General features: G+C 46.3%; 2 long non-coding RNA genes across 2 annotated transcripts; both read left to right on the forward strand.

The window, feature by feature from the left end:
* Positions 1-33,556: 33,556 nt before the first annotated feature.
* On the forward strand, positions 33,557-71,879 carry LOC141165171 (uncharacterized). Its single transcript, XR_012251079.1, has 3 exons — positions 33,557-34,048; positions 66,048-66,100; positions 71,781-71,879. It is a non-coding gene; the product is annotated as an uncharacterized lncRNA (long non-coding RNA).
* Positions 71,880-75,972: 4,093 nt separating this feature from the next.
* On the forward strand, positions 75,973-84,990 carry LOC141165172 (uncharacterized). Its single transcript, XR_012251080.1, has 2 exons — positions 75,973-76,090; positions 84,712-84,990. It is a non-coding gene; the product is annotated as an uncharacterized lncRNA (long non-coding RNA).
* The last annotated feature ends 59,189 nt before the right edge of the window (positions 84,991-144,179 follow it).

Here is a 144,179-nt window from a genome sequence, read left to right on the forward strand (position 1 = left end):
GGCCTGCCATCATCTCACTCCCTCATCAAGTTTGGCCTACCATCATCTGGTGCACCAATCACGCTTGGCCTACCATCATCTCATGCCATCATTAGGTTTTGCCTATCATTATCTCGCGCCCTCATCAGGTGTGGCCTATTTTCACCTCGCACCCTCATCAGGATTTGCCTATGATCACCTCGTCCTCTTATCAGTATTGGCCTAACATCATCTCACGCCCTCATCAGGTTTGGCCTTCCATCATCTCGCGGACTCATCAGGTTTTGCCTTCCATCATCTCACGGCCTCATCAGGTTTGGCATATCATAATCTCGAACCTCCATCAGGTTTGGCCTAAAATCATCTCACGCCCTCATGAGGTTTGGCCAATCATCATCTCACACCCTCATCAGGTTTGGCCTATCATCATCTCGCGCCATCTTCAGGATTGGCCTACCATCCTTTCTCACCCTCCTCAAGTTTGGCCTACCATCATCTTGCACCCATATCAGATTTGGCCTGCCATCATATCGCGCCCTGATCAGTTTTGGCCTACCATCATCTCACACCCTCATCAGGTTTGGCCAATCATCTCGCACCCTTAATAGATTTGGCGTAGCTTTATCACGCGCCCTTATCAAGTTTGGCCTAACATCATCTCTCATACTCATCAGGTTGGGCATTCCATCATCTCGCGCCCTCATCAGGTTTGGCCTACCGTTATATCACGCCCTCATCAGGTTTGATCTATCATCATCTTGAGCCCTCATCGGGTATGGCCTATCATAATCTCGCACCCTTATCAGGTTTGGCCAATCATCATCTCACGCCATCATCAGGTTTTGCTAACCATCATCTCGTGCTCTCATCATGTTTGCCCTATCATCATCTTGTACGCTCATCAGGTTTGGTCTGCCATCATCTCGTACCCTCATCAGGTTTGGCCTGCCATCATCTGGCGCACAAATCAGGCTTGGCCTACCATCATCTCGGGCCATCATTAGCTTTGGCCTATCATCATCTCGCGCCCTCATCAGGTCTGGCCTAACATCATCTCAGGTTTGGCCTACCATCATTTCGCTCCCTCATCAGGTTTGGCCTAACATCATCTCGCGCCCTCTTCAGGTTTGGCCTATCATCATCTCGCGCCCTCATCAGGTGTGGCCTATTATTGCCTCGCGCCCTCACCAGGATTGGCCTAACATCATCTCACGCCCTCATCAGGTTGGGCATTCCATCATCTCGCACCCTCATCAGGTTTGGCCTGGCATTATATTGCGCCCTCTACAGGTTTGGCCTAACATCATTTCGTGCCCTCATCAGGTTTGGCATACCATCATCTCGCGTTATCTTCAGGTTTGGCCTAACATCATCTCGCACCCTCACCAGGTTTGGCCCACCATCATCTTGTGCCTTCATCAGGTTTGGACTATCATCATCTCGTGCCCTCATCAGGCTTGGCCTATCATCATCTTGATCCCTCATCAGATTTGGCCTACCATCATCTCACGCCCTCATCATGTTTGGCCAATCATCATCTCGCGCCGTCATCACGTTTAGCCTATCATCACGCGCCCTTATCACGTTTGGCCTACCATCATCTCGCGCCCTCATCAGATTTAGCGTAGCTTTATTTCGCACCCTCACCAGGTTTGGCCTATCATCTCACGTACTCATCAGATTTAGCATACCTTTATCTCGTGCCCTCATCAGGTTTGGCCTACCATCATCTAGAGCCCTCATCAGGTTTGGCCTACCATCATCTTGCGCCCTTATCAGGTTTGGCCAATCATTTAGCGCCCTTATCTGATTTGGCGAAGCTTTATCTTGCGCCCTTATCAGGTCTGTCTTATCATAATCTCGAGCCCTCATCAGGTTTGGCCTACCATCATCTCACGCCCTCATGAGGCTTAGCCAATCATCATCTCGCACCCTCATCAGGTTTGGCCTATCATCATCTCGCACACTCATCAGGATTGGCCTAACGTAATCTCACGCCCTTATCAGGTTTGGCCTTCAATCATCTCGCAGACTCATCAAGTTTGGCCTATCATCATCTCGTGGACTCATCAGGTTTGGCCCACCATCATCTCACGTTCTCATCAGGATTGGTCTACCATCCTTTCTCACCCTCCTCAAGTTTGGCCTACCATCATCGTACACTCACATCAGATTTGGCCTACCATCATATCGCGCCCTGATCAGTTTTGGCCTACCATCATCTCGCACCCTCATCAGGTTCGGCCTATCATCATCTCAGGTTTGGCGTATCATTCTTGTGCCCCAACAGCTTTGATTTATCAACATCTCGCACCTTCATCAGATTTGGCCAATCATCATCTCAAGCCATCATCAGGTTTGGCATACCTTCATCTCGTGCTCTCATAATGTTTGCCCTATCATCATCTTGTACCCTCATGAGGTTTTGTCTGCCATCATCTCGTGCCCTCATCAAGTTTGGCCTGCCATCATCTTGCACCCTCATCAAGTTTGGCCTACCATCATCTGGCGCACCACTCAGGCTTGGCCTATCATCATCTCTCGCAATCATTAGGTTTGGCCTATCATCATCTCACACCCTCATCAGGTCTGTCCTACCATCATCTCAGGTTTGGACTACCATCATTTCGCGCCCTCATCAGGTTTAGCCTTCCATCATCTCGCGCCCTCTTCAGGTTTGGCCTATTATCATCTTGCGCCCTCATCAGGTTTGGCCTATTATCACCTCGCGCCCTCATCAGGATTTGCCTATCATCATCTTGTGCCCTTATCAGGATTGGCCTAACATCATCTCACGCCCTCATCAGGTTTGGCCTTCCATCATTTCGCGGCCTCATCAGGTTTGGCCTTCCATCATCTTGCAGCCTCATCAGGTTTGGCCTGCCATCAGCTCACGCCCTCATCAAGTTTGGCCTACCATCATTTGGCGCACCAATCAGGCTTGGCCTACCATCATCTCGTGCCATCATTAGGTTTGGCCTATCATCATATCGCGCCCTCATCAGGTCTGGCCTATCATGTCGTGCCCTCATTAGGATTTGCATATCATCATCTCGTGCCCTTATCAGGATTGGTCTAACATCATCTCACGCCCTCATTAGGTTTGGCCTTCCATCATCTCGTGGCCTCATCAGGTTTGGCCTTCCATTATCTCGTGGCCTCATCAGGTTTGGCCTACCATAATCACGAACCCTCATCAGGTTTGGCCTACGATCATCTCACGCCCTCATCAGGTTTGGCCAATCATCATCTCGCACCCTCATCAGGTTTGGCCTATCATCATCTTGCGCCCTTATCAGGATTGGCCTAACATAATCTCACGCCGTCATCAGGTTTGGCCAACCATCATCTAATGCCCTCATCAAGATTGGCCTACCATCCTTTCTCACCCTCCTCAAGTTTGGCCTACCATCATCTTGCACCCACATCAGATTTGGCCTACCATCATATCGCGCCCTGATCAGTTTTGGCCTACCATCATCTCGCACCCTCATCAGCTTTGGCCTATCATTATCTCAGGTTTGGCATATCATTCTTGTGCTCCATCAGGTTTGATTTATCATCATCTTGCAAATTCATCAGATTTGTACTATCATCATCTCGCGACCTCATCAGGTTTGGCTTATTATCATTTCCCGTCCTCATCAGGTTTGGCCTATCAACATCTCGCGCCCTCATCAGGTTTGGCCTAACAACATCTCACGCCCTCATCATGATTGGACTACCATCATCTCGTGCCCTCTTCATGTTTGGCCTACCATCATCTCGCGACTTCTTCAGATTGGGCCTATTATCATCTCGCACCCTCACCAGATTTGGCAAATCATCATCTTGTGCCTTCATCAGGTTTGGACTAACAACATCTCACGCCCTCATCATGATTGGACTACCATCATCTCGCGCCCTCTTCATGTTTGTCTTACCATCATCTCGCTCGCTCATCAGATTTGGCATACCCTTATCTGGATTGGCCTATCATCATCTCATGACTTCATCAGGTTTGGCCTTTCATCATCTCGTGCCCTTATCAGATTTGGCCTACCATCATCTCGCGCCCTCTTCAGGTTGGGCCTCTCATCATCTTGTGCCCTTATCAGGATTGGCCTACTAACATCATCTCATGCCCTCATCAGGTTTGGCCTCCCATCATCTCGCGGCCTCATCATGTTTGGCCTGCCATCAGCTCACGCCCTCATCAAGTTTGGCCTACCATCATCTGCCGCACCAATCAGGCTTGGCCTACCATCATTTCGTGCCATCATTAGGTTTGACCTATCATCATATCGCGCCCTCATCAGGTCTAGCCTATCACCATCTCGCACCCTCATCAGGTCTGGCCTACCATCATCTTAGGTTTGGCCTATCATCATTTTGCGCCCTCATCAGGTGTGGCCTATCATCACCTCGCGTCCTCATCAGGATTTGCCTATCATCACCTCGTGCCCTTAACAGCATTGGCCTAACATCATCTCACGCCCCCATCAGGTTTGGCCTTCCATCATCTCGCGGCCTCATCAGGTTTGGCCTTCCATAATCTCGTGGCCTCATCAGGTTTGGCATATCATAGTCACGAACCCTCATCAGGTTTGTCCTACCATCATCTCACGCCCTCATGAGGTTTGGCCAATCATCATCTCGCACCCTCATCAGGTTTTGCCTATCATCATCTCGCGTCCTCATCAGGATTGGCCTAACATAATCTCACGCCGTCATCAGGTTTGGCCAACCATCATCTAATGCCGTCATCAGGATTGGCCTACCATCCTTTCTCACCCTTCTCAAGTTTGGCCTACCATCATCTTGCAGCCACATCAGATTTGGCTTACCATTATATCGCGCCCTGACCAGTTTTGGCCTACCATCATCCCGCACCCTCATCAAGTTTGGCCTATCATCATCTCAGGTTTGGCGTATCATTCTTGTGCCCCATCAGGTTTGATTTATCATCATCTTGCAAATTCATCAGATTTGTCCTATCATCATCTCGCGACCTCATCAGGTTTGGCTTATTATCATTTTCTGTCCTCATCAGGTTTGGCCTATCAACATCTCGCGCCCTCATCAGGTTTGGCCTAACAACATCTCACGCCCTCATCATGATTGGACTACCATCATCTCGTGCCCTCATCATGTTTGGCCTACCATCATCTCGAGCCTTCTTCAGGTTTTGTCTATTATCATCTCGCACCCTCACCAGGTTTGGCCCACCATCATCTTGTGCCTTCATGAGATTTGGACTATCATCATCTCGCACCCTCATCAGGTTTGTCCTATCGTCATCTCGATCCCTCATCAGATTTGGCCTACCATCATCTCGCGCCCTCATCAGGTTTGGCCAATCATCATCTCGCGCCCTCTTCAGGTTTGTCCTACCATCATCTCGCTCCCTCATCAGATTTGACGTACCCTTATCTGGTTTGGCCTATCATCATCTCACACCCTCATCAGATTTGGCGTACCCTTATCTCGCGCCCTCATTGGGTTTGGCCTATCATCATCTCGAGCCCTCATCAGGTTTGGCCTACCATCATCTCGCGCCCTTATCAAGTTTGGCCAATCATCATCTCGCGCCCTCATCAGGTTTGGCCTATCATCTCGCGCCCTTATCAGATTTGGCCTACCATCATCTCAGACCCTCATGAGGTTTGGCCTATCATAATCTCACACCCTCATCAGGTTTGGCCAATCGTCATCTCGTGCCCTCATCAAGTTTGGACTACCATCATCTGGCGCACCAATCAGGCTTGGCCTGCCATCATATCGCGCCATCATTAGGTTTGGCATATCATCATCTGACGCCCTCATCAGATCTGGCCTATCTTCATCTCAGGATTGGTCTACCATTATTTCGAGCCCTCATCAGGTTTGGCCTAACATCATCTCGTGCCCTTATCAGGTTTGGTCTTCCATCATCTCACGCCCTCATGAGGATTGGCCAATCATCATCTCGCACCCTCATCAGGTTTGGCCTATAATCATCTTGCGCACTCATCAGTATTGGCCTAACATAAGCTCACGCCCTCATCAGGTTTGGCCTTCCATCATCTCGCGCAGTCATCAAGTTTGGCCTACCATCATCTCGTGCCATCATTAGGTTTGGCCTATCATCATCTCAAGCCCTCATCATGTTTAGTCTATCATCATCTCACGCCCTCATGAGGTTTGGCCTATCATCATCTCACGCCCTCATCAGGTTTGACCTATCATTATCTTGCGCCCTCATCAGGATTGGCTTACCATCCTTTCTCATCCCCCTCAAGGTTGGCCTACCATCATCTTGCACCCACATCAGATTTGACCTACCATCATTTCGCGCCCTGATCAGTTTTGGTCTACTATCATCTCGTGCCCTCATCAGGATTGGCCTAATATCATCTCACGCCCTCATCAGGTTTTGCCTTCCATCATCTCGTGCCTTCATTAGGTTTGGACTATCATCATCTCTCGCCCTCATCAGGATTGGCCTAACATCATCTCACGCCCTCATCAGGTTTGGCCTAACATCATCTCATGCCCTCAACAGGTTTGGCCCTCCATCATCTCGTGCCTTCATTAGGTTTGGACTATTATCATCTCTCTCCCTCATTAGGGTTGGCCTACCATCATCTCACGCCCTCATCAGGTTAGGCCGTCCATCATCTCGTGCCTTCATTAGGTTTGGACTATCATCATCTCGCACCCTCACCAGGTTTGGCCTATCGTCATCTCACGCCCTCATCAGATTTGGCGTACCCTTATCTCGCGCCCTCATTGGGTTTGGCCTATCATCATCTCGAGCCCTCATCAGGTTTGGCCTACCATCATCTCGCGCCCTTATCAGGTTTGGCCAATCATCATCTCGCGCCCTCATCAGGTTTGGCCTATCATCTCGCGCCCTTATCAGATTTGGCCTACCATCATCTCGTGCCCTCTTCAGGTTGGGCCTATCATCATCTTGTGCCCTTATCAGGATTAGCCTAACATCATCTCAGGCCCTCATCAGGTTTGGCCTTCCATCATCTCGAGTCCTCATAAGATTTGGCCAACCATCATCTGCGCCCTCATCAGGTTTGGCATATCATCATCTCGCTCCCTCATCAGATTTGGCGTACCCTTATCTCGCGCCCTCATCAGGTTTGGCCTATCATCATCTCGCGCCCTCATCAGATTTGGCGTACCCTTATCTCGCGCCCTCATCAGGTTTGGCCTATCATCATCTCACGCCCTCATTAGGTTTGGCCTTCCATTATCTCGCGCCCTCATCAGGTTTGGCATACCATCATCTCGCATCCTCTTCAGGTTTGGCCTACCATCAACTCGCGCCGTCATCAGATATGACGTACCCTTATCTCGGGCCCTCATCACGTTTAGCCTACCATCATCTCGCGCCCTCATCAGATTTGGCCTATCATCATCTCGAGTCCTCATCAGGTTTGGTCTATCATTATCTCGCGCCCTCATCAGGACTGGCTTACCATCCTTTCTCACCCTCTTCAAGGTTGGCTTACAATCATCTTGCGCCCTCATCAGATTTGAACTACCATAATTTCATGCCCTGATCAGTTTTGGCCTACTATCATCTCGCGCCCTCATCAGGATTGGCCTAACATCATCTCACGCCCTCATCAGGTTTTGCCTTCCATCATCTCGTGCCTTCATTAGGTTTGGACTATCATCATCTGTCGCCCTCATCAGGATTGGCCTAACTTCATCTCACGCCCTCATCAGGTTTGGCCTACAATCATCTCGCTCTCTCATCAGGTTTGGCCTATCATCATCTTGAGCCCTCATCAGGATTGGCCTATCATCATATCATCATCTTGCATCCCTATCAAGTTTGGCCTATCATCATCTCGCGCCCTCATCAGGTTTGGATTATCATTATCTCGTGCCTTTATCAGGATTGGCCTACCATCATCTCATACCCTTCTCAAGTTTGGCCTACCATCACCTTGTGCCCTCATCAGGTGTGACTTATCATCTCAGGTTTTGCATATCATAATCTTGCACCCACATTAGGTTTGGCCTTTCATCATGTCGAGCCCTCATCAGGTTTGGACTACCATCATCTCGCGCCCTTATCAGGTTTGGCCACTCATGATCTCGCGCCCTCAACAGGTTTGGCCTATCATCTCGAGCCATAATTAGATTTGGCCTACCATCATCATCTCGCGCCCTCTTCCTGTTGGGCCTATCATCATCTCGCGCCCTCATCAGGTTTAGCCTATTATAATCTCAGGCATGGCCTATCTTCATCTCGTGCCTTCATTAGGTTTGGCCTATCATCATCTCTCACCTTCACCAGGCTTGGCATACCATGATCTCGCGCCCTCTTCAGGTTTGTCCTACCATCATCTCGCGCCCTCATCAGGTTTGGTCTTCCATCATCTCACGCCCTCATGAGGATTGGCCAATCATCATCTCGCACCCTCATCAGGTTTGGTCTATCATCATCTCACGCCCTCATGAGGTTTCGCCTATCATCATCTCACGCCCTCATCAGGTTTGACCTATCATTATCTTGTGTCCTCATCAGGATTGGCTTACCATCCTTTCTCACCCCCCTCAAGGTTGGCCTACCATCATCTTGCACCCACATCAGATTTGACCTACCATCATTTCGCGCCCTGATCAGTTTTGGCCTACTAACATCTCGCGCCCTCATCAGGATTGGCCTAATATCATCTCACACCCTAATCAGGTTTGGCCTTCCATCATCTCGTGCCTTCATTAGGTTTGGACTATTATCATCTCTCTCCCTCATTAGGTTTGCCCTACCATCATCTCACGCCCTCATCAGGTTAGGCCGTCCATCATCTCGTGTCTTCATTAGGTTTGAACTATCATCATCTCGCACCCTCACCAGGTTTGGCCTATAGTCATCTCACGCCCTCATCAGGTTTGGTCTATCATTATCTCGCGCCCTCATCAGGACTGGCTTACCATCCTTTCTCACCCTCTTCAAGGTTGGCTTACAATCATCTTGCGCCCTCATCAGATTTGAACTACCATAATTTCACGCCCTGATCAGTTTTGGCCTACCATCATCTCGCGCCCTCATCAGGATTGGCCTAACATCATCTCACGCCCTCATCAGGTTTTGCCTTCCATCATCTCGTGCCTTCATTAGGTTTGGACTATCATCATCTCTTGCCCTTATCAGGATTGGCCTAACTTCATCTCACGCCCTCATCAGATTTGGCCTACAATCATCTTGCTCTCTCATCAGGTTTGGCCTATCATCATCTCGAGCCCTCATCAGGATTGGCCTATCATCATATCATCATCTTGCGTCCCTATCAGGTTTGGCCTATCATCATCTCGCGCCCTCAACAGGTTTGGCCTATCATCTCGAGCCATAATTAGATTTGGCCTACCATCATCATCTCGCGCCCTCTTCCTGTTGGGCCTATCATCATCTCGCGCCCTCATCAGGTTTAGCCTATTATAATCTCAGGCATGGCCTATCTTCACCTCGCACTCTCATCAGGTTTTGCCTATCATCATCTCTCAACCTCACGGGGCTTGGACTACCATGATCTCGCGCCGTCTTCAGGTTTGTCCTACCATCATCTCGCGCCCTCATCAGATTTGGCGTAGCTTTATCTCGCGCCCTCATCAGGTTTGGCCTATCATCATCTCACGCCCTCATCAGGTTTGGCCTTCCATTATCTCGCGCCCTCATCAGGTTTGGCATACCATCATCTCGCATCCTCTTCAGATTTGGCCTACCATCAACTCGCGCCGTCATCAGATATGACGTACCCTTATCTCGGGCCCTCATCACGTTTAGCCTACCATCATCTCGCGCCCTCATCAGATTTGGCCTATCATCATCTCGAGTCCTCATCAGGTTTGTCATACCATCATCTTGCGCATTCATCAGATTTGCCTATCATCATCTCGTGCCCTTATCAGGATTGGCCTAACATCATCTCACGCCCTCATCAGGTTTGGCCTATCATCATCTCGTGACCTCATCAGATTTGGCGTACCCTTATCTCGAGTCCTTATCAGGTTTGGCCTTACAACATCTCGCGCGCTCATCAGGTTTGGCGTACCATCATCTCGTGCTCTCATCAAGTTTGGCCTATCATCATCTCGAGCCCTCATCAGGTTAGGCCGTCCATCATCTCGTGCCTTCATTAGGTTTGGACTATCATCATCTCGCACCCTCACCAGGTTTGGCCTATCGTCATCTCACGCCCTCATCAGATTTGGCGTACCCTTATCTCGCGCCCTCATTGGGTTTGGCCTATCATCATCTCGAGCCCTCATCAGGTTTGGCCTACCATCATCTCGCGCCCTTATCAGGTTTGGCCAATCATCATCTCGCGCCCTCATCAGGTTTGGCCTATCATCTCGCGCCCTTATCAGATTTGGCCTACCATCATCTCGTGCCCTCTTCAGGTTGGGCCTATCATCATCTTGTGCCCTTATCAGGATTAGCCTAACATCATCTCAGGCCCTCATCAGGTTTGGCCTTCCATCATCTCGAGTCCTCATAAGATTTGGCCAACCATCATCTGCGCCCTCATCAGGTTTGGCATTCCATCATCTCGCTCCCTCATCAGATTTGGCGTACCCTTATCTCGCGCCCTCATCAGGTTTGGCCTATCATCATCTCGCGCCCTCATCAGATTTGGCGTACCCTTATCTCGCGCCCTCATCAGGTTTGGCCTATCATCATCTCACGCCCTCATCAGGTTTGGCCTTCCATTATCTCGCGCCCTCATCAGGTTTGGCATACCATCATCTCGCATCCTCTTCAGGTTTGGCCTACCATCAACTCGCGCCGTCATCAGATATGACGTACCCTTATCTCGGGCCCTCATCACGTTTAGCCTACCATCATCTCGCGCCCTCATCAGATTTGGCCTATCATCATCTCTAGTCCTCATCAGGTTTGTCATACCATCATCTTGCGCATTCATCAGATTTGCCTATCATCTCGTGCCCTTATCAGGATTGGCCTAACATCATCTCACGCCCTCATCAGGTTTGGCCTATCATCATCTCGTGACCTCATCAGATTTGGCGTACCCTTATCTCGCGTCCTTATCAGGTTTGGCCTTACAACATCTCGCGCGCTCATCAGGTTTGGCGTACCATCATCTCGTGCTCTCATCAAGTTTGGCCTATCATCATCTCGAGCCCTCATCAGGTTTGGCCTACCATCATCTCTCATCTCTCGCCCTTATCAGGTTTGGCCTATCATCATCTCAGACCCTCATGAGGTTTGGCCTATCATAATCTCACACCCTCATCAGGTTTGGCCAATCGTCATCTCGTGCCCTCATCAAGTTTGGACTACCATCATCTGGCGCACCAATCAGGCTTGGCCTGCCATCATATCGCGCCATCATTAGGTTTGGCATATCATCATCTGACGCCCTCATCAGATCTGGCCTATCTTCATCTCAGGATTGGTCTACCATTATTTCGAGCCCTCATCAGGTTTGGCCTAACATCATCTCGTGCCCTTATCAGGTTTGGTCTTCCATCATCTCACGCCCTCATGAGGATTGGCCAATCATCATCTCGCACCCTCATCAGGTTTGGCCTATAATCATCTTGCGCACTCATCAGTATTGGCCGAACATAAGCTCACGCCCTCATCAGGTTTGGCCTTCCATCATCTCGCGCAGTCATCAAGTTTGGCCTACCATCATCTCGTGCCATCATTAGGTTTGGCCTATCATCATCTCAAGCCCTCATCACGTTTAGTCTACCATCATCTCACGCCCTCATGAGGTTTGGCCTATCATCATCTCACGCCCTCATCAGGTTTGACCTATCATTATCTTGCGCCCTCATCAGGATTGGCTTACCATCCTTTCTCATCCCCCTCAAGGTTGGCCTACCATCATCTTGCACCCACATCAGATTTGACCTACCATCATTTCGCGCCCTGATCAGTTTTGGTCTACTATCATCTCGTGCCCTCATCAGGATTGGCCTAATATCATCTCACGCCCTCATCAGGTTTTGCCTTCCATCATCTCGTGCCTTCATTAGGTTTGGACTATCATCATCTCTCGCCCTCATCAGGATTGGCCTAACATCATCTCACGCCCTCATCAGGTTTGGCCTAACATCATCTCATGCCCTCAACAGGTTTGGCCTTCCATCATCTCGTGCCTTCATTAGGTTTGGACTATTATCATCTCTCTCCCTCATTAGGTTTGGCCTACCATCATCTCACGCCTTCATCAGGTTAGGCCGTCCATCATCTCGTGCCTTCATTAGGTTTGGACTATCATCATCTCGCACCCTCACCAGGTTTGGCCTATCGTCATCTCACGCCCTCATCAGGTTTGGTCTATCATTATCTCGCGCCCTCATCAGGACTGGCTTACCATCCTTTCTCACCCTCTTCAAGGTTGGCTTACAATCATCTTGTGCCCTCATCAGATTTGAACTACCATAATTTCATGCCCTGATCAGTTTTGGCCTACTATCATCTCGCGCCCTCATCAGGATTGGCCTAACATCATCTCACGCCCTCATCAGGTTTTGCCTTCCATCATCTCGTGCCTTCATTAGGTTTGGACTATCATCATCTGTCGCCCTCATCAGGATTGGCCTAACTTCATCTCACGCCCTCATCAGGTTTGGCCTACAATCATCTCGCTCTCTCATCAGGTTTAGCCTATCATCATCTTGAGCCCTCATCAGGATTGGCCTATCATCATATCATCATCTTGCATCCCTATCAAGTTTGGCCTATCATCATCTCGCGCCCTCATCAGGTTTGGATTATCATTATCTCGTGCCTTTATCAGGATTGGCCTACCATCATCTCACACCCTTCTCAAGTTTGGCCTACCATCATCTTGTGCCCTCATCAGGTGTGACTTATCATCTCAGGTTTTGCATATCATAATCTTGCACCCACATTAGGTTTGGCCTTTCATCATGTCGAGCCCTCATCAGGTTTGGACTACCATCATCTCGCGCCCTTATCAGGTTTGGCCACTCATGATCTCGCGCCCTCAACAGGTTTGGCCTATCATCTCGAGCCATAATTAGATTTGGCCTACCATCATCATCTCGCGCCCTCTTCCTGGTTGGCCTATCATCATCTCGCGCCCTCATCAGGTTTAGCCTATTATAATCTCAGGCATGGCCTATCTTCATCTCGTGCCTTCATTAGGTTTGGCCTATCATCATCTCTCACCTTCACCAGGCTTGGCATACCATGATCTCGCGCCCTCTTCAGGTTTGTCCTACCATCATCTCGCACCCTCATCAGGTTTGGTCTATCATCATCTCACACCCTCATGAGGTTTTGCCTATCATCATCTCACGCCCTCATCAGGTTTGACCTATCATTATCTTGTGTCCTCATCAGGATTGGCTTACCATCCTTTCTCACCCCCCTCAAGGTTGGCCTACCATCATCTTGCACCCACATCAGATTTGACCTACCATCATTTCGCGCCCTGATCAGTTTTGGCCTACTAACATCTCGCGCCCTCATCAGGATTGGCCTAATATCATCTCACACCCTAATCAGGTTTTGCCTTCCATCATCTCGTGCCTTCATTAGGTTTGGACTATCATCATATCTCGCCCTCATCAGGATTGGCCCAACATCATCTCACGCCCTCATCAGGTTTGGCCTAACATCATCTCATGCCCTCAACAGGTTTGGCCTTCCATCATCTCGTGCCTTCATTAGGTTTGGACTATTATCATCTCTCTCCCTCATTAGGTTTGCCCTACCATCATCTCACGCCCTCATCAGGTTAGGCCGTCCATCATCTCGTGTCTTCATTAGGTTTGAACTATCATCATCTCGCACCCTCACCAGGTTTGGCCTATAGTCATCTCACGCCCTCATCAGGTTTGGTCTATCATTATCTCGCGCCCTCATCAGGACTGGCTTACCATCCTTTCTCACCCTCTTCAAGGTTGGCTTACAATCATCTTGCGCCCTCATCAGATTTGAACTACCATAATTTCACGCCCTGATCAGTTTTGGCCTACCATCATCTCGCGCCCTCATCAGGATTGGCCTAACATCATCTCACGCCCTCATCAGGTTTTGCCTTCCATCATCTCGTGCCTTCATTAGGTTTGGACTATCATCATCTCTTGCCCTTATCAGGATTGGCCTAACTTCATCTCACGCCCTCATCAGATTTGGCCTACAATCATCTTGCTCTCTCATCAGGTTTGGCCTATCATCATCTCGAGCCCTCATCAGGATTGGCCTATCATCATATCATCATCTTGCGTCCCTATCAGGTTTGGCCTATCATCATCTCGCGCCCTCAACAGGTTTGGCCTATCATCTCGAGCCATAATTAGATTTGGCCTACCATCATCATCTCGCGCCCTCTTCCTGTTGGGTCTATCATCATCTCGCGCCCTCATCAGGTTTAGCCTATTATAATCTCAGGCATGGCCTATCTTCACCTCGCACTCTCATCAGGTTTTGCCTATCATCATCTCTCAACCTCACGAGGCTTGGACTACCATGATCTCGCGCCGTCTTCAGGTTTGTCCTACCATCATCTCGCGCCCTCATCAGATTTGGCGTAGCTTTATCTCGCGCCCTCATCAGGTTTGGCCTATCATCATCTCACGTACTCATCAGGATGGGCATTCCATCATCTCACGCCCTTATCAGGTTTGGCCTATCATCATTTCGTGCCCTCATAAGGTTTAGCCTATTATCATCTCGCACCCTCATCAGGTGTGGCCAATGATCATCTCGAGCCCTCACCAGATTTGGCCTATAATCATTTCGCGCCCTCATCAGGTGTGGCCTATCATCACCTTGCACCCTCATCAGGATTTGCCTATCATCTCGTGCCCTTATCAGGATTAGCGTAACATCATCTCACGCCCTCATCAGATTTGGCCAACCATCATCACGCGCCCTCATCAGGTTTGGCCTTCCATCATCTCGTGCCTTCATTAGGTTTGGACTATCATCATCTCTCGCCCTCATCAGGATTGGCCTATCATCATATCATCATCTTGCATCCCTATTAGGTTTGGCCTATCATCATCTCGCGCCCTCATCACGTTTGGATTATCATTATCTCATGCCTTCATCAAGATTGGCCTACCATCATCTCACACCCTTCTCAAGTTTGGCCTATAATCATCATCTCGCGCCCTCTTCCTGTTGGGCCTATTATCATCTCATGCCATCATCAGGTTTAGCCTATTATAATCTCAGGCATGTCCTATCTTCATCTCGCGCTCTCATCAGGTTTGGCCTATCATCATCTCTCACCCTCACCAGGCTTGGCCTACCATGATCTCGCGCCCTCTTCAGATTTGTCCTACCATCATCTCGCGCCCTCATCAGATTTGGCGTAGGTTTATCTCGCGCCCTCATCAGGTTTGGCCTAACATCACCTCACGTACTCATCAGGTTGGGCATTCCATCATCTCACGCCCTTATCAGGTTTGGCCTATCATCATTTTGCGCCCTCATCAGGTTTAGCCTATTATCATCTCGCACCCTCATCAGGTGTGGCCAATGATCATCTCGAGCCCTCACCAGATTTGGCCTATAATCATTTCGCGCCCTCATCATGATTAGCGTAACATCATCTCACGCACTCATCAGATTTGGCGCACCGTTATCAAATGCTCTCATCAGGTTTGGCCTATCATCATCTCTCGCCCTCATCAGGTTTGGCCTTCCATCATCTCGCGCTCTCATCAGGTTTGGCATACCATTATCTCGAGTCCTCTTCAGGTTTGGCCTACCATCATCACGCGCCGTCATCAGATATGGCGCACCCTTATCTCGCGTCCTCATCAGGTGTAGCCTAACCTTAATCTCGCGCCCTCATCAGGTTTGGCCTATCATCATCTCAAGCCCTCATCAGGTTTGGCATACCAACATCTCGCGCATTTATCAGATTTGGCCTACCATCATCTCGTGCCTTCATCTGGTTTGGACTATCATCAACTTGCGCCCTCATCAGGTTTGGTCTATGATCATCTTGCGCCCTCATCAGGTTTGGCCTATCATCATCTCGATCCCTCATCAGATTTGGCCTACCATCATCTCGAGCCCTTATCAGGTTTGGCTTACCATCATCTCGCGCCCTCTTCAGTTTTGTCCTAACATTATCTCGCACCCTCATCAGATTGGGCGTAGCTTTATCTTGCGCCCTCATCAGGTTGGGCCTACCATTATATCGTGCCCTCATCAGATTTTGCATCCCCTAATCTGGTTTGGCCTATCATCATCTCACGCCCTCATTAGGTTTGACCTTTCATCATCTCGCGCCCTCATCAGGTTTGGCATACCATCATCTCGTGCCCTCTTCAGGTTTGGCCTACCATCATCTCGCGCCCTCATCAGATTTGGCGTGCCCTTATCTAGCACTGTCATCAGATTTGGCCTACCATCATCCCGCGCCCTCATCGGGTTTGGCCTATCATCATCTCGCGCTATCATCAGATTTGGCATACCCTTATCTCGCACCCTCACCAGGTTTGGCCTATCGTCATCTCACGCCCTCATCAGATTTGGCGTACCCTTATCTCGCGCCCTCATTGGGTTTGGCCTATCATCATCTCGAGCCCTCATCAGGTTTGGCCTACCATCATCTCGCGCCCTTATCAGGTTTGGCCAATCATCATCTCGCGCCCTCATCAGGTTTGGCCTATCATCTCGCGCCCTTATCAGATTTGGCCTACCATCATCTCGTGCCCTCTTCAGGTTGGGCCTATCATCATCTTGTGCCCTTATCAGGATTAGCCTAACATCATCTCAGGCCCTCATCAGGTTTGGCCTTCCATCATCTCGAGTCCTCATAAGATTTGGCCAACCATCATCTGCGCCCTCATCAGGTTTGGCATACCATCATCTCGCTCCCTCATCAGATTTGGCGTACCCTTATCTCGCGCCCTCATCAGGTTTGGCATATCATCATCTCGCGCCCTCATCAGATTTGGCGTACCCTTATCTCGCGCCCTCATCAGGTTTGGCCTATCATCATCTCACGCCCTCATCAGGTTTGGCCTTCCATTATCTCGCGCCCTCATCAGGTTTGGCATACCATCATCTCGCATCCTCTTCAGGTTTGGCCTACCATCAACTCGCGCCGTCATCAGATATGACGTACCCTTATCTCGGGCCCTCATCACGTTTAGCCTACCATCATCTCGCGCCCTCATCAGATTTGGCCTATCATCATCTCGAGTCCTCATCAGGTTTGTCATACCATCATCTTGCGCATTCATCAGATTTGCCTATCATCTCGTGCCCTTATCAGGATTGGCCTAACATCATCTCACGCCCTCATCAGGTTTGGCCTATCATCATCTCGTGACCTCATCAGATTTGGCGTACCCTTATCTCGCGTCCTTATCAGGTTTGGCCTTACAACATCTCGCGCGCTCATCAGGTTTGGCGTACCATCATCTCGTGCTCTCATCAAGTTTGGCCTATCATCATCTCGAGCCCTCATCAGGTTTGGCCTACCATCATCTCTCATCTCTCGCCCTTATCAGGTTTGGCCTATCATCATCTCAGACCCTCATGAGGTTTGGCCTATCATAATCTCACACCCTCATCAGGTTTGGCCAATCGTCATCTCGTGCCCTCATCAAGTTTGGACTACCATCATCTGGCGCACCAATCAGGCTTGGCCTGCCATCATATCGCGCCATCATTAGGTTTGGCATATCATCATCTGACGCCCTCATCAGATCTGGCCTATCTTCATCTCAGGATTGGTCTACCATTATTTCGAGCCCTCATCAGGTTTGGCCTAACATCATCTCGTGCCCTTATCAGGTTTGGTCTTCCATCATCTCACGCCCTCATGAGGATTGGCCAATCATCATCTCGCACCCTCATCAGGTTTGGCTTATAATCATCTTGCGCACTCATCAGTATTGGCCGAACTTAAGCTCACGCCCTCATCAGGTTTGGCCTTCCATCATCTCGCGCAGTCATCAAGTTTGGCCTACCATCATCTCGTGCCATCATTAGGTTTGGCCTATCATCATCTCAAGCCCTCATCACGTTTAGTCTACCATCATCTCACGCCCTCATGAGGTTTGGCCTATCATCATCTCACGCCCTCATCAGGTTTGACCTATCATTATCTTGCGCCCTCATCAGGATTGGCTTACCATCCTTTCTCATCCCCCTCAAGGTTGGCCTACCATCATCTTGCACCCACATCAGATTTGACCTACCATCATTTCGCGCCCTGATCAGTTTTGGTCTACTATCATCTCGTGCCCTCATCAGGATTGGCCTAATATCATCTCACGCCCTCATCAGGTTTTGCCTTCCATCATCTCGTGCCTTCATTAGGTTTGGACTATCATCATCTCTCGCCCTCATCAGGATTGGCCTAACATCATCTCACGCCCTCATCAGGTTTGGCCTAACATCATCTCATGCCCTCAACAGGTTTGGCCTTCCATCATCTCGTGCCTTCATTAGGTTTGGACTATTATCATCTCTCTCCCTCATTAGGTTTGGCCTACCATCATCTCACGCCCTCATCAGGTTAGGCCGTCCATCATCTCGTGCCTTCATTAGGTTTGGACTATCATCATCTCGCACCCTCACCAGGTTTGGCCTATCGTCATCTCACGCCCTCATCAGGTTTGGTCTATCATTATCTCGCGCCCTCATCAGGACTGGCTTACCATCCTTTCTCACCCTCTTCAAGGTTGGCTTACAATCATCTTGCGCCCTCATCAGATTTGAACTACCATAATTTCATGCCCTGATCAGTTTTGGCCTACTATCATCTCGCGCCCTCATCAGGATTGGCCTAACATCATCTCACGCCCTCATCAGGTTTTGCCTTCCATCATCTCGTGCCTTCATTAGGTTTGGACTATCATCATCTGTCGCCCTCATCAGGATTGGCCTAACTTCATCTCACGCCCTCATCAGGTTTGGCCTACAATCATCTCGCTCTCTCATCAGGTTTGGCCTATCATCATCTTGAGCCCTCATCAGGATTGGCCTATCATCATATCATCATCTTGCATCCCTATCAAGTTTGGCCTATCATCATCTCGCGCCCTCATCAGGTTTGGATTATCATTATCTCGTGCCTTTATCAGGATTGGCCTACCATCATCTCACACCCTTCTCAAGTTTGGCCTACCATCATCTTGTGCCCTCATCAGGTGTGACTTATCTCAGGTTTTGCATATCATAATCTTGCACCCACATTAGGTTTGGCCTTTCATCATGTCGAGCCCTCATCAGGTTTGGACTACCATCATCTCGCGCCCTTATCAGGTTTGGCCACTCATGATCTTGCGCCCTCAACAGGTTTGGCCTATCATCTCGAGCCATAATTAGATTTGGCCTACCATCATCATCTCGCGCCCTCTTCCTGTTGGGCCTATCATCATCTCGCGCCCTCATCAGGTTTAGCCTATTATAATCTCAGGCATGGCCTATCTTCATCTCGTGCCTTCATTAGGTTTGGCCTATCATCATCTCTCACCTTCACCAGGCTTGGCATACCATGATCTCGCGCCCTCTTCAGGTTTGTCCTACCATCATCTCGCGCCCTCATCAGGTTTGGTCTTCCATCATCTCACGCCCTCATGAGGATTGGCCAATCATCATCTCGCACCCTCATCAGGTTTGGTCTATCATCATCTCACGCCCTCATGAGGTTTCGCCTATCATCATCTCACACCCTCATCAGGTTTGACCTATCATTATCTTGTGTCCTCATCAGGATTGGCTTACCATCCTTTCTCACCCCCCTCAAGGTTGGCCTACCATCATCTTGCACCCACATCAGATTTGACCTACCATCATTTCGCGCCCTGATCAGTTTTGGCCTACTAACATCTCACGCCCTCATCAGGATTGGCCTAATATCATCTCACACCCTAATCAGGTTTTGCCTTCCATCATCTCGTGCCTTCATTAGGTTTGGACTATCATCATATCTCGCCCTCATCAGGATTGGCCCAACATCATCTCACGCCCTCATCAGGTTTGGCCTAACATCATCTCATGCCCTCAACAGGTTTGGCCTTCCATCATCTCGTGCCTTCATTAGGTTTGGACTATTATCATCTCTCTCCCTCATTAGGTTTGCCCTACCATCATCTCACGCCCTCATCAGGTTAGGCCGTCCATCATCTCGTGTCTTCATTAGGTTTGAACTATCATCATCTCGCACCCTCACCAGGTTTGGCCTATAGTCATCTCACGCCCTCATCAGGTTTGGTCTATCATTATCTCGCGCCCTCATCAGGACTGGCTTACCATCCTTTCTCACCCTCTTCAAGGTTGGCTTACAATCATCTTGCGCCCTCATCAGATTTGAACTACCATAATTTCACGCCCTGATCAGTTTTGGCCTACCATCATCTCGCGCCCTCATCAGGATTGGCCTAACATCATCTCACGCCCTCATCAGGTTTTGCCTTCCATCATCTCGTGCCTTCATTAGGTTTGGACTATCATCATCTCTTGCCCTTATCAGGATTGGCCTAACTTCATCTCACGCCCTCATCAGATTTGGCCTACAATCATCTTGCTCTCTCATCAGGTTTGGCCTATCATCATCTCGAGCCCTCATCAGGATTGGCCTATCATCATATCATCATCTTGCGTCCCTATCAGGTTTGGCCTATCATCATCTCGCGCCCTCAACAGGTTTGGCCTATCATCTCGAGCCATAATTAGATTTGGCCTACCATCATCATCTCGCGCCCTCTTCCTGTTGGGCCTATCATCATCTCGCGCCCTCATCAGGTTTAGCCTATTATAATCTCAGGCATGGCCTATCTTCACCTCGCACTCTCATCAGGTTTTGCCTATCATCATCTCTCAACCTCACGAGGCTTGGACTACCATGATCTCGCGCCGTCTTCAGGTTTGTCCTACCATCATCTCGCGCCCTCATCAGATTTGGCGTAGCTTTATCTCGCGCCCTCATCAGGTTTGGCCTATCATCATCTCACGTACTCATCAGGATGGGCATTCCATCATCTCACGCCCTTATCAGGTTTGGCCTATCATCATTTCGTGCCCTCATAAGGTTTAGCCTATTATCATCTCGCACCCTCATCAGGTGTGGCCAATGATCATCTCGAGCCCTCACCAGATTTGGCCTATAATCATTTCGCGCCCTCATCAGGTGTGGCCTATCATCACCTTGCACCCTCATCAGGATTTGCCTATCATCTCGTGCCCTTATCAGGATTAGCGTCACATCATCTCACGCCCTCATCAGATTTGGCCAACCATCATCTCGCGCCCTCATCAGGTTTGGCCTTCCATCATCTCGTGCCTTCATTAGGTTTGGACTATCATCATCTCTCGCCCTCATCAGGATTGGCCTATCATCATATCATCATCTTGCATCCCTATCAGGTTTGGCCTATCATCATCTCGCGCCCTCATCACGTTTGGATTATCATTATCTCATGCCTTCATCAAGATTGGCCTACCATCATCTCACACCCTTCTCAAGTTTGGCCTATAATCATCATCTCGCGCCCTCTTCCTGTTGGGCCTATTATCATCTCGTGCGATCATCAGGTTTAGCCTATTATAATCTCAGGCATGTCCTATCTTCATCTCGCGCTCTCATCAGGTTTGGCCTATCATCATCTCTCACCCTCACCAGGCTTGGCCTACCATGATCTCGCGCCCTCTTCAGATTTGTCCTACCATCATCTCGCGCCCTCATCAGATTTGGCGTAGGTTTATCTCGCGCCCTCATCAGGTTTGGCCTAACATCACCTCACGTACTCATCAGGTTGGGCATTCCATCATCTCACGCCCTTATCAGGTTTGGCCTATCATCATTTTGCGCCCTCATCAGGTTTAGCCTATTATCATCTCACACCCTCATCAGGTGTGGCCAATGATCATCTCGAGCCCTCACCAGATTTGGCCTATAATCATTTCGCGCCCTCATCATGATTAGCGTAACATCATCTCACGCACTCATCAGATTTGGCGCACCGTTATCAAATGCTCTCATCAGGTTTGGCCTATCATCATCTCTCGCCCTCATCAGGTTTGGCCTTCCATCATCTCGCGCTCTCATCAGGTTTGGCATACCATTATCTCGAGTCCTCTTCAGGTTTGGCCTACCATCATCACGCGCCGTCATCAGATATGGCGCACCCTTATCTCGCGTCCTCATCAGGTGTAGCCTAACCTTAATCTCGCGCCCTCATCAGGTTTGGCCTATCATCATCTCAAGCCCTCATCAGGTTTGGCATACCAACATCTCGCGCATTTATCAGATTTGGCCTACCATCATCTCGTGCCTTCATCTGGTTTGGACTATCATCAACTTGCGCCCTCATCAGGTTTGGCCTATGATCATCTTGCGCCCTCATCAGGTTTGGCCTATCATCATCTCGATCCCTCATCAGATTTGGCCTACCATCATCTCGAGCCCTTATCAGGTTTGGCTTACCATCATCTCGCGCCCTCTTCAGTTTTGTCCTAACATTATCTCGCACCCTCATCAGATTGGGCGTAGCTTTATCTTGCGCCCTCATCAGGTTGGGCCTACCATTATATCGTGCCCTCATCAGATTTTGCATCCCCTAATCTGGTTTGGCCTATCATCATCTCACGCCCTCATTAGGTTTGACCTTTCATCATCTCGCGCCCTCATCAGGTTTGGCATACCATCATCTCGTGCCCTCTTCAGGTTTGGCCTACCATCATCTCGCGCCCTCATCAGATTTGGCCTATCATCATCTCGCGCTATCATCAGATTTGGCATACCCTTATCTCGCGCCCTCATCAGGTTTGGCCTCTCATCATCTCGCGCCCTCATCAGGTTTGGCATACCATCATCTCGCGCCCTCATCAGGTTTGGCCTATCATCATCTCGAGTCCTCATCATGTTTGGCCTACCATCATCTCGCGCCATTATCAGGTTAAGCCACTCATCATCTCACACCCTCATCAGGTTTGGCCTACCATCTCGCGCCCTTATCAGATTTGGCCTACCATCATCTCTCACCCTCTTCATGTTGGGCCTATCATCATCTTGCACCCTCATCAGGTTTAGCCTATTATCATCTCAGGTATGGCTTATCTTCATCTCGCACTCTCATCAGGTTTGGCCTATCATCATCTCTCACCCTCACCAGGTTTGGCCTATCATCATCTTGCACCCTCATCAGGTTTAGCCTATTATCATCTCAGGTATGGCTTATCTTCATCTCGCACTCTCATCAGGTTTGGCCTATCATCATCTCTCACCCTCAACAGGTTTGGCCTATCATCATCTTGCACCCTCATCAGGTTTAGCCTATTATCATCTCAGGTATGGCTTATCTTCATCTCGCACTCTCATCAGGTTTGGCCTAACATCATCTCATGCCCTCAACAGGTTTGGCCTTCCATCATCTCGTGCCTTCATTAGGTTTGGACTATTATCATCTCTCTCCCTCATTAGGTTTGCCCTACCATCATCTCACGCCCTCATCAGGTTAGGCCGTCCATCATCTCGTGTCTTCATTAGGTTTGGCCTATCATCATCTCTCACCCTCACCAGGTTTGGCCTACCATCATCTCGTGCCTTCATCAGGTTTGGACTATCATCATCTCACGCCCTCATCAGGTTTGGCCTATCATCATCTTGCACCCTCATCAGGTTTGGCCTATTATCATCTCGATCCCTCATCAGATTTGGCCTACTATCATCTCGCGCCCTCATCAGGTTTGGCTAACCATCATCTCGCGTCCTCATCATGGTTGGCCTAGAATCTCGCGCCCTTATCAGTTTTGAACTACCACCATCTTGCGCCCTCTTCAGGTTTGTCCTACCATCATCTCTCGCCCTCATCAGATGTGACCTATCATCTCAGGTTTTGCATATCATAATCTTGCGCCCCCATCAGGTTTGGCATATCATTTCGCGCGCTCATCAGGTTTGATATTAGATTTGGCCAACCATCATCTCACGCCCTCATCAGTCTTGGCCTCCCATTATCCCGCGCCCTCATCAGGTTTGGCCTACCATCATTTTGCGCCCTCATCAGGTTTGGCTTATTATCATTTCACGTCCTCATCAGGTTTGGCCTATCACCATTTCGCGCCCTCATCGGGTTTGGTCTAACATCATCTCACGCCCTCATCATGATTGGCCTACCATCATCTTGCGCCCTCATCATGATTGGCCTACCATCATCTCATGCCCTCATCAGGTTTGGCCCTCCATCATCTCGTGCCTTCATTAGGTTGGGACTATCATCATCTCTGCCCTCATCACGTTTGGCCTTTCATCTCGCGCCCTTATCAGGTTTGGCCTAACATCATCTCGCGCCCTCTTCAGGTTTGTCCTACCATCATCTCGCGCCCTCATCAGATTTGGCAAAGCTTTATCTCGCGCCCTCATCAGGTTTGGCCTAACATCATCTCACATAGTCATCAGGTTGGGTATTCCATCATCTCACGCCCTTATCAGGTTTGGCCTATCATCATTTTGTGCCCTCATCAGGTTTAGCCTTTCATCATCTCGAGCCCTCTTCAGATTTGGCCTATCATCATTTAGCTCCCTCATCAGGTATGGCCTATCATCAACTCACGCCCTCATCAGGATTTGCCTATCATCATCTCGTGCCCTTATCAGGATTGGCCTAACATCATCTCACGCCCTCATCAGGTTTGGCCTTCCATCATCTCGAGCCCTTATCAGATTTGGCCTACCATCATCTCGCGCCCTCATCAAGTTTGGCCTACCATCATCTTGCGCTTACTTCATCAGATTTGGCGTACCCTTATCTCGTGCCCTCATCAGGTTTGGCCTGCCATCATCTCGTGCCCTCATCAAGTTTGGCCTACCATCATCTCGCGCTATCATTAGGTTTGGCCTATCATCATCTCGCGCCCTCATCAGATCTGGCCTACCATCATCTCAGGTTTGGCCTACCATCATTTCACGCCCTCATCAGGTTTGGCCTACCATCATCTCGCGCCCTCTTCTGGTTTGGCCTATCATCATCTCGCGCCCTCATCAAGTGTGGCCTATTATCACCTTGCGCCCTCATCAGGTTTAGCCTATCATCTAGTGCCCTCATCAGGTTTGGCCTATCATCATCTCGCGCCCTCATCAAGTTTGCCCAATCATCATCTCGCGCTCTCATAAGGTTTGGCCTATCATCATCTCAGGTTTGGCCTATCATTATCTCAGGTTTGGCCTATCATCATCTCGCGCCCTCATCAGGTTTGGCCTAACATTAAGGTTGAGCGAGTATGTTCTGTCCGAGTATGCTCGGGCCGAGCTCCGAGTATTTACAGCTGCTCGGTGATAAGGTTAAATCGCTCCCGTGTGCATGATTTGCAACTGTTTGACAGCTTTATTACATGTGAGGAATGTGTAAGAAATAGACATTCCTCCCATGTAATAAAGCTGTCAAACAGTTGCAAATCATGCACACGGGAGCGATTTAACCTTATCACCGAGCAGCTGTAAATACTCGGAGCTCGGCCCAAGCATACTCGGCGAAAGGGTTAATAGAACATACTCGCTCAACACTACCTATCATCAACTGGCGCCCTCATAAGGTTTGGGCTATCATCATCTCGTGCCCTCATCAGGTTTGGCCTATCATCATCTCGCGCCCTCATCAGTTTTGGCCTGTCACCATCTCGTGCCCTCATGAGGTTTCTTATATATGTCTTTCTGTAAAGGCATCACCTTCACAATCACAGCAATTAGAAGAGATGCTTATCTGGACCTGTCCCCTTCAACGGTCAGTGTCTGAAGACATAAAATGATATTCAGGTTTAGAATTTTGTACATTCTATTCCCGTTGTGAAGTCATTAGAACTGTCTTTTTTTCATGGGTCCAATTTTTAACATCAACAAAAAAATAAATTAATAAAAAGTCAAAAGCCCCTACCTCCTTTTATAATTATAAAACATACATTTAAAGGGATCCTTTTATTTTATCTATATTTTCTACTGCTCTATATTTTAAAAGAAAGACTCCTTTCATTCATTTTTGAAAGCATTAAACTACAACTCCAATGTTAGCGCAGTAGCTACCGAGGGGGGCAGAGGGGGTTGTGGCCCCGGGCTCAGCGCACTGTGGGGGCCCACCCGGATCTACGCTACTGTAACTGTATCGTCGTGTGCAGCACGCCTTTACAGTTACACTCCGGGCAGAGCAGGGAGACTGGATGTCCCTGCACTCCCCGGCGGCCGCTATGCGGCCCTTGAGCAGGAGGAGGGGGGGCCCGGTGCCAGCATCAGGCCCCCCCACCCGTCACCGCAAGCTCAATGATGAGAGAGGGAGTGCGACGCTCCCTCTCTCATCAGTCCCCCTCTGAGTCTGACGTCAGTGACATCATCACTTGGTGCCCGGCCCGCTGTGCTGAGATGTGTGCGTTCACTCGGAGCAGCGGGGGAATGTGGAGGAGAGGTGAGTATTGTGTTTATTTATTCCTCCTATGGGGGAGATTATACTACAGACTCTGTCTATGGGGGGAGATTATACTACAGACTCTGTCTATGGGGGGGGGTTATACTATATAGAGGAGCATCTGGTGCATTATACTATATGGAGGCTATTTATACAGTGTGGGGATTACAGTTAGGGTCATACAGTGTGTGAGATAATGTGGGGTCTTTGCACAGTATGGGGCCATCATACAGTGTGGGAGATAATGTGGGGTCTTTGTACAGTGTGGGAGCCATCCGTTTGGAGGCTACTAAGGGGTTGTATACTGTGGGGGGGTACTATACGGTGAGGGGGAATTATACTATGTATAGGAGAGGATCATATTCTGTAGAGGGGAGCTGTACATGGGGGGAGACTCAGGACATTATTAAATGTTAAATGGGCACTTATCGTTATAAGGGAACTCAGGTTATTATGACTGTCAAAGGGGCACACAGAGAGCACTATTACTTTCTAGGGGGCACAATATGGGCAATGTTTTTCTAGGGCACTTACACACGGCATTACTATATACTAGAGGTTGGTTTTACCATCTAGAGAGCACACAGTACCACACAGAAGGTGCAGTAATAGGGACGCATACAGCAACAGAGGCTCAGTATTGGGGTATTAGCAGGATGAGGCGTTTGTGCAGGTTGGGAATAGATGTGGATGGTGCCTGAAATGTAAGGAGTCAAATGTGTCTTTGTTGTGATCTCTGCAGACCTGAGACTCTGAGTCCTGGATGGAGAAGTCGTTGTGTCGGTCATGGCCAGATGGAAAAGACGGGAAAAGTGTACAATTTAATCAGAAAGAAAGTCAGCTGTAAGGTACTATATATAACTGTGCTTTGATCTCTTATATGTTCTGCAGGACTGATGTCACCATATGGTGGTAATATCAGTGCTGGTCTTTGTATAGAGATTATTTTTAGTAACCGTTCGGTCATCTGCTGAGGTTCTCCTACATCCACTATCTGGATGCGCGCGCCACCATAGTTATAGTCAGGGTTACCTGGTTAGGGGCCCACTCAGAAGTTTCGCCCCCCCCCCAAACCAAAACCCTAGTTACGCCTCTGTGTCAGCCCCTATACTTCCATTTCTGACCACATTAAACTACAACTCCAATGTCAGACCCTAATTCAATGGGAACAAAAGAGCTGACAATAGAGAATGATAATAATATAATTTGTCCACGTAAATGGCAAAACTACACAAAAATGGAGCCACATAAAAATGTCCCAACTTAACCTCCCAACAAACATGTTTTATTACACTGTCATCTTCCTATTATATTTGTCCTGTAGGAGTCATTACTTCCCCAGCAATATAGCAGCTAATTGCTAGGTTTTTTGCCGCTATACCCATTAAGATCTACCGATCATCAGCAACTCCTCATTTAAGGAAGGGGTTGTCCTGAAAATGTCTTATTACAGAGTGTTCCCGATAAATCCTTTGGATACGCTATAAGTATACCAAAGCTTAAAAATAAAGAGCTACCTACCTGGACTTGTCCCCTTTCAGCTGTCAAGTTCTAGTGACACGAGATGGCTCCGGTGCAGAACTTTATACATTCTGCTTCAATTGTGATGTCTATGATGTCATGTGCCCTGTGTCTAAAACACAAAATGATTCAGGTTTAGAAATTTGTACATTCTATTCTAATTGTGATGTCATGGAATGTCGATTATGTAACGTGAGCCGTGATGTCATCAGAACTGTCACTGCTTTTTTTATGTATCCAAATTTTAACATTAACAAGAAATTAATTTAATAAAAATACATACCCCCCTACGTTGTTTCATAATTATAAGATGCCCATTTAAAGGGATCCTTTTATTTTATCTATATTACCTACTGCTCTATGTATTAAAAGAAAACACAGGACTCCTTACTACCATTCCTGACCGCATTAAACTACAACTCAAATGTCATCCTTCTCTGTTGTCAGCTCTTTTATTACTATTGAATTAGAGGCTAATATAATTTGTCCGCGTAAATAGAAAAACTACCCAAAAAATAGAGCCACATAAAGATATCCCAACTTCACCACTCTCTGTCTACATAACTTACTAGAGCATAGGGATGGCATAGAGGGCGAGCTCCATTGAAGAATTCCATAGTTGGGAGCCAGTGCAAAGAGCTGGAAGACTCCCAACTAGTGTTGAGCATTCCGATACTGAAATATCGGGTATCAACCGATATGCGCTGTATCAGAGTTCCGATACTGAGTTCCGATACTTTTACAATATCGAACACCGGAAGTTCACATAATGCCTGCGCTCTGCAGTGTCTCTGAAGGATGACAAGCTGGATGGCAGTGCTCAGCTGCGATCCAGCCTGTCATCAGAATGCCATCCCAGCGTGGGAGAATTCTCCTGCTCAAGCGCTGACATTACATTATCTCCCTTACATTACAATTAAATGGAATAGCAGGAATTAATATTTTTTTAAGACATTAATGCCACAGCCATGATGGTTGTGGCATTACAGTGGTTGCCCAAATAGATGGGAACAGTGCTCACAGTGAAACATGAAAAGCCGGCAATTCATCAGCGGCATACACCGGTACCCGACAATTTAGAATAGAAAGAATAGAGCTTCACACATAGATTAGATAGATAGAAACATGTCAGTCACATATATAAGAAGTACAGTGACAGTGTTGGTTACTGTACTTGTCATTTAGTGTAAAGGATTTATTTAAAAAAATAATAGTGTTTTCACGCACCGTCTCTTTAAAAAAGCCGGCCGGCAATTCAGCATCGGTACCCGACAATTTAGAACAGAAAGATAGAGCATCACACATAGATTAGATAGATAGAAACATGTCAGTCACATATATAATAAGTACAGTGATAGTGTTGGTTACTGTACTTGTCAGTTAGTGTTAAAATAAAGGATTTATTACAAAAAAAATTGGCGTGGGGTTCCCAGTAATTTTAGTCTCTAGCGGAGGTTAAGCAGACGGCTGGGGCAGATGTTTGAAGCCAGGGAAGGGGGTAATACCCACGGAGCTTCCCAGGCTACTAATATCAGCCCCCAGCTGAATACCTAGCCTTTACTAGCTATTAATGCGCCATTTCTGGGACGGCTGACGGCTGGTGTTTCTAGCCTGGGAGGGGGCCAATATTCATGGCACCCTTCCTGGGCTATTAATATCAGCCCCCAGCTGTCTGCCTAGCCTTTGCTAGCTATTAAAATAGGTGGGAACCCACGTCATTTTTTGGGGGGGGTCCCCCATTTTAATAGCTAGTAAAGGCTAGGTATTCAGCTGGGGGCTGATATTAGTAGCCTGGGAAGCTCTGTGGGTATTACCCCCTTCCCAGGCTTCAAACATCTGCCCCAGCCATCTGCTTAACCTCCGCTAGAGACTAAAATTACGGGGAACCTCATGCCAACACTACTCCCAACAAACATGTATTATTTACATTGTCATCCTCCTACAATAAGTGTCCTGTAGGGGTCATTACTTCCCCAGCAATATAGCAGCTAATTGCTAGGGGTTTTAGCTGCCATACCCATTAATATCAACTGATATTCAGCAACTCCTCATTTAGGCAAGCGGGTGTCCTGAAAATGTCCTATTACAGAGTGTTCCCTGCAATCCATGATAAATCCGGTGCATACGCTTTAAGTATACCAAAGCTTAGAAGTAAAGAACTACCTACCTGGACTCGTCCCCTTCCAGCTGTCAGGTTCTAGTGACACAAGATGGCTCCGGTGCAGAATTTTATATATTCTGCTCCAATTGTGATGTCATCTGATGTCTATGATGTCATGTGCTCTGTGTCTAAAATACAAAATGCTTCTGGTTTATAAATTTGTACATTCTATTCTAATTGTGATGTCATGGAATGTCGTTGATGTCACGTGTCCTGTAATGTCATCAGAACTGTCACTGTTTTTCTTTTTATGTATCCAACTTTTAACATTAACAAGAAATTAATTTAATAAAAATACATAACCTCCTACGTTGTTTCATAATTATAAGACGTCCATTTAAAGGGATCCTTTTATCTTTATTACCTACTGCTCTATGTATTAAAAGAAAACACAGGACTCCTTACTACCATTCCTGATCGCATTAAACTACAACTCAAATGTCAGCCTCTACTTCAATAGGAATAAAAGAGCTGACAACAGAGAATGATACTATAATTTGTCCGCGTAAATAGCAAAACGACCCAAAAATTGAGCCACATAAAGATATCCCAACTTGACTACTTTCTATCTACATGCCTTACTAGAGCATAGGGATGACATAGAGGGCGAGCTCCACTGACGACTTCCATAGTGGGGAGCCAGTGCAAAGAGCTGGAAGACTCCCAACAAACATATATTACATTGTCATCCTCCTACTATAGGTGTCCTGTAGGGGTCATTACTTCCCCAGCAATATAGCAGCTAATTGCTAGGATTTTTGCTGCCATACCCTTTAAAATCAACTGATCATCAGCAACTCCTCATTTAGTGAAGGGTTGTCTTGATAATGTCTTATGATCGAGTGTTCCCGATAAATGTGTTGGATACACTATAAGTATACCAAAGCTTAAAATAAAGAGCTACCTACCTGGACTCTGTCCCCTTTCAGCTGTCAGGTTCTAGTGACACAAGATGGCTCCGGTGCAGAATTTTATACATTCTACTCCAATTGTGATGTCATGTGATGTCTATGATGTCATGTGCTTTGTGATGTCATCATAGCTGTCACTGTTATTTCAAATTTACAACCACAAAAAAGTTGATTTCATTGTTTAAAAAAAATCATGGTGGGTAATTGCAGCCTGTGATTATTTTACATACTGTTATTAATATTCATAAGCTCGGCTTGTAGAATATATAGGTAATAGACTGTGTTGAATGACTAGATGCCTATTAGAGCAATAAGATATACTTTAGTAACATTATCTCTATTTCTACAATCTTTTGGTCTAAGGGCTCATGCTAATCAGCGTTTAACTCGGATGAGTGCAATGCGATAAAAAATCTGCTTGCACTCTGACTATTGTCATTGAAAGATTGTGTTCATCTGTGATTTTTTTTTTCTCCGCTCGGATCGGACTGAGAAAAATAATCGCAACATGCTGCGAGTGACCGCGTATATCAGATGAGACTCGCCAACGTAGGCAGATTATAATGAGGGCAATTTGGGCTATCACCCAAGCCGCCCCGTCCGGGGAGCCCATAGCCAGATTACCCTCATTATATTGTTGTGTGCGCCGCCAATGCGACACACATATCCCGGCAGGCAGGGGCGGGCTGGGCGCGGTCGTGTCTGCTAAAGTCACGTCACGCAGGACACAGTGCGCCCTGCACTGCTGCTTCCCATAGGAGAGAAGCTGGACGGGAAGCGAGCCGGGGGAAGGTGAGTGACGTGTGTGTGACAGTGTGTGCATATATGATTGTGTTTATCTATGTATGTGTGATATGTCTGTTTATATGTATTTTTGTGTATGTCTTCAAATGTGTTTATGCCTGTATGTGTCTTTGTATATGTTTGTGTGTGTGCCAGGGGCGTCGCTAGGCACTTATATCCGGGGCCTGGGCCCCAGTGCATTGCTCCGAAACTCGCTGTAGCTGTTTTGTTTTTTTTCTTCAAATAATTAAACTTTATTAACTGTCTGTGCACTGAGTGCAGGCACCGCGCAACACACAGGGTTTGCCTGACGCACCCCTGCGGGCAGTGTGGCTGCTCTGTGTCATTATCTCGCAGCTCCTCCTCCCTGCTGATCCTTTTCTTCGGGGAAGTCAGGGCAGAGCGAGTGTACAGCGCCACCTAGGGGGAGGAAGGAGGTCAGTGGGGCCAAGTCTGTCAGGGAATACAGCCGGCCATGGGGAGATAAGAGGGAGATTACAACTCTCTCTGTGGCTGCACAGCACATCCCCCCTCCTTTAATGTTTCAGGCAGCTCAGCAGTCGGGATGGGGGAGGGTGTGCAGGGACAGTGCAGGCCTGACAGGGGGTCTCCTGTTTACAACCATCCCTCTTACTGCTGATTCACAAGGTCAGGACTCTTCCAATGCTGCCACTTGATAACTACTGATGAAGAGAGTATGTCTATGTCATGTCCCAGTATAATATGTATAATGTGTATACAGGTCTTGTCTCTGTATACATGTGTATATACATAATGAGCATATGTGTAGGTCATGCAGGGGCGTATCTAGGCGGGCGGGGGGCACGTGCCCCAGGTGCAGCGGGCAGGGTGGGGGGCGTCGAGCCGCTTAATGCATCGGTCCGAGGTGCCCTCCTCCCGGTGGCAGCATTCTGCCGCCTCCTGGACCGGGATTCGGCTGTTCTCTGAGAGGGCTTTCTAGCTGACAGCCCGCTCAGAGAAGCTGCGGCGTGCCGGGTCCCAGTGATTGTAGACGCGAGTACAATTGGAGCTCTGACCGTCGGCTTAGAGCGACGTCAGCAGTGTGATTAGGTCATGTGATCGTGCTACTGACGTCACTCGCCGGTACCCACAAGAGAGAGCAGAGCCTTAGTGATAAGTGCTCCTGTGGCTATGGAGCTGCAGACAACGAAGATTCAGCCCAGGGGGCTAATTATTAATTGTGCATGGGGGCTAATTATTAATTGTACAGGGGGGCAATCATTAATTGTCAGGGGGCAATTATTAATTGTGTAGGGGGCTAATTGTTAATTGTGCAGGGGGACTGTTTATTAATTGTCCTGGGGGGCTATGTATTGTACAGGGGTCTATTTATTCATTGTGCAGGGGGGGGGGGGCTATTTATTAATTTTGCAGGGGAGCTATATACTAATTGTGCAGGGGGCTCTTTATTCATTGTGCAGGGGGGCTATTTATTAATTTTGCAGGGGAGCTATATACTAATTGTGCAGGGGGCTCTTTATTCATTGTGCAGGGGGGCTATTTATTAATTTTGCAGGGGAGCTATATACTAATTGTGCAGGGGGCTCTTTATTCATTGTGCAGGGGGGCTATTTATTAATTTTGCAGGGGAGCTATATACTAATTGTGCAGGGGCTATTTACTAATTGTGCAGGGGGATATTTATGCAGTGTGGAGGGGGAGAGGTTTAATCTGGGGGTGGGTGCAGGCACATTATTGGTAGCGAGGGGGAAAATGTGTGCAAACACAGTATGGGAAGCGAGGGTGATGGGATGTGTGCTGACACAGTATGGGGAGTTAGGGGGATGTGTGAGGAGGAAATATGAGGAGGTAGGGGAATAATGTGAGAAGACACTATGGGGGAAGAAAAGTGTGAGTGGGCACAGAATAGAGAGAGTAGTGGGTGGGGGATAGCATGGGGGGACAGTGTAAGGTCACAGCCAGGAGGAAGAGTGTGATGAGGGGGCACAGTACAGAGACTGGGACCTATAGGGGGGACACAGTGTGAAGAGGGGGCCCAGTATGGAAAGGAAAGGGTAGTATGGAGGGCATATGTCATAAGAGGGACAGTGTGTGAGTCATATTTTGTGCAGGGAATATAGAGAGGGGCCATTATTTATTTAGGGGATCAATGTAGGGCAGATATTTGTATTCAGGAGCATTATAATGACGCTGCTAATCTTTAAGGACATCGTGTGGGGATGTGCTGCGGAAGACCGGAGAAGATGGAAGTCTGCAGAGACGAGCTGTGGATGGGAAAAGTCATCATGTGTCTGGACAAGAGGAAGAAAAGAAAGAGAACGACTCCAGAGACAGCGTCACCTATAAGGTACCTGGATGTAAATGTTTTTTATGATGCTGACATTTTTATATTTTTATTTATGTTAGGAGGATTAAAAATATTGTCCACGTTTGTGATTAGTCTGCAGTCATTCTGTGTGACTGCTGACTTCTGAATTCCTTTTTTTTTGTTTAGGGGAGGGGTAGGATGCAAAGCTTAAACCTCGGGGCTTGGGCCCCTGATCTTTTCAAACTCTAGCAATGCCCCTGGTGTGTGCACATTTCTGCGACCCGTATATGTGCAAGTCTGCATGTGTATACATGACTGCGTGTGCATATGTGTGCGACTGCATGTGCATGACTGTGTGTGCATGCCTGCTTGTGTCTGACTGCATGTGTGTGTGTGACTGCATGTGTGTACTGTATCTAGGGAGCTATGTGGTGCCTCCTACTGGATGTAGGGAGCTACGTTTCTTCCTCCTACTGGATGTAGGGAGCTGCGTGCGGCCTCCTACTGGAGGTAGGGAGCTGCGTGCGGCCTCCTACTGGAGGTAGGGAGCTGCGTGCGGCCTCCTACTGGAGGTAGGGAGCTGCGTGCGGCCTCCTGCTGGAGGTAGGGAGCTCCGTGCGGCCTCCTGCTGGAGGTAGGGAGCTCCGTGCGGCCTCCTGCTGGAGGTAGGGAGCTCCGTGCGGCCTCCTGCTGGAGGTAGGGAGCTCCGTGCGGCCTCCTGCTGGAGGTAGGGAGCTCCGTGCGGCCTCCTGCTGGAGGTAGGGAGCTCCGTGCGGCCTCCTGCTGGAGGTAGGGAGCTCCGTGCGGCCTCCTGCTGGAGGTAGGGAGCTCCGTGCGGCCTCCTGCTGGAGGTAGGGAGCTCCGTGCGGCCTCCTGCTGGAGGTAGGGAGCTATATGGGAACTTGTGACGACACAGCTTTTAATCCTAATTATCCAAAATAATAATTAATAATACTTATCTAAATTAAGTAGGCCAGGAGAAATACACTATTATTTTTATGTTGACTTTTGAATTCATGTGTTTCTTCAGGTAGGGCAAGAAACATGGACTTTTGTCATAAGTCTGAATGTTGACTTCTCTTGTAGGTTGAGTTAAGCCTTGTTAACTGAACCTACAAGAGTTAACTGAATAGCTGTTATTTACATCTTATATCAGCTCCTACAGTTTATTGTACTGTTATCTTTGCATGGGGTCTTTGAACAATGAATGTTTGTTAGATATGTTGATTAACCATTGTGTGGGCCCTGTGGCTTGTTGACTCGCAGAGCAGAGGAGTATAAGCTATTAAGATCAATTAAATGATCAAACAATGGAGAGTTAAACTCATCTCACCTCCCCCTGACCTGTAGAAAATGTCTTGAAGGGCAGTTGCGAACCATATAAGGGGGTTATGACTCTGTATCAGGAGTCTTTTTACAAAACCGCAGACAGGAACACTAAGGGACAGCTCTACAGGACAGCATGGCTCCATCCAGAGGTATACAGATCTGCTCTATTGACTATCACAGAACTCATGGATATATTCGGGAGAAATCCAGGTTGGGACCATCCGGTCACTTGGTTCCATGGATATGTCAGGAGAAGCCAGATTGGGACCCGAGGGTCTCCTGGCCACGTACCTCAATGGATTGTCAGCTTCCTAAGCTTGCCGCTATGTTCTCTCTGTTGGTGTCCACAAAAAGCGGGGTGCCACTTGTTGAGTTAGTTGGCCCTGGAAGTCCCAAAGTCGCAGCTGCTCTATTCCCAGCGGGCCAGCGGAAGGGTGAGACTGTGTTGTTTTGCACCATCTTGGGTGTTTGCTGGGACTGTTCTATATGTTTATTGTGTGTTTGGTGGTTCAATAAAGTATTGCCACACTGTTTTAACCTCACTCTGTGTTATCTGAGTAGTGTTATGCCCATAGAAGACCCTGTGTCTTCACAGTACTCATACTGTACATAGGGGGATTTTGTGGGGGCTCATACTGTATGTAGAGGGCTATGTGGGGCTCATACTGTATGTAGGGGGTTGGGGGACACTGGGTCGCCCGTGGGTGTAATACTAATCAGACAACACAGGGTGAGGGTAAAACAGTGTGGCAATACTTTATTGAACCACCAAACAGACATTAAACCTATAGAACAGTCCCAGCAAATACACAAGATGGTGCCAGTTACAGTTTCCCCCTTCCGCTGGCCCGCCGGGAATAGAGCAGTGAGGTATGTGGCCAAGTGACATGATTGTCCCAACCTGAATTTCCTCATAACGGCTCTGAGAGTTCAGTGATAGTCAATGGAGCAGATTTGTATTTCTCTTGATGGAGCCATGTGTCCTGGTTGCTATGCTGAATAGTCTCTCTTGGCTGTCTCTTTGTATAATCTCCTCGATACAGAGGCATATGCCCCTTTATATAGTTTCCTATAGTCTTTTCAAGCACACATCCACAGGTCAAGGATAAAGGATGATGATATTAATCCGCAGGGCTTGAGTATCCACAGCTCATCCCCCCAGGGTTTACTGGCAAACACCCTACAATGGTATTTAAAGGGGTTGTCCACTACTTTCACATTGATGCCCTATCCACAGGATAGGGCATCAATGTATAATCGGCCGGGGTCCCGCAAGCGGCACACCCGCCGATCAGCTGTTATCGGTAGCGGCGGCTGCCGGCCGGAAGTCCTTACCTGTGGTGCTTGGCTGTCGATCTGTAGTGGCCGCCAGGGGTTACTATACATCCGCCTCCCATTCAGTCATTCAGTTGAATAGGAGGCGGATGTGCAGTAACAAGTGCCAGCCCCTACAACTTAACGGCCAAGCACCACAGGAAAGGACTTCCGGCCGGCGGCCGCCGCTGCCAGCACCGATAACAGCTGATTGGCGGGGGTGCCACTACGGATAAGGCATCAATGTGAAAGGAGTGGACAACTCCTTTAACATATCTTGCAAACATCCATTGTTCAAAGATCCTGAGTCTCTGTCTTTCAAAACTGGCAGATAATACATTGTAGGAGCTGATATAATATGAATGCCTGTTATTTACATCCATTAACAAAATATAAACTCAAGTGATCAACATATCTTGAGTTTTAAACTAGAACAATGTGGGAAGGGAAGCAAAAGGCCAGAAAAAGCCATACAGCTGACAAATACTATTGAGATCTCTGCTATTGGAAGTGGAAAGGAAGAACAAAGACAAAAAAATCTAAGTAATAAAAATATGGGAGGAAGAGAAACCAATCACAAACTAAAATGTTTTTATACAAATGCACAAAGCATGGGCAACAAACAAGGAGAATTGGAACTACTAATGCAGGAAAAGAAATATGATGTCATTGGAATCACTGAAACTTGGTGGGACGATACACATGATTGGAATAAAAGGCTAAAAGGATACAACTTATTTGCAAGAAACAGACTTGATAAACGAGGAGGAGGTGTCGCATTGTATGTTAGAAAAGCGTATATCTGCACAGAGATTGAAGCTTCAGAGACTGGGAGTTCTGTGGAAACTGTTTGGGTAAGAATACAAGGAGAGAACAACGGAAAGGACACCATTGTAGGCATTTACTACAGGCCACCTGGGCAAGCTGAAGATATGGATGAACTCTTTATGTATCAAATGACCAAGTTCTCAAAAAAATATGACGTAGTGGTCATGGGAGATTTCAACTATCCAGACATTTGTTGGGAATCTCTCTCAAGTAAAACAGGTCAAGCAAATTCTTATCCTCTCTTGCTGACAACTTTATCTTCCAAAAGGTAGGGGAGAAAACAAGGGGATCTGCTACTTTGGATCTAATCCTTATAAACAGGGAGGAAATGGTTGAGGAGGTAAAGGTGGCTGGGACCCTAGGAGGCAGCGATCATGCTATTATAGAATTTTGGATAATTAGAGGAGGAAGACATGTGAAGACTCAAACTTCAAGGTTAGATTTTAGAAAGGCATATTTTAAGAGACTCAGAAAGAGAATAGGAGGGATCCAATGGCTGGATGTCCTTAAGGACAAAAATGTCCAGGAAGGATGGGAAATTTTTAAAAATGAGATTCTCAAAGCACAATCGTTAACAATCCCGAAAAGTAGGAAGAATGGGAAGCATTTAAGGAAACCAGGATGGATGAACACAGAACTTAAACACATGCTAAAAAGAAAGAAAGAAATGTTTATTAAATGGAAAGAGGGAGGCATATCTAAAGAAGATTATAATGCAGTCTGCAGATCCTGTAGGGCACGTATCAGGTTAGCTAAAGCTGACAATGAATTAAGGCTTGCAAGAGATGTCAAAAGCAACAAAAAAGGATTTTGGGGGTATGTCAAAAGTAAAAGAAAAGTCAAAGATGCTATAGAATTTTTACAGGATGAAAATGGAGAAATGGTAAGAGAGGATGTTGAGAAGGCCGAACTTTTTAATTCCTATTTTGCATCTGTTTTCTCTCAGAAAGAAAATGTATCATCAACTGATCTTCACTGTCCTTTTAAAGGAATAGAAGAATCCAAGTTATCTGTAAACAGAAAGATTGTGAGGGAATATTTAGCTAACATAAATGAGTTCAAGTCTCCAGGTCCAGATGAATTACACCCCAGAGTACTGAAGGAGATCGTAGAAGAAATTTTAGAACCACTCTCCATAATCTTTGAAAATTCTTGGAGAACAGGAGAAGTCCCAGAAGACTGGAGAAGAGCAAATGTTGTTCCTATCTTCAAAAAGGGGAAGAAGGTGGACCCAGGGAACTATAGGCCGGTGAGTCTGACTTCTATACCAGGAAAGATCTTTGAACAAATTATTAAACAACATGTATGTAAGTACATGGATAAGAATGAAGTGATTAACCAGAGTCAGCATGGGTTTGTAACTAACAAGTCATGTCAGACTAACTTAATTTCCTTCTATGACAGAATCACTGACTGGGTGGATCAGGGAAATGCTGTAGATATAGTATATCTTGACTTCAGCAAAGCATTTGACAAAGTATCTCACACCATCCTTATTGAAAAAATGACCAAGTATGCAATGGACCAGGCAACTGTTAGGTGGATTCATAACTGGCTTAGTGATCGGACTCAAAGGGTGGTTGTAAATGGCTTCACATCCAGCTGGATGAATGTCTCAAGTGGGGTACCACAGGGCTCCGTCCTGGGACCTGTATTGTTCAACATCTTTATCAATGATTTAGATGAAGGAATTGAGGGTAAACTGATTAAATTTGCTGATGACACAAAGCTAGGAGGGATAGCTAATACTAGAGAAGAGAGAGAGAGGATTCAAAAAGACCTAAATAAACTGGAGCAGTGGGCAGCAGCCAACAATGGTTTTTAACAGGGAAAAAAGCAAAGTACTACATCTGGGCAATAAAAATGAAAAAAGCATATACAGAATGGGAGGAATAGAGCTAAGCAACAGTACATGTGAAAAAGACTTAGGTATACTAATAGATCATAGACTGAACATGAGTCAACAGTGTGATGCAGCAGCAAAAAAGGCAAATACAATTCTGGGATGTATTAACAGAAGCATACAGTCTAGATCACGTGAAGTCATTATCGGACTTTACTCCTCTTTGGTCAGACCTCATCTGGAATACTGTGTACAGTTTTGGGCACCACATTTTAAAAAAGACATAGACAAACTGGAGCAAGTTCAGAGAAGAGCGACCAGAATGGTGACTGGTCTGCAAACCATGTCCTATGAGGAACGGTTGCAGGATTTGGGAATGTTTAGCTTGCAAAAAAGAAGACTGAGAGGAGACTTAATAGCTGTCTACAAATATGTCAAGGGCTGTCACATTGTAGAAGGATCATCTTTATTCTCATTTGCACAAGGAAAGCAATGGGATGAAACTAAATGGGAGGAGACACAGATTAGATATTAGAAAAAACTTTTTGACAGTGAGGGTGATCAATGAGTGGAACAGGCTGCCACGAGAGGTGGTGAGTTCCCCTTCAATGGACGTCTTCAAACAGAGGCTGGACAGCCATCTGTTTGAGATGATTTAGTGAATCCTGCTTTGAGCAGGGGGTTGGACCAGATGACCCAGGAGGTCCCTTCCAACTCTACATTCTATGATTCTATGATATATTTATTATACAAATAATAGTCTGTGTTGATCAACCAAAGAAGAACACATTCAAAAGTCAACATAAAGGTGTATGGCTCCTGGCCTACTGAATGTGTCTGGCATAATTAGGAAAAAAAGCTGTATTGTCACAAGGTCTCCTATTGTATGTAGGGGGCCATGTGGGGGCTCATACTGTATATATTGAGCACAATTAATTATGCTGACATCCCCCTATAAAGTCATACAATTAATGTAAAAAAAAAAATTATAATTAATATGTTAGCATTAATATTGAGCAGTATTAATTTCGGCCTCCACTACAGTCACGGTCTCATGTGGCCCCTCGGGAAAATTAATCTCCCACCCCTGCTCTTTTTCATATAGCGCTATGTTATGCATAGTGCTGTACACAAGGAAAAAATTTGTGCGGTGCGCTATGTGCGCCGCTGTCTGTCTTTTTCCATCTACAGATGTGCACCAGAGCACCTGTATGTTACTCACATGACTTATCACATGATCTATCAAAATAGGATCATGTGACATGTCACGTGATACATTGGGTACCTGGGGGAGGGGGCCCACACCTTCTAAACTGCCCAGGACCCTGGTTACTCTTAATTCACCCCTGCTCACCAATGCAAGTCAATGCGTGCGAAAAAAAAAATGCACGGCACACGGACCATGCTTATGCCATCAGCTTTTATGAGGAGGCAAGTTCCGGACAGGACCAAGGAAATGCTGTGGATGTTGTGTATATGGACTTTTCAAAAACCTTTTGATACGGTTCCACGCAAAAGGTTGATACATAAAATGAGAACCATGGAGATAGGGGAAAATATATGTATGTGGGTTAAGAACTGGTTCAGTGATAGGAAACAAAGGGTGGTTATTAATGGAACACACTCAGACTGGGTCTCAGTTAACAGTGGGGTACCACAGGGGTCAGTATTGGGCCCGCTTGTTTTTCACATATTTATTAATGACCTTGTAGGGGACATACAGAGTAGTATTTCAATATTTGCAGATGACACTAAACTTTGCAGGGTAATCAATACAGAGGAGGACAATTTTATATTACAGGAGGATCTATGTAAACTAGAAGCTTGGGCTGATAAATGGCAAATGAGCTTTAATGGGGATTAATGTAAGGTAATGCACTTGGGCAGAGGAAATAAAATGTATAACTATATGTGACGCGCCCCCTGGGCCATGGGGTACCCGGAGCCGGGCCTGTAGATGCTGGGGGTTGTAGTCACCATGGTGGTGACCCGGTCCGTGACCCACGTGGTCAATCTAAGGGTAGTTTATGTATATCTGTTATGTATAGTCCGACTACGCCACCTGTGGAATGCGGTTATTGGGAACCGCCGCTGCGGAGCAGTCCGCTGAAGCTGGTGGTATGTGCAGCAAGGTGATGTAACTCCCCACAGGAAGAGTGGAGCTTCAGGGCAGCGTGTATGGATGATGGTGGTGGTAGTGCAAGGTATCAGTAATGACAACATGGAGTCTTTGCAGTGCAGTCCCAGGGTCTTTACTGTCGGCAATTATATGGGCCCCAACGGGAGTACCGGCTAGTGATGAGGGCCTGATCAGTCTGGGAACAATCCTAGAGTCCTCCTGGCCAAGTGAAGTTGTAGGCCTGCCGTTCTGACTATACTCTTTGGCTATCCCGCTTATAGTCATGTTGTAGCCCACGTCCCTGAGTGTAACGTGCTGTGCTCACCCGTATGGCTGGCGACTCGGGCCTTGTGTATTCCTCGCTCCTCTGTGGCGGTACGGGTCCTTTCGTGTGGCTGAGCCTCCGGGCTTCTGTTGGGCCAGGAGACCTGCAATCTCCTGCCCTGCGGTATCTGCTGCTGGGTATGCAATCTCCACAGCCTCGGACTCCGGCTTCCGGTCCTCTGTGGATACTAGCCAGGACGAGCTAGCTCCAGCTCCAGTCACTGGCTCTGTACTCCTTCGTGTCCTGCTTGACTCCACACACTGAACTCTAGACTCAGACTCTCTAACCCCGCCTCCAGATCCAGTTATAAAGGGCAGGATCCTCCCCTTTCTGGTCTGGGGCAGAAGGTGTTGCATGTTATGTGTTCCTGACCAGGAAACTCCTGTTTTGCTCCCAGACATGGTATTACTACCACTGTGGCAACCAGACCCTCTGGGGTGCCACATATGCTTAATTGTAAAACACTGGGCAAAACTGTAACTGAAAAAGACTTGGGTGTATTGGTAGACAACAAGCTCACATTTGGGGGCCAGTGTCAGGCAGCTGCTACAAAGGCAAATAAAATAATGGGATGCATTAAAAGAGGCAAAGATGCTCATGAGGAGGACATAATTTTACCGCTATACAAGACAGTAGTGCGACCACACTTAGAATACTGTGTACAGTTCTGGTCTCCAGTGTATAAGAAAGACATAGCTGAACTAGAGCGGGTGCAGAGAAGAGCGACCAAGTTTATTAGAGGACTGGGGTTCTGCAATACCAAGACAGGTTATTACACCTGGGGTTATTTAGTTTGGAAAAATGAAGGCTTAGGGGTGATCTTACTGCTATGTACAAATATATGAGAGGACAGTACAAAGACCTTTCTACTGATCTTTTTACTGAGGCCTGAGACGAGGACAAGGGGGCATCTTCTACGTCTGGCGGAAAGAAGGTTTAATCATAATCACAGATGCGGATTCTTTACTGTAAGAGCAGTGAGACTATGAAACTCTCTGCCGCATGATGTAATGAGTGATTCACTATAAAAATTTAAGAAGGGCCTGGATGCCTTTCTTGAAAAGTATAATATTACAGGTTATATATACTAGATTCCTTGATAGGGTGTTGATCCTGGAACTAGTCTGATTGTCGTATGGAGTCAGGAAGGAATTGTTTTCCCCAATGTGGAGCTTAGTGTTTGCCACATGTTTTTTTTTTGCCTCCTCTGGATCAATATGTTAGGCTTCGGGTTGAACTAGATGGACTTAGTAACATAGTCTTCCTTCAACCTTAAAAACTATGTATAGCATCCATATAATACGCACCTATGTAACACCCTTCAGTGGCTGTGGTGGCATCTCGGCGCAGAAATTCTGAGTCTCCGATCTTCATCTGGCCTTGTTTTCTGTGTTTTGGCCATCATGTCAACAAGACAAGGGTGTTTGGGGCAAGAGACATGTTGGTGAGGGGGTTGTTGGCGGCCGTGATGCTGGCACTGGAGGTGGCTGCCAAGATGCTGGCACTTGAGATGGTGGTGGCTGTCAAGATGCTGGCACCGGAGGTGGTTGCCATGATGCTGTCACTGTAGGTGGTGATGGCTGCCAAGATGCTGTGACTGGAGGTGGTATTGGTGGCTGCCGTGATACTGGCACTTTAGGTGATGGTGGCTGCCGTGATGCTGACAATGGAGGTGGTGGCTGCCGTGATGGTGGGTCTGCTGAGTGACCTTCTTGGGGGTCTAATCACCGGTTTTTGTTGACCTCAGAAAGCTGCTCACTTTCGAGGAATTCAAAAATGGCCATTGGTAAATTTGGTGGCATGGTGACGGACAATACAATTTGGAGGGTGGCCCTGTTCTGCAGCCTCAAAGAAAAGGGAACATGCTTGAAATAATGGGCCAGGCTTAGACAAAAATCCTCCTGCCCATCCTCATTCACAGGTATTCCCATGTGGTGTACGCCAGTGGTGGTGATGGGGGGGCCCTCTTTCGGCAGTAGTGAAGCTGGCTTACTGGTGCATGAAGGGAGGTGTCGAGGGGCTGTGGTGTGCTGGTGCTCTCCACAGGCTCTTCTTCTTCCGAGCTGGCGGTATTTCCCTTTTTGGTCCGGTCAGATCTGTAAGGTCAGGGATGAAAGGGTAAAAAGCATTTATTATTATTATTATTATGCAAAATCCTAATCAAAACATTACACAAACAAACTGAAAAAGGTAGCCACTTACGGACGAAGATCTAGGACTGGGGCCAAAAACTGGAGCCGGTCATAATATAGGTATGGGCATTTTTTTAAGACCACACCCACTCTTCCTACACGGTTGTCGCTCACAGCAGAACTGGTCCCAGCAACTCCTACATAACCTTGTCACTACACCCACTGGAAAGAAAATAGGAATAGATTATATAATTTTTTTATAGGTAAAGGATGCTGTATGCAATAACATGTATAATGTGTATTCTAAGATCACTACTGCTAGTATAATGGTTATTTTTCTTTGTCTTTTTGTGTGTTTATGCTGGGTTGCCAAATTTTCGAGTTTGGCGATATTTTTTGGACCAAAAATTACACACCTAATGTTCTGGCTTCAATAGTTATTTGTTAGACCTCACCTACAAAATAACACATATTCAGACAATCCTAATATCCCGTTCATATTTGCCGTTCTTATATCCTCTTGAATCTGCTGTGAGCTGTCTTCCAAATTAGGATATAGTTGGCAGCAAATATAGTTCCACGGTGCCTGCAGGTGACTCTGGTCCCCATAGCCATCATCCCTTCTGTTCCACAATTCTGGTCTTTGCTGAACCAGAACCAGCATCATTTCGACATCAATGGTGCTAGCCATGTTGTTGGTTTCTGTAGAGGCGTGTTTTGTTTTTTTTTCACTTTATATCATCCTTTGTCCCAAAAGATGAGCTTCCACCCTTTAGTCCACTTCCCTCACTTACCCCCTATGTCTCCACTCCTGTTGCTGATCCCCCACCGTTTTCAACACCCACTCCTGGCCCTGATTACAGTTCTGACCTTATTATAATTTTGTAATGTTTATTTGTTTTATATTTATATTTGTTTTATTTAATGTTTTCATCATTTTTAATACATTTTGTTTTTTCTTATCTGCTTGTTTTTTTCTTTGCTACCTTATACAAAATGGTAGTTTAAATGTAATGTTAAAGCATATCTGAATTTCACAGAAATCTTGGGGAAATTTAAAAAGATTTTGAGAAAGGGGGGGGGCTTCAAATACATAAGTAGGGCTATAGCAGTGATGACTTGGCCCAGGAACTTGGGATCTTATATTGTCTATTCATATGTAGTCTAGTCTACAACATTTTGGCGTTGTTTTACTTCCTTACAAATTTGGGTATTTATTTTAAAAAAAAATCGGGTGGGGTCCCCCTCATTTTCTTAACCAGCTGAGGGAAAGCAGTGGGCTGGTGGTGTTGTTCTGGGAATGGGCAACTATTTATGGATATTCCCAGCTTATAAATAACAGCTCACAGCTGTTTGTGTAGCCTTTACTGGTTATTAAAAGGGGGTATCCCCCAAAAAATTACTTGGGGTACTCCCAAGTTTTAATAACCAGCAAAGGCTAAACACACAGCTGCAGGCTGATATGAATAGGTTGAGAAGGGGCCATGGATATTGGCCTCCTCTCAGACTAATAACATCGGCCCTCAGCCACCCCAGAAATGGCACATCCATTAGATGGGCCAATTCTGGTGCTTAGCCTCGGATCTTCTCACTTGCCTTGGTGCGTTGGCAAGTGGAGTAATGGTTTTGGGGTTGATGTCAGCTATTTCATGTTTGCTGACATCAAGCCCAGGGGTTAGTAATGGAGAGGCGTCAATAAGACATCCCCATTACTGACTCCTTTAGTTCAAGTTAAAAAACTCACACAGAACAAAGTCCGACATTTGAGCAAAACACTCGAGAACCCTCTTTTACCCATTTATTAAGATCCAAATAAAAATAAAAAAACAAACTAATCCTCACCTGTCTGCAGGTAATCCATACTCATGATGTAGCACAATGATCCCCAGCTCTGCTATATCCGGATGGTGTGTTGAGCGGTTGCATGAGAATGCGTCTGCTCAGCAAGCCAGCTGGAACTCACTGACAGTAGCGTGAGGACACGCCTGCAGTGACGAGCGGTGACGTCAATAAGCTTGCAACTTGAAAATGCTTTGCTATTTTCTTACAGCCTACTTCTGCTTTGTGGGCCTCCATCATTTTCATTTTCAGAGTGCTAGGCTGCTGCTGAGAAGAAACCATAGCTGCTGTTTTTAACACAAGGTTAGAGTAGGCTGGGTTTTTATAAAGTTGGGAAATGTGTATCACCTAACCTTTCCTAACGATGATGGTGAACAAGCCATAACCCTAAGGCTGCGTGCCCACGATCCGTAATAGCACCGGTTTGGATGCAGATCACCTGCGCTGTGTTCAAAATGCTGCGTTCTACATTAGAAGCACAGTGGATGGATTTATAGAAATCCCATGCCCGCTGTGCTTCTATTTGACACCGCAAAAACTCGCCCGTGGCGCGGCTTTACGAGCTATAGCGTGTCAATTTCTGTTGCGGAGATGCTGTCTCCACAACAGAAATCTCCCCAATACAATGTATTAGATGCCGTGAAGACCCAGGGTCTTCCGTGGGCGTAACACTACTCAGACAACACAGGGTGAGGGTAAAACAGTGTGGCAATACTTTATTGAACCACAAAGTGGACAATAAACACATAGAACAGTCCCAGCATATCCCCAAGATGGTATAATATTACTCAGTCCTCACCCTTCCGCTGGCCCGCATGGGATAGAACAGCTGCGACTTTAGGACTTCCAGGGCCAACTACCTCAACCAGTGGCCCCCCGCTTCTGGCGGGCCCTCACAGAGAAAAGGTAGACGCAAGCTTAGGAAGCTAGCAGTCCATCGAGGTACAAGGCCAGGAGACCTGAGGGTCCCACCCTGGCCTCTCCGAGAGTTTCCCCGGGGCCAAATGACCGATTGGTCCCAATCTGGCTTCGCCGAATGTCTCCATGGGTTCCAGGCGACCAGAGGGTCCCACCTGGCAACCCCAAACAACATATCCATGGGGCCAGGTGACTTCATCGTCCCAACTTGGTCGTCCCAAATGTATCCATGGGCTCTCCGATGGTCAATGGAGCAGATCCGTATTTTTCCAGTCAGGGCCTCGTACCCTTAGGCCGGACTCATGTAGAATCCAAATCTGTGTCTCTTTGGGTAAAGCCATGCTCCTAAGCTGATGGTGTGACAGAGTCTCTCTGATCTTTTGCTAGTCTTTGATTCTCTTTGTAAAGTCTCTTTTAAATCTGTTTTAAGTCTGACTGCTACAGAAGCATATCTCCTTTTAAGTACACATCCACAGGTCAAGGGTTTAGGGAGGGCATTACTCACAGGGCTCAGGTCTCATTGTTTGAACCGATCAAATTTACATAGTTGCTATAGTAGGGGCTCTATAAATCAACATTCAGCTGGCTTAGTACAATACACTGTGTGCAGAATTATTTGGCAAGTTGTATTTTAGAGGATTATTTTTATTATTGATCAACAACTATGTTCTCAATCAACCCAAAAGACTCATAAATATCCAAGCTTAATATTTTTGGAAGTTGGAGTGGGGTTTTTTTTAGATTTCGCTATCTTAGGAGGATATCCGTTTGTGCAGGTAACTGTTACTGTGCAGAATTATTAGACAACTTAATAAAAAACAAATATAATCCCATCTCACTTGTTTATTTTCACCAGGTAAACCAATATCAGTGCACAAAATTTAGAAATAAACATTTCTGACATGCAAAAACAAAAACCAAAAAAATTAGTGATCAATATAGCCACCTTTCTTTATGATGACACTCAACAGCCTTCCATCCATAGATTCTGTCAGTTGCTTGATCTGTTTTCGATCAACATTGCATGCAGCAGCCACCACAGCCTCCCAGACACTGTTCCGAGAGGTGTACTGTTTTCCCTCCCTGTAGATCTCACATTTTATGATGGATCACAGGTTCTCTATTGGGTTCAGATCAGGTGAACAAGGGGGCCATGTCATTATTTTTTCTTCTTTTAGACTGGCCAGCCACGCTGTGGAGTAGTTGGATGCATGTGATGGAGCATTGTCCTGCATGAAAATCATGTTTTTCTTGAATGATACCGACTTCTTCCTGTACCACTGCTTGAAGAAGTTGTCTTCCAGAAACTGGCAGTAGGTCTGCGAGTTGAGCTTCACTCCATCCTCAACCCAAAAAGGTCCCACAAGTTCATCTTTGATGATGCCAGCCCATACCAGTACCCCACCTCCACCTTGCTGGCGTCTGAGTCGGAGTGGAGCTCTCTGCCCTTTACTGATCCAGCTCTGGCCCATCTGGAGTCACTCTCATTTCATTAGTCCATAAAAGCTTTGAAAAATCAGCCTTAAGATATTTCTTGGCCCATTCTTGACATTTTATCTTAGGTTTCTTGTTCAAAGGAGGTCTTTTTTCAGCCTTCCTGCCTTGGTCATGTTCCTGAATATCGCACACCTTGTGCTTTTTGATACTCCAGTAACGTTGCAGCTCTGAAATATGGCAAAACTGGTGGCGAATGGCATCTTGGCAGCTTCACACTTGATTTTCCTCAATTCATGGGCCGTTATTTTGCGCCTTGTCAGGAAAATATTAATGTCAGGGACATATTAACAGAATATTAGCCCCTTCTCCCATGCCCTCTGCTGTAGTGTTTGTCCAGAGATGACAATTATACAGTGTCTACTGCAAATTATTACCACTTGTCAGCACTGAGCTGTCCCATTTTCCTCAGCACAAAAGCACCAATTAGCACACACCTGGGAAATAGCTTATGCAAACGATGCCAGGCAAGGAGTGTTATAACTTTGTTAGGAAGCAAGCATCTTGTCTCTGAAAGACACAGGAGGTAATTAAAACGCTGGCTTGCACTAATTTGCGTGTACCCGTGAGGCTGCTTCCCGAGCCTCAAAGGGGAATTTACAGACGAACTGACTCCGATATGAATTTTGAAATATTATGAGTTCCATACGTCCGACAGTAACGGGACCCATATGTTTAGTGACCAAATCAGCCCAGGAATGTATAGGTAGTTTTCCAGGGCTGTAACCAAAATCAGGGAGCTGTAGCGCAAAAACACCAGAATAGCAGACTGCAGCTATGCGATATGTGGTCTCTAAATAAAGATAAAATCATAAGGGAAAAAATGGCATAGTTTGCAAGCTTCTGCAATCAACGAGCGGTGTGTTATCGCAGAATTTAGCGTTTTTAATAAAAATGTACAGGCTGGAGACCGGCCCACATGGTGTCACCACAAGGGGCGTGTGGTATAAGAGAATCCATGGAGAAGACAGGAGCACTCATTGCCAGGGGGGAATAAGAATTATAAGCAACGGGTCCTGTTCAATAACAGCATAATTGAACTGGAGAGCCCCTCCTCCACCTACATTGAATCGTCTCAGCGATCGTATAGTGTAAGTAATGTTATCTTCTCTCCTCCTGTTTATTTTATGTAACTTAGTATGTATTTTAATGTCTCCTTTGTAACATCCTTATGTATATATTTTTCCTAAACACTGCCTCCCTTTTGGATTAAACATAAAATGTAATAGTTCTGTTTCTTTTGTTCTCTAATCATTCCCTTCCCCGAAGCCATATACGCTACCAAAATGCAGGCGTCCGGCCAGGCCTGTATTATATTTCAAACTCGGCCGGTGGTGGCAGAGAGTATTAATAATTGGGCTATCGTGACGCTGACAGTGACCGTACGGAGGGCGTTAAACACGGATTCCAGGCTGTGGAACCCAGGGTGTTGAGCCATATGCTCACTGGTCGCTTACCGATACCTACGTAGCGAGTAGTCTGGATCGCGTGTTCGCGACTCCGTACAAAATACGGACAGCGTGACGGCACGGTGAGATATTGCGTGATCTCCCCTGTGTCGTCCCTTTATGTGTTGGAATTCCTGACACGCCTTTTTTGGCCAACACGCTTCTTGCGACCCTGTTGGGTATTTGCCATGAAACGCTTGATTGTTCGGTGATCACGCTTCAAAAGTTTGGAAATTTCAAGACTGCTGCATCCCTCTGCAAAACATCTCACAATTTTGGACTTTTCAGAGCCTGTCAAATCTCTTCTGACCCATTTTGCCAAAGGAAAGGAAGTTGCCTAATAATTAAGCACACCTTATATAGGGTGCTGATGTCATTAGTCAACACCCCTCCTCATTACAGAGATGCACATCACCAGATTTACTTAATTGGTAGTTGGCTCTCAAGCCTATGCAGCTTGGAGTAGGACAACATGTATAAAAAGCATCATGTACTCAAAATGCTAATTTGCCTAATAATTCTGCACACAGTGTATGTCATTAGCATATTAACAAACATCATTGTTTCCAAACGAAGAGAAGTCAACATTTAGTTTTATACAAATACTGGTCTGTTCTTCTTGACCAGCCACAGAAATACACAAACACTATTGTGTTTCTGTTGACTTATGAATGTATTTCTCTTGGCTTAACAAATCTAATCGTCTGGCTGATTAAGATTATAAGATGTATCGACACAGATGCATTATCTCTGCATGTGTTCGATGAACACATCCGGATTTATCTGCATGCTCGAACGCAGCGCTTTGGACGCAGCAAAAATATGTGCCCAAACTAGCGTGTCCAAACTTTTACATGCCACTGTAAGAGGTGCACATCGCTATTCACGTTACATGTAAAACCGCATGGCAGTGTACACATAGGATGATTGTTGCCTTCAGGGGTAGGAATGCAGCAGAACAGTCCATCGCTCTTACATTCCTTCCCACTTTGGACATGGTTGTCCTCGCCCATTCTGGAACCTGGTAGACAACACACAGCATGTACAGTAGGGGCCCTGGGAGATGCACACTGCAGTCGCAGCACCCACTGCCTCAGTCAGGCCCAAGGCCGTGTTAGTGTATGTGGAGGAGTCATTGCTGGACATGGTCTCCCCATTGAGGGCTAAAATAGTGGATGTGACAGTTGGTCATCCGGTCAACGACCTCACCTCCTCCTGGGCGCTCGAGTTGACCCCTCACCCATTTCTCCCGCTCTTTCTTCCCCCTCAGTGACCTTCACCATCATCTGGCCATAGCGAGGTCCGGGGCTGGGGTCTTTTCCATGTACTGCTGTGGCCATGGGATGAGTGCTGATACCTCTCCAGGGGGCTGTGGTGTACTCACCACCAAGGCTGCCACCCTGCCTGGTCGCAGGACCTCTGTCATGCTTACACGGCTGCCTCCACCTTGGAATTGGGTTCCAGTTTTGGGACCTGCAGAAGAACCTTTTGTCTTGGGGTCCGGAATTGGATCCTGTGCCTTCCCTGGACTTTGGTGGGGGTCTTTACTGAGTCAGTCAACCCAGCCGCACTTCTTGCTCCTGCTGCGCCATCTTCCTTTTCCACTCGGCTTGTCCAGGCCCACCGTAGAGTGCGATGCCGTTGCATCGGCCATCGCTTTCAATAGGTTAGCTGTAGCACTCCATCTTCTCATGCCGTTTCGCCTCCTCCCCAACAATGATCCAGGCCCACTCTGCAGTGGGTGTGCTCTTCCATTGCTCCGCCTGTTCTTGGGTGAGGCTACTTTTGATTCAAATGCCCATTTCCTGGGAGTTTCCACCCATTCTCCCTTGGCTTGCTACAATGGGCGTGGTTTCTCTTTCTTCCACGGCGCCCATTGGGGGCGGGCACTACTAACTACAGGCCAGTCTCTCCAAACAAGCCACTTCCCAGGCTGGATGCATTTTAGATATCTTTCACTTCTCTTACGCCCATGATGGGATGGGTCCATCTCACCATTTCGCGCCACTCCCCCGCCATCTTGCAGTCTCTATCCATTAACTTTATCCTCTCCTAAAGACTAAACCCATTATCTTTATCATATGTCTTGTATCGTTGCTAAGCCACTTAACTATATGAACAGTACTTATACGCTGTACATTACTATAAGACAATATAAAAGACGCACATCATTATTCACATCACATGTAAAACTGCATGGCACTGTACACATAGCTCGATTTGTTGTCTTCAGGGGTAGGAATGCAGCAGAACAGTCCATCACTTTTATAAGTACAATGTGGCAGCGACTCAAGGAGAAGTCATTATTATGGGGGACTTTAGCTACCCTGAAATACATTGGGGAACATTAGTTCCAGCAAAGGTAATAGGTTTTTGACAACTATGAGAAGCGGGGCACTGCTAGACCTAATATTAACCAACAGGCTAGACCGCATATCAAATATACGAGTTGGGGATCACTTGGGTAATAATGATCACAAAATAATAAGTTTTCATGTATCCTTTAATAAGATGTGTAGTAGAGGGGTTACAAGGACACTAACCTTCAGGAAGGCAAATTTCCAACGGTTGAGAGATGATCTTAGTGCAATAAACTGGGACGATATCCTGAGACATAAAACTACACAAAGCAAATGGGAGACATTTATTAGCATCCTGAATAGGACCTGTGCATAATATATACCCTATGGGAATAAACATGCAAGAAATGGGAGGAAACCATTATGGCTAAATAGAGCTGTAAGGGGCTCAATAAGTGACAAAAAAAGCATTTAGCGAACTAAAGCAAGTAGGTAGTGATGAGGCATTAAATAAATACAGAAAATTACATAAATTCTGTAAAAACCAAATCAAGGCAGCAAAGATTGAGACAGAGAGACTCATTGCCAGAGAAAGTAAAAATAATCCCAAAATATTCTTTAACTACATAAATAGTAAAAAACTAAAAAATGATAGTGTTGGCCCCCTTAAAAAATAGTCTGGGTGAAATGGTGGATGAGGATGAGAATAATGCCAATATACTAAATTTATTTTTTTCAACAGTTTTTACACAAGAAAATCGCATGACAGAAAACATGATCAGTGATAACAAAAATTCTCCATTAAATGTCACTTGATTAACCCAGCAGGAAGTACAGCGGCATCTAAAAATCAATAAAGTTGACAAATCCCCGGGCCTGGATGGGATACACCCGCGAGTATTGCAGGAATTAATAGTCATAGACCATTATTTTTAATCTTTAAAGATTCCATAATAACAGGGTCTGTACCACAGGACTGTCGTATAGCAAATGTGGTGCCAATATTCAAAAGGGGGACAAAAACCAAACTTGGAAATTATAGGATAGTAAGCTTAACCTCAACAGTGGCTAAAATCCTGGAGGGTTTTCTAAGAGATGCTATAATAGAGTATCTGAAGAAGAATAACCTCATGACCCAATATCAACATGGGTTTACGAGGGACCCTTCCTGTCAAACTAATCTGATCAACTTTTTTGAAGAGGTAAGTTCCGGACTGGACCAAGGAAATGCTGTGGATGTTGTGTATATGGACTTTTGAAAAGCTTTTGATATGGTTCCACACAAAATGTTGATACATAAAATTAGAACAATGGGGATAGGGGAAAATGTATCTATGTGGGTTAAGAACTGGCTCAGTGATAGGAAACAAAGGGTGGTTATTAATGGAACACACTCAGACTGGGTCACAGTTATCAGTGGGGTACCACAGGGGTCTGTATTGAGCCCGCTTGTTTTTCACATATTTATTAATGACCTTGTAGGGGGCATACAGAGTAGTATTTGCAGATGACACTAAACTCTGCAGGGTAATCAATACAGAGGAGGACAATTTTATATTACAGGAGGATCTATGTAAACTAGAAGCTTGGGCTGATAAATGGCAAATGAGCTTTAATAGGGATAAATGTAAGGTAATGCACTTGGGCAGAGGAAATAAAATGTATAATTATATGCTTAATTGTAAAACACTGGGCAAAACTGTCACTGAAAAAGACCTGGGTGTATTGGTGGACGACAAGCTCACTGTTGGTGGCCAGTGTCAGGCAGCTGCTGCAAAGGGAAATAAAATAATGGAGTGCGTTAAAAGAGGCATAGATGCTAATGAGGAGAACATAATTTTACCGCTATACAAGACACTAGTGCGACCACATTTAGAATACTGTGTACAGTTCTGGTCTCCGGTGAATAAGAAAGACATAGCTGAACTAGAGTGGGTGCAGAGAAGAGCAACCAAGGTTATTAGAGGACTGGGGTTCTGCAATACTAAGACAGGTTATTACACTTGGGGTTATTTAGCTATTTTAATATTACAGGTTATATATACTATATTCCTTGATAGGGCGTTGATCCAGGGAACCAGTCTGATTGCCGTATGGAGTCAGGAAGGAATTTTTTTTCCCCAAAGTGGAGCTTAGTGTTTGCCACATGGGTTTTTTTGGCCTTCCTCTGGATCAACATGTTAGGCTATGGGTTGAACTAAATGGACTTAGTAACATAGTTTTTAAGGTTGAATTAAGACTATGTTACTATGTTTTCCAAACTCAGATTCATATAACAGACTACCAGATAGAGAAGTGTGATTCATCACTCCGTAGAACAAGTTTCTACTGCTGCAGAGTCCTGTGGCTGATATCATTACACCACTTCATCTGACTCTTGGCATTGTGCTTGGTGATGTACGGCTTGCATGCAGCTGCTACAACCCCTGGCAAAAATTATGGAATCACCAGGCTCAGAGGATGCTCATTCAGCTGTTTAATGTTGTTGAAAAAAAGCAGATCACAGACATGGCACAAAACTAAAGTAATTTCAAATGGCAACTTTAGGGCTTTAAGAAACACAAAGAAATCAAGATTAAAAATGTGGTACTCAATAAGGGTAAATTTTTTTCAGACCGAACAGAGGGAAAAAATGATGGAATCACCCTGAAATTTTAATTTCCAAAACTTACACCTGAATCAAATTAGATCTGCTCATTAGTCTGCATCTAAAAAGGAGTGATCACACCTTAGAGAGCTGTTGCACCAAGTGGACTGACATGAATCATGGCTCCAACACGAGAGATGTCAATTGAAACAAAGGAGAGGATTATCAAACTCTTAAAAGAAGGTAAATCATCACGCAATGTTGCAAAAGATGTTGGTTGTTCACAGTCAGCTGTGTCTAAAATCTGGACCAAATACAAACAACATGGGAAGGTTGTTAAAGGTAAACATACTGGTAGACCAAGGAAGACATCAAAGCGTCAAGACCAGAAACTTAAAGCAATATGTCTCCAAAACAGGAAATGCACAACAAAACAAATGAACGAATGGGAGGAAACTGGAGTCAATGTCTGTGACCGAACTGTAAGAAACCGCCTAGAGGAAATGGGACTTACATACAGAAAAGCTAAACAAAAGCCATCATTAACACCTAAACAGAAAAAAACAAGGTTACAATGGGCTAAGGAAAAGCAATCATGGACTGTGGATGACTGGATAAAAGTCATTCAGTGATGAATCGCGAATCTGCATTGGGCAAGGTGATGATGCTGGAACTTTTGTTTGGTGCCGTTCCAATGAGATTTATAAAGATGACTGCATGAAGAGAACATGCAAATTTCCATAGTCATTGATGATATGGGGCTGCATGTCAGGTACAGGCACTGGGGAGATGTCTCATTACATCTTCAATAAATGCCCAAGTTTACATTGATATTTTGGACAGTTTTTTTATCCCATCAATTGAAAGGATGTTTGGGGATGATGACATCATTTTTCAAGGTGATAATGCATCCTGCCATAGAGCAAAAACTGTGAAAACATTCCTTGAAATAAGACACATAAGGTCAATGTCATGGCCTGCAAATAGTCTGGATCTCAATCCAATTGAAAATCTTTGGTGGAAGTTGAAGAAAATGGTCCATGACAAGGCTCCAACCTGCAAATCTGATCTGGCAACAGCAATCAGAGAACGTTGGAGCCAGATTGATGAGTACTGTTTGTCATTCATTAAGTCCATGCCTCCGAGACTGAGTTATTAAAGCCAGAGGTGGTGCAAAAAAATACTAGTGATGTATTGGAGTGTTCTTTTGTGTGTTTGTTTTTCATGATTCCATAATTTTTTCCTCAGAATTGAGTGATTCCATAATTTTTGCCAGGGGATGTAGTACCTGGAAACCCATGCCATGAAGCTACTGGGGCAAAGATTTTGTGCTGATGTTAATGACAAAGGAGTTTTAGACTCTGGAGTTATGGACTCAGCAGAGCGTTGGTGATTTTTATCGATCCACCATGTGCCAGCACATGGTGACACCGCTCTGTAACTCTACGTGGTCTCCTCTTCGTGGCTGAGTGGCTGTAGTTCCTAACTGCTTCCACTTTTTAATAATATCATACACAGATGATTGCTTGTGGAATATTTAGGAACAAAGAACTTTTACAAACTGAGTTGTTACAATGTTGACCTCCTATTACAGGACCAGATTTGAATTCAGTGAACTCTTTAGAATAATGCATTCACATATGTTTATATGTAAACTCTGACTACATAACTACTGGCTGGATTTCATACGCCTGCAGCCATGGAACTGAATGAAAACTCTGAATTCAATGATTTAAAGGTGTATCACAATAGTTTTGTCCAAAGAGATATATAGAAGTACTCATATATACAATCAGTTTATCATACTGTAAAGCGTTAGAAGTTTTGCACTCCTAATTAGAAGATGTAGTGCACAGAAGGAATAGCAATAAGATTCAGATAGAAAACCTTTGGCACTGTAGATATGACACTTGAGATGCAGAGTGAATTTACTAGTACTTTTATTCACAACAGATATACTGTGGGTACGGAAAGTATTCAGACCTCTTTAAAATTTTCACTCTTTGTTTCATTGCAGCCATTTGGTAAATTCTAAAAAGTTCATTTTTTCTGATTAAAGTACACTCTGCAGCCCATCTTGACTAACAAAAACAGAAATTTTTGCAAATTTATTAAAAAAGAAAAACTGAAATATCACATGGTCATAAGTATTCAGACCCTTTGCTCAGACACTCATATTTAAGTCACATGCTGTCCATTTCCTTGTGATCCTCCTTGAGATGTTTCTACTCCTTCATTGGAGTCCAGCTGTGTTTAATTAAACTGATAGGACTTGATTTGGAAAGGCACACACCTGTCTATATAAGACCTCACAGCTCACAGTGCATGTCAGACCAAATGAGAATCTTGAGCTCAAAGGAACTGCCCAAGGAGCTCAGAGACAGAATTGTGGCAAGGCACAGATCTGGCCAAGGTTACAAAAGAATTTCTACATTACTCAAGGTTCCTAAGAGCACAGTGGCCTGCATGATCCTTAAATGGAAGAAGTTTGGGACCACCAGAAGTCTTCCTAGACCTGCCGTCCAGCCAAACTGAGCAATTGTGGGAGAAGAGCCTTGGTGAGAGAGGTAAAGAAGAACCCCAAGATCACTGTGGCTGAGCTCCAGAGATGCAGTAGGGAGATAGGAGAAAGTTCCGCAAAGTCAAGCTGCCATCCACCAGTCAGGCTTTTATGGCAGAGTGGCCCGACGGAAGCCTTTCCTCAGTGCAAGACATATGAAAGCCCGCATAGAGTTTGCTCAAAAACACATGAAGGACTCTCCGACTATGAGAAATAAGATTCTCTGGTCTGATGAGACAAAGATAGAACTTTTTGGTGATAATTCTAAGCGGTATGTGTGGAAAAAAACAGGCACTGCTCATCACCTGCCTAATACAATCCCAACAGTGAAACATGTTGGTGGCAGAATCATGCTATGGGGGTGTTTTTCAGCTGCAGGGACAAGACGACAGGTTGCAATTGAAGGAAACATGAATGCGGCCAAGTACAGAGATATCCTGGATGAAAACTTCTTCCAGAGTGCTCTGGACCTCAGATTTGGCCGAAGGTTCACCTTCCAGCAAGACAATGACCTTAAGAACACCGCTAAAACAACAAAGGAGTGGCTTCAGAACAACTCTGTGACCATTCTTGACTGGCCCAGCCAGAGCCCTGACCTAAACCCAATTGGTCATCTCTGGAGAGACCTGAAAATGGCTGTTCATCAACGTTCACCATCCAACTTGATGGAACTGGAGAGGATCTGCAAGGAAGAATGGCAGAGGATCCCCAAATCCAGGTGTGAAAAACTTGTTGCATCATTCCCAAGAAGACTCATGACAGTGCTAGCTCAAAAGGGTGCTTCTACTCAATACTGAGAAAGGATCTGAATACTTATGACCATGCGATATTTCAGTTTTTCTTTTTTACTAAATTTGCAAAAATTTCTACATTTGTTTTTTTTTTCAGTCAAGATGGGGTGCAGAGTGTACTTTAATGAGAAAAAAATGAACTTTTTAGAACTTACCAAATGGCTGCAATGAAACAAAGAGTTAAAAATTTAAAGGGGTCTGAATACTTTCCGTACCCACTGTATAGTTTATCATACATGTCTCTTCTTTTAAAGCTTTAACCTTATTCATTATATTTTCAATTAAACACTTTATTATTAATATCTAATGTTGGAAGAAATACATTGATCAAGTGATATGTAAAATTAGACTAAGAACGGAGTGGTAATGGTGGACATTAGAACCCAGCGCTCTCATGAGCAACATAGCTGAGCTCAACATGCCTTCCAGACACTGGTGGACTAAACCTACACATATATGGTATTACAGAGATCTCCCCTCCTTTATCACTGGCGCCAGGGATTTTATGTGACTGTAACTGGAGGTTGCTATGACCATTACACATGCAGCCTTACAAGGTTGGTTTTATTTTGTCACATTTTGCATTCAGTGACTCACTCCTTCCTACTTTATTGCTGATGTTTAGGAATACAGGGACGACTTGCATAGTGACATGCATCTTGTGACAAAGTCACTGGCAAAGTACTAGAGAGGAGATATGTAGCACTGAGATTGATAGCTGCAGTAATTGTACATAGGAAAAAGGTTCCAGCACACAAGTGAGCTAAACAGCCATCTTTGGTGCTGGGATGATTGAACACCTATAGAGAGGGAGGAACTCTGAGGATATAATTCACAGCCTTTCAGAGCATTTGGTGTGGGGAGGGCCTGGAGGTGAAAGCTCTGAGCTGTTTGTTTTCACACGTGCTGGATGTATGGAGATTGCAGGTCTCCTGGTTTGAATCCCTTTGTTAAAGGACATGAAAGCTGGACTCTAAGCCAGGTGGGCTGGCTAACCAGCACTATTGTATGGACTTGTTATTTTATGTTTACCCTTCTGCCGGACAAAAGCTGTATTTATGTTTTCTGGTGACGTGGTTTATGAAGATTGCAATAAATCAGCCGCACTTTAAATAGAAACGGTTCCTGTGTCTGCCTCTTTAAGAAGCCGAGAGAGTCGATTTACCACAATCTGTACATGACACGGATAAGATGGTGTTTTTTTCCTACAGATGGCTGTGATCTCACCTGTACTATAGTGACGGAATACATCAGCCGCCCATGAGACGACAGCTGCAGTCATGCAGAATGAGGGGATAGCACTTATGTTATCAGGCATCAGCCACAACATCCGAGAACCACTCATATTTTTAAAGGGAACACACAAGTCCACCATGTACGAGGGTGTGTCTTCAATAAGCTATCACAGATCCTCTCGCTCCAATTAGAAGGGGTTTACATCGCAAACAGTAGTAAAGGGCGCAATGTGCCGCATAGCAGCATTGGTGATGCCAGACTGCTGTCATTCAGGTGACGCACAATGGAGCTCTGATTCCTGATCTACAAGCTGCAGGGATATAGACTCATAGAAGAAAAAAGCGATCAAGATCACCCAAAAGAATGTTTCTCAATATAAAAGACAAATTTTATTGTATGAATATAAAATGCAAAATGTAATACACATGCTTGACAAAAATGATGCAAATACATACACTATAAAAAATCCATCGTAATGTAGGACCGATGGGGTCCATTCTGTGAGATTCACAACAGCTCAGTGCCCATGTGCACTGTCATTAAATGACCCACCTAGCCATACTAGAGTCCAAGTAAATGTACAAGTATTTAAAGATGTCCAGGAAAATAATACTGGTCTATAGTAAACAGTTCATTGAATGGTCACCAAATAGTTAAGCATCAAACTATCCACAAGAGATAGATGTATAAACAATTAATTCATACCTGGACACAGGACCATATGGTGTGGGAGCTCACAGGGGGGCCACGCGTCCACCCCAACGCGCGTTTTGGCACTGCCTTCAGGAGGCGTAAACCATCTCAGGAGGTGTGTCTCTTTAAATGATAGCCCAGCCAATGGGTGAAGATGGGAGGACCATGAGTGACGCACGTAGCGTCGCGGTTGCCGTGGCCACCCGGTACGTCGGCGTCATGCGGCGGATCACGCGAAAGTCACGTGGGCCCATGTGACTCTGCAGGTCCTTGCAGGTAGACGCCGAAGACCACGGGGCGCTGTGCCAGCCCGTGAAGCGCATGCGTACAGATCCTATCGGCCACAAACACTGTCCCAGAGCTCAAAGAATGCAGTACATAAACAGCATACCCCCCAATGTTACATGTCACCTTTACCACAACTCATACAATGCGATCTGAAGGTCAGTTTAGCAATACATTTAAATCTGTATAATAATACATCATATAAAACACAATATATCAGATATGTTATAATTAATAGAAAAGTTTCATACATTAACCATCCCAAAGACAACATGTACATACTTTATAATGTCTTCATTCATATAAATATAGATAGTTACCATATCAGTGTACAGACAATAGCTTACATATAATAAAAGTGACAAACATCACAACCACTACAGTCCTCACTCCTAAATTATCCATACATGTGATGTAGTCATTATGGGGTCCGAAATATATATATAATCATGCACTACATCCCACAAGAATGTAAGTGTCCCTATAGGGGAACATGTGCGCACCCACAAATATAGACAGAATATCATAGACAGGAGGTGTCCACGCCTGGCATGACAAAACCCCAAAGGAGTCCGTACATGACTCGACGTGGACACCCCCTGCACTGCATGAGACACCTGGCCAAACTGCAATGGATAAGCTCTCATACAATGGGTACAAAAAAAATTATTACAATATCAACGGGTTAGAAAGCCAATCGATGCACAGTAAGGCACTTGTCATTCCCGGATCAAGTGAATTTTCCTCTCCACCCATGGTCGAAGATAAAAGGCATCAGAAGAGATGTAACTAGGCCACATCCATCCCAAGAAGATTTAGCAACAAATATAGATGGATACACACTGTGAAAAATAAAATCAAAATTAAAAACAATTTAAAAAACAATATAGATGTATGTTGCAGGCAGAGAGGGATCAGATAAAAGGGACAAAACTGAGGTTCTCGTTCAATCCATTTGTATGTACCGTACCTAAATTCCAAATCCATCGTGACTGTAGTTGAGCTAAACACTGACTAAGTTTTCCTCCACGAATTCCGTACTTAAGTAAATCAATCCCTCTGATCTTTAATAGGGAACTATCACAGCCATGACATAGCTTGAAGTGTCGTTGTATTGTCCTGAGTGTGGAAGTGTCCATGCTGTCGGTGGCTGCCAAAACACCCAACACATGTTCCCTTACTCTCCCTTTCAATTGGCGCGTAGTTAGGCCAATGTAGATTAGTCCACAAGGACAAGTGGCATAGTAGATGACATAGCGTGAGGTACAGGTGATGCGGCTCCTGATTTCATATATCTTAGTGTCAGCTGCATTAGTGAAGGTATTCACTCTTTGCACATTAGGGCAGGCAACACATCGACCGCAAGGAAAGCTTCCACACAGGACTTGAGGCACCCAAAATTGTAGTCACGGATTCAGTCTGGTAATGACTGTGTATCAGTTGGTCCCGTAGATTTTTGGAGCGACGTACAGTGATAGATGGACGATCAGGAAGAATTTTTGACAGCGTGGGATCTGTCAATAAAATTGGCCACACCTTGCTCAAGCATTCCCTCATACGTCCAAACTGCCCATGGTAATTTGTTATGAATCTCACTTTGTCCTCCATCTATCTTGGGGCTCTTTTTTTTTATATAATAATTCATGTCGACTAGAGTATTTGGCACGATGATATGCTCTTTTTACCATGCGTCTGCTATAGCCCCTTTCGTAGAATCTATTTTTCAGGTCTTCTGACTAACAAATTCCATGTCGTCAGAGCAAATCCTACGCAAACGTAGGAATTGGCCTGTTGGTATAGCCTGAATCATGTGAGGGGGATGAGAGGATGTCGCATGGAGTAGCATATTTGTAGAAGTGTCTTTCCTATAGATACTAGTCTGTAAGAAATTATTTTGATCCCTAGTAAGGGTCACATCTAAGAAATTAATTACATTTCTATCCCACGTAAATGTGATAAAAATGTTCATATCATTCTTATTGAGGGATTCCATGAACTCAAATAAAGCTTCAACAGTACCCTGCCAGATATGTGAGCTATTGTCTGTACACTGATGTGGTAACTATCTATATTTATATGAATGAAGACATTATGAAGTATGTACATGTTGTTTTTGGGTTGGTTAATGTATGAAACTTTTCTATTAATTATAACATATCTGATATATTGTGTTTTATATGATAATGTATTATTATCCAGATTTAAATGTATTGCTAAACTGACCTTCAGATCGCATTGTATGAGTTGTGGTAAAGGTGACATGTAACTTGGGCGGGTATGCCGTTTATGTACTGCATTCTTTGAGCACTGGGATAGTGTTTGGGGCCAATAGGACCTGAACGCATGCGCTTCGCGGGTTGGCACAGCGCCCCGTGGTCTTCGGCGTCTACCTGCAAGGACCTGCGGAGTCACATGGGCCCAAGTGACTTCCGCGTGATGCGCCGAATGACGCCGTCATGGGTCGCCCTGGCAACCGCAACGCTACATGCATCACTCATGGTCCTCCCATCTTCACCCATTGGCTGGGCTATCATTTAAAGAGACACACCTCCTGAGTTGGTTTACGCCCCCTGAAGAAGGCAGCGCCGAAACGCGCGTTGGGGTGGACGCGTGGCCCCCCTGTGAGCTCCCACACCATATGGTCCTGTGTCCAGGTATGAATTAATTGTTCATACATCTATCTCTTGTGGATAGTTTGATGCTTAACTATTTGGTGACCATTCAATGAACTGTTTACTATAGACCAGTATTATTTTCCTGGACTCTAGTATGGCTTGGTGGGTCACTTAATGACAGTGCACATGGCCACTGAGCTGTTGTGATGCTCACAGAACGGACCCCGTCGGTCCTACATTACGATGGATTTTTTATAGTGTATGTATTTGTACCATTTTTGTCAAGCATGTGTATTACATTTTGTATTTTATATTCATACAATAAAATTTGTCTTTTATATTGAGAAACATTCTTTTGGGTGATCTTGATCGCTTTTTTCTTCTAGGAGTCTATATGGGTGGCGATTTACCCTTATTAGCATCCTCAGGTGTGAGTTATTTTGTCTCATTTAATATGCACCAGTTGAGAATTATAAGTAAGCTGCAGGGATATAGCAGAGCACATCCCATTTATAGACTGATGCGATCTGCTGATGAACAATAGAAGACAGCTACAGCACATCTAGCATCTCTGCTCAGCATTTGGGGCAATCTCCTGTGTCCTTTCCCTTGTTTAGTACTGGTTCAGCACCACAGTGATGGGCTGCTCTCCTCTGGGCACTACAGTCCTATATTCGGCACCAAACCGGTGGGCAGCTCTCCTCTGGGCACTACATTCCTAGATTCAGCACCACACCGATGGGCAGCTCTCCTCTGGGCAGTACAGTCCTAGATTCAGCACCATAGTGGTGGCCAGCTCTCCTCTGGGCAGTACAGTCCTGGACTCAGCACCACACCAATGGGCAGCTCTCCTCTGGGCAGTACAGTCCTGGATTCAGCACCACACCGATGGGCAGCTCTGATCTGGGCAGCACAGTCTAGATTCAGCACCACGTAAGTGAGCAGCTGGTCAGCTGGACATTATAGTCAAATTTTGGTGCAACACCACGGAGGGCAGTGCCATCCAGATTCAGCATGACACTAGTGGACTTCTTTGGTGCCTCTGGCTGCAACAGTTTCAGCACTTCTGCCTAGGACAGCTCCAGCTTCACTTCTACCTTGAAGAAAATGTCCTTCTCCTCTTGCCCCTCTCTGATATCCTCAATTATAAACCAATGCACTGGTTATTGGCACAAGAATAAGTCAGCGACTGAATCCAAGTATACAGCAGGATTGGACAAGGCTATTTGTATTGGTGTGAAATGGCTCTTAAGCATGTAATTTCCTTCTGTGCCCTTATTAGAGTGATATGTTTTGTTCATGGACTTCCTAAACCAGAAAGTAGCCAAGGTAAACTTACTCTTAAATATGCAATTAATGCTATAATTTAGCATCGCTTAGATAGTGTTTATGGGCCAGATTATAAGCAGTTATTATAAGCAATTATTATAGCAATTATAAACCAGATCCTGTGTGCTAGAAATGTGTATTGCCCTCTAGAAAGAAGACAGAATGTACAGTACAGACTAAAAGTTTGGACACACCTTCTCATTTAAAGTTTTTTCCGTATTTTCATGACTGTGAAAATTGTACATTCATACTGAAGGCATCAAAACTATGAATTAACACATGTGGAATTGTGTACTTAACAAAAAAGTGTGAAACAACTGAAAATATGTCTTCTATTCTAGATTCTTCAAAGTAGCCACCTTTTGCTTGGATGACTGCTTTGTACACTCTTGGCATTCTCTTGATGAGGTTCAAGAGGTAGTCACCGGAAATGGTTTTCACTTCACATGTGTGTCCTGTCAGGTTTAATAAGTGGGATTTCTTGCCTTATAAATGGGGTTGGGACCATCAGTTGTGTTGTGCAGAAGTCAGGTGGATACACAGCTGATAGTCCTACTGAATAGACTGTTAGAATTTGTATTATGGCAAGAAAAAAGCAGCTAAGTAAAGAAAATCAAGTGGCCATCATTACTTTAAGAAATGAAGGTCAGTCAGTCTGAAAAATTGGGCAAACTTTGAAAGTGTTCCCAAGTGCAGTTGCAAAAACCATCAAGCGTTACAACGAAACTGGCTCACATGAGGACCGCCCCAGGAAAGGAAGACCAAGAGTCACCTCTGCTTTTGAGGATAAGTTTATCCAAGTCACCAGCCTCAGAAATTGCAGGTTAACAGCAGCTCAGATTAGAGACCAGGTCAATGCCACACAGAGTTCTAGCAGCAGGCACATCTCTACAATAACTGTTAAGAGGAGACTTTGTGCAGCTGGCCTTCATGGTAAAATAGCTGCTAGGAAACCACTGCTAAGGACAGGCAACAAGCAGAAGAGACTTGTTTGGGCTAAAGAACACAAGGAATGGACATTAGACCAGTGGAAATCTGTGCTTTGTTCTGATGAGTTCAAATTTGAGATCTTTGGTTCCAACCACCATGTCTTTGTGCGACGCAGAAAAGGTGAACCGATGGACTCTACATGCCTGGTGAAGCATGGAGGAGGAGGAGTGATGGTGTGGTGGTGCTTTGCTGGTGACACTGTTGGGGATTTATTCAAAATTGAAGGCATACTGAACCAGCATGGCTACCACAGCATCTTGCAGCGGCATGCTATTCCATCCGGTTTGCGTTTAGTTGGACCATCATTTATTTTTCAACAGGACAATGACCCCAAACACACCTCCAGGCTGTGTAAGGGCTACTTGACCAAAAAGGAGAGTGATGGGGTGCTACGCCAGATGACCTGGCCTCCACAGTCACCAGACCTGGACCCAATCGAGATGGTTTGGGGTGAGCTGGACCGCAGAGTAAAGGCAAAAGGGCCAACAAGTGCTAAGCATTTCTGGGAACTCCTTCAAGATTGTTGGAAGACCAATTCCGTTGACTACCACTTGAAGCTCATCAAGAGAATGCCAAGAGTGTGCAAAGCAGTAATCAAAGCAAAAGGTGGCTACTTTGAAGAACCTAGAATATAAGACATATTTTCAGTTGTTTCACACTTTTTTGTTAAGTATATAATTCCACATGTGTTAATTCATAGTTTTGATGCCTTCAGTGTGAATGTACAATTTTCATAGTCATGAAAATACAGAAAAATCTTTAAATGAGAAGGTGTGTCCAAACTTTTGGTCTGTACTGTATATGAGGAGAATGCAGCTGACATGTTCACTGTAACCCAACGATTAAAGTAATTTAACTAAATCCATCTTCACAAATCAACTCTTAAAGGAATAAAGCACCTTTTTTGTAGAAAGCAGTCTTAGTAACGTGTAGTTGTGTATTTAGGATTATTCTTCTATAGTTTATGTTTAGTAACTATTCCTGAATTTATTCATATTTAATTTACATATATAAACTCGGCGATGAGTTAATTGTAATATTTCTGCCTCTTTATCCCTTCTAGACAAGGCGCTGCATAATAGAGCATTAAGTGTAGAGAGACCACTGGAAAAACAGGCAAGTTTCCAGACTTTTACATGGTTTACTGCATTTTGTGCAGAGAATTTATAGAAAACATTTCCAAACAGATGTGTTGTGCTTAGTGGGCTGCCGATAATTATTTAATAATATCATATAATGTGTACTGTAACTGTTAATAAATTACCATAATTATTGTACAACCTTGATCGATTCTAAAACAGATGGACTAATATGTCATGCAACAGATGCACAGACTAGACTACTATCGGACACAGTAATATTCTTGCAAACAAACACTTGTATTTAGGAGCAGAGATACTTTGGGTAGTGGGATCTATTAGCTTGCCGAAGCAGATACAGTAAACAGAGGAACACGTAAAGGTAAAATGTATTAACCTCAGGCATTCATTGCTAATGAGACTTCTTTTATTATAAATCATACTGTAAATGTATTTCTTTTTATAACTACCTCTAATAACCAATTTAATAGCATAGATTTTTCCAAATTTAGTAGTGATGAGCGAGCGTGCTCACTTCTGCTCTGTACTCGCCCGAGCATCTCACTGCTCAGCGCTCGGCGACTACTTCCGAAATGCTCGGCCGGGAGCTCGAGTCCCTGCCCCGCATGTTTGGCGCTGTTTTAACAGTGAATAAACATGCAGAGATTGCCTGCCACTCACTGTAATGCCGTAGCCATGTTGGTTGTGGCATTACAGTGATTGGCTGGCTGCATAGCGTTATCGGGTCTATATTAGACTCTGTGACCCTATGCACGTCACAGTCTACCCTTCAGACAGTCAGAGTAGGGAGAGGTGCTGCTTAGCTAGGGAGAGAATTGGCAGTTTATTAGTTAGGTATAAATATTCCACATCTACTGCAATAAATATATATATATATATATATATATACACACACACACAATTGAACTAACAGTCCTTCTAAGGATTAATCCAGCTGCATATATTATTCCTGGTGATAGTAGGAGTTAGGGAGGCAGAGTTTGAGGACAGTGTATACAACAGAAAAGGAGCAAGTTCTGTCTTCTGCTGTTACAGATATCCATAGCCCTAGAAATCAGGGCTACTTTTTTATTTCTTTTGCTCTTAATCCTGATTATTTATATCTATATCGCCACTGCCTAAAACTGTGGTCATCAGACGTGATCCGATATTACTGCCGTAATAATCGTCACTTTTTTTGGAGCGTGCCAAATATCACACTTCATTGAAAATGGGCAAGGGACGGGGAAGTGGATGTGATGCTAATGGTGCACGCAGAGGCCGAGCCCTTTGGCAAGATTAAACTGTGCCTGCTGAGGGAGCACAACAAACACCCACATCATGTCGAACTACATTCCGGTCCAAATTCTAGGGGGCCGCGGAACACCACTCTTGAAGCCAGAGCAGTGTGAAAAGGTTGTTGGTTGGATAGCAGATAATGCTTCCAGTCAGTTTGCCACCACCACCACCACCCTGTCTTCCACACGGTCCAGTCTCAGTAGCTGTGAGTCTGGACTACATATTCCTCACCCTGTTCCTCCTTTCTCCCAGCATGCCGAGTGCCCAGAGACAAGTGATCCCAAACTTGGACACTCTGAAGAGCTGTTCACTTTTCCATTTATAGATTCGGGCCTCTTGCCCAGCCCACTTCATGTAGTGATGCCCAAATATTTGAGCAGCCACAGTCACATGAAGGTGACTGTGGGAAAGTGCAATTAGTGTTGCAAGAGGTGAATGATGATGATGAGACACAATTGCCAGCAAGTCAGGAGGAGGCCCAGGATGCGTACGTGGAAGACGAGGTGGTGGACAATGAAGCCACTGACCCAACCTGGCAAGGTGACATGCATAGCGAGGACAGCAACACAGGGGGCGAGGGAGGCGTAGCACCACAACAGGCAGGACACACGGTGGGCAACTGTTCCCCGGAACACCAACACAAAGGAAGTTGCCAGTCCAACTGTTAGGTCTTCCAGAGTCTTGCTCTTTTTTAAAGACTGTTCAGATAACGCCAAAAAGGCCATTTGCAACATCTGCCACGCCAGCATCAGCAGGGACAGCAAAACTAACAGCCTTACCACCACCAGCATGCTCAGGCACATGACAGCAAAGCACCCGATTAGTTGGGTCGAACACCAGGGTCCAGGATCAGTGTCTTCGGGTAACACCATTGCCTGTTGTGCGTGCACGCCAATCCTCTATCCATGGTGCAGGCGAAGATTCCTCCCGCCCTGCACCTGTCGTTGCTCACTAGCAACCACCACTCGCAACCACGTCCTTGTCCCAGCGCAGCGTTCAGTTGTCCCTACCTCTGTCCTTTGTGAACTGTGGGGCATTGGCTGCATATTTGCGCTTGCTTTCAGAGCTAAACTACCATATTTCTAGACTGCTTGCACTTGAAATGTTGCCTCTTAGGCTCGTGGAGAAGGAATCTTTCCGCAACCTCATGGCAGCGGCCATCGCTTGGTACTCTGTCCCCAGACACCACTATTTCTCCTGGTTTGTCATCCCCGCCTTACACAAGCAAGTGTCCCAGAACATTACCCGTGCCCTCAACAACGCAGTTACGGGGAAGGTCTACCTAACCACAGACACATGGACAAGTGCTTGTGGGCTGGGACGGTACATCTCGCTGACGGCACACTGGGTTAATATAGTGGAAGCCGGCACCCAGTCGGACCCTGGGATGGATCACGTCCTCCCAACGCCGAGGATTGCTGGACCTGGGTCAATCAGGGTCACCCCCACATTCCACAGCTCCTGCTCCTCCTCCTCTTCAGCCTCCATCTTTGAAATGACCACATCAGTTGGAAGCTGGAAGCACTGCAGCACTGCATCGGCCAAGTGACAACAGGCTGTGCTGAAGTTAATGTGCTTAGGGGCCAAACCTCACACCGCTGCAGAGTTGTTGATTTGACAGCTGTAACAGAGCAGGCAGATCTGTGGCTGTCACCACTGAACCTACAGCCAGGCATGGTCATGTGTGACAATGGCTGGAACCTGATGGCGGCTCTGAAGCTAGGCAAGCTTGCACATGTACCATGACTGGTCCATGTGCTCAACCTAGTGGTTCAGTGGTTTCTCAAAGCCTACCCAGATCTGCATGATTTGCTTGTGAAAGTACGCTGCGTGTGTGCCCATTTCCGAAAGTCTCCTACAGCTTCCGCCGCCCTCGATGTGCTTCACCAGCGTTTGCAGCTTCCAGCTCACCGACTGGTGTGTGATGTCACCATGCATTGGAACTCAATGATGCATATGTTGGGAAGCATTTGTGAGCAGCAGAGGGCAGTACCAGATTCAACATGCCCGTCAGTATTCAGGTCAGCCTCCGCATATAAGAGCTGATGAGTGGGCATGGAAGTCTGACATCTGTGCCGTCCTCCAAAACTTTGAGGACTCCACCAAGATGGTGAGCGGCGATGACACCATAATTGGCGTCACCATATCGCTTTTCTGTCTACTGAAACACTCGCTGCTCACAATTAAAGAGGAGGCGTTGCCGGCAGAGCACGATGAGATGGAGCAAGGAACCATACAGAGTGATGCCACACAGCCCAGCCTCATCTCATCTCAACTCGGATTGGGTGATTATGAGAAGGAGGAGGAGGAATAGGAACTGTTTTTCTGTGCTACAGACAGTCCTATCCACACAACAGTCATACCGTCTGTTCAGCGTGGATGGCCTGAGGAGAGGGAGAATGAGGAGGAGGATGAAGAGGAGGAGAGCATGGACAGTCGTCTTCTTGGTCAGGACAGGGATGACTTGGCTGTTGGCAGTCTGGCACACATGGCTGAGTTTGTTACACTGCCTTTCCCATGACCCTCGCGTTGTACGCATTTTGACCGACCGTAATTACTGGTTGGTCACACTTCTAGACCCACGCCACAAGGAGAACTTTCTATTTCTCCTTCCCGTGGTGGAGAGGTTTAATAAAATGTTGCAGTACCAGAAGGCCCTTGTTGAGGAATTAAAAAAAATTCCCATCTGAAAACGCTGGTGACAGAGGTCACAGTTCCTTGGACAACCAAAGAGTACAGGCGAGGGAGACACAAATATGATGCAGAAGTGGCAGGGGAACACTGTCAAAGGTGTGGGACAGTTTTCTCAGACCCTCCCAGCGCCCAGGCCCTGATGCGTGGGGTATTCTGATAAGGAGGGAAAAGTTTTGGAAGATGCTGAAGGAGTACCTTGCCGACCGTACCAATGTCCTTCGTGATTCCTCTGTGCCTTATAACTATTGGGTAACCAAGCTGGACATGGGGCATGAACTGGCTCTCTATGCCTTGGAGGTCCTGGCCAGCCTGCCGCTCGCGTTTTATCAGAGCGGGTTTTTAGTGCCACCGGGGGCATTATAACTGATAGGCGCATCCACCTATCAACTGAAAATGCCAACAGGCTGACTCATCAAAACGAACAAGGGCTGGATTGGGCCAGACTTCTCAACACCATCGGATGATAGCAGCAGAATATAAATTCAAATCCAGTGGCATTTTTGGGGGGTCTATTCCCATGCACCTCTTCAAACCCAGACATGGGTATACGCTTCTTGATTTTGTCTATTTTCTGCTGTCCTCCTCCTTCTGCTCCTCATCCTCCACCACCATATCACCAGGGTGACTGTGATGCAACACCCACATAATTTTTTTTAAGGGTGTTTATGATGCCTGTAGGAAATTTTTTTAGAGGTCTACCTCTAACATTCTGTATGTTATATAGAATGTTCATGTATGTTTTTCAGCCCATGAACTTAGTGCATGGGCATTACCAGTTTGGAGACCCACTCCTTAACAATGGTAACAATTTTTTTAATGAGGCCCTCCTTGACATCTCTTCAAAGGGGGTATTGGAGTGCGTCCTAATTTTTGGCAGCCCTCGAACTTGCTGCATATGCAATAACAGTAGATGGAGACCCACTCCTTAATAATTGGAACAACAAAGCATAGCCGGCTGATGGCCCTCTAACAATAGTAAGAGCTACCTGATGGCCTTGTAAAAATAGGCTTTGTGACTTTCACAGTCACTCCTTCATAAATGATGTGTCTGATCATGTCTCACACCACATGGCCAGATAAGGTGTTAAAATGACATTTACGGGTGAATGTATTTTTCACCGTTGAAAGCAATGCAAAAGTGCAAAAACGCATAAAAAACACTACATGTGAACATAGCCCAAGGTATGGAGGAGCATTTTTGGTTTTGGTTATTTATTTTGCCTTATATAGAAGTAATTACCCTGGAAAGAATGTTCCTTAACATTTTTTCCATTTTAGCTTAAAAGTGACGTAATACTCTGACAACATGTTCACAGCAGTGACCTGGGAGTCAGAGATGCTTCCAGGGGTCTTCCCCATGCTGTTCCTATATCATTTTGACACTTTTCCCATCGATTTGGCCAATTTTTCCAGGGGGCCGTCGGAAAAATGTTCAAGTTTGCCATTGACTTACATTGGGCTTGTTGCTCGGGTCGAGCACCCGAGCATTATGATTTGCTCGACTCGAGCAATGAGTACCCGAGCATTCTAGTGCTCGCTCATCACTACTATTTAGGTTACTATTTTATGAATGGAATTGAATGCCTAATTGAGTTTAAGTTTAAGCACTCAGCATTAATGAAGGAGACATTAAGTGCAGCTCTCCAGAAATTACATAATTAGATGGCTGAAAGTAGGTCAGAAATTTATTCTTTTAGATGATCCCTATGGGCTTCACCAATTAGATGGAACTCCACTCACTGCAGAAGTTCTTGTTCAGAAGATTGCTAAGAGAATATATGAAGAGAATGACAGAGGAGTTTTTCACAAGATTGTTTCCAAGCTCCTAAACGTTGGTAGGTGAAGATTTTTCATACCTACAAATTATCAATTAACCAGTTATTCCCTGCAGAAAATATTGGAACATTTCCTTGTAATTTATTCAGGGGGGTCACCCAGAAGGTAAATTAATTTTAGCTCGCTCAGAGATGTTTGTCACGGAGGCAGTAACCCATTTTGGCCTTGTCCTTGATGATGTAAAGTTTGCATGCAGAAAAACTCATACTGTAGGTCTCTGTAGAAATTGAAGCCACAATGATGACTGGCTGCAAACTTTCTCTAATTTTCATTTTATTTTAGATTGATTGAAGTAACAAAAAATCTGTTGCATAATGCAGTTTCTAAAAAACTTTTCTAATTGCATATACTTACACAGTAATGTGTGATAAGTGAGAATTATGCAATGCATGCAGTAGACCTTTGTTTTCTAGATGTCTGTACATATCTATATATAGGTATACATTTAAATGTACAGTAAATTGTTTGTGCAGTTAACCCCTTCACGACCTTGGCTGCATTCATACGTCCAGTTCGCCTGGTACTTACCAACCTTGGACGTATGTATACATGCAGGCGATTTTGCGCGCACAGAGGTTGTGTGCGTGCGATCGCCGCCGGATGTCAGTTGATTCTGACAGCAGACACCCGGCACCAGGAGCGGTACCCACACCGCTCCCGGTGCTTTAATCCCCTAAAAGCTGCAGTCAATATCGATTGCAGCATTTAGAGAATAGGCAGAAGGAGGAAGCCCCCTCTGCCCTCCGATTGGCGCCCCACGACGTCATCGCATGGGCCCGATCGTTGTAATGATGACTCGACATTGTCATGACGACATCCAGGTCTCTAGAGCTAGCAAACTTGCTACATCATTATTTTTTTCTAGATCAGATCAGCACCATGGTCACCTCTGCCTGGATATTATGACATCATGAAGCAGCCGCTCACCCAGAATTTCTTAGCTACTTAAGGTGGGTACTTATGAATACGTCCTGGTATTCATTGATCTCTTCCCTTGGTTGCCTGAAGCTTGGGCAGTGACCAAAATTAACGCAAAAGGAAAAATAAAAAAATTGAAAAGTGAGGTGGTTTGCAGATATGGAGTGTCCAAACCATAGAGAGTGACAGAGGCAGACACTTCACTTGAAAACTGATGAAACAGATCACGGCAACTCTGGGGATCGAACAGGCTTTCCATGTTCCCTATCAATCCCAAAGTAGTGGGAAGCTGGAACACCTTAAAATAGTTGTCCACTACTATTTAAAATAGCCCAATTTGTTTTTATGATGAAAAGCAGCTTCTTTCTAATTACCACCCACTGCTGTTTCTGCCTGTGAGCTGCGCTATCACTGGCTGCTCACAGGCAGCATGTGACCCCCCCCCTCCCCCGCTAACCTATCATCATCTCAGGTTTGGCCTATCATCACCTTGCACCCTCATCAGGTTTGGCATATCATCACCTCGCGCCCTCATCAGGTTTGGCCTATAATCATCTCTCGCCCTCATCACGTTTGGCCTATTATCATCTCGCGCCCTCATCACGTTTGGCCTATCAGCATCTTGCGCCCTCATCAGGCTTGACCTATCATCATCTCAGGTTTGGCCTATTATCCTCTCGCGCCCGCATCAGATTAAGCCTATCATTATTTCGCACCCTCATCAGGATTGGCCCATCATCATCACTTGCCCTCATCAGGTTTGGCATATCATCGTCTTGCGACCCTCAACAGGTTTGGCCTATCATCATCTTGCACTCTCATCAAGTTTGGCCTATCATCATCTAGCGCCCTCATCACGTTTGGCCTATTATCATCTCGTGCCCTCATCAGTATTGGCCTACCATCATCTCACGCCCTCATCAGTCTTGGCCTATCATCATCACTCGCCCTCATCAGAATTGACCTACCATCATCTCGCGCCTTCATCAGGTTTGGCCTATCATCATCTCTCGCCCTCATCAGGTTTGGTATGTCATGACTTCTCGCCCTCATCACGTTTAGCCTACCATCATATCGTGCCTTCATCATGTTTGGACTATCATCATCTCGCGCCCTTATTAGATTGGGCCTACTATCATATCACGCCCTGGTCAGGATTGTACAAACAACGACCAACATATCTTAAGGAAACAATGGCTGAAACCTCGGTAAATCCAGAGTCAGCCAGAATAGTCTCATATAGCATTTAGAACAGAAAAAAACATGAGTACAAAGTGGCATAAAAAGTTAAAGTTTTATTTAGTCAATCTGTAAATAACTTACATTAATATATTAACATATGTCACCAAATACTGTATACACCAGCTGAGGTAATATTTGTTGGTGACATATGTTTGATTTTCGGTGATTGCCTGTGCTATTACGGGCCGATGTGCGCCTGCGCCGCTGCCCCCCGACTTCCGCGCATGGATTTGGCTATCTTTATCCCCTGTGTGTGGTCTCCGGATGCGTGACCGCACGTGCTGGAGATGCATACAGGGGGCGTGACGGCCATTATCCATGGGGCCGAACGGGTTTGGTACTGCCACGCATGCGCCGCTTCAGGCCTTCATTTGATCCTGATTTGCATGATGATGCTCAGTATTCATGGGGCAGAGCGGGTTTAAAACTACCACGCATGCTCCGTCTAAGATCCTTATTTATCTTGAGCTATGTGTTTCAATCACATGACGCACCATGTGACCAATTGTGGGTGTATTTATAAATGTCCTGTTCATTCTCTTTCATTTACCTGTCTCTTGATTAAGCTTTTTACAAGCGAAACATGCGTCGAGACACCTTTGCCACCTGTCCTCCGTGTCACCCTGGACACCATATACAATTGTGGTAAGCATCTGGTAAACCTGGGTTTGGTTTAAACATTTTTATGTGCTCCACTTCTAATATACAGCCTTATTCTATCCAGTATATCTCTGGAAAGATACCACACTATGTATATGGACTCTATCTTTTTAGCTTGGGTATGATATGCCTTTGCAGGTAGGACTGCGTTTTTCTTCCAGCACATTGCACTTTGTCATGTATTACATTAATATATCCATAATATAAATATAAGTTATTTACAGATTGACTAAATAAAACTTGAACTTTTTATACCATTTTGTACTCATGTTTTTTTCTGTTCCTCATCAGGATTGGCCTACCATCATCTCGTACCCTCATCAGGTTTGGCCTATCATCATCTCGCACCCAAATCAGGTTTGGCCAATCATCATCTGAAGCCATCATCAGGTTTGGACTACCATCATCTCGCACCCTCATCAGGTTTGGACTACCATCATCTCGCATCCTCATCAGGTTTGGACTACCATCATCTCGCGCCCTCATCAGGTTTGGACTACCATCATCTCGTGCCCTCATCAGGTTAGGTCTACCATCATTTCGCACTCTCATCGAGATTGGCCTATCATCATTTCGCTCTCTCATCGAGATTGGCCTATCATCCTTTCGCTCTCTCATCAAGATTGGCCTATCATCATTTCGCTCTCTCATCAAGATTGGCCTATCATCATTTCGCTCTCTCATCAAGATTGGCCTAACATCATCTCGCTCTCTCATCAGATTTGGCCTACCATAATCTCGCACCCTCATCAGATTTGGCTTATCATCATCTCGCACCCTCATCAGATTTGGCCTGCCATCATCTCGAGCCCTCATCAGGTTTGCCCTACCATCATCTCACGCCCCCTCATCAGGTTTGGCTTATCATTTCACGCCCTCAGCAGGTTTGGCCTACCATCATCTCGAGGCCTCATCAGGTTTGACCTATCATCATTTTGCACCCTCGTCAGATTTGGCCTACCATCATCTTGCGCCCTCATCAGATTTTTCCTATCATCATCTCAGGTTTGGCATATCATCATCTCGCGCCATCATCAGGTTTGGCCTACCATCATCTAGAGCCCTCATCAGGTTTGTCCTATCATCTCATGCCCTCATCTGGTTTGGCTTATCTTGCGCCCCCATCAGGTTTGACCTATCATCATTTCGCACCCTCATCAGATTTGGCGTATTACCATCTCAGGTTTGGCATATCATCATCTCGTGTCCTCATCAGGTATGGACTATCATCATTTCCCTCCATCATCAGGTTTGACCAATCATCATCTGGAGCCATCATCAGATTTGGCCTACCATCATCTCGCACCCTCATCAGATTTGGCCTACCATCATCTGGAGCCCTCATCAGGTTTGGCCTATCATCTGGAGCCTTCATCAGGTTTGGACTACCATCATCTCGCGCCCTCATCAGGTTTGGCCTATCATCTCGCTTCCTCATCAGGTTTGGCTTATCATTTCACGCTCCTTATCAGATTTGTCCTACCTTCATCTCAGGCTTGGCCTTCCATCATCTCGCGCCCTCATCAGGATTAGCCTACCATCATCTCGTGCCCTCATCAGGTTTGGCTTATCATCATCTCGCGCCCCCATCAGGTTTGACCTATCATCATCTCAGGTTTGGCATATCATCATCTCGCGCCCTCATCAGGTATGGCCTATCATCATCTCGCGCCCTCATCAGGATTGGCCTAACATCATCTCACGCCCTCATCAGGTTTTGCCTATCATTATCTCGCGCCCCCATCAGGCCAAACCTAAGATGATGATAGGCCAAACCTGATGGGGGTGCGAGATGATGATAGGCCAAACCTGATGAGGGCGCTAGATGATAGGATAAACCTGATGAGGGCGTGAGATGATGGTAGACCAAACCTGATGAGAATGCCAGATGATGATAGGCCAAACCTGATGAGAACGTGAGATGATGATAGGATAAACCTGATGAGGGCTCGAGATGATGGTAGGCCAAACCTGATGAGGGTGCGAGATGATGGTAGGCCCAACTTGATGATGGTGCGAGATGATTATATGCTAAACCTGAGATGATGATAGGCAAAACCTGATGGGGGCGCGAGATGATGGTAGGCCAAACCTGAGGAGGTGATAGGTTTCGCGCCCCCATCAGATTTGGCCTATCATCTCCTCAAGTTTAGCCTACCATCATCTCGCGCCCCCATCAGGTTTTGCCTATCATCATCTCAGGTTTAGCATATAATCATCTCGCGCCATCATCAAGTTGGGCCTACCATCATCTTGCGCATTGATCAGGTTTGGCCTATCATCATCTCATGCCCCCATCAGGTTTGGCCTATCATCATCTCAGGTTTGGCCTATCATCATCTCGCGCCTTCATCAGGTTTGGCCTACCATGATCTCCACCCTTGTCAGATTTGGCCTATCATAATCTCGCACCCTCATCAGGTTTGGCCTATCATCATCTCAGGTTTTGCACATGTTTGTGTGAGTGTGTGTGAGCGTGTATGTGTGAGCTTGTCTGAGTGTGTCTGTGTGAGCGTGAGTGTGTGTGTGAGAGTGTGTTTATGTGAATGTTTGTGTGAGAGCGTTTGTGTGAGTGTCTGGGTGAGAGCGTTTGTGTGAGTGTCTGGGTGAGTGTGTGTGTTTATGTGACTGTTTGAGTATATTTGTGGGAGTGTGTTTGGGAGTGTTTGTGGGCGTGTATGTGTGAGCATGGTTTTGTCAGCATGTTTGTGTGTTTAAGTGAGTGTGCTTATAGGTTTATGTGAGTGTTTGAGGGAGAAAGTGTGTGTTTGTGAGTGTGTGGGATAGTGTGGGTGTGCATGTGTGGGCGTGTTTGTGTGTGGGCGTGTTTGTGTGTGGGCATGTTTGTGTGAGTGTGTTTGTGTGGGCGTGTATGTATGAGCATGTTTTTGTCAGCGTGTTTGTGTGAGTTTTTGTGTGTGAGTGTTTATGTGAGTGTGCTTGTATTTGAGTGTGTGTGTTTATGTGAGTGTGTGGGATAGTGTTTGTGTGGGAGAGTGTTTGTGTGGGAGAGTGTGAGAATGTGTTTGTCTGAGTGTGTTTATGTGAGTTTGTTTTAAATTAATGTGAGTTCAATAGTTAGAAAAATCTGATACTTTCCATAAATTATTAGGTGTAATTTAAACATTTTGCTATAAAAAAAACAGCCTCCTCCATATCCACTCAAGCTGTCTTATCCATCACCAAGATAGATGCGTTTTCTGCCATTTAGGTAGAAGTAATCTTCAAACAATTTGCTTCTAATTTAGACAAAGTAGCTAGAAGGTATAGCTTGCAAACCCTACATGTGATGTTTGCCTATTAAACAATAGTTGTAATATGTATTTGCGAAACTTCCATTTTCTCTATGCCTGACCTACACTACTTCATTTTTTAGCAGGTAGTAGTACATTGATAGTTTTTGTGTTTAAGAGTGCGTATGTGTGTGAATGAGAGAGCATTTGTGTGAGAGAGTGTGTGTCAGTGATAATTGTGTGAAGCAGTGTGTGTGAGATTGTGTGTGTTTGTGTGAGAGAGAGTATGTGTGTAGGAACGTGTGTCTGTATGAGAGAGTGTGGAGTGTGTGTCTGAGAGTGGGGGTGTAGGATAGTGTGTGTGAGAGAGAGTGTGCTTGTGTGTAAGAGAAAATGTTTGACAGTTTGTGTGTTAAGAGTGTGTTTGTGTAAGTGTGTGTTTGTGTGAGATTGGGTGAGTATGTGGGTGAGAGAGTGAGTGTGTGTATGAGAGTGTATTTGAGTGTATGTGTGTGAGCGTGTCAGACTGTATTAGAGTGTGTAGGAGAGTGTGTGAGCGAGTGATTGTGTAAGAATGTGTTTGTGCAGGAGTGTGTGAGTGAAGGAGAGATGGTGTGCGTGTGAGAGTGTGTAAGAGTGTGTGTATGTGTATCAAAGAGTTTTTGTGTGTAAGGGTGTGTGTGGGATTGTGTGTACATGTGAGCGTGCATGCGAGAGTGTGTGATTGTGTTTGTGTGTAAGAGTGTGTTCGTGAGTGTGCATGTGAGATTGTGTGTGAGTGCGAGAGAGTATATAAAAGTGTGTGTGAGAGTATGCTTTCGTGTGAGAGTGTGTGGAGGGGAGAGTGTGTATGAAGGAGAGTGTCTGGTCTGAGAATGTGTGTGTGAAAGAGTATGTTTGTGTGAATGTGAGTGCGTTTGAGTATGCCTGTGTGTGTGAGTGAGAAGTTTTTTTGTGTGTGAGAAAGTGTGTGGAGGGGAGTGTGCAAAGGGAAGTGTGTGTGTGTAGGAGAGTCCAAGAGAGAGACTGGAAGGAGACAAAGCGCAGATATGGAAAAGATAGCACAATTGCGCTCACCTGGTTTGCATTCTGTACACACAACCACTGAAAACACTTAAGGCTGCTGCAGACCCACGAGGAGATAAAAGCATCGATACTAGAAAACAAATGTCAAATCATTAAACCATTTACAATTAGAGTGGCATTCGTCATTCTTCCTACAACAGCGCAGAATCCACCCATTTGTTTTTCAGTATCGATGTGTGTAGGAGAGTGTCAGAGAGTGAGAGTGTCTAGAGAAAAAGAGTGTGTGTGAGAGAGTGTCTGGTCTAAGAATGTGTGTGTCTGTGTGAATGTGAGAGTGTGTGTGAGATTGGGGGAGAGAGTGTTTTTGTGTGAGAGAGAGAGTGTGTGTGTGAGGCAGTGTGAGAGTGAGTGTGTATGAGAATGTGTGTTTGTGTAGAAGTTTGTGAGTGGGGGAGATTGTGTGTAGATGAGTGTGTGTAGGAAAGCGTGTGAGAGTGAATGTGTGAAAATGTGTTTGTGTGAGAGTGCATGTTTCAGAGTGCGTGTGTGGGTGTAGGAGCGTGTGTGTGTGTTTGTGTGAGGGTGTGTATGTGAGAGATTGAGCATGTGTGCTTCTGCAGAAGTGTTTGTGTGAGAGTGGGGGAGAGTGTGGGTGTGTGTGGAATGTGAGAATGTTTTGTGTGAGGGTTTCTGTGTGTGAGAGTGTGTGTGTATGAGTGTGATAGTGTCTGGTCTGAGAGTACTTATATGTGAACGTGTGTGTGTGAGTGCCTTTGTGTAGGAGAGAGTGTGTATGTGGAGTGCCTGTGTGAGTGTTTCTGTGAGTGAGAGAATGTGAGAGAGAAAGTGAGATCGAAAGATAGTGTGCGTGCGAATGTGTGTGTGTGTGAGAATGTGTGTGTTAGAGAGTGTGTGTAGTATGTCAGAGAGAGTGAGTGTGTGACGGTTTGTGTGTGAGAATGTGTGAGTGTATGTGTGAGTGTGTGTGTGTGTGGCTAAGTGCCCATGATGAAGAAATGCTGCATATTTTTTACGCTTCTCCCTGGCAGGAAAAACGCATGCGGATTTTACATGATTTTTTCCTGCCAGGTAGAAGCGTTTGTCAAGCGTTTTTGCAGGCATTTCTGCATGCGGCTTATCAAGCGCTTTTCCAAGCGATTTTAGCATCAATTGGAAAAGTGCTTGACAACTTTGGTCACACTATATAAATCCATGCAACCGGCATGGATTTATATAGTGTGACCAAGTAATAGTTAAAGAAAAGAATAAGAATGGTAAAAAATAAAGATTATACTTACTTTCCGATGGCCCCCGGTGTTTTCTCCTCTTCGTCCGGTCTGTTGTGTGGGTCGTGGTGGTGTGAAAGGACCTGCCATGACATCATTTAGTCACGTGACAGGTCACGCAACCACCGACGGTCGCGTGACCTGTTTCATGACTAAATTACGTCATGGCAGGTCCTTTCACACGACCGCGACCCATACAACAGACCGAACGCATCGCTGAGGAAACCGGGGATCATCGGAAGGTAAGTATAATCTTTATTTTTTATTTTAAATTCTTTTTTTAACAGGTTCTATGGTACCCGGGTCTGGAGGAGAGTCTCCTCTTCTCCAAACCCGGGTACCATCCGCACATTGGACCGTATGATATCCGCTTGTGAAAATGTGTTCATACGGATATTATGCGGTTCAATGCAAGTCAATGGCGGCAATTACGCTGCGTGGCCGCAAAATTAATGGACATGCCGCGTATTTTTCCGCAATGATAATCCGCAGCGGAAATTTCCGCAGCATGTGCACAGCACATGCGGATTATCATTGGGGACCATGAGGCACGTATTACCAAGCGTTTTTTAAGCGTTTTCGCTGCAGAAATTCCGTGGCAAAAACGCTTGAAAAACGCATAGTCGGCACGCAGCCTGAGAATATGTGTGTGAGAGAGAATGTGTGTGTGTGAGAGAATGTGTGAGAATGTTTGAGTGTAGGTGTGAGTGTGATAGAAAGAGTGTGTGTGATATTGTGTGTGGCTGTGTTTTTAAGTGAAAGATTGTGTGGGTTTGTGACTGTGTAAGTGAGAATTTGTGTGTGCGAGTGAGTTTGTGGGAGAGTGAATGTGTTTGTGTGTGTCTGTGAGAGAATATGTGTGTGTGTGAGAGAATGTATGTGCGCGTGCATGGTAGTGTATGTCTGTGAGAATGTGTATTAGAGTGTGCGAGAATGTGTTTTTGTGAGTGCGCGTGAGCGTGATAGTGAGTGTGTGAGAGGGTGTGTATGTGAGAGTGTGTGAGTGTATGTGTATGAGAGTGTTTGATAGAGAATGTGCGAGAGACAATGTGAATTAGAATGTGTAGGAGAGTGTATGTGTGTGTTTTTGTGACTGTTAGATAATGTGTGTGAGACAGTGTGTGTGCACACGTGATAGTGAGTTTGTGTGAGAGAGTGTCTGTGTGTGAGATTGTGTGTAGGAGAGTGTGAAAGAATGTGTGAGCAAGAGAGAAAAAGAGAGTCGGAGAGTGTGGAGGGGAGTGTGTGAGAGTGCATACATGTGTGTGTCAGTGAGTGAGAGTTATGCACACACACAGGATGCAGACATGACGTACGGTACGCAAACATGCACGCATACAGAAGGCAGACATGCACACACAGTACGTAGACATGCACTCAAACATGCTTGCACACGGTACACAGATATGTACACATACAATACGAGACACGCACATATACAAATATATACACAGATAAGTACACATACAGGCATACGTACATATACATATTTGAAGACAAATTTACAGAAACTCTGCTGTGAACTCCCTAAGGTTAATGCAGTACAGCTGGCCTGTTCATATAGAGGTAAACAGTGGAAACCCCCCACAAATTACACCATTTTGGAAACTAGACCCCTCAGGAACATATCTAGATGTGTGGTGAGCACCTTGAACCCCCAAGCTGCTTCACAGACGTTTATAACATTGAGCCGTAAAAATAAAATGTTCACATTTTTCCCCAAAAAATGTTTTTTAGCCCACAATTTTGCATTTTCATAAGGGTAACAGGAGAAATTGCACCATACCATTTGTTGTGCAATTTCCCCTGAGTAAGCCGATACCCCATATGTGGGGATAAACACTGTTTGGACACATGGCAGGGTACGGAAGGGAAGGAGCGCCAGTTGACTTTTTGAATGTAAAATTTGCTTGAATAATTAACGGACGCCATGTCGCGTTTGGGGAGCCCCTGATGTGCCTAAACAGTGGAAACCCCCCACAAGTGACACAATTTTGGAAACTAGACCCCTCAAGGAACTTATCTACAGTTGAAACAAGAAGTTTACATGCATATGTGTCTTTTTATATAGTGTATGTTTTTCTCAATATCTGACATGAAATCAGAATAAACCTTTCCCATTTTAGGTTAATTAGGATTACCATAAATTTTAATATTTGCCAAATGCCAGAATATATTCTATAATATAATAAAAATAGTATGTACCCCAAAATGTTACCAATGAGTAGTGTGGAGAGAGCACTTAATTTACGGGGTGCATGTCTCCTGAATCACAAGCTGGGCACAATGTATGGGGGCACAATGTATGGGCACTAAACTGGCATATTTGCATTTCTCCAGAAAAAAAGCTTGGCGTGGATGTCACAAAATAGTAACTGCAGCCATAGATGAATTCATTGAGAGGTGCAATTTCTACAATGGGGTTACTTTTGTTTTTTTTGTGCTATTCTGGCACTTCAGGGCTCCGCAAATGTCGCACGCAAACTATTCTAACAAAATCTGTGCTCCAAAAGCCAAATAGCGCTCCTTCCATCTCAGCCCTAACAGTAGTGTGGCCTAACAGTAGTTTCTGACGATATATAGGGCAGCACCTCATTAGGGAGAAAATGCGCAATAAATTATGCAGTCCATTTTCAACTATTAACCCTTGTGTACCTGTAAAATTTGCAGCAAATACAAAAATGTAATTTTTACCACTAAAATGTCATATTTCCATATCTCAATCGTATAAAATTCTGTGAACATATGGGTTCAAAATACTCACTCCACCCCTACATGAATTCTTTAGGCAGTGAAGTTTCTAATATGGGGTCACTTGTGGGGGATTCTGCTGTTCTGGCACCTCAAGGCCTCAGCTAATGGAACCCACAATCTATTCAAACAAAATCTGCATTCTAAAAGCCAAGTAGCGCTCCTTCCCATCCGACCCCTGCTGTGTGCTCAAACAGTAGTGTACAACCACATATTGGGTACTGCCACATTCAGGAGAAATTGCATAAAAAAATATGGGGTCCAATTTCTCCCATTACCACTCGTGTAAATTATAAATTTGGTGCTAAAACAGTATTTTAGTGGAAAAAAAACTATTTTTTGTTCTCACATCTACATGTTATAAAGTTTTTTGAATCACTTGTAGGGTAAACATGCTCAGTATACCCCTAAATTAATTCCTTAATTAGTTTCCAAAATGGGGTCACTTGTGGGGGGGTTTCTGCCAGGGCTGTGGAGTCGGTAAGCCGAACCTCTGACTACGACTCCAACTCTGATTCCTCAATTTCCATGACACCGACTCCGACTCCCTCATACATGGCTCATGTTTAAGTGATAAATTTACTGTAGCACAGATTCATCTCAGCTAAAAGTCTAGACCCTTAGATCAGGAATAGGACATTTCATAACTTTCCCAAATTCTTACGAAAAAAAATATTCCCCATAAACTGCATTGAACTACTGTACCCAATTTATTATATAGTTTAGGAGTTGGAGTTGGTCCATTTTATACCGACTCACCAAAATGGACTCCGACTTCGACTCCACAGCCCTGGTTAGCGCTAATACCAGGCCCCGGGTGCTGACAACTGTCATCAGCCTTGCCTGGTCTTCCTGCGACCTGCAAGACCAGGCAACGCTGATGATAAAAAAAAAAAAAAAAACTGTGGACTCCCACCATATATTTTATCCCCTTAGTGAGCAAGCCAATTTTGACCTTAGAGGGGTTGTTCACTACATTTTATCACCCCCCCCCAATGCATTCCCCTGGGTCAAGCTGTCAACCGTGTGTCATCAGTGTGCACGTGTGTCATTAGTATGCATGTGTGTGGCACGCACGTATATCCTTCGTGCTGCCAGAAAAAATTACATGCCTGCAAGTTTTTCACACGGACATGTGAAAAAACTGACATTCATGCACCACCATTGAATACAATGGGTGTGCGTGTGTCCGTATTTGCAGTCCTTAAAAAGTGGATGTGTGAAGGTAGCCTAACACATACACTTCACATTCTGTGTGTAAATAGACAGCACATCTATACTACAGATATGCAATCACCACATATACTCTATGGATTAAATCAGTATTTTTTTTAAGAGAAAACCAGGAGTGAAACAAACAGATAAAATCTATCTTGGAGATACCTGTTCCGACTCCTGATTTTGGCTTACAAATTCCTGACCCAAATCCAGGCCAAAATCTGTCTGTGAAAGTGTCCACAGGATGGCGGCAGTAATATGGGACAGTGTTTTTATGATTTCTCCCACAGTCCCTGCAGCAGCTTCAGCCGCACAGTAACAGATGTGATACCAGGGGCGAGGGGTGACACCTGCTGCAATCCTTGTATACTGCGGCCATTGTACTGGGGTCCTAGAAAGTTATACCACAGGGAAGGTAGTGGAGAGAGGAATACGGACACGGATCATTGACACTTATCTGTCACTTTGTGATTTACTGATCTCAGGCTCCGCAGGAAAAGCTCATCACAATCTTCCATCTGTGGCCTGGAGAAAATGCTGCTCTTGTTTGGCGTCTAAGGGGAGGACACATCTGCCGGTGAGACGATTGCTCTGCTCAAGTGATCGGCTGCAGCTGGTGCGAGTGGAGGATCAAGCGATGTCATAAGGCAGAAGGCGATGAGGTGAAGAGAGAAGCCCAGGACCAGAAGAGCAATTCATTATTGTCACTGCTTTGAAAACATCTTCATTTTCTTTGTAATCTGGAATAAATATTTATTTAGAAACTTCTCTCTGATAGAACAACCACCCCCGATATACCCAGCACAGGATGTGCCCCGGAATCTCTACTATAGTGCACATGATATAATCTATATATGTACTTCATGGTACAAATGGTGACAAGACCACTACCTGCAGCCACCAGTAGAGGGAGCGCCGGAGCGAGCTGCATAAAGCCGCACATTACATGTCCTGTGAATACATTTACCTGGCGGTAGATGGCGCCGTTTTAAAAACATGAGTAAACAAGATCAACTGTCGCTGGCCAGCGCTGGCCACCAGGCTCCTTCCCCCAGCTCCAGAACAGTGACGGCCGGGTGGGCAGGCGGCCCCTAACATCGCCCTATGCCTGCCCCCCGCCGTCGGTACCCCCTGCGGGGTCAGCGTCGCCCGGTACAGAAGCCGTCGTCTGTCACCTCTGCAGCACGCAGGGTACTTCTGGCAGTTGGAATCCGGTGCTGCGACGCCCTCCCTGGGCTGCTGGGGGTTATCGGAGCCGGGTCAGTGTAGATGTGGTGGGGGGATGCAGTCGTGGCCTCGACCCGTTCCGTGCCCAGGGCTGTCACATAAAAATATTGGGCTTTCAAGGATGAGTGGTTATTCGACTACGCCACCTGCGGTTCCTGGTGATGGCCACCAGCGCTGCGGCAGTCCTCTGAGGCCGGTGTTCTGGCAGCACAGTTGGTACTACTCCCCACAGGCGGAGCAGGCCTCAGGGCAGTGGGTAGGAGGACTATGTAGAAGTATGGTGGGTGCAGTTCCGTGCAGGAATAAACAAGCGGAGGCGGAGTATGAAGTCATCCAGGTCTTTACTCACTTTAGATGAACTTTCAGCCGCAAAGCTTCTCTCTGCTTCTCACAGCATACTGTGGCCACCGGGTAGGGGGTTCAGCACTTTCCAGGTAGATCAGGAGCACCGGTCGAGACCCCGCTGGTGTGTTCCTCTCCTTAGTTTGTTCTCCCACTGAGTCTTCTCCTCACTGTGTGTGGTCTGAACGGGGTGTAAGGCCGGGTCCCACTGGATAAACGCAGTGTGAGAGATACAGGTGGCGACTCCGCTCCGTCCGTATCCCCCTGGGATCCACTAAGCCTCCGGGCTTTTCTGACTGAGACTTGAAGTGACAAAGTCAGATATCGGGGGCCGGTCACCCCTCTTGCAGCAGGAATCCCTCTGGCTAGGCCAAAATGAAGAATACAGGTGGCGACTCCGCTCCGTCCATATCTCCCTGGGATCCTTTTGCCTGTGGAGCCTATCTCCTCTGCTCCCCTCCAAGGCCTTCTCAGAACAGGACCCTGACCGGGCAGAGACATGGGTTAACTCTGACCCGCTCCTCGTCTCAAGGCCAGAGAACGAGGACCATGAATCTTCAGCGAGCTACAGACTCTTGCTGGACCCTGACAGAAAACCACAATCAAAGACCTTGAACTTAAGATGGCCATAGGTTATATAGATTCATAAGTGCTTCCTGTAAGTGTGTCTTCCACCCTCACCCACTACTTGGTTCCCCCTATCTTTGGTTCCCCCCTATCTCCTCTATCCCGGGCCGGGGCAGCACCCTGGTGCATTTAGGCCCCCTACAGGACAGGAGTGGTGTAGTGTTGAGTGTGAAGTGGGGTCCTGAGTGATGATCCATCCTTACCTGAAAGAGGAGATACCACACCTCTATCTGAGGTGCAGTACCCCTATGGCGACTGAACCCTCAGGGGCGCCACAGTGCCACGCAGGGGACGTCGGGTAGCGCGCTGATAGCAGAGGAGCCGGAGGCTGCGGTGCACCCGGGGCTGGATCAGGGTTGTGGCTATATCCCAGTGCGGTGAAGGGCCTGGTCCTTCTGGCCACTAGGATTTTGCTTTCTCACACAGAGCTGGCTATTTCCTACTGGGCAGAGGGACCAGGCCCTTCTGGCTACTAGGATTTATACTGCCCTATATAACAATGCTGAATCCCACTGGGCTGCAGGACACTTATTGTATATAGATATATATGAATACTGTAATGTTATTTTTCGCAGTAATGTTGAGGCGTGGACTAGATAGGACGTCTGATCACAGATATTTATTTTTATGGGACGTTTATACGCAGGAATTTTCCCCCTGATTTCAGTCTGTACAATATCCTGCTCTGATCACATCCACATCCCGTTTCATTTACTGGTAATCATTTTTGTGGATCACACGGCCACAGATTTTTTCCATGCATGTACCTAGGGGTGTTTTAACCCTCGGGTGACTTTCCGTTTTTATTTCATTTTAATTTTTTTCCTCCCCATAACTTTTTTATTTTTCTGTCCACATCGGCATTGAGAGCTTTTTTTTTTTTTTGGTGGGACGTTTTTATTGATACCATTTTGGCGTAGCTACCGTGTTTTGATCGCCTCTTATTGCATTTTATTGCAATGTTGTGGCGGCCAAAAAAACTTAATTCTGGCGTTTCAATTTTTTTCTCGTCATGCCGTTTAGCGATCCGATTAATTTATTTTATATTTTGTTAGGTCAGACCTTTCTGAACACCTCAATTCCAAGTTTGTGTATTTTTTTCTTGTTTTTTTTTAATGGAGCAAAAGGGATATTTGTTTTTTTTTTCTTATATTTTTATGACATATGATGTAACTGCATCATATATGTTGTGACGGGGTTAATACTATAACTAAAGGCCCAATGCACCAGGTCCTTCCTCCCTCTAGGATTCATCCTGCTTTATATAAGAAAGCTAAATCCCAGTGGTTGATTTCATGGTGTTTTTATTTGAAGTAAATTGATTTTTTAAAGGCAATCTGTCACCCCCTGGGAGTTATCAGACCTCTACTATGGGCATACAGGTGATAAAAATGTAAATCTATACTTACCTGTATGGCCCATATTAGAGGTATGCTTGCTTTTTTTTTTATAAAATCAGGATGCCGGGAGGAAGTGGAGACCAAACCTTATTGTTGCGCACCCTGGAGGTCACTGGAGCGGAAGTCACATTGCTTTAGTTCATGTGAATCACCTGAAGGGTTAATAAACTTCTTGAGCTTGGTGTCATCTATGCTGGTGACACACAGATCTACCTCCATGGACGCGATATCTCCTCCCTACTAACCAAAATCCACCAATGTCTGTCCGCTATCGCATCCTTCTTCTCTGCTATATTTCTAAAACTTAACAAGGGTAAAACAGAATTCATCATCTTTCCACCATCTCATTCACCCCCCCCCCCATTTGACCAATCTATCAACGTCAATGGCTATTCACTCTCCCCAGTCCCACAAGCTCGCTGCCTTGGGGTAACCCTGGACTCTGATCTCTCCTTCAAACCACATATCCAAGCCCTTTCCACTTCCTGCCAACTCCAACTCAAAAATATCTCCCGGATCCGCACATTCCATAACCACGAATTTGCAAAAACACTAGTGCACGCCCTCATCATCTCCCGCCTCAACTACTGCAACCTCCTGCTCTGTGGCCTCCCCTCTAACACTCTTGCACCCCTCCAGTCTATCCTAAACTCTGCTGCCCGACTAATCCACCTGTCCCCACGCTATTCCCCGCCTCTCCTCTCTGTCAATCCCTTCACTGTCTCCCCATTGCCCAGAGACTCCAGTTCAAAACCCTAACCACAGCATACAAAGCCATCAACAACCTATCTCCTCCATATATCTGTGACCTAGTCTCCTGGTACATACCTGCACGCAACCTCCGATCCTCACAAGATCTCCTGCTCTTATCTCCTCTTCCCACAATCGCATACAAGATTTCTTCCGTGCGTCCCCCCTACTCTGGAGCTCTCTACCCCAACATATCAGACTCTTGCCCACCGTGGAAACCTTCAAAAGGAATCTGAAGACTCACCTCTTCCGACAAGCCTACAACCTTCAGCAACCATTGCTCCACCATACTGCTGCACGACTAGCTCTACCCTCACCTACTGTATCCTCACCCATCCCTTGTAGACTGTGAGCCCTCGCGGGCAGGGTCCTCGCTCCTCCTGTACCAGTCGTCATCACATTTTGTTAAAGATCATTGTAATTGTTTTTGTATGTATACCCCTTTTTTCACATGTAAATCGGCATGGAATAAATGCCGCTATAATAATCTATAATAATATTAATGTGGTTTTTTGAACCTTGAGGGGTGTAGTTTTTAGAATGGTGTCACTTTTGGGTATTTTTTTGTCGTATAGACCCCTGAAAATCACTTCAAATGTGATGTGGCCCCTACAAAAATGGTTTTGTAAATTTTGTTGGGAAAATGAGAAATCACTGGTCATCGTTTAACCATTACAACTTCCTAACAAGAAAAAAAAAAAAATGTTTCATAAATTGTTCTGATGTAAAGTAGACATGTGGGAATAACTATTTTGTGTGACATAACTCTCTGATTTAAGTGCATAAGAATTCAAATTTGAAAATTTGCAACATTTTCGCCAAATTTCTGTTTTTTTCACAAATAAACACAAGTCATATTGAACAAATTTTACCACTACCATGAAGTACAATATGTCACGAAAAAACAGTCTCAGAATCAGTGAGCTCCGTTGAAGCGTTACAGGGTTAGTACCTCATAAACTTACCCTGGTCAGAATTGTAAAATTTGGCTTGGTCATTAAGGGGAATCAGTTACCCCTTGGGACTTATCTGACCTACTAAGATGGGCATACAGGTGATAGAAATGTAAATCTATACTTACCTGTATGGCCCATATTAGAGGTCTGCTTACTTTTTTTTTTATAAAATCAGGATGCCGGGAGGAAGGTGAGACCAAACCTTATTGTTGCGCACCCCGGAGGTCACTGGAGCAGAAGTCACAGTGTCTCCTCGGTGCCTGACAACTAGAGCCCAGCAGTGTAAAATAGGGCAGGGAGAAAAAAGAACGCGCCTTGCGTTATAGGAGCATTGCGCATGTGCGGGATGTGCAGACCTAGACTGCACGTCACAGAGCCCTGTGACGGGGAGGTGGGGGGATGTTTAAATTAAGTAGGTAGATAGGCATAGGCAAACAGATTTTATAAAAAGATATTTCAAAGCAAGCAGACCTCTAATACGGGCCATACAGGTATGTATAGATTTACATTTCTATCACCTATGTTATGTATGCCCATATTAGAGGTCTGATAAGTCCCAGGGGGTGACAGCTTCCCTTTAAGTGAGTAAACATCCAAAGTTGTACATTAATTTAAACCCTTTTATATATTTTGATGCAGCCATAAAAAATCAGCAACATTTAGTTTTTTGTGATGAATAAAACTAGCAATTTTATTATACAAATAATTACACTCAGTGCTGATTTTTCAGTTTGTCCCAAATTCAACTTTTGACGAATGTAGACCAGTGCTGGCCAGGAGCACCACCGTTTTTAACGGTGCAAGATCATGTGCACAGAACTTGCAAAATGTCATAGGAAGTCATGGAATAAGGTATGCAATGTGTTTTTGGCCCTTTTCCGCCCTGAAAAAACATACAAAAAATGCACCAAAAACGAACTGTGTGCACTTAACCTAAATGAGCCGAAGCATAAACTTGATACATGTGGAAAGTGTAAGAACACGTTCACACTATGGCCATTTCAGAGCGAAAACAAAAGAAAAAAAATGTGACAAAAATGTATATTTGGTGGAGAAAGATTGGACTTGATGGACCTAGGTCTTTTTTCTTCCTATGTAACTATATAAATATATAGTGTGCTATTACTAATTATTTATTTACTTACTATAGGGTATAGGCCAGCGCTGGACTGGGACTAAAAATCAGCCCTGGCACATAGATCCCACATACAATATTGTCCCCCCACCCCACTCCTACATTACAAAAAATGTTAACACCACTTCATTCAAAGGGGTTGTCCACAACTCTTGACAACCCTTTCTCAATCAGCACGTTTTCCCCTGTTAAAATAACAACACTTAGGGCTCATACCCATATGTGTGAAAAAAAACGTTCCGATATCTGGACGGAAAAATCGGACAAGTGTCATGCGATTTTCATGAGAAGACAATGCGATTTTTCACACCTAGCATCCATATGTCATCCGTATGCAATGCGTTTTTTTTTCTCTGCAACTATTATTCTGCAATCATTTACAATGTTCTATGCTTCAGAATGGTAATTTATCCATAAAAATCGGATGACATGCGGATGGTCCATATGCCGTCAGTTTTTTTTTCTCGCACCCATTGACTTGCATTGGCGAGTCTCGTCCAAGATACGCAGCTAGACGCAGCATGCTGCGATTTTCTCACTCCGATTTCAGCTGAGAAAAAAAATCGCAGATGAGATGTGCCTCATAGAATAACATTGGTCAGAGTGCAATCAGATTTTTTATCGGATTGCACTTGTCTGTTTTTCTCACATATGAGTATGAACCTTTATACTCACGTCCGGCGCCATTCCAGCGATGTTGGCATTCACTCTCCCAGGGTTCATATGACATTATGTCACACAAGCCCGCTGGCCTCTCTCTTCCCGCCTTTCAAAAGAGAGAGTGATCAAATGAAGTCTGGAGCCGCATATGTAAAATTTCTTCTCTGCCCTCTCCTCCTCTCTGGTGTTGGAGTAATGGTGCACTGAGCACTTAGCGACACCAAGGGTGCACCAAAATCCCCTCATTTGCATTTGAAGTAAGTTAGTTTCTCATTAGCTGTACCACAATTGTGCTAGTATGATTTTTTTTTTATGGGGGGATCAGTCCCCTGTATAACTAGTGTAATATGCAATTTGGGGATGATCACCTCCCTTTAAATATGTAAACCCCACCATCCCCACAAGTAGAACAGTACATGTGGGGTACACAGTTTGTCCCATTTGGGGCATTTATGGCAAATTGAAAGGATATGCCATATAGCGTTTGTCCGATAAATGCAGGTCCCACTGCTGAATGGAAAGATTGGGGCCCTTTGGTGGCTTCCTCACTTGTCTTTGTTAGTGAATACTTGCTCCCTATAAAACAATTATGGAACGTTACTTTTTTCTTGCATTGTGGCATTCCTCTGTTATTCCTCCTGGAAATATATGAATAAACTGACAAATAGCTGCTACCATTCGTGTGTCCCTACCCAGTCTAACCTTGCCTAATCATTGCTGGTAGTACCAGACTGTAGGTGAGAAGGAAAATGGTAACCCTTAGGCTATGTGCCCACGAAGCAGAAATGCTGCATATTTTTTACGCTTCTCCCTGGCAGGAAAAACACATGTGGATTTTACATGCATTTTTCCCGCCAGGTAGAAGCGTTTGTCAAGCGTTTTTGCATGCATTTCTGCATGCGGGGTTATCAAGCGCTTTTCCAAGCGATTTTAGCATCACTTGGAAAAGTGCTTGACAACTTTGTCACACTATATAAATCCATGCAACCGGCATGGATTTATATAATGTGACCAAGTAATAGTTAAAAAAGAATAAGAATGGTAAAAAATAAATACCTTCCGATGGCCCCTGTCTCCATAGCGATGCGTCCCTTATGGTGTATCGGTCGCGTGACCCATCACATGACTAAATTACGTCATGGCAGGTCCTCACACCACCGCAAGCCGTACAAGAGACCGGACGCATCGCTGAGGTGGCCGGGGGACATCGGAAGGTAAGTATAATCTTTATTTTTTATTTTAAATTCTTTTCTTTTTACAGGTACTATGGTACCTGGGTCTGGAGGAGAGTCTCCTCTTCTCCAGACCCGGGTACCATCCGCACATCGAAACGCTTAATATCCGCATCTGTACGTTTAGTCATGTGGATGTTCTGCGGTCCAATGCAAGTCAATGGCGGCAATTACGCTGCGTGTCCGCAAAATTAATGGACATGCTGCGTATTTTTCCGCAATGATAATCCGAAGCGGAAATTTCCGCAGCATGTGCACAGCACATGCGGATTATCATTGGGAACCACGGGGCACATATTACCAAGCGTTTAAGCGTTTTCGCTGTGGAAATTCCGCGGCAAAAACGCTTGAAAAATGCATAGTGGGCACACAGCCTTAGTTGTCACTAAGGCCAGAGATGCTAATTTCGCAACGCTACTAATTGACAGCTGCATTTCTGAGAATTACATGCATTCTAGGAGATGTCATTGTACAGCAGCTGAAGCCAATTAGGTAAGATCAGGTAGTTGTGACTGCTTACACCAGATGCTATACACACACATTTCCAGGAGTAACAACAGAGGAACTGCACAACACTGAGTCCACAGGCATTATACATTAAGTTTCAGAACGTCATAATTCTGTACATGATATGCATGAAAGACAATCAAAGAAGAAATACTTGTTAGCAATAAATATCATTATCAACAAAAAAAAACACCATGATATCGACCTATATGTTATACTTCTAATAGTCTACTAAAATAAAAAGGAGACCTCAGCGGCCCACATAGAACTTACATGACTCAGTCAGCAAGGACCCTAAACCCAGACTCATCACTGAACCTTTATATTGTGACCGCTTTCACGACTGCATGGACTATTAGGTCAATCGCTAGAATGACCATCAGGCTACGTTTACTCGATCAGTGTTTGGTCAGTATTTTACATCAGTATTTGTAAACCAAAACCAGATTTTGGCTTACAAATACTGATGTCGTATACTGACCAAATACTAAACGTGTGAACGTGGTCTAAAAATAAATATGTGAATGCAGAGCTATTGAACCATGTATGTGCCTTTAGGCAATGTTTACACAGTGCTTTTTTGCAGCATTGTTTCCTGCACAAAAAACAATGTTGGCAGGAAAAACGCTGCATACATTATGTGCTTTTTTTGATGCATTCATTTGAATAGATAAAAAATCCAGCAAAAACGCTGAAAGAATTTAAACACTGTGGCTGTAAGATGAACGCATAGTAGCTCAAAAACGCAAAGAAGAAAAAACTGCAAATTAAATTTTACAAATCACATTTATTTTGCATGGAAAAAGCAGCAAAAATGCTGTGTGAACAATCTCATTAGGATTCCAGGTGTCACAATACTGTTGTCTGATAACCCAGGACTAGGGGCTTCTACCCTGTCCCTAACGTTAGGGGCACCCTAGCTATCCCTGCTGCCCAGGTTACTTCTGACGGTGAAGAGGCCGGGGCCACGTACCTTTCTATACCCCTGAATCAACCCTTATCTGTCCCCTCCCCACCCAGGGAAGTGGGGAGGAATAGTGTATGAAAATACACAAACCAGATAAACAAGGAAAATACCAAACATACAAAATATGCACTCACAGACAACAGAGGGAAACACTGAAGAGATTAAGAGGGAAAACAAAAATAGAAGACAATGGGACTATGCACTCAGCCAAAATACCAAGAAACAGTGACAGTACAACTCTACTTATACGTCTCTACCGAACAACGAATCCTCCACTCCTCACCAGGCAGTACAAGACTTAACCCTGGCAATCCAGATTGCCAGAGCAGAGACTATATAGGAGAGGGAAGTGGCTGATACTGCACAGCTGAGAACTTCCAAGAAGGAAGCTACAGAGACTCAAGGTTGAGCAGTTTAACTCCTGCACTGCTGAAAGAAGCCAGCACCATTTAATAAGACAGAAACGTGCTTCTATTAAATCCAGCAGTACGTGAACTCAGATGCTGTGGTCTTCTGGCTCCTCTCTGTCGCGGTAAACCCGTGAAACCAGGTATGTTTGTATTTTAAAGATGTGGTAGAAAACAGATTAAAAAATTCATATAAACTGGCAGCGTTTCTTGCACCAAAAATATTACTCCAGTCTACGACTGGAGTAAAATTTCTGGCACGGTGAACAGAGGTGCCTCAGTAAATGTGCCAAATTTCTGAGCCCATCATCCATAAAATTAAGAGGCCATCTCAAATTGTCTCATCCCGTCACCGTGTCACTTCTGGTACCCCTGCCAACTGAACATTGTTCAGCTCTGATTCATGGACACTTGTCATTTTGTGACCACATTAATATTTTTCCAGTAAATACTGTAGGAAGTAAGCACTTATATACCTGTGTGAATATCTGTTCTGACAATGATGAACTTCAGGGCAAACTCTGCAACCAGGAAGATTTAGAAGCTACTAATTAGTGCACAATATAGGAGACTTGCTTGTCAAATCTGTGTCCAGATGCTTTGTGGAGTGACCTTCCTAAACTCTTAGAACACTGAGTTATCCAGACATTTTTGTTTATTTATCTACCATAAAAATAAGTAGATGAACAGATGACCTCAGACTGCACAGAATGCAGGACTCACTGCTACACAATGGTACACTGACAACAGCAGCCAGGCGGCCCATTTTATGACCTACCAGAGCAGCCCAACGGGCATCTGCCAGATAAGGCAGATCATCAGTGTGGACCTGGTATAGGCTCAACTTGTTTCTTTTCTTGAGGTTTGTCTCACTACAGAGATGACTAGAATGGAGTTACTGCATTGAGGTTCAAGATTTCTGGGCACACAGAATAAGGACGTCCTCCATACAGCAACTCCATTCTAGCTATCTCACCACAGAGATGACTAGATCGGAGTTACTGAACGGTGGTTCATGATTTCTGCACCGCCAGTACTGTTTATCATGGCTCATTCAGATATCCATACACATCTCGGAATGCAATGCACATACTGGCCGCGGGTCTCCCGACTCAAGCATGAGCCTTCATATATTTCTATGAGGCTGTCATGCTCTGGTTGGCAGAGCCTCGGCAAGTCCATGCATTGCATTCTGAGATCAGACTGAGGTGCATGGACGTCTGAATGAGCCCTTACACAGATTACTCTAAGGCTATGTTCACACACGTGTTTTTTTCTGCTGCAAATCTGCTAACTTTTCTCTGGCAGGAAAACAGCTGAGTAAAAAACGTGCGTATTGGTTGAGTTTTTTGCTGCGTATTTTTGTCCACCCATTACTTCCTATTGGTGAAAATACGCAGCAAAAACGCAGGTGCGTTTTCCTCTGCAGAAACGCTGAAAGAAGTGACATGCTCTATTTTCCAAATACGCAAGCAAGGCAGAAAATATGCAGCAAACAAAAAGCAACATGTGTGAACAGAGAATTCTGGTTTCTCATAGACTTTGCTGGTACTGCTAGACGCAGCTGAAAATTTACAGAAAAATCTGCTGCAAAATATGCAGCAAAATACAACATGTGTGAACATAGCCTAAGGCTTCCATACACACAAAGCTAAAGTCAGCAGGATCAGCCAACAATCTGACGTGTATTGGGGCTTCCTGCCTCTCCCTTGATAACTGATGTCAGGGGAGAGAAGGATCTGGCGCATTGGAATTCCAGTAGTTGATCCTCTTGCTCTCTCTGAAGATAAGCTGCCACCAGAGGAGCTTGACACCTGCTCTCTAATACAGAGCACAAGAACGTTTGGCTAAGCACTCCTGTCACGAGAGACCATTGCACTAAAGGATTGTAGGGATTGGGTGTTTATGGGCCTTACAGGGTTTGTGTAGTGAAAACAAGTTACCACTGATCCAAGAGACAGGAGAAAACTTGCTGATCAATGAGTGTCCAACTCACACTGCTTGGAAAAAGGGGAAATACAATGGGGAATTACAGAATTAGGCCTCTTTCACACGTCCGGATATTTCCGATACTGGAAAAAACAGTACTAGAGATATCAGTGTCCGTGTGTGTGATACATGTGGCAGCCATGTGCCGCATCAGTATCACAAGTATCAGCGCCTGGGAATCAGCATACAGTGAGCGCTGTTCCCAAGTGCCGGGTGCTCAACACTGCCCTCATCATTGTCTCCTGCTTGCGCTGCGATCAGCGCTAGCAAGGGACAATGATGAGAGTAGTATTCTGCTCCCGCTGTGTCCTGATGTAAAAATAAGAATCAAATTTAAAAAATCCTTATACTCACCTGTCAGAAGATGTCCCCCGCTGTAATCCATCTGACCACTCACGCTGGGGAGAATGACTCGCTGCAGCGAGCGGGCCCTGGACCTCCGCTGAGCTCACTGAGTGGTGTCCTGTCACTCACTGAGCTAAGTGAAGGTTCGGAGCTCGCTCGCTGCAGTGAGTCATTCTCCCTGGCTCCTCGTTGTGAGCGATCAGGTGGATTACAGCGTGGGACACTTAGGACAGATGAGTATAAGTTGTTTTTTTTATATTCTTATTTTAACACTTGCTGGACACAGCGGGGACTGAATACTACTCTCATCATTGTCCCTTGCAAGCACTGATCACAGCAAGCAGGGGACAATGATGAGGGTAGCTTTCAGCACCCGGCGCTTGGGAACAGCGCTAACGGTACACTGATTCCCAAACGCCGCTACGTGTCACACTGATGACACACATCATCACTTTGTGCGGGAAGTTTTGCGGCCAGTGCTGCGAGAAAAAAACCGACATGTCAGCGTGTTTTGCTCAATGACACACGGTCCGAGGAAACACACTGACATGTGCACAGACCGATTCATTAAAATGGGTCTACGTGTGACGGTGTCTCCAGTACGTGGGGAAACGGACACCAAACGTACTGGAAACACGGATGTCTGAAATGCGCCTTAAGAAGTAGGTTGGATGTCTGACCATTGCTATGTGGCTGCCAGAAAAAAACAGCATCGCTGGAGATCCCCATAGGGTGATAATGGAGGTCAGACTGAGCATGTGCACTGCTGCTCAATTCTACATGAGATAGAAGTGCTGCATTGTGCCGGATAGGATGAGCGATAAGGGGGTGATCCGGTGAAAACAAGTTTTCTCTACTAGTGAGAACCAGTACTGGTGACAAAGTGGCAAATCAGGGATGTTCGTGGGCGGAGTCGATTTTTTGGCCCGAAAAAGCCGGAACCCCGAACACGAATTTGAAATGCCGAACAAATTCGCTCAACACTACTCATAACAATGCTATCAAGCATGAGTAAAGATACTATTGATGAGATAAAACAGTATTTTGTATCCACGTACTCTAGATTTGAGTAACTGCAAATTATGTCCTCCTCCTTGACTAAAAATACTCTTCAAAATTTGTAAGAGGTGCAATTTTAACGCTCTGTAAAATATGTAAGGAGACTTCTGACAGATTCTGTCCTATGGAACAGCAGCAGCACAAGCAGTCAGACCCTCAGCGAAAAGCAACTTTACGAAAATGCCTCATTACAAACAAAAAAAGTCTGTCAAAAATGTTTTGCCCCACATATGACCTGGACGGCCCACCAGGCTGTATGGGCCACATGGAAAGCCAAGTCACATAATCGAGTATATTTTTGTTTGTTTTTTAACCCCTTCATGACCGGGCCATTTTCAGTTTTAGTTTTTTGCTCCCCTTCTTCCCAGAGCCATAACTTTTTTATTTTTTGGTCATTATGGCCATGTGAGGGCTTATTTTTTGCAGGACAAGTTGTACTTTTGATTTAACCATATTGTGTACTGGAAAACGGGAAAAAAATTCCAAGTGCAGTGAAATTGCAAAAAAAGTGAAATTCCAAAGTGTTTTTTTTACCATGTTCACTAAATGCTAAAACTGACCTGCCATTATGATTCTCCAGGTCATTGCGAGTTTGTAGATGCCATGTAGAGGTTCTTTTTTATTTAAGTGGTGAAAAAAAATCCAAAGTTTGTAAAAAAAAAAAAAAAAAAAAAAATGGCGCTATTTTCCGAGACCCGTAGTGTCTCACTTTTTTGTGATCTGGGTCCGGGGAAGGACTTATTTTTTGCGCGCTGACCAGATGTTTTTACTGATTCCATTTTCGGGTAGATCCGATGTTTTGATCGCCCTTTATTGCATTTTATTGCAATGTTGCGACGACCTAAAAAAAGTAACTGTAGCGTTTTGATTTTTTTTCTTGTTACGCCATTTACCGATCAGATTAATTCCTTTTATATATTGATAGATCAGGCGATTCTGAATGCGACAATACCAAATATGTATATTTAATTTTTTGTTTGTTTTATTTTGAATGGGGCGAAAGGAGAGTGATTTAAACTTTTTTTTTTTTTTAAACATTTTTTTTTTTACATTTTGCATGTTTCAATAGAAGCTGCAATTTTCTGATTGCCTCTGCTACACACAGGCGATGATCAGAACGCCTGTGTGTAGCAGAAATGCTCACTTGCGGTCTGCGCTCATAGCAATCTGGTAATGACAACCGCAGGGATCTCCTGCAGACCCCAGGTTGTCATGCCAACCCATCGACGACCTGCCATCATGTACACGGGCGGCGACGGGTGGCATTAGTGTCTTACTTCCTGTAAGCGCGAGTTAAATGCCGCTGTCAGAGATTGACATTTAACTAGTTAACAGCTGCGGGTGGATCACGACTCCACCTGCGGCTATTAGGGGCACATGATAGCTGTACAGATCAGCTGACATGTGCCCGGAAAGGTGCGCCCGACATGTGTCTTAATAGTACGGCACATGTCGGAAAGGGGTTAAAGGTTGCTGCTGAAGACAAAAGAAATTGTCGGTGATATCTGAAGGATTTAGTGCGGCTCTACATGTGAGGACTTTGCTGTAGATCATTTATCCAACAAATCGCAATGTGTGAACACGATCTGATACAGATCCACCTGCAGTTTCTCTTCACTAATATCATACCAAGATTTATAATTCTAGAACTCAAAATTCAGCCCATAGTTCTCAAACAGTTTTATTAAAACACATAGAATTATTTATATAACAAAAAGGAGACAGATATAAATATATTTATACATACAACTGTAGAACAATGAACTTTACAAAACAATATGTAGAATAAAGCCAAGTTGGACATTAGGGTGAGTCCCCAGCGCTTTAGTTTTAAAAATTGTTGAAAAATGTGATTTCTATATTTACCATAAAATTCCTTCTGGTTTAATACATTATCAGACACAAGAGCGTGAGTATACGCCCTGCCACTCATGGGCATTTCACCTTGTAACCCCGAGATATACCAGGGTCAGGGAGGTGGTGTCCATGTGAGCCATCCAGATCTCCCTGAAGGAGAGATGACCCCCAAGCTGAAATGACCACAGGAGGCGGCCTGTGTGGCTCCCAGCATGATGATGGGTTGCCTGTAAAAAATGAAAATGGGCTCAGGAGGGCGCATATTACTAACAGAAAAGATTCAGGAGCTGTGAAACTACGCGGTGTCCCCAAATGGCAATGGTGACAGAAGGCACCTAGGTCTTCTGTCTGGATGTTTGCCGAGGAAAGGAATAGTGCAAGGATAGGAGAAAACAGGCAGAAAGGGAGCCCGCAGCAATGCCAACACCGGCAGGAGCCCAGGAAAATAAACCCTGTGAAAACTGCTTGAGGGGACACAAATCCCACTCTCCAACCCCCATTACCCACTGACTCCCAAGCTGGGTGGGGGAGGTTGAGTATCATGGTACCCTATAGGCAGAACAAAATTTGCAATCTAGTTGCGATAAAAGCCTCATTTTGAGAGACTACCAGGCAACTCAGCACCCTTGGAGCAGAAGCCAGTGGAGGTTTATTGAACGATCTGAAGACTGACTTGCCCACCCGGAGTCCGCTGGTGCATACCGTTTCAGCTCGAGTGTTTGGTTAAAGAGAAAGAATTAGCGTATTGGTTAACATTCATATGAATAAAGAAGTTCCATGGTGTCAGTGTTTCTTTCTATAAAGGGGGAGTTTTTGTTTATCGGCTACATGTGTTCATATCAACAGTCTAATGGACCACAGACAGTATAGGGACGGGGTCCTGGACTGGGGATATTTGTCAGTGATTTTAGTTTGGGATCTGTCCTCCCCCCTTTATTCTCATCCCTTGCACTATATTAAGCAGGTCAGCAACTTGAGGGGTTAATATCAGCCGTGCCTTTCAGCTTATCCACAAGGGTGGGGCTTTTTATAGGGCAGAAGCTAATCCCTGATTTGCCTAGGCAGCTGCTCTCCCTATATAGATTTGTGTTTCTCTCACTCCTCCTGCTCCGCCCCACCCCTCCTTTTGTAATGGTAAACGCCGAGGACAGTGGAAAGGATAGGGGGGACAGACGTGGGAAAGAGGAGGGGAAATAGACAAGGGAAAGAGGGGGGGAACAGACACGGGAAAGAGGGGGGAGAACAGACCCGGGAAAGGGGGGGGGGCAGACACGGGAAAGAGGGGTGGGAAGGGAAGGAAACACACGGGAAAAGAAGGGAAACACACGGGAAAGTGGGGGGGACAGACATAGGACCCCCAGCACCACGCAAGTAACGGTGCCTCCTCCTTCACCACACAGACCCCTAGCACGCTGCCACACTCAAGTACCAGCACCCCCTCTTCCCCACGTAGATCGCAAGCACGCAGCCCCACACAAATAACAGGACCCACTCCTTCCCCACTCAGACCCTAAGCACGCAGACCCAGGCGAAAACCAGCACCCACTCATTACCCATGCAGACTCCCAGCCCCACGCAATTAACATCACCCCCTCCTTCCCAACGCAGACCCCCAGCACACAGCCCCATGCAAGTAACAGGACCCCCTCCTTCCCCACGCGGACCCCCAGCACGCAGCCCCATGCGAGTACCAGCACCCTCTCTTTCCCCACGTAGACCACCAGCACGCAGCCCCACACAAGTAACAGGACCCTCTCCTCCCCCATGCAGACCTCCAGCTCGTAGCCTCACGTGAGTACTAGCAACTCCTCCTTTCCCACATAGACCCCCAGCACACATCCCGACGTGAGTACCAGCACTCCCTCTTTTCCCACGCAGACCCCAAGCCACACGCAAATAACAGCAGCCCTCCTTCCCCACGTAGACACCCATCACGCAGCCCACGCAAGTAACAGCACCCCCTCTTGTCCCACGCAGACCCTCAGCGCGCAGCCCCATGCTAGTAACAGGACTCTCTCCATCCCCTCGCAGACCCCAAGCACACAGCCCCATGCAAGTAACAGCACCCCCTCATTCCCCACGCAGAACCCCAGCACGTAGCTGCAGGCGAATACCAGCACCCCTCCTTTCTTACGCAGACCACCAAGCACGTAGCCCCATGCAAGTAACAGGGCACCTTTTTTCCCCATGCAGACCCCCAAAGGCAGCCCCATGTAAGTAACATGTGACATGCATAAGTAGTGCTGTTGCTTTAAAAGCATTCAGCAACTATTAGAAGGAACACAAGCGAATGAGACAGGAAGTGTTGTGCTCCAGAAGCATCCAGCAACTAGAGGGGTTACCACAGTCACAGGAGAAGGGGAGTGTTTTAGCAGAGCCCCAGGGGGATTGTGGGGAAGTTGTTTACTGTCTGGCTGGAGCGGAAGAGAAAGGTGGTGTGTGTTCTGTATCTCACAGTAGCGCCCCTTCAAGTGAAAAGGATTCAAGTCAGGAGTGAAGCTAAGCACAGATCAGGTAGAGTTCCTGAACTAACAGTGCAGAGTATTGTAAGGCAGAAAGATAAGGACTGGAAGAAATGGTGTCACAGGGATCAACTCCCTCAGCAAACCCTCCCCCCCTCCTCTATCTCACTGTGCTGTAAAGAATGCTGTGTTCATTAATGTGCCTTTGCAATAGAACTGTGCTGTCCTGTACTACTGGGAAGACTGTGAACTGCTCTGCTGCTAAGGAAACTGTACTGTTTGTCACTGGAGCCTGTTGCTCGCAAGACTTAACTTGCACTGGCTGTGCGGCTTCTTATTTAATGATACTCTTCTAACGTTTATGAGGACTCTTGTCAAGTGTGTCTGGTCAGCAAGTGAAACAACCTATGTGTCTGTGTCTGAGGGTCAATACCCCTGTGTGCCTGAGAGAAGCTGCAGCACATGGTCTATGGTCGCCCTGAGTAACGGTTCCCCCAGTTTTCCAAATAATTCATGTAACCTGACTCGCCCCTATCTGATCCTGAGCGGGAATTAGCGTGTAGAGGGAGAAGAGGAAAAGTGTCTGGAAAAACACAGCAGCACAGCACCTCAACTAAACTCTGCTACACCAGTTAAAGAAAAACTCACTAGCAGCAATGGATGTGGAAATACTATTTGACAGAATTAGTGAGCTGCTTCTTCAGTTAACCTGTGAAGAATTGAGAACAGTAGCAGAACATATAAAGATGTCAGTAGAACAGATTTCCAAACCACACAACTGCAGGCAACTGTTAGCTGCCATTAATGCAAAAATGGATGAGCTGGGGGAGAAACAAGCTGAAGACATCATGGGGACATTCCTCCAGGAACTAACGCAGTTTCTAACCAGGTTGAAGTTGGAGGATGGAGGGGCGGCACCAATTACCAAAAGGGGGAATCTCCATCCACAGACTGAACTACAGCAATTGAAAGAACAGTTCAAAGCCCCAACAGCCCTGCAGGAATCGACCAAATCCTCTGAACGGGTGATAGACTCGGACAGGACCTTTAACCTGCTCGGGTTAGATAAATCAGGGAGACAGTCCTCTCTAACACCACAAATCACCATAAGGAAAGAATTCAAGATCCTGGAACAGATTGGAGAATGTGAACAGAAAGAGAGACTGTCTTATATGAACTTGTTGCACCAGATCGATGCACGCTTACAGAAAGCCTACCAGCCAGATGAGATCGTTGAGAGGGTGGTGAAAACGATCAGCCCAGGACTGAACCTCCGTAGTATGCTAGAAATGAAAAGTCAATTGACCTTGCAACAGCTGAAGATGATTTTAAAAGGGCACTATAAAGAAGAGAGTACTTCAGAATTGTTCCGACTCTCACAGAAAAATAATGAATCACCCCAAAATTTCTTGTTCAGCGCAATTGCACTGAAGGATAGACTGTTGCTTGCATCCAGAGATGTAGAAGAGGAAGAGAAGTTTGATGCTGGACTAGTCCAGAAGAAGTTCTTGAGATCATTGGGAACGGGATTAATCAGCAAAGATATCAAATTGCAGCTGAAACAGTACCTAGAAGATCCTGGCATTTTGGATGAAGTCCTAATTGAAAAAATGAATGAGGCCGCTAGTTTGGAGTCAGAGAGCGAACAGAAGTTACAGAAAGGCTCTGCTCCTAAAATCACCAAAATGAGTCAGCTGAAGTTGGGGACACCCGGTGGCCAGTCCGAAGATCATCATAGAGACCCTCAAGTACCACCTCCGAGAGGGAACCTTAAATCACCAACAAAAGAGAGGCCTGCCAGCGCTGACGGGGAGAAAGTAATAGGAGAACTGCAAGCCAAGTCGATTGAGGTGAAAAAGTTGATTTGTTCCAGGCCAGAACCGGTATCCCTCAGACCCAGGAGTGGGTTCCAAAACAGAAGATACCCGGCTTGTGAAGTGTGCCGTTCATCAAATCAGAGTACCGTGGGTGTCCACTGTCTAAGATGTGGTGAGGAAGGACATTATGCCAAGGAATGCCAATGGTTACGGTTGTTTGGGTTAAAAGACAGGAGGTTACCAGCGTGGGGCGACTGGTAACCGCGACACGGAGGAGGCCCCATAAGTAAATCCAAATCTGACCAAACCCCAGAACGGCACATGAGGTAAAACGGCTGCGTCAGTACTATAACCAAGTGTGTTCCCATCTACAACAGCTGCAAGGGAGACAGAGGCATCAGTTACTTAATGCCCAGTGCGGAGCTCAAACGATGTACTCCTGGTAGGAGGATTCCTCGGTCAGTAAAGATAGCCTCATCAGCCTAATTGGTGAAAGGTGCTTTATACAGTGCCAGCTAGATGGACTCCTAGTAAAAGCACTGTGGGATACAGGAGCCCAAGCGAGCCTTTTAAATGAAGAATGGAGAAGGCGCTACCTGCCACACACTTGCCTTCGGTCACTAAAAGAACTCTTGGGACCAGTGGAACTCCACGGCAAAGCCGTCAACCAGACCAGAATCCCTTTCATAGGCTGGGTGGAAGTGACTTTCCAACTCAGTGCCACAAAGAACAGCAACACCATTGAGCTTTTGGTACCTTTTCTCATGACCAGTTATCAGAACGTGGCAGAGGATCCTATCCTGGGTTATAATGTAATCAATGAGGTCATCACGAAACACAAGACAGGGGCGATGGTGGTGGATGCATCGCCACATCGTTCGTCATACCCAACGCCATGGCTGAAAACGTGATTCATAGAGTAAAGAAAGCACAGAATACAATGGACCTAAAGGAAGTCAAGGTAGGCTTGCGCCCAACCATCATCCCTGCAAACCAAATGGTGGGGGTGAGGTGTGGAGTCCGGGTAGAACCGGCAAGAAAAGTCCAGAAAAGACTGTTAGTGCCAAAAGACTCCTCAGAACTTCCAGAAGGCCTAGTTCAAGTTGAGACTGTGCTTACGATTCCTACTGGTGGGTTTGCTCGAGTGACAGTACCTGTGATGAATACTACGAAACCCGAAATTAGACTGAATCCAAAGACTGTGCTAGATCACATCGAAACCCTTAAAACGGTATATCCAGCCAGTGTGAGACCAGCCCAGGGGTCTACAGTGAATTCAGTCTCCCCACCAAGGAACAGGAGTTGCCCAGGGGAGGAAATTGCAAGACCCACCTCAGGGTCCTGGGATCCCCCAGTATCCCTGGAACACTTGTGTGCTGAAGATTTAGCGATAGCAAAACAGATGCTGAGAGAAGAGTGTCATGCATTCTCTAAAGGTGACTCTGATATAGGCTGTATCCCGTCGTTGCAATTGAAAATCAATTTGAAAGACACGACCCCAGTAACCAGAAGTTACATGTCTGTGCCAAAACCATTACACCGGGAAGTGAAAGAATATTTACAAGATCTCATCAACAGAGGTTGGGTCCAAAAGTCAATGTCGTCTTATTCCTCTCCTATTGTCTGTGTTAGGAAGAAGGATGGTACGTTGAGACTCTGCTGTGATTACTGGGAACTAAACTGAAAGTCAGTACCTGAGTACCTGATCGACACCCGATACCAAAGATCCAAGATATGCTGGATAGCCTATCAGGAAGTACCTGGTTCTCTGTCCTCGATCATGGTAAGGCATACCACCAAGGGTTTGTTGAAGAGTCCAGTAGACCCTTGACAGCATTCATCACACCGTGAGGATTATATGAGTTGATCTGCATACCGTTTGGGCTCAGTTAAGCTCCAGCAGAATTCCAGAGGAGCATGGAGACATGTTTAGAAGGATTGAGGGATGATATCTGTCAGCCGTACTTGGATGACAGTGTGATACACAGCAAAACCATCCGGGAGCATGTTGAACACGTGAGGACCGTATTAAAACGGTATCAACAACATGGAGTTAAGTTGACCCCAAAGAAATGTGAACTGTTCAAAAGGCAAGTCCGATTTCTAGGGAAAATTGTGTTCGGAGAAGGATATTCCATGAACCCAGCAGAAATCGCTCCAGTACTGGCCTTAAAAGACAAGCGGCCCTCTACCGTCGGGGAGTTGAGGCTGATATTAGGATACCTCTCCTACTATCGTACTTACATTCGGAACTTCTCCAGGATTGCCCCACTATACCCCCTCTTGGGGGGACAACGACAGAGAGTACAACACCCACGGAGAAAAAGAAGAATGCGGGTAGGACCGGGCTTAAAAGAAACAATGCCCATTCTCTGGACAGCAGATCACCAGGAGGTATTAGAAGAACTAGTAGATTACCTGGTAAAACCACCCATCTTGGAATATCCTGATTTCAATTTACCATTTGTTCTTCATTGTGACACTTCTCAAGTTGGACTGAGAGCTGCCCTGTATCAGCATCAAGATGGAAAATTGAGGGTCATCGGTTATGGTTCTAGAACACTGACAGACGCCGAGAAGAATTACCATCTACATTCTGGAAAATTGGAGTTCCTGGCATTGAAATGGGCTATCTGTGAATGATTTAGAGATTATCTCTACTACAGCAAAGAGTTTGAGGTATACACTGACAACAACCCTTTGACCTATGTCCTTACTATAGCCAAACTGAATGCAATGGGTCAGAGATGGGTCGCTGAACTAGCTGACTTCAATTTCAGCATCAAGTACAGACCAGGCAAATGCAATGTGGATGCAAGAATGCCACTAGAGCCTGAGGAGTTCATGCAAGAATGCTCAGAGGAAGTCAGTCTGGAAGCAATTGAGAGCACTACCCAAGCAGTACAAGCTTATCAGGAGGAAGACACACCATTGTGGTGTCCGTTGACGGTGGAAACTGTTATGCACACGCCCGGACTGACTGGCGTGTGCGGGTGTTGTGGTTCCACTGGACCATGGACCGGAGAGTGCCTGGAGGGGCGTGACTAAGTATCTGGCCGATCCGACCAAGGTGGCACGACGGCATACGACGCCAGTGCACCAGGGAGAAACCGGGCAGAGGGACCAGGTGCTACTCCAGGTCAAACTCCGGACACGGGGGTTGACCCACACTGGAATTACTAGAACAGGCAGGTTAGGCTGGCACAGACTGGTGGATGTAAGCAAACACGGCAGGTATGCAGAGGGGTGGATACAGGCGAGTATGCAGGCAGGGAGGTACTGGCCGAAAGGACGGGCTGGAGCACAGAAAGGTTAAGACCCAGTACAGACTGGGTCACAGAACCGCAGATGCGGTAGACAACCACAGCAGAGAGGGAACGCCCAAAGCGGTGGGCAAGAACAGAGCAGGACGGGGCTGCCGGAGCAGCGGGCAGAAGCAGGGCAGGACAGGACTGCCGGAGCAGCGGGCAGAAGCAGGGCAGGACAGGACTGCCGGAGCAGCGGGCAGAAGCAGGGCAGGACAGGACTGCCGGAGCAGCGGGCAGAAGCAGGGCAGGACAGGACTGCCGGAGCAGCGGGCAGAAGCAGGGCAGGACAGGACTGCCGGAGCAGCGGGCAGAAGCAGGGCAGGACAGGACTGCCGGAGCAGCGGGCAGAAGCAGGGCAGGACAGGACTGCCGGAGCAGCGGGCAGAAGCAGGGCAGGACAGGACTCTGTTCACACGGAACAGACAGGAAGGGAAAGGCAGAGCCAGATACCCACAGGGTACTTGCAGTGAAGTAGCGAGGGGACCACAAACTCACAAACGGGAGTACAGAGACAACAAGCAGGAGTTAGGTACGAGTTCAGACTCTGCATAAAAAGGAAAGGAACGGACATAGAGGCAAAACAGGTAAAGGATAGGAGAGAGTTCAGACTGGAACTGAGTGTACGGAAGAGACCGACACTGCAGCGGGATACAGGAGCGGGTCTGGGAATACGGCCCCCAGAGAGGCGGGACGAACAGGCAAGGAGCGTGTTCAGACAGGACAGACAAGATACAGGAACGGATCTAGGTAATCGGCCCCTAGAAGGCGGGAGGAACAGGCTAGGAGCGTGTTCAGACAGGCCTGGAAATACAGCCTCCAGGAAAGGCAGCAGGCAAGAGTACACAGACAGGACTCAGTTCAGACACGGGAACAGATACTGCAAGACAGGAGAAATAGACAGGACTCAGTTCAGACAGGAACAGATACCGCAAGGCAGGGACACAAACAGGACTCTGTTCAGACGGGAACAGATACCGCAAGGCACAGACAGGCAGATCTAGGAATACGGCCCCTAGAAGGCGAAAGAACAGGCAAGAAGCGTGTTCACAAGAACAGACCACAGTTCAGACACAGAACTGGAAAACAGGCAGGAGAACAGGATAGGACCTGGCATGTCAGAGACAAAAAAAAGCCGACTGACAGGACACAATGCTCAGGCGCCATCTTGAGGAAGAAGGTGGTATAAATACCCAAAGATGGACAGCAATAGGCTGAAGGTGCAACAGGGGCGTGTCCGCAGCAGGTACAAGAAACAGGAAGTTCAGCGGGCGTCGCCCTATGCAGCCAAAACAGACAAACAGACAGCAAGGAGGGAAGCCAGAGAGACATTCTGGACTGGAGATCAAGTGCGCGCTCTTGCACAGTGGGAGATGGACCACCATGCAAGGACGCCGCCAGGTATGTTACAGAAACCACCATAAAAGCGAGAGAACAAGATCACCCCCAGTCTATTCAACAACTACCAAAAGGGAAAATCCATAGAGCACAATGGGAAGATCAGATAATTGGTAGAATACTAATTTATGTGGACCAAAATTGGTTTCCAAGTAAACAGGATAGAGACAATGAGACACCAGCAGTATCTGTTTTAGTTAAAGAATGGACGAAGCTCTACCTCAGTGAAGACTATATCCTGCATCGTAAAGGAGGACAAAACCGGCAGTTGGTACTACCCAGAGTATTCCGTAGGTTGGTCTTCAAAGAACTCCATGAAAACATGGGACATCTGGGAGTGGAAAGGACAACAAATTGGTTCCATGAACGTTTATTCTGGCCGTACATGCAGAAAGATATTGAGAGGTACGTGACCAGGGAGTGTGGGTGTCTGAAAGATTAAACGTCCCAACACATCAACCCGGGCACCTATGGGCAACATCCAAACTACGTATCCATTTGAGATGGTCTCAATAGACTTTCTATGTCTCGAGACACGCAAGGGTGGTTACGAATACATCTTGGTGGTGATGGACCATTTCACTCGATTTGCTCAAGCATATGCCACCACAAATAAATCGGGTCGAACAGCAGCAGAGAAGATTTTCAATGATTTTGCTTTCAAATTTGGGTAACCCTACGAGGTTACACCACGACCAAGGAAGAGAATTTGTGAACCAGCTCTTTGCCAAGCTAGGAAAGTACTGTAGAATTCAGAGATCCCACACAACGCCCTATCACCCAGAGGGTAATGGACAACTGGAACGTTTTAACCGGACATTATTGTCGAAGTTGCGCACTTTATCAGCTGATGAGAAGAAAGACTGGAAGAGTTCTCTGTCAAAAGTGGTACATGCCTATAACTGTACAAAGAGCGATGCAACGGGTTACTCACCCTTTTTCCTATTGTATGGACTATCGCCAAGACTGCCAATCTACATCATGTTGGATACACCAGTGTCAGAGACTTACAGAACATATCGGAAGTACGTTCGGAAATGGAAGGAAAAGATGGTAGAGGCATACAACATAGCGTCCAAAGTGGTTATGCAAGGATAGAGCAAAAGTAAGGAGTACCATGATCGAAAATGTTATGGAGCAGAATTGGCACCGGGAAGCCGGGTGATAGTCAAGAACGTACGTGAGAAAGGCGGTCCAGGAAACTTTGTTCGTACTGGGAAGACAAGGTGTATGTGGTCGTAAGGAGGCAAGCTGATGACAGCCCAGTGTATGAAATCCGATTGGAAACGGGAGACAAGAAAACCAGAAAAGTCCATCGGAATTTACTACTACCCTGTGATTATCTCCCACCACAACAAGACTTCCCAGAAGTAGACCGACATCATCTGAGATCGACTAAGGGACCACCACAAACTGATGCTCCGGAGGTGGATAGTGACCTTGAAAGCTCCGGTGGAGAAGAACACACCGTTGTATTTCTCGGACTGGCAAGGAGAAGGATGTACTAGCCTCAGGAGAGTGAGAGGCTCCAGAGTTCGTACCAAGGAGTACAGATGAAGTCCAATTCAGATCTGATGATCAAACAATGGCCCCTGAGGATACCTATCGACACTCAGGAGGAGCAGAATTACCAGACTGTGTGGAAACAAGCGACTCAGGACAAGTACAGGAACTTACAGAGGCAGCTCCAAGAGAATCTGAGGAAGCACGGGAAATGAGTGCAGCGGAAGAAACTTCTGTGACTGAAGAACCCGTGGTCTCTGAGGAATAACCCACCAGGAGGATATCGACTGGAGAAGTGAGGAGACCCATGATGCTGACATATGAGACACTTGGTGAACCGAGTCAAGTGCCAAGGACTGTCGACTGGAATCAGGTATCTCTGCCTGCGGACCAGGTAAGCCCACTTGAGTGGTATCCACCACCGAGAGGCGGTATGGAAGATGTTGTCTGGTGGAAAGACTCGCTTTCATGCTTTGATTTTCCTTAAAAGATTTTGTAGAAATAAAGAACTGTTAAAGCATAGAAAGAGAGAGAGCTGGTTGAAGACATACGAAAAGCTCCAGCTGAAGAGATTGTGATTGTTTTAATTGTGTTAATTGTTTATTTCTTACATGTGTCCTACAAGAAAAAGGTCGTAAGATTAGGTTGTTATCAATGTTTATGAACGATATAAAAATTTCGCAATGCCAATTTGTATATAAAATTATCCAACTTTCACCACTGTCTCACAATTGGTCAGATTGACCAATTAAGATGAATGTTGAGGATGACATTCAAAAAGGAGGGAAGAGTGTGACATGCAGAAGTAGTGCTGTTGCTTTAAAAGCATTCAGCAACTAATAGAAGGAACATAAGCACATGAGACAGGAAGTGTTGTGCTCCAGAAGCATCCAGCAACTAGAGGGGTTAACACAGTCACAGGAGAAGGGGAGTGTTTTAGCAGAGCCCCAGGGGAATTGTGGGGAAGCTGTTTACTCTCTGGCTAGAACCGAAGAGAAAGGTGGTGTGTGTTCTGTATCTCACAGAAGCGCCCCTGCAAGTGAAAAGGATTCAAGTCAGGAGTGAAGCTAAGCACAGGTCAGGTAGAGTTCCTGAACTAACAGTGCAGAGTATTGTCAGGCAGAAAGATAAGGACTGGAAGAAATGGTGTCACAGGGATCAACTCCCTCAGCAAACCCTCCCCTCTCCTCCATCTCACTGTGCTGTAAAGAATACTGTGTTCATTAACGTGCCTTTCCATTAGAACTGTGCTGTCCTGTACTACTGGGAAGACTGTGAACTGCTGTGCTGCTAAGGAAACTGTACTGTTTGTCACTGGAGCTTGTTGCTCATAAGACTTAACTTGCACTGGCTGTGCGGCTTCTTATTTATTTCTACTGTTCTACCATTTATGAGGACTCTTGTCAAGTGTGTCTGGTCAGCAAGTGAAACAACCTACGTGTCTGTGTCTGAGGGTCAATACCCCTGTGTGCCTGAAAGAAGCTGCAGCACATGGTCTATGGTCGCCCTGAGTAACGGTTCCCCCAGGATTCCAAAGAATTCATGTAACCTGTATCGCCCCTATCTGAACCTAGTAGCATGCGTGTAACATTCAGATTCCTTCCTTCCCCACGTAGACCCTAAGCACGCAGCCCAAGGCAAATACCAGCACCCCCTCCTTCCTTACGCAGACCCCCAGCACGCAGCGCCATGCAAGTAACAGGACCCCATCCTTACCCATGCAGACCCAAAGCATGCAGCCCCATGCAAGTCACAGGACCCCCTCCTTCCCCATGCAGACTTCCAGCATGCAGCCCCATGCAAGTAACATTGCAAGTAACTTATTGCAAGTTTAACCTGTGTGCAGTTTTTATGCTGGGCAATCATCCCCTCCATGGCATGGAGTGAGAGGTTGAGAGTGATTGTTCATCAGCATTCTGCACCTGTGTTACCTACCTCTATTAAGGAGGTCTGCTGGATCCTGTTGTGCATTTTCAGTGAGATCTTGGCTGGTAAATACCATTACATTTTTGCGATGTTTCCCATTTTAAAGTGTCATCTCTTGGCCTTGTGGCAGCTTCTCACCCCACTCTACTCGTCATTCTGACGATCATGTTCTGCTCACTCTCATGCTTACCATGATCATCTCTCTGTCCATTCCCCAAGATATCCTTTGCTTTTCTTATTATTTCTCTTTCAATTCATTTTCCTTTTCTGTAGTATAGAACATACAGCAGTCATCAAAAGCTCGTACCAACATCTCAAGTTAACTTGACTATGGAGATATCGTATATTTTAACATTTTATGCACATACGGGTTTTTTTGTGTTGGTGAGATTTTAATCCTATTTAATAAATAATCTAGTTTTAAGTGAATATATGTTCGCCTGTTTTGACTCCCTTTTTTGATTAATACTTTTTGACAATTCTTTTTTTATAATACACCAAAAAGCTGCTTGTGATTCTTATACTGTATATTTTAAATAGACTTTCATAAAAAAAATATTCTACAAGCCCGATTCATCATTGCATTTGCACCTTTCTTTAACTAGCTTTTGGTGTTTTTCATTTGTGACTAATTCTTTTCATTTGTGCCATTTTATATGCATTTAGCTGTTTGTTTGTTTTTATGTTCGTTATTGTGTGTGAGGCTTGAGGCTTCTAGATGTTTTTTTCTAATTCATTAATTGTAACTTTTCAAAAAAGTGCTACATTTTTACTCAAATGTATTCCAGGTCCCCCTGGAGCTTGTGCTTGTGTACCGTGTCTGATGTGAGCATTGTGCTTGGGTCACGTGTCTGAAATGTGTGCTTTGCTTGTGTGATGTGTCTGATGTGTGCGTTGTGTTTGTGTGATTTCTTATGTGTGAGATGTGATTATCTGATATATGTGTGAGGTGTACGCTCTGTTTAAGTGATGTCACTTTGCTTGTGTGATGTGTCTGATGTGTGCGCTATGCTTATGTGACATGTACAATTTGTGAACTGTGCTTGTATGCAGGGCTTACCATTGCTAGGGTCAGAAAACATCAGGAGTTCAAGCCCCACGACAAATATTAGACTCCCAACCCCCTTCTACATTTTTTTTTATAACACCGCAGATAAAACGGTGATATTTCTGAGTATAGATAACGTAGTAATGTTACCTGCAGTCCTATGTAACACCACAGATAACACAATGATAACTGAGTACAGATAATGCAGTCCTATTTAACACAATGGACACCATGTGCAGTGTCAGTGCCACATGGTGACATTGTTTTGCTTCATAGAAGTCTCGCTGTCTCCTAGGGAAAGTCTGAGACTTCTGCAGTCTCGCTGCTCATGAAGACAGTATGCTATGGTCCTCTAAAGCAGTGATTTTCAACCTTTTTTGAGCCGCGGCACACTTTTTATACTTAGAAAATCCTGGGGCACACCACCAACCAAAATAGCACAAAATGACACTAAAACAGTCATATTATACATATAGTTAATAATATAGATTCTAAATTTATTTTACTCACTCAGTGTGAAACCTGGGCCTGTTTCGATAAACACAAAAGAGATATCCTGGCAGGAATGGTGGAAAGACACACACGAAGCTCTTCCTCAACAGTTCTCATTTTCTCCCTGTTTTTAGTTTTTATCGCAGTCAAGCTTGAGAAGCCCAGCTCACATAGATATGTGGTTGAAAATGGGAGCAATGTCAAAATAGCTTTGTTGGCCAGAATGGGGAACACCTTGGCAACAGATAACCAAAAACTGTCCAAAGGAAGATCAGCAAACTTTAGCTTTAAACCGCGATCTTGCTTCAGTTCAACGAGTTCCTCTTGCTCCTTTAAAGTCATGTCCTTTCCAGCAACGGATAATGAGCTGTATGGGTCCCTAACCCAGTCAAGGCATTCTGTGAAGGCTGAAGAGAAATAGAACGATAACTTCTCCTCAAGAGTTTTCAAATGTCTGCCAATCGCTTCGCACATTGCAGCAGTATTGTCATCATGCAGTTTCTCGGTGAGTGGGAACATCTGAAGGTTGCCACCCTGCACATGTTGTTGCCAGAGCTGCACCTTTAAACGGAATCCGTTCATTTTATCAGTGCTTGTAAGCAGGTTTTCATTTCGACCTTGCATCCGTGTGTTTAGTTCATTCAGATATTGAAATATATCAGCCAGGTATGCCAGCTTTGCACACCACTCATCACTTGCAAGCAGCTTTGAATAATCGGACCTCTCGTTTGTAAGAAATATTTTAAGTTCCTTTCGCAACTCATACACACGGGCCAGCACTTTGCCGCGTGACAGCCACCTAACCTCCGTGTGGAGCAATAAGATTTTATGTTCCGCTCCCATTTCTGTACACAAAGACGCAAATAAGCAACATCTCAAAGGTCGCGTCTTCACAAAGTTCACTATGCGCACAACATCATCCAACACAGGAGATAGATCTGCTGGTAAGGTCTTTGCAACGAGGGCCTCACGGTGCAAGAAACAGTGGGTAGCAAGAACATCTGGGTTTCTTTCTTTAAGCCTACTTACAAAGCCTTTGATGCGCCCGACCATGGCTGCGGCTCCATCAGTGCAGACACCTGTGCAGTTTTCCCATGTAAGTCCACTTTTATCAAGATATTCCGATGTGACTTGGAATATTGCCTCTCCTGTTGATTTTTCTGTCAGTGCCTTGCAAAATAGGAAGTTTTCTCTAATGGCTTCACCATCCACAAAACGCACATTGGCCAACAACTGACAATGTCCACTGATACCCGTCGACTCATCAAGTTGCAAGGCAAATTTCTTACAGATGCGCACCTTTTCCAAAACAACTGTTTCAATGTCCGCAGACAAGTCATCAATCCGTCTGGCAATTGTGTTATCAGAGAGAGGCACTTTAGCTATCTCTTTAGCTGCTTCAGGGCCAAGCATCTCATTTACAATAGCTTTACAAGCTGGTAGTATTAATGTTTCTGCCACAGTGTGGGACTTTTTTGATTTAGCTATGAGTTCAGCAACAAGGTAGCTAGCTTTGAGGGCTCTCTCATTTACCTTTGTGCTTTTTCTCAAAAAAGTTGCCCCTTTCTCATTGTTTGTACGTAAGCGTACAAAATACTCCATCGGTTTATTTTGAACGGAAGGGTGTTTCGTTTGGAGATGGCGTTTAAGATTGCTTGGCACCATAGCGCTATTGGAAAGCTTCTCACCACACACCAAGCACAGTGGTGTTGGTGCTGTCGCATCCCTAGTGGAAGTAAATCCAAATGAAAGATAGCTTTCACTGTATTGCCTTGAGCTCACCGTCTTGTCTTTTTTCTTTTGTCGAACTCTCATACTAGGGCCTTCATTTGGGTTAGAATTGTGTCCAGGGTCCTGTTCGGCATTTGCCTTTTCCATTCTCAAATACTTCTCCATCACTGCTGAGATAGTGTGCGCAGCCACACACTAAAATAGAAGAGTATTACATTATCTGCCACACTTAAAGGACCTCTGCTAGGCATATTTCATTCCTGAGGGCTTAAAAAGCAGCTCTCGTGGTGACAAGAAGCTGATTTAAACCCCCCAAGAGTGAACTTCGCGAGAGCTGTATGTGTGTGATAATAACTTATATTACTACGGTCTGCATTTCCTGCTTGAATTGACACTAGTGACGTAGCACTCAGCTTTCTCTATAAGTAGAATAGAGCCGGCTGCCAAGTGCTACGCCACTAGAGTCAATTCAAGCAGGACATGACTGCTGAAGAACGGTACTAATATCATTTATTATTCCATACATACAACTCTCACGGAGTTCACTCTTGGGGGTTTTAAATCAGCTTCTTACCACCACAAGAGCTACTTTTTTAGCCCTCAAGAGTGAAATATGCCTGGCAGAGGTCCTTTCAATAAATTATTTATTTTAAAAAAGTGAAATAAAAAAGGATAACCCCCTCATATATTCAATCCCATGTAACCTCATAAATACAGTCCCACGTATATGAGCACATGATTATCAGCATCATATACTGTGGTGATGTGCACTGTACAGCGCCACAGTATATGGTGCTGATTATTATGTGGCTCATATACTGCAATATAAAGGGGTACAATGAGAAGTACTATGGCCATGAGGCCAGAGTACAAGTACCAGCTCATATACTCAGCATATGAGCTAGTACTTGTAGTACTCCAGCCTCATGACTATAGTATTTCTCATTTTACATTTCTCATTGTTATATGCAGTATACTGCTGGAGTACTAAAAGTACCAGCTCATATGCTGAGTATTCTGCCAACAGTTCATATACTCAGGCAAAAGCTCATATAGTCAGCATTATTGGCGGGCATTACCTTGGCGGCGGGCAAATGCGAGAGTCTCTCCGCTCTCAGGATGACGCGCCGGCCTCGGTGACGTCATTAAGTCGCGCGAGGTTCAAAGCTTGCGCATGTGTTATTGTACACGTCTCCTACATTGTAAGAAGGCGTGACTGCGCATCGAGCGCATTGCCGGGAAACAAAACACAGGGGGCACTATAGTTTGGGGAACTTTCCCCGCGGCACACCCGACCATGTGTCGCGGCACACTAGTGTGCCGCGGAACACTGGTTGAAAATCACTGCTCTAAAGTGCACCACAAACGATAGAATGAGATAACTTTAGAATACTACTGATAGGGCTACTATGACTGTGGCAGTGTATAAGGGAGCAATCTTTGATGAAGGAACTGTGTTTGGGAACACCATTTATGAGGCACTGTAATTTGGGGCACATTAGATGTCAGGTCTCTGGTTTGAGGATTTTTCATTGTGTATGTAACTGCCGGATACACAAGTGCAGTCCCATAGTCCATGAATGGAGTGGAGGTCGAACATACACATCACCACTTAATTTAAGACTGTGCTCTGAACGACCGAGTTTCCAACCCAAGTCCTGTTCTTGGGATCATTGGAGGTCCCAGCAATCGGTAAGTAACCTGGGATAACTTACTATTTTGGAAAGAGCCCTTTAAAGGAGTTGTCCACTACTTATTATCCCCTCCCCAATGTATCCCCCCGGGGCCCGTAACTGTTTTTGTAATTACCTTCTGTTGCAGTTACTGCCTGTGAGCGGGGCTATCTCTGGCCTCTCACAGGCATCATGTGACCCCCGGCTGCAGCCGGCTCTGACATCCGCTGACGTCACGACAAGTCTAGGCTGCAGCCGAGGGTCCCTCTTCCGTGTTCCACCGGTGGATACTGGGTTGTGGGCGGAGTTACCCCGCACGTCACACCCGGCATCCACCATGTGCTCTTCCTCTCCTCATTCATCGGGAAAGAGCGCGGTGGATGCTGGGTGTGACGCACGGGGTAACCCAGCCCACAACCCAGCAGCCACCGCGGGGACCCCAGCGCTGAGTCACGCCTCACTTGACATGACCTCAATGGCGGGTCACGTGATGCCTGTGAGCGGCCAGCGATAGTGCCGCTCACAGGCAGAACCTGCAACAGAAGGTAATTACAAACACACTTATGGGTCCTGGGGGGGATACATTGGGGGCATAATCAAAAGTTGTGGCCAACTTGTTTAAAAGGGTTGTCCAGTTATATAACATTTAGAACCTATCCTTAGGATAGGGCAGTATGATACGTCATCAGTATCACATTGCTGGGGGTCTGACATCTGGCACCCCAAACAATTTCTATCAGCTCTTGAATTGGAGTTGAAGTGCAGTACTTGGCAGTGGCTGACAAAAGTTAATTAATGGGGGGTGATAAGTATGAGACCTCCCCAATCTGATATTGATGACCTATGCAATGGGTAGATTATCAATGTCATATGACTAAACAACTTCTCTTAGCATTTATAAAGGGAACCTGACATGAGATTCCTACTAGTCAAATCACATGCTCCATGAATCAGGCACTTGCTGCATTACTGCAGTCATGCATGTATAGGGAGAGACCTGCCAGTCTAGGTAAGCAGGTTTAGGGAGAGCCTACCAGGGACCGACCTCGGACTCGTCATCCAAGACACATACGCCCCAATTCATTAAGGTGTTTGTGCCAGAATTCCGGTGTAAAACACCTTCATAAGTCACAATGTGGCACCCCAGAGGGTCTGTTTGCCACAGTGGTAGTAATATCATGTCTGGGAGCAAAACAGGAGTTTCCTGGTCAGGAACACACAACATGCAACACCTCCTGCTCCAGACCAGAGAGCGAGGATCCTGCCCTTTATAACTGGGTCTGGAGGCGGGGTTAGTTAGTTTAGTCAGTGTCAGGAGTCAAGCAGGACACAAAGGAGCAAGGAGCTGAGGACTGGAGCTGGCAGAGCTCGTCCTAGCCAGGGTACACACCGAGAACCGGACACCGGAGTCCGAGGCTGTGGGACCCTTCAAGCCCAGCAGCAGAAACCGCACGGCAGGAGATTGTAGGTCTCCTGGCCAACAGAAGCCCGGAGGCTCAGCCACACGAAAGGACCAGTACCACCACAGAGGAGCGAGGAATACACGGGATCCGAGTTGCCAGCCATACGGGTGAGCAGCACGTTACACTCAGGGACGTGGGCTACAACACGACTATAAGCGGGATAGCCAAAAGAGTACAGTCAGAACGACAAGCCTACAACTCCACCTGGCCAGGGGATTCTAGGATTGCTCCCAGACTGACCAGGCCCTCATCCCTAGCAAGTACTCCCGTTGAGGCCTATATAATTACCACCAGTAAAGACCCTAGGACTGCACTGCAAAGACTCTGTGTTATTATTACTGATCCAGGTACTATCACCACCATCATCTCCTCATGCTGCCCTGAAGCTACACTCTTCCTCTGGGGAGTTACACTACCTTGCTGCGCATATCATCAGCTTCAGTGGACTGCTCCGCAGCGGCGGTTCCCAATAACCGCATTCCACAGGTGGATAAGTCGGACTATTTAAACCAGATACACATAGACTACCCTGGTTTGACCGCCCTGGGTCACGGACCAGGTCACCGCCACGGTGACTACAACCCCCAGCATCTACAATGCCCGGCTCCGGGTATCCCCACGGCGCAGGGGGCGCGTCAACTTTGGCATAGTTGGCAGGATTACGTGCCTGCTACCACCGGGTACTGCGTGCCTTCACAGACTGTGTCGCATACCGTGGTGAAGATTTCCCGCCATCTGCTGCCATTTTCCCGCCATTCTCTGCCATTTTTGGGTCGCCGCGCAGGAAGAAGAGGGGTGTAACCTCTGGAAGCGCGCGAAGCCCAAGCTCCGCCCCACGCACCGACGCAGCGCCAGGTCCTGGAAGGAGCCACAGCGAACGCTGACGTCAGACGCGTGCGACTCCAGGTCCTTGACGGAGACCATCGCCTGCAGAACTGCGGCCTACGGAATGAAGGTAGGCCACGATTCACTAGGGGGGAGGAAGGCGCCTGATATGGAGGGAACTTCAACCACCGGCGCGGCCGCTGCCGCGGTAATGCCATTCACCATGCCTTTTGTACCGGGTGCAGCGTGGTTGCCCCAGTACTCAGGAGAGTCGCACACCCTGAGTGACTTCAAGGAGAGACTCAATAGCTTATTTAAAGTATAACCCCTGTCCGAGGAACAGAAAGTGAGCATCCTAATAGGCCAGTTGATTGGTGCAGCCCAGAGAGAACTAAAATCCTGGTCAGCCAGAGAAAAAGGGACTGTAAAAGAGATACTGGCCCGCCTAAAGGACACTTTTAACACCCGTACTACAGCAGAGATAAAGATGAAGTTTTATGGGTGCAAACAATGGGCACAGGACAGTGTACGGGACTATGCTTTAAACCTACAGGAGGCGCTGAGGGCCATCAAACAGGTAGACCCTGACAGTGTGCGTGATGAAAACAGACTGTTAACTGAACAATTTATTGAGGGTTTACTGTCCAGCGCCCACCGAACCCAGCTGCGCATAATGGCTCTGCAAAATCCTGATTTGGACTTTGCTCAATTTAAGGACAGGGCCATCCGGGTGCTACGAGAACCAGCACCAGGTGGCGCTACAGCTCACCACCGCCCAGCTATCACCTACCACCAGGAGGTGGCACCCTTTTCCCCAGAGCCTGTAGGAGCTGATGAACAGACTCTGGACAATGCCCCGTTAACAGACCTGCACCATCAGGTCCAAGAGCTAACTAAAAGTGTAGCTGCATTAACCAAAACTGTGCAGTCCTTGCAGGTGTCTCCCAAAGGAAAGATCCAGCTGGCTTCCAGTCCGGAGGACATCCCGTGGCGCCAACAGAAGAGGATTCCACCATCCAGAGGGAGGAACAGCAACCGCTACGACCAGGACGGACAACCCACCTGCCGCCGCTGCAACCAGCCCGGACATTATGCAAGGTACTGTCATTTAAACGAGCAAAACATGGGGCAGAGGGCCAACCCCCAGGCATAAGACCACCAGGCCCATCAAGCTGGCGAGACAAATATGTGGGAGGACGACCGGTTCTACCTGTCGTGCTGGACGGCTTTCCAATGAGCTTGTTGCTGGACACTGGATCCCAGGTGACCACCATCCCCTACATTCTTTTCAAACGGTACTGGACTGACTCTGCCATCACCCGCCGTCCAGATGAACATTTGAGCATTTATGCCAGCAATGGTCAACCCGTACCTCAAGTGGGGTTCAAAGAAGTGACCATAAAGGTTGGCAAAATGGAACTGCCAGCACAGGGACTGATTATTGTCAACATTGATAACCTTAGGCACTAATGTCATTGAAGATTGTCTTGCAGAAACAATTGTCTTGTTACAGCAGGTTGCAGAGTCCGCCAGTTCCAGCCAGCAGCGGGTTCTACAAAGAGAGATCAGAGCCCTGAAGAAAAGACAACAGGTAGAACTGTCTGGTGGTGAGATTGGCAGTGTTAGGATGAGTGACCCATTCCCTATTGCCATGCCCCCAATTAGTGAAATGCTGATATGGTGTCGGGCAGCCATCGGTCTAAGGGGTATGGATTACCAGGCCCTGGTAGAGCCCGTCTACTCTGACTGTAGGCCCACCATTTTAGCAGCCCGGGGGGTGGTTGATGTCTGCCATGGGAGGGTACCCGTCTGCATCCTAAACATTGGGGAGAGAGAAGTCCATTTGCCCCGGTATGCCACCCTAGCCAAACTGTTCACTGTCAACCAGAATTCTATAAAGACAGTGGAACCCTTGCCTCCATCCCAACAGGTGGAGGATAACGGCTCCAAGGGACAAATGGAGGACTGGTGTCAGAAGCTGCATGTGGGCACTGACTCCACCTCTCCACATCAAAAACAAGGAGTATACCGGGTGGTCCAGGAGTATGAGAGGGTCTTCAGTAAACACCCACTCAACTTCGGGCAGGTAAAGGGGGTTCAACACCATATCCCCACGGGAGACCATCCACCCATTAAAGAAAGGTACTGACCTGTACCGCCAGCACACTACCAAAATGCCAAAGGGATGTTACGAGAGATGAAGGAGGCTGGGGTAATAAGAGACAGTTGTAGCCCCTGGGCAGCTCTATTAGTTCTTGTAAAGAAAAAGGATGGCACAATGAGAATGTGTGTAGACTACAGGCAAATTAACCGCATAACTCATAAAGATGCATACCCGCTACCCAGGACAGAGGAGTCACTAGCTGCTCTAAAATCTGCTAATTATTTCTCTACTTTGGATCTTACTAGTGGTTATTGGCAGGTTCCTGTAGCAGAGGTGGATAAGGAAAAGACCGCATTCACCACCCCGATAGGCCTCAGCGAGTTCAACTGCATGCCATTGGGGCTCTGCAACGCCCCAGGAACCTTGATGGAGTGCTGTCTAGGACATAAGAATTTCGAGACAGTCCTCCTGTACCTGGATGATGTCATAGTATACTCCAAGACATATGAGGATCATCTGGAGCACCTGGCGGAAGTGTTTGAAGCGCTGGCTAGCTTTGGCCTGAAGGTGAAGCCATCAAAGTGCCACCTGCTGAAGCCCAAAGTACAGTACTTAGGGCATGTGGTAAGCGCTGACGGTGTAGCACCAGACCCCGACAAGATCACCGTAATCAAGGACTGGCCGAGACCTTCCACCATCAAAGAAGTGCGGCAGTTCCTCGGGTTGGTAGGCTACTACCGAAGGTTTATACCAGGCTTCACCAAGATGGCGGCACCCATGCAGGACCTCCTGATAGGCCAGTCCAGAAAGGCCAAGAACCAGAAACCACCATTCAAATGGGACAAGCTGGAAGATGAGTCCTTCACCAGGCTGAAGATGGCTCTCACAGGAGACGAGGTCCTGGCCTACCCTGATTATGGACAGCCCTTTGTAATGCACACGCCCGGACTGACTGGCGTGTGTGTGTATATGTAGTGATTCCACTGGACCGTACCAGAGAGTGAATGCCTGGAGGGGCGTAACTAAGTATCCACCCGATCCGACCAAGGTCACACGATGGCATACGACGCCAGTGCACCAAGGAGGAACCGAGCAGAGGGATCAGGTGCTACTCCAGGTCAGACCCCGGACACGGCTGTTGACCCACACCGGGGAATACAGGAACAGGCAGGTTAGGCTGGCACACAGACTGGTGGGTACAGGCAGACACGGCTGGTATGCAGACAGGGAGGTACTGGCAGGTACGGCCGGTATGCAGGCAGGTGAATGTTGGTAAGCACGACTGGTATGCAGGCAGGGAGGTACTGGCAGGTACGACAGGTTGGAGCACAGAGTGGATAGGACCCAGTACAGACTGGGACTCAGGAACAGAACCGCAGATGCGGTGGACAAACACAGCAGAGTGAGGCCGCCCAGAGTGGCGAGCAAGAGCAGAGCAAGACGAGACCGCCTGGAGTGGTGAGCGAGAGTAGAGCAGAACGAGGCCGCCTGGAGCGGTGAGAAAAAGTGGAGCAGGACAAGACTGCCGGAGCAGTGAGCAAAGGGTCAGAGCAGAGCGAGACTGCCGGAGCAGCGAGCAAAGGGTCAGAGCAGAGCGAGACTGCCGGAGCAGCGAGCAAAGGGTCAGAGCAGAGCGAGACTGCCGGAGCAGCAAGCAAAGGGTCAGAGCAGAGCGAGACTGCCGGAGCAGCGAGCAAAGGGTCAGAGTAGAGCGAGACTGCCGGAGCAGCGAGCAAAGGGTCAGAGCAGAGCGAGACTGGGCTCTGTTCACACGGAACAGACAGGAAGGGAAAGGCAGAACCAGATACCCACAGGGTACTTGCAGTGAATTAGCGAGTGGACCACAAACTCACAAACGGAAGTACAGAGACAACGAGCAGGAGTAGGTACGAGTTCAGACTCTGCAGAAAAAGGGGAGATATGGGTGTAGAAAGAAACGGGAAAAAGGCTGGAAGATAGTTAGGGCAGGAACAGACACTGGGAAAAGACAGAGACAACAGATCTAGGTATGCGGCCCCTAGAGGGCAGAAGGAACAGGCTAAGAGCGTGTTCACACAGGCCTGGAATTACAGCCTCCAGGAAAGGCAGCTGGCTAGAGTACACAGACAGGACACAGTTCAGACAGAGGACCTGATACCGCAAGGCAAGAAACATAGACAGGACCTGGCACATCAGTGACAAGAAGCCAACTGACAAAAAAGATGCTCAGGCAAGGATTCCAGGGAGGAGCTGGGTTAAATACCAGGTGACAGACAGCAATAGGCTGAGGAAGCATCAGGGGTGTGTCTGCAGCAGCTACAAGAAACAGGAAGTTCAGCGGGCGTCGCCCTAAGCAGACAGAGCAGAGCAAAGCAGACAATATGGAAAGAAGCCAAAGTGATAGTCTGGACTGGATATCAAGTGCGCGCTCTTGCACAGTGGGAGATGGACCACTATGCAAGGACGCCACCAGGTATGTTACAGTACCCCCCCTACGCCCCCTCTTCTTCAGGCCTGCCAGAATCTTTTGCAGGGAATTCGAGGGCCAATCCTTCACTTCAAGGAGATTACTTCTACTGTCCACAGAAAAAACTGGTCTCATCTGGGTAGCTAGGATGCTACCTCCTATCCAGCCATCCTTCGCAACAGATGAAACGGGTGGAGTACCAGGAACAGCACACAAGGAAGTCTCTCTCCACATATTTTCAGGTGGCACCCCAGAGGGTACAGGAGACAACTGGAAGTCCTCCGCCGGGTTGGAGGGGGGCAGAGACTTGGGGGTAACCTCTGCTTTGGGGTACCTCTTGTCAAGCTCACAGGAAGAAATGGGCGGGTATCAGGTACAAGGTGAAGAAAAGTCACTGTCCCTTTGTTATCTGGTGGTACCCCGGAGGATTCAGGAAACAACTGGAGGTCCTCCGCCGGGTCGGAAGACTGCAGAGACTCGGGGGTAACCTCTGCTTCGGAGTACACTAGGTTGGACTCACTGGACGAAGCAGGTGAGGTATCAGGTACCGAGTATAGGGAAGTCTCTGTCCATTCGCTACCAGGTAGCACCCCGAAGGGTACTGGAGACAACCAGAGGTCCTCCGCCTGGTCGAAGGTGTGTAGAAACTCGGGGGTAACCTCTGCTTCGGAGTACACTAGGTCGGACTCACTGGACGAAGCTGGAGAGGTATCAGGTACAGAGTATACGGAAGTCTCTGTCCATTCGCTACCAGGTAGCACCCCAAAGGGTTCTGGAGACAACTGGAGGTCCTCCGCCTGGTCGGAGGGGTGTAGAGACTCGGGGTTAACTACCGCTTTGAGGTACCCATTGTCAGGCTCACAGGACGGAGCAGACGAAGTATCGGGTACCGGGTGTAGGGAAGTCTCTCTCCATTTGTCATCAGGTGGTATCCTGGAGGATTCAGGAGGCAACAGGGGGTCCTCCGCCAGGTAGTAGAGGTGCACAGACTCGGAGGTAATCACTGCTTCGGAGTACCCTTGGACAAGCTCACCGGTTAAAGTGGGTGAAGCATCAGATACCGGGTGCAGGAAGTCCTCCTGTGTGGATTCTAGGTGGGCAGAAGTCTCTTCGGGCAGGAGAACTGGTGCGCTACCCACGCGTAATTACCCGTCTGGGCTGCTCCGGGATACAGGGAAATGAAGCTTCAGCCGGGACTTCAAGGTTGGGATCAGGAGGTCTTTGGGAGGACAGACCCTGGCGTGATGGCTTGCCTCTACGCCTAGCACGTCTGGACTGCCTCTTGAGGTTGGGAGAAGTATTCCGGAGAGCGTAGTCATCCTGTGTGGATTCTGGATGGGCAGTAATCTGTTCGGGCAGGAGGACTAGTGCGCTACCCACACACATTACCCATCGGGGCTGCTCCGGGATATTGGGAAGTGAAGCTTCAGCAGGAGCCTCCAGGTTAGGGTCATCGAAGACCATTAGAAAGGCCACCTGGAAGGTCTGCAGGTCCAGGACAATAGGATCCTGTGCTTCCCATAGGGGGGTGATCCATTTCAAGGCATCACCCGCTAGGTAAGACATCATGAACCCCACCTTAACCCGATCGATGGGAAAACAAAGAGGGTAGAACTTGAAGTGTAGCAAGCATTGCTCCACAAATGCACGACTCAGTCTTGGATCCCCATAGTACCGTGGCGGATCCGCAGGAACGAGTGCTGATAGATCCATCTGGACAGGTGCGTAATTCGCCTGGAACTCAGCTGGTAGCAAAAAAAATAAATTTCTTCTAGATGCACGTATTCGCTGAAAAACGTCTCAGAGAGCGAAGGCCGTGGGGCTCAACGGGAACCATGGCCTGAGCATGCTGTAATGCACACGCCCGGCCTGACTGGCGTGTGCGTGTATATGTAGTGATTCCACTGGACCGTACCGGAGAGTGAATGCCTGGAGGGGCGTAACTAAGTATCCACCCGATCCGACCAAGGTCGCACGACGGCATACGACGCCAGTGCACCAAGGAGGAACCGAGCAGAGGGACCAGGTGCTACTCCAGGTCAGACCCCGGACACGGCTGTTGACCCACACCGGGGAATACAGGAACAGGCAGGTTAGGCTGGCACACAGACTGGTGGGTACAGGCAGACACGGCTGGTATGCAGACAGGGAGATACTGGCAGGTACGGCCTGTATGCAGGCAGGTGGATGTTGGTAAGCACGACTGGTATGCCAGGGAGGTACTGGCAGGTACGACAGGTTGGAGCACAGAGTGGATAGGACCCAGTACAGACTGGGACTCAGGAACAGAACCGCAGATGCGATGGACAAACACAGCAGAGTGACGCCGCCCGGAGCGGCGAGCAAGACGAGACCACATGGAGCGGTGAGCAAGAGTAGAGCAGGACGAGGCCGCCTGGAGCGGTGAGCAAGAGTGGAGCAGGACAAGACTGCCGGAGCAGCGAGCAAAGGGTCAGAGCAGAGCGAGACTGCCGGAGCAGCGAGCAAAGGGTCAGAGCAGAGCGAGACTGCCGGAGCAGCGAGCAAAGGGTCAGAGCAGAGCGAGACTGCCGGAGCAGCGAGCAAAGGGTCAGAGCAGAGCGAGACTGCCGAAGCATCGAGCAAAGGGTCATAGCAGAGCGAGACTGCCGGAGCAGCGAGCAAAGGGTCAGAGCACAGCGAGACTGCCGGAGCAGCGAGCAAAGGGTCAGAGCAGAGCGAGACTGCCGGAGCAGCGAGCAAAGGGTCAGAGCAGAGCGAGACTGCCGGAGCAGCGAGCAAAGGGTCAGAGCAGAGAGAGACTGGGCTCTGTTCACACGGAACAGACAGGAAGGGAAAGGCAGAACCAGATACCCACAGGGTACTTGCAGTGAAGTAGCGAGTGGACCACAAACTCACAAACGGAAGTACAGAGACAACGAGCAGGAGTAGGTACGAGTTCAGACTCTGCAGAAAAAGGGGAGATATGGGTGTAGAGAGAAACAGGAAACAGGCTGGAAGATAGTTAGGGCAGGAACAGACACTGGGAAAAGACACAGACAACAGATCTAGGTATGCGGCCCCTAGAGGGCAGAAGGAACAGGCTAAGAGCGTGTTCACACGGGCCTGGAATTACAGCCTCCAGGAAAGGCAGCTGGCTAGAGTACACAGACAGGACACAGTTCAGACACGGGAACTGATACCGCAAGGCAGGAAACATAGACAGGACCTGGCACATCAGTGACAAGAAGCCAACTGACAAAACAAGATGCTCAGGCAAGGATTCCAGGGAGGAGCTGGGTTAAATACCAGGTGACAGACAGCAATAGGCTGAGGAAGCATCAGGGGTGTGTCTGCAGCAGCTACAAGAAACAGGAAGTTCAGCGGGCGTCGCCCTATGCAGACAGAGCAGAGCAAAGCAGACAATATGGAAAGAAGCCAAAGTGATAGTCTTGACTGGAAATCAAGTGCGCGCTCTTGCACAGTGGGAGATGGACCACTATGCAAGGACGCCGCCAGGTATGTTACACCCTTCATCCTTCACACGGACGCGAGCAACGTGGGACTGGGAGCGGTGCTGTCCCAGATCCAACAAGGCAGAGAAAGGGTAATAGCCTACGCCAGCAGGAAGCTCCGGCCCAGCGAAAGAAACCCAGAAAACTACAGCCATCGTCTGGGCCGTGACTGAGCGCTTCAAGCATTATCTCGCCTCTTCCAAATTCACTGTGTACACGGATAATAACCCGCTGACACACCTGGACACTGCAAAACTTGGTGCCCTGGAACAAAGATCGATGGCCCGACTGTCTAATTACGAATTCACCATCAAGTACTGGGCTGGGCACAAGAATGCAAACGCAGATGCGCTGTCCAGAATGCCTAACTCGCCAGATGGGGGAGAAGACCCAGAAGAGCTGGAAGAGATAGAAATCCCCGCGTTCCACCGCCATGGAATATAGCAGTGCTCCCATTGTGTGAAGAACAGGTGCTCTGCCAACAGAGAAGCCACGTTCAATCCATTGCCCCACTATGGATGGGCAGAAACACAAGACAGTGACCCGGCTGTCCGCCTAGTCAAAGCGTTGCTGACACAAGCTGACTCATACCCTGATTCAGATGCTCCAGAGGAGACCAAACAGCTGTGGAAAGAAAAAAGCAAGCTGTTCATCTATGAAGGGAATCTGTGTCAAAGAACTGTCAACTCCCGGACACATGAGCTTGTCTGGCAGGTGGTAGTCCCGAGGCGAGATGCGTCTATGGTCCTGGAAGCGTACCACGATGGAGCGGGACATTTTGGATGGAAAAAGCTGGAAGTCCTGCTACGCGAATGGTTCTATTGGGTTGGCATGAGGAAAGCAGTCGAGAGGTGGTGTCGAGAATGCGGACCGTGCAACCTGAGAAGAAAAGACCGTGACAGCCAGAGGGCCCCCCTGCAGCCCATCATCACCAAGCAGCCACTCGAACTGGTAGCCCTGGACCATGTGAAGCTATCCTCGAGCAGGTCAGGCTATGTCTACGCTCTCACCATCGTAGACCACTACTCCCGGTTCGTGGTAGTAGTGCCAGTCAAGGACCAAACGGCTCAGACAGCAGCCAGAATTTTCCAGCAGCACTTCTACTGTCCGCATGGTTACCCAGAACGTGTGCTAACTGACCAAGGTCCGGCCTTTGAAGCAGAAGTGTTCCAGGAGTTCTGCAATCTGTACGGCTGCAAGAAGATCAGGACAATGCCTTATCACCCCCAGACTAACGGGATGTGTGAAAAGATGAACCAGGTGGTGATAGACCTACTGAAGACGTTGCCCCTGGAGGAATGCAGCCTGTGGCCAGAAAAGTTGCCAGACCTGGTGGATCTCTACAATCATATCCCAGTGAATTCCACCAACTGTACACCAGCTTACCTGATGCGAGCGAGACCTGGTAAGCTGCCCATCGACCTGGATATGGGAGTTCTGACGCCAGAAGATGCCTCACCAGATGCGGATTGGGACACTGAGCGGCAACAGCAATACCGTAAGGTACAGGAAAGTGTTGAAAGAAGTCTGTCCCAAGCAAGAGAAAGGCAAGAGAGGACTTACAATCAACATGCACCTGCTGTTCCCCTGTCACCTGGAGAGCAAGTCCTAAAGAGGAAGAGGCGACTCCACAAGTTGGATGACCAGTGGGAAAAAGAGCCGTACACCATTCTATCATCAAGTCATGATAACACCAAGGTGTGCCTCATAAGTAAGGACGGAGGTGAGACAACATCAACAGTTTCCAGAGACCACCTGAAGAAATGTCCCGAGCAGCTACAGCATGCTGAAGAAGGCCAAGATATCCCTCAACCCGCAGAGGAAGTGGAAGAAATGGTCAGCGCAGTACTCTTAAAATTTCCCCAGTCGTGGACACAAGTAAATAATGCAATAGTTGTGCCAGTCCTTACATTTCTCCAACCAGCCCCTCAAGAAGCTGTAGAAGTCCCAGTAGAGTTGGAAGAACCATTGGCCCCAGAGACAGAAGATTCCTCATCAGCAGACCAGGAGAATCTACCCTCTGCTAGTAGCGAGCCTGTTGTACCCACGGTAAGCCAAAGGATCCGTAGGAAGCTGCCCCACCTACCAGAGACACCTCCAAACACCTGTAGTGAGGCGAACATTGAGCCCACCACACCAGGGGTAAATACAGGGGACCAAGGTAGAGCACTGACAGAAAGTGTACTCCGTAGGTCTACCAGAATCACAAGAGGTCAGATCCCTGCTCGTTGGAGAATTTAAAATGTAACTATAACTGTATTATTGCAAATGTTTTATGTGTATATTAAATATGTTTTTCCAGTTACCCTACAGGGTCCAAAAAGACTTTTAGGTTATGGACAATGGATAACCAAAAACTTTGCCTGTAAATAGTTGCACCTGTAAAGTGCCCCTTTTGTGCCAGACCACAGAACAAAAACCCGTGGAGGTGGCTGAAGACGTGGTCCAATATCCGGATCATCAATGCCCTGTAGCCACCCCAGGGCCCCTGTGGAGGGTTTGGGACGGGTCAACTCAAACTACATCTTCAGTGGAATGGATACCTGGTTACGGACAATACCGTGACCTATAAAGACTGTTATGTTTGTAATATACTAATATACCTTGTTTATTGTTATTTGTTATGCTTTTGCAAAATATGTTCAGTCCCGGAGTACTGAAATTTACTAGGGGGGAATGTGACACTCCAGAGGGTCTGGTTGCCACAGTGGAAGTAATACCATGTCTGGGAGCAAAACAGGAGTTTCCTGGTCAGGAACACACAACATGCATCACCTCCTGCTCCAGATCAGAGAGGGGAGGATCCTGCCCTTTATAACTGGGTCTTGAGGCGAAGTTAGGTTAGTTAAGTGTCAGGAGTCAAGCAGGGCACTAAGGAGCAAGGAGCTGAGGACTGGAGCTGGCAGAGCTCGTCCTAGCCAGAGTACACACCGAGAACCGGACACCGGAGTCCGAGGCTGTGGGATCCTTCAAGCCCAGCAGCAGAAACCACACGGCAGGAGATTGTAGGTCTCCTGGCCAACAGAAGACCGGAGGCTCAGCCACACGAAAGGACCAGTACCGCCACAGAGGAGCGAGGAATACACGGGGTCCGAGTTGCCAGCCATACGGGTGAGCAGCACGTTACACTCAGGGACGTGGGCTACAACACGACTATAAGCGGGATAGCCAAAAGAGTACAGTCAGAACGGCAAGCCTACAACTCCACCTGGCCAGGGGATTCTAGGATTGTTCCCAGACTGACCAGGCCCTCATCCCTAGCAAGTACTCCCGTTGAGGCCTATATAATTACCACCAGTAAAGACCCTAGGACTGCACTGCAAAGACTCCGTGTTATTATTACTGATCCAGGCACTATCACCACCATCATCTCCTCATGCTGCCCTGAAGCTACACTCTTCCTATGGGGAGTTACACTACCTTGCTGCGCATATTACCAGCTTCAGTGGACTGCTCCGCAGCGACGGTTCCCAATAACCGCATTCCACAGGTGGCGTAGTCGGACTATTTAAACCAGATACACATAGACTACCCTGGTTTGACCGCCCTGGGTCAGGGACCGGGTCACCGCCACGGTGACTACAACCCCCAGCATCTACAAGGCCCGGCTCCGGGTATCCCCACGGCCCAGGGGGCGCGTCAACAACATCTTTACATAGTTTGGAATTTACCTAAAAATTTTGAAACTTTTGGTGTTTTCACACCAGTTCTGCTCAGCTTTGCCAAACTGGGCCGAGCCTTTCCAGGGTTAATTCATGAAAAGTTACACCAATTTAAAGGGGTTGTCCACTAAACATGTGCCCCCAAGCAATTTGTCAACCTGAGATGAGAATTTTCCCAATTATATTTAATTACTAAAAGATCCTCTGAGGGGCGCTCTCTCTCCCTGTCTCCCGATGCTGAGGCGGAGATTGCTCTCATTTCCTGTGATGCCTTGTCAGCTTCAGCCTTGTTCCGGGCACTGAATATCGACGTGACGTTCCCCAGACTCCCCATGACTGCGGCCTTGTGATCTAGATTGATTGCACTGTGGGCTGTGCAGACACCGCCCCTCACAGTCCGGGAGTATCGGTGGAGATGTTCAGTGAGCTTCTACCTCCTGTCACTGATGAAAGCGCTTATCGGACTAGCAGCACTTTCATCAGGCTGAGTGAGCAGAGAAGAGCTCACTGGTACAGGTGGAGGGAGTGAGGCAGTCATGATTTACTGCTCCTCCATCCTCTTAGTCCGGGGAGGGGAGGGGGGGGGATTGGCGCTATAACAGTGGGGGACTCGGCACACATCCATCCCCCTACTCACATGCTGCCCTGCTCCTATACAGCCGGTACTGTGTCCTGTCTCTAGACTCATGGCCCCCCACCCAGGCTCACCATCCAGGGACCTCCTGAGTCTGAGGTCTATTATACAGCAAGAAGAGATAAAACAGTAAGAGATGAGGAGAAGACAGTGACACAATAAACACCTGAAGAGCGGAGATAAGGAAAGAGAGAGTGGTCAGAGGGACTTAACTGACCTGTTACCACTGACATCACCAACAAACCCAGCTCTACAGCCATTACAGATGTAGCAGAGCTGAGAACTTCAGCTATTCCGCAATGACAACCTCAGCTCTGCTGCACTGATGAGCCCAGCAGTGTTACATATGGAAAGTCATCTTCTCTATATCTGACACTTCTAAGATCAGCTCTGCTACATCTGCATAGCACAGCTATAGTAAAAACAGACACACACAGCTATACTGCCCTGTTATCTGAGGTTTAGAAGGTATTCCCTGCCCATGGGAGCACCGTGTTCAGTGGTTAGCACTGTAGCCTTGCAGTGCTGGGGTCCTGGGTTCAAATCCCACCAAGGACAACAACAAAAGGAGTTTGTATGTTCTCCCCGTGTTTGAGTCACTTTTCTCCGGTTTCTTCCCACACTCCAAAAACATACTGATAGGGAATGTATATTGTGAATACAGGGACCCACCGGCCTAAATGATAGATTAGAGATGTCGGCGTTTCTATAAAAAAAATGTAATGTAATGTCAATCAGAGTATAACTTATTTTTTGTACTTTGTTTTTAATATGGTTGTTTTGTTTATATGTTCGCAGCGGTGTGAGCGGGTCTTATTCCGACCCCTTTTTTGGTGATGTCGTTGTGTGTTGATTAGATTAAAAGTAATCACCTTTGTTACATTCCCCATACCTGTTTGACCCATTGAAGCGCGCGTCAGCGCGAAACGGCCGTCGTCAAGAACAGCATGACATATACTCCCCTGCTTGTGATGTTTTTAAAGAAGAAACAATAAAGAAGCATTTTAACACAGTCCGGTGAGTGCCTTCCACTTTTCTTGAACTATTCACAGTATTTTTTGTCTATGAATGGAAGCTGTTTTTGCACCCAGGACATGAAAGGATAGATGTTTAGTCCTGCTATATGAAGGAGTGATTGGAGGCGTAGGTGCTGGTTTTCCTGTAGACAGTGATGATAATGGTAAAAATTTAAAAAAAATCTGATTTGATTTCAATATGGTAATTTTAAAGTGATGAACCTTACCTGCGATTGGCTGGTTGTTGTATACAAATCCTTGTTGGATTGGACAGCTCTCCCTGCCTGCCCAGCTCTCCCTGTCTCCAAGACTATCACAGCGGTAGCACATCCCTCTGGCCCGCCGTTGTATCCTATTACCGGCACCTCCTTCTCTGCCTCTCTGATCTCGCTCATGAAGACTGAAGTGACGAGGTGAGGGGGCGCCTCATCGGGAAGGTGTAAGTGAAGCAAGCTGCAGGTGTCCGGGACGCCCGGGGTATAGAAAAAAGAGAAGGATCGGTGCTGTGCCCAGAAAAACACGCCTGTTTCACTCATCTGGCCCGCCCTTGTACAGCACTACCTCTTCTCTGCCTCTCCTAGTATACATGGCACCCCTCATCCCTGTACTGGTATGCATGGCACCCCTCATCTCTGTCCTGATATGCATGGCACCCCTCATCCCTGTCCTGGTATGCATGGCACCCCTCATCCCTGTCCTAGTATGCATGGCACTCCTCATCCCTGTCCTGGTATGCATGACACTCCTCATCCCTGTCCTGGTATGCATGGCACCCCTCATCCCTGTCCTGGTATGCATGGCACCCCTCATCCCTGTCCTGGTATGCATGGCACCCCTCATCCCTGTCCTGGTATGCATGGAACCCCTCATCCTTATCCTGGTATGAATGGCCCCCTCATCTTTATCCTGTTATGTATGCCCCCCTCAGCCTTATCCTGGTATGTATGGCCCCCTCACCTTTATCCTGTTATGTATGCTCCCTCATCCTTATTTTGGTGCATGGTCCCCCTAATCCCCATCATGCTGCACATAAAAAAATAAACACTCCTACTCACCTTTCTTCTCTCCTCCAGCGCTGCGTCCTATCTGCCAACACTGATCTCTCCATGTGAGCCGCGCATGGTATCACTACCATGCGCTGCTCACAAGGAGAAATCAGCTGCCGGAAGTCACTGCTCTCCAAGCTGGGACTGTGTGCGTGGGGAGCACTGAATATTCATGCTCCAAAATAGCCGGCACACAGCGTAGCCGCAGCGCGGCTCCTGCTGCTGCCGGGTGATCGCGTGTGCCCGCTATTAAAGGGAATGAATATTCACCCCTCCCCACACCCATGGGCGTGGAGAGAGGTTGAATATTCATGCCCTTTAACAGCAGGCACAGGTGATTCCGGCAGCAGCAGGAACCGCACTGTGGCTACACTGTGTTTCCCGCTATTAAGGAGCATGAGGCGTGGGGAGCAGTGCATATTCATTTTCTTTAGCAGCAGAGACAGTACAGGCTGCAGCAGGCGGCTGCTGCCTCCTGTGCCCTGCTCCTCCGCTCCTACCGCTCCCCCCACACCCCACACATCATATATATATACCTCCTCCTCCCCCAACATTTGGACTATAAGGGAATACGCCCTATAAGATGACACCCGGCGTATAAGACGACTCCTGACTTTTGAGAAGATTTTCAGGGGTTAAAAACGCCGGAAAATACGGTATTCTCCAGGTGGTAGGCGCTCCCGGAACACAGTAGGTAGGATGCGGTGATATATTAAATAACCAAATTTTATTAACATAGCATACAATGCGTTTCAGCTCTTATGAGCCTTCTTCAGGTATTACATATAGGCTACTACAGCTTTGTGTATTTTATATATAAAGAAAGTCAGTGCATATAATTTTTGGGCGTGTTTTACCAAGGTTTTAACGCTTTCACTCCCATTTTATCAAGAGCTTTACAAACATGGAAGTATAAACATTAAAAACTAATCTGAATGGATCTAATTAAAAAAATATATATAATGTATAAAATTCATATCTCATTAAAAAAACTTTTATTCTTTTTTCTTCTTTTTCTTTTTTTGCCTTTTCTTTTTCCTTTCTACTCAACAGTTACTGCTTAAGGTGAGTTCCCCTTCAATGGACGTCTTCAAACAGAGGCTGGACAGACATCTGTCTGAGATGATTTAGTGAATCCTGCTTTGAGCAGGGGGTTGGACCAGATGACCCAGGAGGTCCCTTCCAACTCTACCATTCTATGATTCTATGATTCTATGATATATTTATTTTATTCTTATCCTTTATGTGTTTAAATTCTTTTCCTTTTTTTATTTTTTTTTAATTAGATTCCGGGAGCGCATACCACCTGGAGAATAATTACATATGTACTTTTTCCTATTTATAATAATCAGTCAGGTATTTGATTTGCATGTAATCGATTCATTCATCTTTGCTGACAAGTACGTACATCTAACATTTATAGCTTAAAAGTTTGTTCACAGTCACTGCATCTGCGTTAACCACATCTTGGTATCATGTAACATACTGATGAAAGATCATGCAATTTACATTTACATTGCACAAGTTTATACAGGACAATGCAATGTATAAATGAGAATAATGAATATTTTTTCTGAACTAGAGATCATTACACCCAATGAACAATCGTTAAGCAAGCTGTTTACATGGCAAGATACCAGTGAAGAGAGCATTTTTAACAATGCTCATTCATAATTATCTTGCAGTGTAAATGCCCCTTAAAGGGGTTTTCCCACTAACAAAAGTTCATTTTAACCAATGACTGTATCTGACTGTGTACGGAACACGATCTCATCATACCACATCTCCTGGGCAGGGGAGGAAGCAAAAGCATATACAGACATTACTGCAGAGGATCACAACTGATTTTCTTTGAAGTAAAACATTGATAAAAAGCAGGCATGGAAATGTTTTCCTTCACAAAAAGAATCAGCTGTTATCACCTAATGTAATATCTGTATACTCTTTTGATTCCTCCCCTGCCCAGGAGATGTGGTATGATCAGACCATGTTCCGTACACGGTCAGACAGACATTACACAAGAAAACATTCATAAGATTATCTTAGCACAGAAACATTTTTTAAACACATCCAATTGTGGAACTTATTATTAGTCCAAGGTCTATTGATTAAAATCATCTTTCGTTTGCGGGAATACCCTTTAAGTCGTTTATTGAATTTATACAATGCATTTAGTTGCAGCTACACCAGTCAATACCTCACTACTTTTTCAGACATCTGTATGAAAAATAGTTTGATTTTCATCCATAAAAAACAACAATTTTTCATGTGTATGTCTATTTTTGGCATCGATATGTCATCAAAATCAAATGTATTAATTTATACATCAAAAAGCTAAAAAATGACACAAGGCCACATACAGTTTTCTATGTTAATAAATACAATGGATTTGTGAACAACAGACACCATATGTATTGTGTTCATATATCATTTTAAGAACCCATTGAGTTTAACAGGCAAGCCTGATCCAAAAATGGATCAGAGTATTGCATCTGCAGTGATTTTTTTTTACATACGTCTGAACACTTACTTCCACCGGTCTGTGTGTGGTACATTGGTATATTCTTTGTGTGCCAAACTGTTTGCAAACGAAAATACATTTATCTGAACAAGCCCTAAGATTCATGCTTTTCACCAAGGCATTTTGTACTATTACTAAGACTCTGATGAAGTCAGACCAGCAACAGCTTTTTAACATTTAAGCCATTTACAACTTGTTGTTCCGTCATGGACAACACTAACAGGTAAGCGTATCATAAACTCAACGTTCTAAAGATTTTATTAATATGGAGCTGTAGGAAGCGAATTTTTGTCCTATTTTTTAGTTCAATCATAGTTGATACTAAATGTGAGCTGTAAAATCAGCATACCCATTTTTACCATGAAGAAGCTATATTGTAGTATACTTTATTGTGATATACTTCAAGGATGATTGAATTTTTTAAAATTCAAATTCGCCAGGTTTCATACTTATTTTTACCAAGGAAAAGCTATATTGTGACATATGTTAGTAGCTATTGAACCAGTTCTATGCATGGGTGGGGATCATTTTTATTGGTATTTACTCATCATAATATGTCGGGAGCTGTGATGACCATCATACTGTTTAGGGAGCTGAGATGACCATCATAATGTGTGAGAGGGGGCTATGGTGACCAACATACTATGTTTGGGGGCTAGGATGACTATCTTACTGTGTGGGGATTGCTAGGCCATCATGCTGAGTAGGTGCAGTAATGAGGGAACATCATTCTGTATAGGGTCATTTTTGTGGGCATTTATTTATGGGGCCATGGAAGGGATATCATAATGGACAAGAGCACTTGGGGGCTTCAGTAGGGGCAAAATAACTGTGTAAGTGTCGCAGTACATATCTCTCTCTGTGTCTTAAAAGTTTGAAGGTATGCCCTCCTGTGACTGCACCTATGTACCGTGATAGGACTTTGCAAAGCAGTCCTGTGATTTCTATGTATACCCCTTTTAAGGGGCTTTATTATAATGAGGTACAGTGGGGGTAATTATTATAAGGCGACACACTGGGGAATCATTATCATATATGTTTTCTCGCGTCCCCATCAGGTTTGGCCTATCATCATCTCGCGTCCCCATCAGGTTTGGCCTATCATTATCTCGCTCCCTCATCAGGTTTGGCTAATCATCATTTCAAGTTTAGCCTATGATCATCTCGCGCCCTTATCAGGGTGTGCCTATCATCAACTCGCACCTCATCAGGTTTGGCCTATCATCATCTCAGGTTTAGCCTATCATCATCTCGCGACCTCATCAGCTTTGGCCAATTATCATCTTGCGCCCTCATCAGCTTTGGCCTACCATCATCTCTCGCCTTCATCCGCTTTGCCAATTATCATCTTGTGCGCTCATCAGGTTTGGCCTACCATCATCTCGCGCCCTCATCAGATTTGGCCTATCATTATATCACGCCCTCATCAGTATTGGACTAATGGTAAAAGGAGACCCAGCACCACCATATAGCTAAACCTATGCCTGTGCCGAAAACCCCCAAACAAGCAAATGGAAACAGGAGAAAAGAGGGCAAAGTAGGCACGAAGCATACAACATCATGAGATATAGAGGCAGAGTGTTGAAAAAGATTTGGAAATTTTATTATAACTAGGACAAACAACACCACTAATTAAAAACATGATAAAAACATATACAACAAAGACATGTGAAAATATAACCACGTATAGAATTTTTAGTCTACACAGCCAATAAATATTGAATAAATATTGAATAAATCTAAAGTCATGCAACCAAAATATTACACAGGTATGGTATATATAATTTAGATTTTGTTCCTAATAGTATAAATATATATAGATAAAATATACTTTCCAAATATATCACAAGAAAGTCAAAAATATATTTGTAATCTCCCTAACCTGGACAAATGGCCAATGGAAAATAATAAGAAAGAGAGAAAAGTATATAAGTCAATTATAAAGAGAACAAAATATACCAACCATGTGAGAATCATAAATGGAGCAGGGGGAATGTCAAAAAAAGATTATTATGTTTGGACTACCATCTTCTCACACCCTCATCAGGTTTGGCCTACCATCTTCTCGCGCCCTCATCAGATTTGGCATACCCTTATCTCGCGCCCTCAGCAGGTTTGGCCTATCATTATCTCACGCCCTCATCAGATTTGGCATACCCTAATCTCGCAACCTCAACAGTTTTGGCCTAACATCATCTCACGCACTCATCAGGTTTGGCCTTCCATTATCTGGAGCCCTCATCAGGTTTGGCATACCATCATCTCGCGTCATCTTCAGGTTGGGCCTACCATCATCTCGCACCCTCACCAGGTTTGGCCTACCATCATCTTGTGCCGGCATCAGGTTTGGACTATCATCATCTCACACCCTCATCAGGTTTGGCCTATTATCATCTTGATCCCTCATCAGATTTGGCCTACCATCATCTCGCGCCCTCATCAGGTTTGGCCTAACATCATCCCGCACCCTCATCACGTTTGGCCTATCATCTCGCGCCCACTTCAGGTTTGGCCTACCATCATCTCGTGCCCACATCAGATTTGGCCTACCATCATCTCATGCCCTCATCAGATTTGGCGTAGCTTTATCTCGCGCCCTAATCCGGTTTGGCCTAGCATCATCTCGCGGACTCATCAGGTTTGGCCTACCATCATCTCACGCCCTCATCAGGATTGGTCTACCATCCTTTCTCACCCTCCTCAAGTTTGGCCTACCATGATCTTGCACTCACATTAGATTTGACTTACATCATATCGCGTCCTGATCAGTTTTGGCCTACCATCATCTCGCACACTCATCAGGTTTGGCCTATCATCATCTCAGGTTTGGCGTATCAATCTTGTGTCCCATCAGGTTTGATTTATCATCATCTCACACCTTCATCAGATTTGGCCTATCATCATCTCGCGACCTCATCAGGTTTGGCTTATTATCATTTCCCATCCTCATCAGGTTTGGACTATCAACATCTCGAGCCCTCATCAGGTTTGGCCAAACATAATTTCAAGCCCTCATCATGATTGGCCTACCATCATCTCGTGCCTTCATCATGTTTGGCCTACCATCATCTCGCGCCTTCTTCAGATTGGGCCTATCATCATCTCGAGCCCTCATCAGATTTAGCCTATTATCATCTCAGGTATGGCCTATCTTCATCTTGCGCTCTAATCAGGTTTGGCCTATCATCATCTCGCACCCTCACAAGGTTTGCCCCACCATCATCTTCTGCCTTCTCCAGGTTTGGACTATCATCATCTCGCGCCCTCATCAGGTTTGGCCTATCATCATCTCGATCCCTCATCAGATTTGGCCTACCATCATCTAGCGCCCTCATCAGATTTGCACAATCATCATCTCGCACTCTCATCATGTTTGGCCTATCATATCGTGCCCTTATCAGGTTTGGCCTACCATCATCTCGAGCCCTCTTCAGGTTTGTCCTACAGTCATCTCGTGCCCTCATCAGATTTGGTGTAGCTTTATCTCGCGTCCTCATTAAGTTTGGCCTAACATCATCTCACGTACTCATCAGGTTGGGCATTCCATCATCTCATGCCCTTATCAGGTTTAGCCTATCATGATCTCGCACCCTCATCAGGTGTGGCCAATCATCATCTCGAGCCCTCACCACGTTTGGCCTATCATCATTTCGCGCCCTTATCAGGTGTGGCCTACCATCAACTCACGCCCTCATCAGATTTGGCGTACCCTTATCTCGCGCCCTCATCAGGTTTGGCCTATCATCATCTCGCACCCTCACAAGGTTTGCCCCACCATCATCTTCTGCCTTCATCAGGTTTGGACTATCATCATCTCGCACCCTCATCAGGTTTGGCCTATCATGATCTCGATCCCTCATCAGATTTGACCTACCATCATCTAGCGCCCTCATCAGGTTTGGCCAATCATCATCTCGCGCTCTCATCACGTTTGGCCTATCATATCGCGCCCTTTATCAGGTTTGGCCTAACATCAACTCGAGCCCTCTTCAGGTTTGTCCTACAGTCATCTTGTGCCCTCATCAGATTTTGTGTAGCTTTATCTCGCATCCTCATTAAGTTTGGCCTAACATCATCTCACGTACTCATCATGTTGGGCATTCCATCATCTCACGCCCTTATCAGGTTTAGCCTATCATCATCTTGCACCTTCATCAGGTGTGGCCAATCATCATCTTGAGCCCTCACCACGTTTGGCCTATCATCATTTTGCGCCCTCAACAGGTGTGGCCTTCCTTCATCTTGAGTCATCATCAGATTTGGCCTACCATCATCTCACGCCCTCATCAGGTTTGGCCTACCATCATCTCGTGCCCTCATCAGATTTATCGTACCCTTATCTCACGCCCTCATCAGGTTTGGCCTATCATTATCTCACGCCCTCATCAGATTTGGCAAACCCTTATCTCGCGACCTCAACAGGTTTGGCCTATCATCATCTCACGCCCTCATCAGGTTTGGCCTTCCATTATTTCGAGCCCTCATCAGGTTTGGCATATCATCATCTCGCGTCATCTTCAGGTTTGGCCTAGCGTCATCTCGAACCCTCACCAGGTTTGGCCTACGATCATCTTGTGTCTTCATCAGGTTTGGACTATCATCATCTCACGCCCTCATCATGTTTTGACTATCATCATCTTGATCCCTCATCAGATTTGGCGTAGCTTTATCTCGCTCCCTCATTAGGTTTGGCCTAACATCATCTCACGTACTCATCAGGTTGGGCATTCCATCATCTCACACCTTTATCAGGCTTAGTCTATAATCATCTCGCACCCTCATCAGGTGTGGCCAATCATCATCTCGAGCCCTCACCACATTTGGCCTATCATCATTCGCGCCCTCATCAAGTGTGGCCTATCATCACCTCGCGCCCTCATCAGGATTTGCCTATCATCATCTCACGCCCTCATCAGGTTTGGCCTATCATTATCTCACGCCCTCATCAGATTTGCAATACCCTAATCTCGCTACCTCAACAGGTTTGGCCTATCATCATCTCACGCCCTCATCAGGTTTGGCCTTCCATTATCTCGAACCCTCATCAGGTTTGGCATACCATCATCTCGCGTCATCTTCAGGTTTGGCCTACCATCATCTCACACCCTCACCAGGTTTGGCCTACCATCATCTTGTGCCTTCATCAGGTTTGGACTATCATCATCTCACGCCCTCATCAGGTTTGGTCTATCATCATCTTGATCCCTCATCAGATTTGGCCTACCATCATCTCGCGCCCTCATCAGGTATGGCCAATCATCATCTCGCACCCTCATCACGTTTGGCCTACCATCTCGTGCCCACTTCAGGTTTGGCCTACCATCATCTCACGCCCTCATTAGATTTGGCCTACCGTCATCTCGCGCCCTCATCAGATTTGGCATAGCTTTATCTCGTGCCCTCATCAGGTTTGGCCTTCCGTTATCTAGCAGACTCATCAGGTTTGGCCTAGCATCATTTCACGCCCTCATCAGGTTTGGCCAATCATCTCGAGCCTTTATCAGATTTGGCGTAGCTTTATGTCGCGCCCTCATCAGGTTTGACCTAACATCATCTTTCGTACTCATCAGGTTGGGCAGTCCATCATCTCGCGCCCTCATCCGGTTTGGCCTAGCATCATCTCGCGGACTCATCAGGTTTGGCCTACCATCATCTCACGCCCTCATCAGGATTGGTCTACCATCCTTTCTCACACTCCTCAAGTTTGGCCTACCATCATCTTGCACTCACATCAGATTTGGCCTACATCATATCGCGCCCTGATCAGTTTTGGCCTACCATCATCTCGCACTCTCATCATGTTTGGCCTATCATCATCTCAGGTTTGGCATATCATTCTTGTGTCCCATCAGGTTTGATTTATCATCATCTCGCACCTTCATCAGATTAGTCCTATCATCATCTCGCGACCTCATCAGGTTTGGTTTATTATCATATCCCATCTTCATCAGGTTTGGACAATCAACATCTCGAGCCCTCATCAGGTTTGGCCAAACATCATCTCAAGCCCTCATCATGATTGGCCTACCATCATTTCGTGCCATCATCATGTTTAGCCTACCATCGTCTCGTGCCTTCTTCAGGTTGGGCCTATCATCATCTCGAACCCTCATCAGGTTTAGCCTATTATGATCTCAGGTATGGCCTATCTTCATCTCGCGCTCTCATCAGGTTTGGCCTATCATCATCTCGCACCCTCACCAGGTTTGGCCCAGCATCATCTTGTGCCTTCATCAGGTTTGGACTATCATCATCTCGCGCCCTCATCAGGTTTGGCCTATCATCATCTCGATCCCTCATCAGATTTGGCCTACCATCATCTCGCGCCCTCATCAGGTTTGGCCAATCATCATCTCACGCTCTCATCACGTTTGGCCTATCATCTCGCACCCTTATCATGTTTTGCCTACCATCATCTCGAGTCCTCTTCAGGTTTGTCCTACAGTCATCTTGTGCCCTCTTCAGATTTGGCGTATCTTTATCTCGCGCCCTCATTAGGGTTGGCCTAACATCATCTCACGTACTCATCAGGTTGGGCATTCCATCATCTCACACCTTTATCAGGTTTGGCCTATTATCATTTCGTGCCCTCATCAGGTTTAGCCTATCATCATCTCGCACCCTCATCAGGTGTGGCCAATCATCATCAAGAGGCCTCACCACATTTGGCCTATCATCATTTCGCGCCCTCATCAGGTGTGGCCTATCATCAACTCACACCCTCATCAGGATTGGCCTAACATCATCTCACGCCCTCATCAGGTTTGGCCTTCCATCATCTCGAGTCATCATCAGGTTTGGCCTGCCATCATCTCGCGGCCTCATCAGGTTTGGCCTATCATAAACTCGAACTCTCTTCAGGTTTGGCCTACCATCATCTAACGGCCTCGTGAGGTTTGGCCAATCATCATCTCGCACCCTCATCAGGTTTGGCCTATCATCATCTCGCGCCCTCATCAGGATTGGCCTAACATAATCTCACGCCCTCATCAGGTTTGGCGTTCCATCATCTCGCGGACTCATCAGGTTTGGCCAATCATCTCTCGCCCTTATCAGATTTGGCCAATCATCTCGCGCCCTTATCAGATTTGGCGTAGCTTTATGTCGTGCCCTCATCAGGTTTGGCCTAACATCATCTTTCCTACTCATCAGGTTGGGCATTCCATCATCTTGCGTCCTCTTCAGGTTTGGCCTATCATAATCTCGAACCCTCATCAGCTTTGGCCAAACATCATCTCAAGCCCTCATCATGATTGGCCTACCATCATCTCGTGCTTTCATCAGGTGAGGCCTAATATCACCTCGCGCCCTCATCAGAATATGCCTATCAACACCTCCTGACTTTATCAGGATTGGCCTAACATCATCTCATGCCCTCATCAGGTTTGGCCTTCCATCATCTCGCGGCCTCATCAGGTTTGGCATTCCATCATCTTGTGGCCTCATCAGGTTTGGCCTATCATAATCTCGAACCCTCATCAGGTTTGACCTACCATCATCTCACGCCCTAATGAGGTTTGACTAATCATCATTTCGCACCCTCATCAGGTTTGGCCAAACATCATCTCAAGCCCTCATCATGATTGGCCTACCATCATCTCGTGCCTCATCATGTTTGGCCTACCATCATCCCGCGCCTTCTTCAGGTTGGGCCTATCATCATCTCGCACCCTCATCAGGTTTGGCCTATCATCATCTTGATCCCTCATCAGATTTGGCCTTCCATCATCTCACGCCCTCATCAGGTTTAGCCTATTATCATCTCAGGTATGGCCTATTCATCAGGTTTGGCTTATTATCATTTCCCATCCTCATCAGGTTTGGACTATCAACATCTCGCGCCCTCATCAGGTTTGGCCAAACATCATCTCAAGACCTCATCATGATTGGTCTACCATCATCTCGTGACTTCTTCAGGTTGGGCCTATCATCATCTCGCGCCCTCTTC

Source organism: Phyllobates terribilis, unplaced genomic scaffold (assembly GCF_046119375.1).
Source record: "Phyllobates terribilis strain yellow unplaced genomic scaffold, ASM4611937v1 Scaffold_11__3_contigs__length_659146591, whole genome shotgun sequence".
Taxonomy (NCBI): domain Eukaryota; kingdom Metazoa; phylum Chordata; class Amphibia; order Anura; family Dendrobatidae; genus Phyllobates; species Phyllobates terribilis.